The sequence below is a fragment of the Cavia porcellus genome, unplaced genomic scaffold (genome assembly GCF_034190915.1).
Source record: "Cavia porcellus strain 051 isolate PalLab524CR breed Dunkin Hartley unplaced genomic scaffold, mCavPor4.1 scaffold_8, whole genome shotgun sequence".
Classification (NCBI taxonomy): Eukaryota; Metazoa; Chordata; class Mammalia; order Rodentia; family Caviidae; genus Cavia; species Cavia porcellus.
This window is the reverse complement of record NW_026947491.1, coordinates 37082954-37227132: the sequence shown is the minus strand read 5'-3', so window position 1 is coordinate 37227132 and position 144179 is coordinate 37082954. Positions and strand designations below refer to the sequence as shown.

The window sequence follows — 144179 nt, the reverse complement described above, 5'->3', positions numbered from 1 at the left end:
TTTAATTGAAAGAGGAACTAAAAATACATACATGTTTATATGTATGATCTTATTTTTGCAAAAAGAAACACAAAATGGATAGCCAGAAAATAAGAAAACTGGTTACCAACAAATAATGAATAGGAATGGATGGAAGAGACAAGAAAGTAACTTCCAAATACATCTTTTCTTAAACTTTGGTTTTAGAATCTTAAGTGTTTCACATATTCATTAGTAAAAGTAAGTGAACAAGATGTGGAAGAAAACACAAAACAGAATATAAATCGGAAAAGTATAAATTTGTATTACATTTTGAGTGATTAATGCCCAGAAAAAAATACAATTATTATGTTTTGTTTTGTTATTTTAACTAGGTCTCACCACATTGCCCAGGACTTTTGGGTTCAAGTGATCCTCCTGCCTCAGTCTCCTGATAGCTGGGTCAACAAACATGAACCACTGCAATTCACGTCACTATGATTTTTTTGAATGAAATAGGTTAACAATGTACCAAAAATCTAGACACAAAAAGAACTGCAAACAAATCTGTAATTTTTTGTGGTAAGTTTGTTTTTCAGGTTTTGTTTCGTTTTTTGAGACAGGGTCTCACTATGTAGCTCAACCCCATCTTGAACTCGCTGTATAGCTTAGGCTTGCAAGGAACTCATAGCAATCCTCCTGCCTCAGCCTCCCAAGTACTGGGATTACAGACATGCGCCACCATATCTGGCTGGTTTTTTATTAATGGTATGGGTACAATAATTCTGAAAGTATTCCACATATCACATAGAAGTGAAAAGAGTAAATACAGTGCTCGAGGGAATTAGTGTTCCCACCGCACTAATACACAGAGTGGACAAAGACATGAAGAAACTTGTCTAGACTGTAACTGGAGGTATCAGAACATCCTCTGATTTTTAAAACACACATATAAAATAAATACATTTCCTGAAAAAGCCCAGCAAGAAAAATAACCAAATAGAAATGAACTTATCTAACACCTAGATCTTGATTTCCATGTACCATTCAAGACTAAATGGAATCAGAGAAAATAACTGATTCTAGAATTGGGTAGGCAATGCCAAACAGATTACAACTATAGTTAGAAAATAAGTCTGGCATGGTAGCACACACCTATAACCCCAGCAGTCAGAGGCTGAGGGAGGCAGAAGGATTGCTGTGAGTTCAAGGCCAGCCTGGGCTGCACAATGAATTTAAGGTCAGCTTGAACTGCCCAGTGAGACCCTCTCTCAAAAAGAAAAAGAAAACTACTCAGTAAAAGTGTGACCACGAGTAGGATTATTTTCATCCCTACAGGTTACTTAAATCACAAAAGAGAGAAAACTATCTTCACAATGGAGAAACCAGGAGAACACTGCCTTAATCAAAATCAATATAAGCAATGAGACAAAGTGACACTTTGCCAAGAATGCCTCCTGTAAATCTGATCCTGAAGCAATTACAAGGCAAATGTAAATTTTGTAGTACATTTGGCCTATACTGTTTAAAATGGTAACATCAATAAAAAAATACAGTAAATCTTTTTTGTTTGTCTGGTATTTTGAGACAGGGTCTTGTCTCACTATGCAATTCAGACTGGCCTTAAACTCACTATACATCCTAGGCTGGCCTCAAATTCGCAGAAATTCTCCTGCCTCAGCCTCCCACATGCTGAGATTACTAGAAAATATAAACAACTAGAAATACAACTAAGTGTAATATATGGTCGTAGATGGGATGGGGAGACATGATTGCTACAAAGTACGTTTTGGGATAGTTGGTAAAATTTGTCTTAGGTCTGTATATTATGCCATATAACTGTATCTGTGTTGTTTTCCAAACTTGATAACTGTGTATTATTACATTAGAGAAGGTTTTTATTCCTAGATGACATATGCTCTAAGTAAGGTCATCCTGGGTTATACAGTGCATAATGAGTTCAAGGCCAGCTTGAACTACACAGGCTTTGTCTCAAAAAACCAAAATAAAAAATGAGTAATAATACCGAAAGATTAAACAGCACTAGTAGCAACAATGTTTCTGTATGAGTGTGTATAACATATCACATGTAAAAAGAAAAATATAAATATGACAAAATAATAATTAAGGCCTAGGAATACAGCTCAGTAATAAAGTATTTGTCTACAATCACTACACCCTGGGTTCTAGTACCAGCACCACAAAAATAGAAAATAACATAACAATGAATTGGTAAATCTAGATAAAGTATAAGTAAGAGTTTACATGTAGTAAAAATCCATTTTAAAAAGAGAAAACAGCATAGAAAGAAAAATCATTAGTTTGCCATTTCTCTCTTATCTAGGCTATCTCAAAATCACAGTTATTACTAATAGATTGAATCAATACAGTTATGTGGAACTACTTGTAAAAACAACTCAGAAATCTAAAGTCTAGTCTTTAATAAAATAAAATGATGATTATATCAACCACACAAGTACTCTTTTTTTTTTTTGGTCTTTTTGAGACAGGGTCTCTATGCAGTTCAGGCTGGCCTTGAACTCACTTTGTCGCCCAGGCTGGTCTCGAACTAGAAATGATTCTCCTGCCTCAGCCTCCCAAGTACTCTTTACAGGTCACGTATTTCTTGTGAGTAAATCTGACTACTAAGGTCCTCGCTATTGCTCCTGGAAGACTAAGAGGTCCAAACCAAGCTTAAGTACATCAGCTTAATCTATACAAACTATTATGGAAAATGTGATCTACCTTGGCACTATGACTGCCAAGTGCAACTTTGGTATAATCCCTAAAGTACTATAAGTTAAATATTGCCTAGATTAGGATCCTAAAGGTATTCTCCCACCTCTCTCCTTCCCTTCTCCTTTCTTTCTGTAGTGCCAGAGATCAAATCTAGGACATCAGGCATACTAGGCAAGTACTCTATCAGTGAGCTCCAGACTTTATTCTGTCTTCCTTCCTTTCTTTCTTTCCATCTATCCATCCCTCAACCTATGATCTATCTATGTATCTATCCATCCATCCATCTATCTATGATCTATCAACAACACTGGGATTACACCCAGGGCCTTTATGCTGAGCAGTATCACTAGCATTCTCTGCCCCTTGAGACAGGGTCTCACTAATTTGCTAAACTGCTCGGCTGGGCAATAACTTTTTTTTTTTGGGGGGGGGTCTTTTTCATTTTTATCGGTACCGGGGATTGAACTCACGACCGCCTGCTTGCAAGGCAGGTGCTTATGCCGCTGAGCTAAACCCCCAGCCCCAGGGCAATAACTTTTGATTCTCTTTTCTCAGCTTCCCGGAGTGTTGGGTTTATAGGCCACACCTATATCCTGATTTTACCCAATTTTAACAGAAGAATGCTCCTATTGGCTTCATGATATTTTTATATTAACATTTTACTTATTTAGACATCAGGGGCTGAGGATTTAGCTCAGTGGCATAGGTACATGCCTGGCAAGCACAAGGTCGTGATTTTGATCCTTGGTACCAAAAAAAAAATATATATATATATATTAACTTAAAAAATAAAAATAAAGATTTTACTTATTTAATCACTCAGTAGAGGGACAAATTAAAATTTCACCCGAAAGTACTTTACTATGAAAGAGATCTCCAATGATGCATGCAGCCATTATGTGCCACAAATATATACTAATAAAAATTAAATTTTTAAAGATTGTTAAAAACATATAATAAACATTATCTTTATGCACGAAGCAACTGACCATTAGATACTATAAGAAAAAGTTTATCAACTACAACAGTAAGAACTCAGTATCAAAACTTCAAAAACTTTGTAATTTACCCTGTATGTGGGAATGAGAAAAAATTATCTGCTGATAGAATCATATGTTAAATACACTTAGGGTATAGAAGTATCTAAAGATATTGAGCAATTGTGCAAAATGTAGAGTTATATCTGAGGTAATGTTTTGTAAAATGTAAAGTAGACCTATTTACCAGGAAAGCAAATGAGAATGTGAATGCGGGAAAAGTATGCTCTGAAAATACATAAATATATTTCCTGCTGGCAATTATGGTGACATACTGGGAGATGGACATTACCTATTATTCCTTTTTTTAAAAAGATAAATTTATATGCCTCAAAAAAGAAAAACTTTAGTATATAGAATTTTTCCTAAGATTAAATAACAGCAACTTCTGAAATTTGAAATAAAATATAATCTCTATTAAAATGCTTTGAAAAATGAAGATGCTACATTAAGCAAACTTATTAGCACTGATGTTTTTACAGGATTTTTACATTAACTCCTCCATGCAACACTGTCATAGACCAAGAAAATTCTAAAAGGACAAGCATTCATAAATTCAATAAAATTTGGTATCCCATTTAGGTAAAGTATTATGAAATCCTATGTAGGTGGGAATATTAAAGAGAATTTTCTAATTAGGAATAACTAAAGGGAAACTTATTCCTAATTAATTTTTTAAAATCAAATGACACAATCAGGATGAGGTATAACTTGGTAGTTCATTTACTCTTTTCCCCCTTCACTGAAGCAGACCTCCTGTTACCTTCTGTGAAGCTCAAGAGACAAAGTACTGGATGTGTCCAGGTTCTGCTTAGCGATGACAGGTGCAGCATAACCAGGTCCCCCTAGACCAGATGTCACTTAAAGGTTTTGTTCTGGATGTTGCCTTGGCCAACATGTTAGTGCTACATTAAACCAGTTATTCCAGCAACTAAAATGGTTTCATTACAATATTCAGATCAACTGTTCTCAAGCTTCAGTATAACAATTACCTGAGGCATTCTTTTTAAAAATCCAAATGTTAGGCTAACTACCTAAAACCACTGAGAAATCTTAGCATCACTCAAAGGGTACAATTTAATGGTAATATGTCTCATGATATGATAAAAAGCAAAGCCCTACTTAGAAAGCATGTCTAAAATTTTGAACCTGCATACTATCAATTCTCAGATCAGTTTTCAAGAAATAACAAAGGACAGAGGAACAAGTTAACTGACACTAGAAGGAAGTGATTGACCAAATTCAGAATTCGGGGCATTCGAAATGACAAAGAGCCTGGTTACTTAAATAAGTTAATGGCATGTGGAAGAAAAAGAAAATAGAACTCTTATGAGACTTACAAAATTAAACACCCAATAGATTAAAAATAACACATTCAGCAGAAAATTCTATTGCACTAAGTGGTAGACTCTTGGAGACACTGACTTAGATAGTAAAGAAACTATGTATCTGTCATTTCAGGAAACAATTTAGAACCCAATACATATTCAACAGATTACTTAGTTCAAACGGGGATGTATCTCATAGAAATAAATTACCCTCAACTACAACATAATATGCAAAAACTATACAACACCAAATAAAATTTTCTTTTTCCTTTGAGACTATATATATATATATATTTTTTTTTTTCAGGCTATCCTTGAATTTGCCTGCCACTTCCAAGTGCTAGTATAAGCATGTGCCACCATCCCCAGCAAAAAAACTTTTGATACTGTTTTAAAAACACAATTTTTGAAAACCTTAATGAAATTCAGATAACCTGGATGCTGAGTGACACTTTGTTCTTACTCAATTCTTTATTATAGGATTTTCCAAATATTTTATTGAATACACAAATAAATTTTATGATCGGTTAGTAAACAATACTGATCACTAAATATGGATTTTGTGCACTTATGGATACACTAATTAAAGCTGCTGATTTTTTTACTCTAATTAAAGTTGCTAAAATTTTTTTGTAGATAAATGAACAATTACCTATTTCAAATTTAGTTATTTTTTACATCCTCTTTGTATAAACTGCACTTATAATTTTAAGCCATCTTTAATTTAAACATCTCCATTTTAACCCCAAAATAGTCCTTAATCTAGTATCTACTCATTAACAGTTTTCCCTAATATTAAATTCACTTTAATTTTTAAGAGCTAAAGGAAATATTGTGCAAGCTTATAGGACTAGTATCATTAATTAACAAAAGCAACTACTAGTCTACAAAATAACTTCATAAGTAATTCTACTACAATTCTCTAGAGTCAAATTTTTAAAAAAAATTTAAATACAAAAATTCTTGCATTTGTTTAACATTTATGAACAACAAAAGAAAAAGCAGATAGTTTGCTTTTGGGGACTACTGGTTCAATAATAGACTACACCATCAATCAAATGAAACTAACTATAAATTCCTTTGTTGGAAGGAATATCATGCCAATAAATGAACCACTGTCTGAGACTTAAAAGTCTTTTGTCAAGGCTCTGGGTTGTACCTCAGTAGAAGAGTATTTGCCTAGCATCTGTGAGGTTGTGAGTTCAAATCCCCATCATCATGGTAAGCAGCACAAAACAAAAAACACTGAACAACTTCGTAATAGCTATTTTTCCTTGTCATTTTTTAAATCACACTATAGTTTAAACAGTAGAAACAAGTATCTTTATACATCTACTACCATGTGCTATTTACCCATTCTGGACCCACTAAGACCACCATCTATCTTCTAAGTTCAATGTTTTCTTTGTTAGTGTTTGGACTAAAATAATTCTTTGTATTTTTTCTTTTCCTGTCAATGAACACATGCTAATCTTAGTATCTCCTTATCAGAACACTGTCAAAAATTACCAACATGATTTTGCACAATCATTGATAACAAGCAGCAAGTAATAGCTCCCTAAAAATTAAAATTTTATTTGTATACCAGTAAATATGTATATAATTACCTTGATAATTACTCCTCATTTTCATATTTAAAATTTTTCTAAACTCCTATTTCTTCTAGCTCAGTATTCCCAACTGTGCTCTAACTAACTTCATAGTTCTTCCACAAACATCGGGTTTCATACCTATATAGCACTATGGTGGTGTTCAGGAAAAACCATTTACTATGAGTAAATAGTAGGACTCCACATTTTCTGGAGATTCACAACATCCATTAACAAAATAAAGTCTCTAAGAAATCCTTCAAATTTAACCCATCTTTAGCTTTACAAAATCATGTGACCTCTTTAGTTAAGGCAACACATTAACATCTGAAAAATGTACAAGCAGTCCTCTCAAAATGATACTGAAGTTAGGGGTGTAGCTCAGTGGTAGAGCACTTGCCTAGTATGAATGAAGCCCTGGGCAGGACCTTCAGAACTGCAAAACAAAGAAACAAACCAAACCAAACCAAACCAAAAAAACAAAACAAAACTCTTATTAAATACTGTACTTTACTTGAAAGTATGTATTAAGTATTTGCTTAGTGACTAAAATGCACTTAAATTCCAAAGAATTAGAATTTTTGCTTTTCCTTCCTCTTCCAACTTTCAAATTTATTCAATTTGAGAAAATGAAAAGATCCATAGTAGTGATAGATCTTTCCATCAAAGACATGACACTGGATTTTACATATAGAGAACTATGAAAATACTGAATCCATAACACAACAGACAGGTAAGATTATAAAAAGCTAGGGATGTTGGTTATTGGAAAGGCATTTGCCTAGCATGCACAAGGCCTTGGGGGCTTAATTCCCAGTACCACAAAACAAACAGTACTTCCATTTGAAAATAGATTTTTAAATTAATGGCTAAGGCATAAAATTTAAATGCAAAAGAAAAAAGCACATAAATCTTTTAGTAGTAACAAAGTTCTCAATCTCATCTTCAAAAAAAAGGGGAAAGCAGGGGCTGGGGGTTTAGCTCAGCGGCATAAGTACCTGCCTTGCAAGCAGGCAGTCCTGAGTTCAATCCCCGGTACTGATAAAAATGAAAAAGACAGAAAAAAAAAAAAAAAAAAGGGAGGGGGGAGCAGCAGACTTAATTCTACTAAAAACATGAATTCTAAGACAACACACTAATACAGCTGATCTTTCATTAGTCATTCAACTTTCTCCACTTTCTACTCCTACTTTCAATAAGTTTGAATGTCTTTTAAAATGTAACATAGTATCAGAAAATATCAAAAGGGAGTTTGCTCAAAATAAGAGGACATGCTTATAAGATTAAATTTCAAATACATATAGGAATACTCTAGTCTCTATACTGCTTTTATTTTCCTTTCTTGAAAGGGGAGAGAGGTATGTTTAGCAAATCATAAACTCAATGTGTTACTTTATTTATTTATTTATTTAAATTTTGAAGAAATCATTTACTCAACTTCAAGTGATTCATAAAAATGCTTCTCTTAAAACAAGCGATCTACATGGTAGACACCCTAGAATCAAGTATATTTACATCATTTAATAAATAAATGTGAACTCCTACTGATACAATTTAAAGGGCTTTATACTACAAGAGACAATAAAAGAACAAATTCACAATGCAATTGAAAATTCACTATGGTGATTACAACTGTAATTAAGTGTGTTACTTTCTAAAGGTAAAACAATTTTAAAATGTGTTAAGTTTTAATGCAAAAAACCTAGCAAAATATAGCATTACACAATAAAAATTTAATGCCCAAGACTTCACCTCTACCTTAAAAAATGAAGTTTTATGAAGGAAACATCAAGTTAACCTTGACTACAGCTGTATTATTGTCATTATTAAGCAAAAACAAAATTCTTCAACTAAATATTTGAAATATTTACCTAACTCTTTATACCAAAGCTTCAAATTCTTAACCCAAATAGGAGTAGCAAATTGTCTCCAATCTTTGTACCAAAATAGAACAAAAACAAAAAATAAAAAAAAAATTAAAAAACCACCTTACCAAGTGAATATGGAACACAATGAACATAGATAGACTGCTTGGGCTTTCATCAGATCATAAGTAATTTTCAATTACATTTTCATTTATTAAAATCATTTGTAACAAACTGAACTCATGTAGTGTGAGTACACATCACTGAACACATTCCATATACACATTTTTGCCCAATTAATGAATGCCCCTAAAGCCATTTAAAAATTTTCTGGTATTTTAATTTCTTCATATAAAAAATACAGAAAATTACATTTTATTCTTTGTATTTGAGAGATATTCTAATAATAAAACATTTATGGAAACATTAACATATACATGCCGAAAGAAATAAAACAAAGTATACAGATATACATGAGCAATATTCAATATTTAGATACTTTAACACACTATAAATAAGCATTTATATTTTTAAAAAATAAATGATACTGTTATAAAATAAACTGCATTTTCAAGTTTAGACTAAAATTTTTGTAAACAATCTACAGCTTAATAAATTTATGTTTAACACAATTCAACTTTGGGAAGACCATCAAACTCAAATTTCTATATTGAGCGTCTATGTTTATAATATAAAAACATAAAACTGTTAGACTATATACACAGTCAGTACACTAGCTTGCACCTACATAAACGTCTGTAGTAATGTGAAGACATATCACATACACATGATACTACGCTAACAGCCATACATCCAATTAATAAATAAAAGAAGAGCGTAAGCAAATACTAAACTTGTAAAGAGAACATATATAATGATAATCTTCCAATAGGTCAAAACAAAACAAAACAAAAGCTCACACTAAAAAAATTATTCCACCTGTGACTTATAAAACACACTACATTATCTGCTCATCAGAAATCACGTTCGCTTTAATGTAGTGAACAGGTAACTTACCAAGTCACTTGATTACTATTTCTTACTATGAAGAGGCATTCTCATGCTTAAATAACAGAATTACTATTAAAGTTTGGCAGCTAGTCTGCCAGTTAAGATTTTTCAGAGTAAGGTGTAAAACCCAGCATAATACATACCCTTTAACTGTGCAATATTACACCACTAGGGAAAATTCTTTCAAGGTTGGTAGTACTCAATTTTTGACCAGCCTATTTCTTTTGTATTTCTTTATAAGCCATGCAAATCTTCACATGGTTTTATTTTCCAAAACAAATGCTTCAACTTTTTTCCTAGTAGCCTAGCTACAACCCTACAAAAACAAACCTGGAGAGTGACATATGGAGGAAAAACAAGTTTAGCTAAGGACACAGTTCAAAAAGTAGCTTCTAGTAAGAGCAAACTGATGTGAAAATAATATGAATACTTACAACCTTGAAACTATATAGTTAAAAACTGTACCTAATGCATATGATCCCAAGACAAATTAAAACTGGAAAAACAATATTTATAATTAATTTATACAAAAAACTGAAGCCTATGTAATTATGCTAAAACTTAGTACTGATGTAAATTCTTCAGAAATATATACCTCTCAAGATTTGTATATATCACACAGTACCTTTAAAATATGAAAATTCAGTCAATCAAACATTCTTAATAGTATAAAATCAAATTGTTTCGACTGATTAGAATACAAGCAAAACATGTATTAACATGTAACTCTCAGTAATAGAAATGGAAAGAAGCAAGTGACTATCATCATAAACCTAAAAGTGTTTTCCTTATCCCATTACTACATCAACAGTTCCAGGTTAATTTTGTTTGCTTTTTTGTTTTGATTTAGCACACATGCCATTACACACAAACATCCATACATCCATGCACGCACACACACCACAGTAGATAACAACTAACCATATTAGTATTTTTAGGCTTTCTATGGAACCCAACAACCATTCTACCAAGTTCTGCGAACTCTTTAGCTTCAAGCCTGAAGTCAATCTAAGAGCCAATAGAAGTACACCTGTGCAATTACTGCATTTCCTATTTCAGAACGCTAACCATAACACAGAATAACTCTTAAATGCATCTGAAGCAACATCATAAAAAGAAAATTAGGCAGAAACCATATTACAAAAGAAACCTGTCAAATAATGTCAGTATTACCAAAATTTATTAGAAAGAAGTAAATACAAAGAATATTATTTTAGTTTCAAATAACCAAGGACCTTCTTTGGGTAACCAAACAAAAGTGAAAGATGACCTCAATAAATCACAATATAAAATATTCCTACAGAAAAAACTTGGAGAAAAAAATGAAGTTAAATCAAAATACACTATTTGGTCTATATAACATACCAAACAGTCAAAAAACAAAAGGGAGAATGAAAGAAAATCCATATCATTATATCCGGTTTCACAGTATCCCCATTTTCCTAAAGACACTGAATACATTTAAGTTGCTCAGAAATTCAACAAACTGTCATTCTAAGAGCAATCATCATCATCCAAGGCACCCACATATTATGTTATGTAGACATAGTCTACTAAAAAGCTACTCAATGACACAGTCCCAAACAAAAAGTTTTTAGTTCTGAAAGTAGGAATTTTAAAAAGCTAGTTTGAAAACAAAGAAAATATTTTCCCAAAGGTTACAAAGTTTCATTAACTATCTTAAGGCTTTCCCTAAGCATCACCTTTCTGTCACTCAGTGGAAATACAGCAGTCAATAATAATGTCACAAAAGAATGCCTATCAAGATAGGGGGTGGGGTGTCATCTGTATGAAAAATAGAATTGATCCTAAAATAGGTCAAGAAAATTTCCTACAATATTAAATTACTGATATTAAATGTTTCTTAAACTAAATTAACAGGAGATTAAAACCTGGTGCGCGAGTTTTTTGTTGTTGTTGTTGTTGTTTTGCCTTTTAAGAAAAAAAAATCTCCTAAATCCCTTATTTCCAAATGCTGTGGAAAAGTCACAACTACTCACCGCAAGTAATACTGTTTTAAAGCAAAGGCAGCGTTAGAACAACTTCTGGGAAAGTTGAACTCTTCAACAATTTCTCCCCACTGATTCTTCTCAGAAACCTGTTAAAAACACAGGCACACTTGTCTGAAAGTGCCCAGTCCCAGAAAACCCCAGTCTAACTGTGAAATAAATACCCATTCTGCAGAGCTCTGTAGATGCCCCAGCCATCAGGGGGTGTTTCAGATCGATCCCCGGGGGTTGCCACCCAAGGGCTGCTGGAATCCCAGCGCTTTCACCGCAGAGCCCAGTATTTTGCAGCACTTGTTTTGTTTGGGGGGTTGGTGGGTTTGTTTTGTTTTTGAAGCCCGGACAATAACCAATCGTAAGTCCCTCTGTCGCCCCCTTTTAAATCTCAACGTGGTCCGTTTACACTAAAGAAAAAAACGAAAAAGTTCAAAAGGATCAATACTGCTCCGGACAGCGACGTCCGCGGGTCCTGGGGGGGCCGGGGCCGGGCCGATCCAGATCCCTCTCCCAGATCTATCCATCTCCATAGGCCCTTCTTTGAGGCCTACAGCTTCTGCCTAGCCTTGAAGCCTAAGATGGCTATTTGGAGACAGGTCCTGGTTTCTTTTGTTAGCTGTATAAACCGAGGGCGACGGGGCCGCGGCTGTGCCCCCGGCCGCCGGGATCATTTCGCAGCCGATTATCGATGTTAAACCTGCCCGCGCTAATTTTGAGTTGCACGAAAACTGCTCTCAGAGTCTGTGTGTCTCTGTGTCTCCGCCTGTGCTAGAGCGGCAGCGGCGGCGGCGGAGCTGACGAGCGAGCGAGCAGGCGGGCGGGCGGACGGGCACGGGGCGGGCACGGGATCGGGCTGGCGCCCCGCACGCCCGCGCTCCCCGCCGCGCCGCTCAGACCCCGCCGGGCCGCCGGGCACCGGGCAGGGCGCGAGCCGGCGCCGGGCCGCCCGCCCGCCCGAGCCCCGCGCCCGCCGCGCGCACGCGAGCCACCAGGCCAAAAACAGCCCCACCGCCGTCTGCCTCCGAGCCCCGAGCTGCGAGCGACGAGAACTCCTCGTGCCCCCGCCGGCCGCCCCTCGGCCCCAGGCGCCCGCTCTGGGGTCAAAGGAGACTTTTCGGAGGAGGCCAGCGAGAGGGAAATACAAATTAAAACTTCCACTCACCTTCGTGAATCCGCCTAAAGTAGTGACTCTCGTGTAGAGCCCGTGAAGATCCAGCTCCTTCCCACCCACCGAAGGGATTTTTTTAAAAGGCGACCTGCGGGAGAGAGAGAAAACCCCGCACTTGTCAGCCGGGACCCCGCGCGGCCCGGAGCCCGTCTGCCCGGCTCGCCGCGCCGCCCCCCCGGTCCTGCTCTCACCCTCTGCTGTGGTGGAACTGCCGCAGCTCGTCCAGGAAAGCGAGCCCCTTTCTCCGCTCGTCCGGAGGCGCCTTCCCCGTCGAGTTTGCCATTATTTTTTCAAAGGAGGTTCTCGAAAAGCCCAGATCGGTATTTTAAAAGCGCCCCCCGCGCCCAGCGCTCTCTACCAGAGCCCGGAGCCCATTCCTCGGCCGGCGGCGGCGGGGCTCAGTCATGGGCCGGCGGTGGTGGCGGCGGCGGCGGCGGCGGCGGCGGCGGCGGCGGCGGCGCAGGGCGGGCGGGAGGGAGGGGGAGGAGGAGGAGGAGGAGGGGAAGGAGGGAGCGGTGGCCGGGGGAGAGGAGGGAAGGAGGGAGGGGAATTTCTAAAAAAGTTTAAAGAAATCGGAGCGAAACTAGAGGGGCAGGCGACGGCCGGGTCCGCGCGAAGCCGCGGGCCGAGCGCGGCCCCCACCCTTCCTCCCTCCCTTCCTCCCTCCCTCCGCCCGCGGCCCGGCTCTCGCCCGCCTCTCAGCGCCGCCGGCCCAGGCGGCTCGGGCTGGGGACGCGATTCAACATGGTGCTGCTGCCGGAGGCGCGCGAGCGGGCGAGGATAGAGGCGAGCGGGCGCGGCGAAGGCCGCAGAGCCAGAGGCCGGGGTCGCGGCGGCGGCGGCGGCGGCGGCGGCGGCGGCGGCGGCGGGGCTGGGGCAGGCGGGGCGGGGGTGGGGAGGGGAGGTCTGTGTGGTGGTTTGTGGAGAGCTGGGCGACTGCGTGTGTTCCGGCCGCGGCGCCGCGGGGCCCTCGCACACATCCACGCGCGGCCTTGGCCGCGGCGGCCGGGGCGTCCCCCGGCAGAGGCTCCGGCGGCAGCCGCCCGCTCGCCTGCCCGCCAGCCTCTCTCTCTCTGCCGCCGCCACGGCCGGGCTGCCAGCGCCGCACAGCGACCCCCGAGGGCCGACCGCGGCACTGCGCCTGGCTCCACACCGCCGCGGCAGCTCCTCGCGGGGAACAATAGACTCGGCTCTCCGGGCTTAGGGTTCATCTGCAATGTGCCGCACATTTCACACACACACAAAGCCGGCGGAAAGGGGGGCGGCGCGGGGAAACGGCCACTACCGGTTGTTCCAGGGTTAGGGGTGGAGGCGATGTTCGCGTCCCCGGCGCGGCTGTTGGAAGAGCCGCCTCAGAGTCTCCGCCGGCCCGCCCACCAGAACTGGTGTGGCGCTCGCAAGGGAAGGAGCTCACAAGGGCATCGCCTCACACTGCGCAGCCTTGTTGGATCAAAATAAAGTCAACTTGTTCCCTTCTTTTTAAAAAATTAGGGTTAAGGGAAGCAGCTTTTGTGAGCCTTATGCGGATATTTTGGTGCCTGATTTTCATGTTTTCCATGAATAATCCATAAACTAACTTGAACAAACTATAGACGAAACATCCACAATGTGAATTGTCTGCCCTACTTCTGTGGAACTAGAGTAATGCTCTTAAATCAGCTTGTCTTTGGTTGGTTTCACGCATCAAACTATTATTCTGCGATGAGTATGCTAATTAATTAAAGTGACGGGATCAATTTGTCGAACTTTTTATAATAACGTTTATTATATGATCTTAAAGATATTTAAAAAGTCGAATAAAACATGTTTCCCTTGCTTCCTCTCAAAGGTGATTCTGCTTTAAGATATTTTTGAAGGTTTAAAAAAAAACCCATAGCTGAACTGGGACATTGAGAATATCTCGACAAACGCTACCACTTAAATTTGCATTTACGAGGGGTGTTGGAGCTGGCCATTTGCTACAAATGTTAAACTTAAGAGTTTGGGTCTTACTCCCTTTGAGCGTCCCAAGGTCAGAGGGTAGCAGGGTTTGGAGGGGTTATTTCGGATAGAGTGGCTCCAGTGAGAATTTATATTTGGTGGTTAAACCAAAAAAAATTATGTAATAGGGTCCAGCATACTCCTGGTGCACACTCTAGGAAATAGATTTATTTCCTAGGTAAACTTTGTCGAAATAAAGCTGTGGCCAATAAGTCCCTGTCACGCGAGGCGAGGGAGGTCTTGGAAACCCGCGAGGGGCGGAGACCCGGAGACCCTGCGGGAGAAGGTGAAGAAGCCGGGTCCGAGTCGGAGGCGGGCGGGTGACCTGAGCTTGGACTAGGTTCGCCGTCCCTTCCCCCTCCGGTCTTAGGGGTAGTAGCGATGTGGGCCGCAGAGCTTCGCAGCCCTGGCTGTGCGGATTCCCTAAACGCCGCACTTGCGCACAGCCCCTTACGTAACTGTCAGCGCCGGGGATTCCCTAGAGGGGGTCATTCTATTCAACCATTACACACACCCCGGGCTTCGCCGCCGCCGCCGCCGCCTCACAAAATGGCGGCGCCCATTGAGGAGACAGCGGCCGCCTCCTCGGCCCCATTTTGTGGGAGGCGAGAGATCTGTCAGCATGGAATACCTCCGCTCAGGATGGCTCCGAGTTTGCAAAGCCGGCCTGAGGGATGGAGGATAGAGGATCATCTTGCGCGGGAAACGTCAACGACCTCTGGCACTCTGCTTTTTCACTTTCTCATTTTCCCAAAGGAAGCGCTAGAAGCCGCCGGGGTAATTTTAACTAAGGGGAAAAGGGAAGGCCACAGATGACAGTTCTGGGGACCTGACGCAGCGTCTTAGTAGCTCCTCTCTCTTCCGGCCGCTGCCTAGGATCCGAGGGGACGCAGCCCGGGAACGTGAGGCAGCAGCGGTGGCCGTTGTGGCGCCGTGCGAGCAGCGAGACTTTTCGGGAGTTTTTCGACGCCGGAATCCGTCGGTCTCGACTGCATCGTGGGCTTGAGGAGCCCCAGAAGCCGCTGTAGCGCGACGCGGGCGGCCGGGAGTGCGGTGCGGGTGCTGGTGTCGGGGGCGGGCGGGACTCGAGAGTGCCCGGCCGGGCTGGTGCTCGGGGGCTGGAGTGGGGACGGAGGCGTCTGCCTGAAATCCGAGGTGTCAGAGTCGAAGTCTAGGATTGTGTAGTGTCGGTGCCTCAGCTAGACGGTGCAGTGCATTTCTCCAGTGTCAGTCTGCAGCGGCCAAGCCGAGTCGCCTTGATTTCCAATTCAGAGTGGAGGAGTGACTTGCTTTTTACTTTGCAGGGGAGGTTTCCACTTTTAAGCTATTGACTGTTCTCTCTGTGTGTGTACATATGCTACAGACATAATATGGTTTGCTTTTCGAGCAAGTATCAAAAGCTAAAGACTTAGAGGAAGGTTAACGTTTTAAAGCCTTTTTAAATTTTAAAGATTCGATATGAAACTAGAGAATTGACTTGAACATTCCTTTACTGTAAAAGAAACTGTAATCTTCAAAATGGAATCCCTAAAGTATACGTGATTGGTAGAATTTAGATTCTTAACACTACGTGTACTCTAGTCAAAGCGAAAACATAAGGAGAAAACTTGACCTTTATGAGGTTACTACAAAGTTTAGTTTTACAGTGGTTAGAAAACAGGTAACAAAAATTAGCTAGAAATGGTATTTGCTTCTAACATTGTTGGATGTAAAGGAAAGGGAGAAGATTCGACTGATAAAACAAATGTGCTATGCAGGAATATTCGACTTTAACGGTTTTCTAATTGCAGTAGTCATTTGTGTTTGCATGACTTTTAAGTGTTTGTTTATCTGTTGTTGACCCTAATATTTCCTCTCTGGCGCTGCAGAACTGCAGCTTTCTGCAGGCTGCTCCTTCACTTACTAAGTTCAAGCCCTATCTCCTGCCACACCCGATTGCTACTGCTGTTGTATGGATAACCAAGATACAATTTCTGGGCCTGTCTGTTATTCTTGGTGTCCCTTATATTTAATAAATTTGGTTGTCACTAATCAGTCTGTGTCCCTTGCCAAGAACATCATATCTTAGCGCCCAAGTAGCCAGGGAATTTTTTTTATGGGTTTGTCCTAAAGTAACCCCTAGTATGTTGTACTGTATTTCTTATTACCAAATTACATTTCCTATAGTGGGCAGCATAGAGCACGTGGATCCTGGAAAAGAAAGTTACAGATGTGCTGACACTTTTACAATAACAGTCTCCCAACTATCTAGATATAAAGTAAAAGATGCCTCAGTTTTCAAGCATTAATGAAAACTATTCCTATAAAAACTTACCAGTAATGATGAAAGTTGTGGAGACTCAATTTGTGTACTTTACTGTTCCGATGAGAAATTATGACAAAGCCTTTATGTCATGAAGAAATGAAAGCGTTTTTAACAGTAACTGCAAACCTTGCACGTAGAGTTTTCAGTTGTTGTGTATGAATCCATTCATATCAGCAGTGTTTGTTTTGTTTAGTAAGAAATTGTGATAAATTAACAATTTCCTATTGCAATTTAACTTCAAAAAACTATATCCAGTTTCAAGTTCAAGCATGTCACAAGTATTTGATTTTAACAGCTGAAATAACTGTAATGCATTGGAGAAATTTTTGGATTTTAGGTTACTCTAAGGTGAAAAAATGGCTAAATTGTTTGAACAAGGTTGTTGAAGCTAAATTATTTCTTTGAAAGATAATAAGAAGATAGGTACTACTGCAAAGATGTGAGAATGCTATCTTGATTTACTGCTCTTGCCCATAATATGCTAAACTTAATGTTATATGGGTTAACTTGTCTAATTTAAAAATTTGATTGGAGATTTAGCTCAGCGACATAAGTGCTTGCCTTGCAAGCAGGCAGTCATGAGTTCAATCCCTGGTACCGATAAAAAGGAAAAAGACAAAAAAAAAAATTTTGATTACAGCGTCAAATTATAGTTAAAGTTTATTATAATATAAAGTTTATTATAATGGTGATTCTAAGAAGTATTAATAACTAAGCTTTTGAAGATGAGAAAAGAGTATTCTACTTGAAATTACAATTTTAATGTAGATGCTATTATCCTGCAAATGACAGATTTCTAAATGATTTGACCCAAAAGAAATGATAAACTTCTTTAGAGATCATAAGCATTTTACTAGCTATTAAAGGTATTCTTTGTATAGATGCAATCCAATATAATTTTTAAAGTGATAATTTTCAATTGAAAACACTAATAAGATTTAACTAAAAAATTAAATATTAGGGATTAAGATTATACACTTGAGAAGTTGCATTCCCAAATGCTGAGGGAGAATTGGTCACATTAGCTGTTCAGGTCATTTACCTAATCCTGAATTTTAGCATTGTTATAGGTTTGATGTGCCTTATTTGTGAATTACCTAGTTAATCTATTTTGATCACTCAATCTATTTTGGTCACATGTCCTCAAACTGACTGCTCACTGTGCAATTTGAAGTACTCACTTTGTAGTACTTAACTTTTAAAAACTTCAGGAGAGGGTAAATCCTAAACCAAGGAATTATATATTTTTATCAATGTAGATTACAAATCACTCTGTAAATATTGGTTAGCTACCTCAAACAAAAGGTTGAAATGAAGGAGAGTATACTTTGTACTAGATTTTTCCTAACTCTTAGCTGTAAAGGTTATAATGAAATACTCAGATCATAGGATTCTTATTTTTAGTACTTAAGCAGGATCTGTAACAATGAAATTCAAATTTCTGTTCACAATAAAGACAATTAAATATAATTATGTACAAACAGTATCACATAAATGTTAGGAACACTGTTAGGATTAGTATTACTCAAATTTCTGTAATGTTAATAACAAGCATTTAAATCACATTCTTTAAAAACTCAGAGCCACAAAAATATTTCAATAATTAACTTTCTAATTATGGGAAACACAAGGGAATGTTCAGTGAATGTAAAAAATATACTACTGAGCAAACAAACAAATTGTTTTAATGAATTTTGATTTTCTGTTTCAATTTTTTGGTACATTGATTCTTCTTGACATTGCACTTTGCTATTAATTAAAAAAATTAAACTCCAAAGACAAATTAATTCTATATTTAATGCAGATTTAATTCTTGACTAGCTGTAAAGCTTAAGGAGTTGGCAGTCTTGTTGGCAAAACAATAAAATGAGAATCAGGCTGAAATGCAAAAGTGTGTAGTAATTAGATGTCATAAAAGTATATGCAGTTTTTCCTTCATAATTACATGAGTCAAGAGTATTGTTGACTTAATAATAATTAAATTTGTTTACCTTTTGTTTTTCTCTGAAAATATTAGTAACTCTTTATATTTAGTATCAGAATGGAAATTCAGCCAGCAGCAGTGTAAATTGTTGGAGTTTATTGCTGTATTCGAAGGGAAATTCTAACCAGTGGTTCAGTGAAAACTTTTTTTAAATGCTATAATTCTTTAACTTGATCTTTAGTATGTAGAACTGGAAAGTAGTCTAGAATAATTTTGTGTGATAATGTACATGAGTAATATTCACAAATAGTTCTGTGGGAGTACAAAACAACAGACTTTTTTTTTTTTTGCAGTCAATACAATGCCTCCAGGTGTTTTGAACAGTGGCGAAGATTTCAGAGTTTTTAAATATATTTTCATAATCAATTTTCTCTTACAGTTATTACTCTTAAATAACACCTAGCCATCAGTAGTTACTGAGTGCAGGTCCTGTTTCCAACACCTGTTCATTTGAACTCCTACTTATGATACTCAGTGTTAATGAGAGACTGAATGAAGGCCCTCCTTTTTCTCTGGAAGGTGAAAACAAGCTCCTCTCCCCGCCTTTGAAGAATCAAACTCAGGACATTGCACTTGCCAGGCAGGTGCTTATGCTGCTGAGCTATATTCCTGGCTGAAAAGAAACTTTAACCTCTTTGCTACAATACTCAAGACTTTACTGTCTTCCCATTGAACAAAATTCATTCTTCTTTATACTGCTATTTGCTAATCTCAGTTTTCTGCTCCATTAAAGCTGGGACACCAAAATAATGGTAACACCACAACTATACCACACTGAATGGGTTTGTGCCTATGGCAGATATTCTTCTTCCTACACTCTCCCTGTTCTTTATTGGCAGTTTCAGAAGACTCAAAATAACAGTATCTTCCTAGCTAAGTAAGATTGTCAACTTGTGACCTAGTTGTGGTCAAGGAGTCCTTGAACCCTGTGAAACAAAAGTATGTTTACTTGCATTTTTCTGGGAAGGTGGTCTCAATAGGTACAGGCATCTCAAAAGGCCCTGTGATACCCCCAAAATGAAAGCTCTGTTTGCTAAAGCTAAGTGTGTAGTAAGTTTAGAAGTTCACTTCAGGTGCTGCTTTTTATTTTGTTGCTGGCCAGGGGGAAAAAGCATTTTGAAGTTTTATAAGGGAGTACCATTTTAGTTTTTATCAAATTGAAAGAAGTATAGCAAACATAGATTCCTAAAGAATTACAGTCAATCCCTTAAGAAAAGTGTAAGTTAAATGCACATGACTTTTTTGTTTTGTAGATGAGAACTTACATTAATTAAAAGTAAGCTCCAAATGCAGTTCTTCAACTAATTGGGAATGGCTATGGATTCATAGGAATTTATTACCATTTTGTGAGTTAGCAGTATTCATGGGTGACATTCAGCAGGATGTGTCCAGTGTTAAAGACCAGGGTCACATTGCCATCTTCATGTTTTTTGTGGCTTCTTGCTGCAGTGTCTGAAAAGTATACCTGAGCAATTGGCCCATCCTTCGTAAAGATCATCTAGAGGCTTCTCTTTGCTGTATCAGTCTCTTCTGTTATCTGGGGACTCAACATATAATTGAAACTGTAATAATACTAATTTATAACCTTTTCTGAAAAATGCTAAAATTCAATCCAAAACTACACATATCCCAGTTATGCAATGGATATTGTATTATTTGTGTCCTTTTTGAGAGGTAATTAGATCCTTCTATGCAATTCATTGTTTTGGGGGCAGGGAGTGAGTAGTGTCCCATCATGTTTTATACGCTTGTTAACAATAAGGTTTTCCCTTTGGCCCACTTTCTGCTGAATTAAAGATAGTTGAACGTGTTTGAGAGAAAAACACATGCTGTCCTCAGGCCCCAATAATTAAACTGATGCACTTGATTTAAGTTATACATTGAGCTCATTCCTAAAATGTAAACATTTTGTTATATGCTTCTTGGCTTCCAAGACAATGTTTTTTCTACTTAACATTCTTTCTGTCTTGCTAACAAAATCTAATTTTTAGAATCAAGTTAGTTGAGAAGCAAGTATGCCTAAAACTAAATTTATCTGGCTCATTTATAATTCAAAGAAGAAAAGTTTAAGCAGGAATCATTGATCAATGAAAAAGAGACAATAAGCAAAATAAAAATGGAATTATGGTAGAGCAGGCTAAAAAGTTTTTTTCTTAGAGAAATATTGGGGAAACTGAGTGCAAATATGAAGTCTGGTACTCCCTAATAATATTTTATTTTAAATTAGAAACTTCTTCATGTATCCTTAGGTTTTCTTTGCCAGTGTGCTCTACTTGTTTGTAATCAGTCAACAACATTTGAAATCAGTCTTTTCAGGTGGCAAGCCATAAACCATTTTAATAAATATTAGTTCCATATCTATATAGACTAATATTTTTAACTTCAGTGTAGTACCTTGTACAATTCTGTAACTGCTAAACAGCTTATAAAAAGCTACCAACCCTTGTCAGTAGATCTTAGCTCTCAGTCAGGTGCAACTTGGCAAAATTTTTTTAGATGCTTTGAATTTACATGCCTCTTATTCCTTGCCAATGAGAACATACACCTTTCCTTTACAGGCTAAATTGAAATCTGAGCTGTATAATTCTATGGAACTGTAGCACAATAGCCATCCTCTCAGTATAGAGGAGATTCAGGGATACAACCGTACTGTTACCTTATATTAATAGTTTTTTTTTTTTAATCTAAGATTTTGTATACCCTTACTTGATGAGAATGTTATTTCTCTAAGTCATTCTGCTTCACAGGTATTAACCATCCTCTGCCCCAAATACAGGAAGATAGAAAATTAGATCAAATGTGTATGACTGAATGAGCATTGCTTCAACAAATGAAATAAGTATTTTTGCAATTTATCATACTGTCTTAAAAACACAAAGCTGGAAATTTTGCCCAGTATGAAAGGTGCAAGACAGCATTTTTAATGCAGCTAGGATAACAGCTTAGATCCTATCAATATAGTGCAAGAGTTCAGGATCATCAGTTGCTAAATATAAGACAGGTACTTCGGTATTTTCCCACATATTTTACTGTGATATGCCACTGAACATTAAAAGATTTTACATCCAGCTGTCCAAACATTGCACATGTTTTTCAGATAAAAGCAATTTATATGCTAGAGGTTTCTCTCTTAATGTTTTGTGGTAATTAATAACAGACCCCAGTATTTAAGGAATGCATTGCTATTGTAACTTTGAGATTCCATCACCAAGAATTTAAGAGCAATAACTAGATGTAGGCCCATTATTTTTAGTAACGTTAATTTTATTCAGCCTTATAAGCTTTTACTTTATAATCGAGGTTCAATAACAGAACCAGGATGTCCAAGAAGGGTAAGTCACTGCTATGGTTTGAATATTTGTATCCAGTCTGCTCCCCATTCATATGTTGAAACCCTAATACTAATGAGATGGTAGGCAGTTTTCAGGAAGATGATTAGATCATGAAGGCAGAGTTCTCTCATAAATTAGCGTTCTTTTAAAAGAGACCTCACCAAATCGATTTGCCCCTTCTGGCATATGAATGTGTAGCTAACAGTAGCCATCAGAAGTTACTGCAACACAATCTAGGAAACAGGCCCTCACTAAACATCACATCTCCCTGCATCTTGTTCTTAGATTCTCCAGCCTTTATAATTGTGAATAATAAGTTTCAGTTGTTAAAAAACCAGAATGTGTGGTGTTTCATTATAGCAGCCTAGATAAAGTAGGACAGTATCATGGGGCAACCTTCACAGTGCATACTCAGTGTCATGCACTTGTCATTCTATAGTGATCATTTGCCAGTCTTCTCTGGTGAGAGATTAACAATTCTATTTTCTCCTATGTTGAGTAACAGGTCTTAAGTAAGGATTTATTTTCCAGATTTCTTGCAGAAAGGTTTTCAATACTCTAAGCAGATTCCTTGCAGAAAGGTTTTCAATATTCTACCTTAAAGGTTCTATTGCCTTTATACCCAGTTCAAAAATGGCCAAGGCCAAACCTCAAAGCATGAAAGCAAAAGTTGTACTGTACTAAGGAAGAATGAAAATATAAGGATAAGATTTTCCTCTTGATAGGCAAGTTAAGCTCTGTTGCTTATTGATAGACTCACGTGGAACCGGTCTGGAAGAGATTGAATTTTCCCTACTGGATATCCAGGGTTAGGACAGAAGGTCTCTCAACTGGATAGTGTCAGTGCTACCAGAAACTACATGTAACCCGGACCACTAGTCTGGTGAGTCAAGTAGCAAGTGCCCAAGAAACTTTCTTCTAGCTCCTTTGTGTATAAGAAAGAAAAGATGACTATTGAATTGTTTGATAGATGACATGAACATCTTTAACCTGAAACATAGATCCAAAACAGGATATTTTGTACCTGACAAGTAGCAACAGGATGTGAAAAGGCCCTCTGAGGTAAAAGTCAAGTCAGGTCATAGGTCATGTTTTCCCACTAATGAACCTAAAAAGTCCAGTGCAATTGTTGATTTCATAAGAAAAATGAACTGTGGACCTGGCCACTTTGATTCAGTCTCTTTAGAATCCCAATTAGATGTTATACTGTCGCCATTGTTTCCAAATGGAGGGGAAACAAAAACTTGGAAAATCTGTAGAACTTCACAGATTCCTTTTACAATTTCTCTTTTAAAGTGTATTACCTGATTATTACAAATAGCAAAATTTTATTCCAGACCTAGCAATAACCAATCGTTATGTCAATTCCTATATTATGTTTCTGCCCATCCTATTAAACATAATTGATAAAAACTTATGAACCATGTATCTACAATATTAACCTGAATATTATAGAGGATTCTCAAAGGAAATAATTTTATTTATTCATTAATTATCTTCATTTAGTTTACAGTTTTGATAGAAGAACAGTAACATCTGAATGAGTTAGCAGAAGAAACCAGTTGATGAATAAAGATGAGTGATGCCTGGGAACAAGAACTCACACAGCCTTAGTTTAGTAAAAATAACAGTATTTTGTAATAGCAACAATCAGAGGAGATATAAGGACTATGTAGCTTAGATCTTCCAAAAATTAGGAACCTTTGTTATTTTTACAATTATCTATTGTCAGGAACTACCCAAAAGTTTGAGAAGAGTCATTCAATTAATGACTTTTGAGAAGCAAAAAATCTCTTGAGGATAGTACTTTATGCCTAGGAAGAATATGGAAAAGCAAAATTTTCTGGTACCTTCCATTGAAAAGAGTTGTGCATATTCAGAGACCAATTATTTTTTGTCCAAGATGCTAATTTCTTCTTTAATGTTAGACATAAATATTTTGTATTTTATTTTGGTCTTAATCATCTGCTTTTGAATTTTAATGCTATTCATAGTCTTTGTAAAGCATAATTTTCAGTTACAAATAGCGTGTGCTGCTTTGGAATGGTATCCTATTGTTAACCTTGTACCTTAAATTTTAATACGGTCTCAAAAATTTACAAATTTGCTCTTTCATTTATTTTCCAAAAACGTAAGAGTTGTTAAATGTTTATCCAGGCATGGTGGCACATACCTGTAATCTCAGCCTTTGGAAAGCTGAGGTAGGAAAATCACAAGTTCAAGGCCAGCCTGGGCTACATAGCAAGTCTCTGTCTCAAAAACAAAACAAAGTTTGTGCTTTTAGTACCTTGGGAAATATTTAAGTATGCATTTTTAAATTGTGTACTCATATCAGTAGTTCCCAAAGGATACTATGACCTGTTTATAGGTGTTAAGACAAAAAGATTGTGAAGTTAATTTTGGAAAATGCCCATTTAAACAAAGTTAAAATTCTTTACTACAAGATATCTCAGGACTTTTAATATCTTTTTGCGTTATCCTCTGGGTGTATCTTGCTCTATAAATATACCTGTCCTTCTAATAGGATTGATGTTCCATGAAAAATACAGAGAAACACTGACCTAAATATTATAGAAAATTGAACACACATGTCTAAAACGAAGTCTGTTACTAGAATATGAACCTCCTTAAGGGTAAGAACCACTACCCATTCTTTATAATCCTATAACACATATAACCAATACAGTGCTCATTATATATTCTTGAATATGTTAATAAAAATCTAATAACTTAAGAAAGTTCATTTTTTACATAGTAAGCTTTGATTTGCTAGTTAAATATTATTAAATAACTTGTGTATTACTTGTGCTATATTATTATTTTTTTTTTGTTCTCCTTACTTGGAAGAAACAATCAATTGGCTGATTTTGAGACAAAGTCTCACTGTGTAGCTCAAGCTAGCCTCAATTTTTCTTTTTTCTTTTTTTTTTTTTTTTTTTTTTTTTTTGTGCCGGGGATTGAACTCTCGACCTCATGTTTGCCACGCAGGTACTTATGCCACTGAGCTAAACCCCCAGCCCCTAGTCTCAAATTTTTGATCCTTCTGCCTCAGCCTCCCACATGCTGGGATAAGATATTTAAAATAAACTATCTTGTAGTTTCAAATTTAAGAAAGTAATTTTATCTTTTGAAAAGTTTAAACTTAAATGTATAATAGATCTTTCATAAACTTCGTAGCATTTGAAAATTGTTAGGTGTAGAAACCAGTAACTTGTGGTTCATTGTATTTTGTTTATCCCTTAGAATCCAAATATATATATTTGGATTTCACATCTCCCAAGGAGATTATTTTGTCTCTTTGTATTCCCACTCTTTTGGACTCTGTTTAACTTCCCAGAGTTCATGGAGTAACCTCCATGCATTCCTTTTGTATATTATAGAGCTTTTTCCTCAGCTTTCCTATAGATTTCCTGCTTGTGGCTCTTTGGAGCTGTCACTATTCCCTGGAGCTCTTAAGAATTTACAGGATATGTTAAAAAGCATTAATTACACATACACCAAAGTGAAGGGTCTTCATCGGTATGCATATAGTTAGAGATCCTCAGATCTCTGAAGCAAGACACTTTGGAGCATTTTAACTACCAAATAATAAAAGATATTCAAAGAATTTTGTATATTGAAGCTGGGGGATTAATTTTGAAAACCTTAAAACTATAATAAAATATCAGGAACAAATGGGAAAGGGAAAATAAATGAATGCTTTGTTCAAAAAAAAAAAAACCAGGAAAGATGAGTTAAGAATTTAAAAACATTAGGAATGTCAGATAAAGTATGTTTTCTTAATTGGATTGGATTAAGAAAGAACTTTTTCAGAAGAACTTTAATAAGTATAATATTTATATTTTGATAATTTAGCCATTTTTTTCTGCTGTGTAGTTCAAACTAGTCTTGAACTCATTACGTAGCCCTCGCTGGCCTCGAACTCATAGTTGTCTTCACATGGTTAAGAACAGGAGGCAACTCGTAAGAAATGTTAATAAACCGCTGTTATAACAAAAAGACAGGCTTCATTTCCAGAGTGAGGGAAGAGGGCAGATATGAAAAATACTGTGCAAGTAACATAGACTGATTTCCAAGACTCTACTATATCCAGGTGTGGGGCGAAATGTAGCCTGCACCCCTCCACATCTTCCCACCACGTGCATCTTCACAGCAGTGGTGCCACCCATTATCGTTTTCTTCTTCAACAGAATGTTTTCCTGTAGTGTCATGGAGCCATTCATCTTTGAAATGGCTGCTTGAAACATTCATGCTTTTGTTTTATACCCTCATAGTCATTATCTTGTAACACATCCTCATTTCCTTTCCTGAGTTTAAAAGGTGAAACTCAACTTAGTGAAAGGAAGATAGACAAAAGTAACTGTTGTGTTTGTTACTTGGCAATAAAAAGTAATTTTAAAAATCCATTTTAGGCATCTGCACAATGTCCTTGCATCCAGAGGGCTACTTCAGAATGTTATATATGGACTTCACTAACATTTCCTTTTCCAAATAATAAATACCAATTTATTTTGATCTTCCTCATTCAGAAGTTCATTTATGAATTTCTATTTTTGGTTTCCCCTTTATAAGCTTCTAGCTCTGTACAGTCTTTAAAAGAGATAACTCAACTTGCTGGTTGTATTCATTGTACAGATAAAAATATAGTTTGATAAAACAGTATGATGAAACTTTTCTTCTTTTCTTTTTCTCTTATTTTCTCTTTCTTCCCCCCTTCCTTACTGTCTTCCTTCTTTCCTCCTTCCTTCCTTCTTTCCTTTCCTTCCTTTCTTTTCTTTTCCCCCCAAAAATGAAGTCTTAGGAACAGGGATAGAGCTCAGTGTTAGAGTGCTTGCTTAGCACTTGGGAGGCCCTGGATTTGGCTCCTAGACTTCAAGAAAAGGAAGGGAATGGAAAGGATGGGAAGAGGAAGGAAAAGAAAATCTTGCTACATTGCCCATGTTGGCCTTGAACTCTTAGATGCAAATGATTTTTTCTGCTTCACCTCCCAAGTAACTAAGAAGGCTGTAACCTGCCATTGTGCCTGGTTATCTCTTTATGTACTTCTTAATGCTAAGCAATTTGACTATAATAATACTTATATTTGAAGAGGACATTGGCCTACTTATTTGAGACAATCATTTATAATTAATAGTTCATAGTTAATCATAAAATATAGCTTAAAAATCAGCCAATCTTGCAGAATTTTATACATGAAACAACTAAGGTAAGAAAAGTTAACATTGTTGTCCCCAATAACACAAGGAAAACCTAGAAAATCTCTTGGTCTATGCCATTGTCTTATGTTTTCTTTCCTTGTTTTTTTTTTTTTAAACTGATTTTGAATTACATAGATATGTTCCTCTTGAAATACCTAAAGCATAAATATTTTAAAGTCCCTACCTCCACCTGGATCATAGCTTTCTCCTTAGAATGCTTACTTGGTATATATCCTACTAGTGCTTTTTCTATTTGATTACATTGTTTATACACACATAGACACTCATTGTGTGAGTGCATATATATGTGTGTTACCTAAATTAGTTTTTACTAGTAAAGTTTTAAATATACCCTGTCTTGTGTACACATAATTAGGCTACTTTTTACAAATGTGTACTTTTTCTGTGAACATGGAAGCAGGTCTGCCTCTTATCTCGCTCATTAGAGGTAGGCCCATTTTGTTAATTCAGTGACTAAGTACCCACTACATTCTCCCTTCAAGAAGTTTATATTACACTCACAAAACTTAAAAACTAACTATAGTTAATATAGTAATAATTAGTGTTATTTACTGTATATTCTAACAATAACTAATGTCAAATAACAAGTATCACTAAAAACAGTGTATCAATTCTAAATATATTACTTCATCCTGTTTGATGTCATTTGATAAATTTTGTATTTTTTAGATTAAAAATATTTTGATTCCACTTCAGTTGACCCAAAATAGAATATTAAAGCTTTATAAGTAAAATCCTAGTTATCTATGAATTTATATAAAATTTAGGCTCAGTTTGACATTAAAATGTCAGTCTGTTAACATTTTTTTTTTTCTCTGAACTTAAGCTTCATGTATCCAGGTGGTGTAGATGTCAAAGAAACTTAACTGCAGAGCTGGGCATAGTGGTGCATGCCTGTAATCCCAGCACTCGGAAGGCTGAGGCAAAAGGATAGTTATGAGGTCAAGACCAGGCTGAGTTACAAAGTAAGCTCAAGGCCAGTCTGAACCACATAGTGAGATCTTGTCTCAAAAAAGGAGAAAAAGAAAAGAAATAAACTAACTGCAAACAGTTATTATCCATGATTATTAAAAGAAAAGGTTTGTTGTTGTTTTACAATTGCCTTGGATATAGCATTGCTGAAGAGCATTGAACACTTTTAGATGTTTATTTAGTAAGTAGCTCTAACTTTCTCTGGACTCAATAATGACATCTGAAGAGCAGGCATCCTGTTTCATGTGACTTCATAAAAAAAATCCAATCTCGATATCATGTTCACAGGGTTTTGTCTATGCCTGGCATATACAGTATTTAATTCAGATGATTAAATCAGGCCTAAAAAGTTAAAATGATTTTATATGAAGTGAGATTAATGTTCCTTGAGGTCTCATACTATGAAATAATTATTTTTCTACTATGATCATTTATTATAGTTAAAGCAAAATGCTATAAAACATTTGGATATTCTTCATTTGTTCCCTGCATATAGGGAACAGATTTATATTCCTTTCAGTATTACCAAACCATAGACTTTAAATGGTTTCTTTTGTAATTGTTAAAATTTATAATAATTTTAGTGATAATGCATACTTAACTATATAAAATTTATCAAAAACTAAAATGGGAGTTCTGGGTCTTACAGCCCCCTCACTAGTTTACTTTGAGGCACTGAATGAGTAATTTCATATTTTTAACCTCTTTTAACTTGAAACAGTATTTTCTACTGCAGATGATAAATTATTTGCAAATGCTAGACATAAGATACTGTATAATTTTGAAGTGATAACTACTCAAAGTATATCCTATAGGGGAATGATCTAGGTTGAAAGATCATAAAGGGCAGACAGTCCTTTTGGAGGGGGGGATTTTTATTTTTCTATTTTAAGGAGAATAAAAGCAAAACAAAATAGAATAAAGCAAATCAGAATGCAACAATGCAAGCAATACAGGACTTCAGAACAAGACAACAGGAAATCAAGAATGGCCACCACAATGTCTCCTGTTTTCTTGAAAATAGTTGCCCATGGCTTTATACATAATAAAATCAAACAAAACAGAATAAAGCCAATCAAAACAAAACTGTAAAAGCATTATAGGACTTCAAGATGATAGGAAGTCGACAATGATTACCATAATGCATCCTATTATCTTCAAAATACCTGCTCATACTATCAGACACATTAAAATCTAACAAAACAAAACAGGAAAACCAACCCTAACAAAATTATGGAAACAATACAAGAATTCAAAAACAACATAATAGGAAATTAACACTTTCCCTTTTTAGGTGTCTCCTCCCCTATCACTTTCATGATATCTATTGTACTTTTTGGATCCCACTAACTCCTTCAGTTTTTTATGCTAGGAAGGTGACTTGGTGTTCACCCATATGAGCATGGTCCAGGTTGGATCCGTTTACCTACAGGAGCCTGGAGATTATCCTACTTTATAGCTGAGTAGCTTTCCATTGTATGAAGATACCATATCTTTCTTATCCATTCTTATCCCCACTGAGAGGTAAGTTACCCTTGCTTTTTTCTAGTGTCCTGTTACCTGGCACAATTGTTTTCTCTCCTTTAGTTTTTCAGTCTCTGAATTTCCTTTTGAGTTAATGGTGTTTCTTGTGTACAGTATATTAATGAATCTTGTTTCTTGATCCACTTTCTCTGTGTTTCTTTATTAGTGAATTGAGGCCATGAAAATATTCAATCTTCTTGGACTTTTTAAAAAAATTAATTTTATTGGTAGTTTTTTGTTTTAAAGTGGGGATCGAACTCATGACCTCGAGCTTGCCAGGCAGGCACTGTAGCACTCAACTATATCCCCAGCCCATATTTTATATATTCATTATAGGAATTTGTACCCATGCATGATGGATCTTGATTCTTTTTTTTTTTCGACATTCCCCTCCCTTTCAATCTTAGTGGACCTTTTAAAAACTTTTCTGTGACATATCTTTAAGAGCTATCTTTTAAAAACCAAATACCAGTCTTTATTATTCCTTGAGAAAGCAAAACTACATAGGGATATTTGTGATTTCTTTATATTGAGTCCACAAGAGTCCACTGCAAGAGATTGTGGAGCAGATAAGAAGTGAGTATGGAAGACAGTTACTACGGCTCCCTTTGTAGGAGCTGTGAAGAGTAGAAGAGAGATAATGCAGATGCTGCAGGGGAAAGGGTCTAATTTATTTAAAGATAAAGGAGATTTGACTTCCTTTCTTTGTTAACAGATAAGAGCCTGGAGAAAGGGAGAGTTAGAAAAACAGAATAGAATGTAAATAAGTAATAAAATAGAATAACTGAGAAGCCTAGAGTGATGACATCCAGTGAAGAGTGTATCTTGAACAAAAGAAGAAACACCTTTTACTAAGTAAAGCGCTGTGGATATACAGATATTCAAAAGGATTTAAAGTAGTGTTTGATAATCTGAGGCCCAGTTGTCTTCTGAGAGCAGTAAAGGCAATGCTGGTGGGAGTATGTGTAAAAGCTTAATGGTCAAATTTGCTATCTGCCATCGACAAGTATTTGAGAACTCTATGGTACTCATTTTTGTTTTCATTTTTCTTGCTTTTTTCCCCCTCACCCATTTATAACTCAGATTTTTAATTTTATATATCGGTGTCAGCTATTGAAATTCTCTTTGAAATAAGACAGTGAATGCAAAGGCATAAAATAAGCGAACATACTTCTAGAATTTAATAATCTTGGATGACTGAAAGTGACTCTTTTTCGGCTTGACTAATGGTCCATTTTTGTCTGTTTTTTGGAACCAGGAAGCCTGAGATAGGAGGATTGCTGTGAGTTTGAGTCCAGTCTGAGCTACATAGTGAGTTCCAGGCCAACCCAAACCCAAGAGTAAGACCTTGTCTTAAAAAAAAAGTAGACTTTAATATAGTGTAGTAAAACTGCAAGACCACAAAAGCAAAGAGAGTATATTGTTTGAAGGACAGAGAAAAGATGATCATCCTCCAAAAACAAGTAGAACAGCAGCAAAAGAAACCAGAAAACAGTGAGCTAATATCTCCAAAGTGCTAAAAGAAACGAAACTTCAATATATGCACTCAGAAAAACGACTTTCAAAAATGACAGTGAAGTAAAAATGCTTTCAGATACACAAAAGTATTTTTGTGATAAAATATATCAAAGCAATAGCAATATGGATATTTTCCTACATGTCTCTTTTATGTATGGTCGAGAGTAAAATCTCAACAAATCCCTTTTTTGAACAGATCTGCTCCATATTGGTGTGTATTTGTGTGTGCACGTGCGTGCGTGCATGTGTGTGCGTGTGTCTCGTGCTGGGAATCAAACTTACGGCCTTGTGCATAAAAGGCAAGGACTCTACCACTGAGCCACATCCTCAGCCCATCCATATTGATATTTTAAGGAGAAAACTCGCAACTGTACCAGCTAGACCAGTGGTGGTGAACCTGTGGCACGTGTGCAATGGGGAATACACAGAGCCCTCTCTGTTCCAACAGCCAAGCATTGGATAACAGTTTTTTTCTAAACTAAAATTGCAGTATTCAGATTTAATTGCAGTGTGGGCAGTTTGCAAAAAAAAGAAAGCGGGGGGCAGGGATTTAGCTCAGCAGTGTAAGTGCCTGCTTGGCAAACGTGAGGTTGTGAGTTCAATCCTCAGCACCAAAAAAAGAAAGAAAGAAAGAGAAAGAAAGAAAAAAGAAAGAAAGAAAAGGTGGATTTGGGTTGCAATTTGGGCATTTGTCTCTAAAAGGCTTGCCATCACTGAACTAGCCAGTACTATAGTACCACAATGAAGTGGAAAGAAGGGAAAACTTTGTTATTACCTGCAACTGTTTTTTTAGGGTATGCTTTTTTTAGAGGCTATGATAGTCTCTTTTGAACATCTCTGCATGTGCACATATATTAGATCAATGTAAATGTATGACATTAACTTTGTAGAATATCAAGCAAAATTTATGTTCCAATTCCAGTTCCAGACACAAGTAGTAATAATAAACACTGCAGCATCTCAGGAAGATTATTTCAAATTTTGTCCTAACTGATTTACAAGGCAGTAACATTCAACACTTCATTTGAAAAGTGTGACAGATATGTATTTGAGCTAAATGATTATTTTAGTATTAGTAAGATATTTTACCACTTACTCATCTCTTCTTAATATGCTTAGATAATTCCCTATGATTTCATAAAGCTTACTCACCCAGAACTTAAATTGGGTACTCTGAAATTTCATACTGGATACTTCTCAGAAGACTGTAAAATGCTAAGAAGAATCCAAAAATATGTCCCCCTTTTTATTGAATTCACACCTCAGTAGAATAGGAAAATACACAGATACTTCTGTATCATTTATATAAACTTACTCTTTCAACTTGAATATGATGCCTGGAAAGGTATTTTATGGTCATATGATACATATGCAGTACACCTAATGTATCGTGGAATAGGTTTTTATTTCTGATAACATCAATAAGACAAGGTTAAGCTTTCATTGTTCTAGTAGTAGTACTAAGAGGGTAGGGAAATTAACAAGCAGGATAAGATATTATAATAGAAAAAATAAAAGAAGGATATTGGGCCCCAGTGGTCAACAAATGAAGTAAATACATTCAGATTCCAACCCTAGTCTTCACTGTGGTGATTATTTTGATAGCCTGAACTACTTGCAAGGTGGTATCAAGACATAGCTATTTTGAACCTTTTGAATTTAAGGACCTTGATGCTATATATTGTGCTTACAATGAACAGTATTGACACCCACTTAATGTAAAACTAATGTGACATCTCACTTTATAAACATACTCTTATTTGAAACACAGGCTATTCTCTGAATAGAGATCTGGCTAAGAAGCAAAAACAATAGTAAAATAACAAGCACAAGACTTAGAAGTGTTTGATAAATATTTGTCATTAACTGTTACTTTGACCAAGTCATTATATTTTTGTACCTGAGCTTTTTCCTCTAAAGTCAAAATGATAACTCCTAGTTTCCTAATTAGCATGAGTAACATTTTAGTGTTTATAAAGTACTCCTATCAGAATTCCTACAAAACAGAATTAAGTAAACAAAACAAAACTACATATGGTTTTTTAAAAATTTTATTTTGAAAGTAGTAAAAGTGCAACAGCACAAGATCGAACAAAGCCAGTTGAGACAATGCAGTGAAATTGGTACAGGATTTCACAGTAGGATACTGGGATGGTAGTAATAGGTACGATGGTATATCTCCTTAATTTCACAATAGTTGTCCAGTCAATTAGGTATAGCAAAATCAAACCAAAAATAGAATATTATAAAACCAATTGAGAGTACTGAATAGAGCAAAAGAAACATAACAAAACAAAACAGTGAAAACAACCTTTGCCTTCATCTTCAAACAGAAGATAGAAGGAAATCCCCCATATTTGCTATACTGCATGTGGTCATACTTGCAAGAGACACTGAGACATCTGTCCCCAGTAGCTCTAGGGGAATGGGTGGGAGGGGAAAGGGAGTTTGATTTTCAGCCTGGGTAGCAGTAGACTCACAGGTAATGGTTCTCTTGCTAGCCCATGCCGCAGGTGCTTACCAAGAGGGCAGGTGAATAAGCTGCTTGAGTCCCACCATGACCAGAATCTGGGAGCTCTGGTTCTCCTCCTGGCCCACGCCGTAGGCGCTTACCAAAAGGGCAGGTGAATAAGCTACCTGAGTCCCACCATGGCCGGCTCTTGGGAGTTCTGGTTCTCTTTTTGGCCCACGCTGCTGACCAACTATATAACAAACATTAACAACTCTTCTTAATATTTTACACATTTGTCATATATCAGGTACTGTGTTGAGAACTTTACATCAACCTCTCATCTAATCCACATAAAAACCTAACAGAGGAGGTACTGTAATTATCTCCATTATACTCATGGGAAATGGAACTTAAAGATGGTCAAGTATTTTACCTCGGTAGTAGTGAAAGTAGGATTTGCATTCTGGCAGTCTATACCCACAGCCAACAGTATTTTCTGCTTAAGATACATGGCAGTGGCAAGGAGTTGTCTTCTTCTGCTTCTGTGATAACTACAGCATTGTCAGCATTTTCAGCTGGCTAGGAAGAACTTCAAGGACACAAAATATAACCTGGCTGGGGATGTGGCTTGGTGATAGAGTTCTTGCCTTACATTTACAAGGCCCTGGGTTTGATCCCCAGCACCAAACAAGTGAAGAAGAAGGAGAAGTAAATGGAGGAGGAGAAGGAGGAGGAAAAGAAGCTTTTCTTAAATTCTGTGTGTGTGCATGCATGCTTGTGTGTTTAATGCAGTTTTTCAAGTCTTATATAAGATTTATTCTTCACTGCTACCTCATATTTCAATATGTGCAGCTGTTAAAAAGTGGGCCAGTATTTGAAACTGAAGTGTTACGCAGTGTCATTTTTAATGTTTATTTTTCACTTAAATAGGATAAATTTTAGATTTACTTCAGCAATGTAATTAATGGCCTTGATGACTTTAATGACATTCTTCATTACTTTCAAGTAGGATTGTTTTCCAAAATCAGTTTTTCTACATTCAGCATCTTATCAGTAAGATAATTTCTAATTACTCCTTCCAAATATTAAATAATGTGACTTCATAACAATCTATGTCTGTATCTTTCCCTTTAGATCTTCATGTTACTGTTGTATATATTTCTTTTGTATATACATTATAATAATACATATATTGTTTAGGGATACATACTTTTAAAATCTGCAACAAAGTATACCTATTTAGAATTTTCTACATAGATATTTGAATATAAACTAAGGGCTCCATAAATATTGATTTTTGAAAATTCCCTCTTACTTTGGCACTTAATTTTTTTATTTTAAAGAGAATAAAACCAAGCAAAATAGAATAGAATAGAGCAAATCAAAACAAACCAGTGTAAATGACACAAGACTTCAAAACAGTATGAAATCAACAATAGTTACCATAATGTCTCCCATTGTCTTCAAAATAGCTACAAATACCTTCAGAGGTAGTAAAAATCAAAACAGAAGAAAGTAGAACCAATAAAAACAAAACAGTGAATGCAAAAAGGACTTCAAAACAAGACAATAGTAAATCCAAAATGACTACCATATTTTTGAAGTATTTTTGAAGTAACTGCCCATGCTTTTGTATATAACAAAATCAAACAAAACAAGAGAACAAAACCCAACCCAACAAAACAATGAAAATGATAGAGGAGTTCGAAACAAGATAATAGGGAGTTAGCAATGGCTGCTACCTTCAGAAGGAGATCCCTTATAGATGTCACACTGCGTACCATGATCCTCTGAATAGATCATCAGACCACCAGCCCTAGACCTACAGAGTCAGCGAAACACCAAACACCACAAGCATCAAATTGCGTTTTACCTGAATAGCAATCATCTCAGCCTGTGTTTCTATGAATCAGCTGGTTGCTTATACGGTTGGGGGAGTGGGAGGTTGGTTCTTCTTGTTTCCCAGCCCACACCAGAAAGGGCTGTGGTCTAGCTGTGCCCCCAGGGACCTGTGTATGGCACTGATTCTCAGGGAAGGCTTGCTTCTTAGTGACTTCTTGTTCTCTTCCCCAACAGTCTATGAATGGCACTGACTCATGGGAAAAGGCTTGGGTCTGACTGTCTTTGGCACTTAATTTTTTTTTGTCTTTTTCGTTTTTACTGGTACCGGGGATCGAACTCATGACTGCCTGCTTGCAAGGCAGGCACTTATGCTGCTGAGCTAAATCCCCAGCCCCGGCACTCAATTTTTAAGAGCTTGTGTTACATACTTTGCTTCTTTGGTTAGATTAAAAGTATCATTTTGTTTTAATACACAACAAAATAAAAATAAAGAATTTAAAGAGTCACATTCTGGTACACGCTTTTAGTAAATAAGTTACTGTCTATTAAAGAGAGCTTACAATATTTTCAACACACACAGAACTGGAATATATTTTAATATACTACATTTTCCTAATACTCTCTTAATTATGTTTCTGAGGGGGAAGTTACTAAAAATTGCCATATTATGGCCCAATATTATAAACATCTGTTCCTTTCACTCTCAGATACTTCTTTGATGATGCCAAATATAAATTACATCATTGTATTAGACCCATGGGATTTGAAAAGAAGTCACACAAGGATAGATAATAGGGTGGCTCTGTTTGTAACTCAGTAGTAGAGTGGGTGGTTTCAGTAGTAGAGTGGGTGTTTTCAGCATGTACAAGACACTGGGTTCAATTCCTAGTACCCTCCCCACAAAAAAAAGTATATGATGGAAATTTGATGCTTCTCTTTTGAACCTCTAATAGTTGATTCCATTTGCACATCAAATTTAATGGGGAACTAAAGGAAGTCTTTAACAAAAGAATCAGGAATGCTGATCTGGCTTGCATGGTATCTGAAAAAGAGTTTCTACAATGAGATTATTCCCAACAAAAATAGCATTGCTTCTAAGTAATTTGAAGGTAGATAACATATGGTATTGTTCTTTATGTTTCTCATAGCACCCCAGCATATTGAGTGGGTGCTTATTATTTATTAATAATAAATAAGCAGGTCTCTGATACATGCTGCCATTAGTGGGTATGTTTTTAAAATTTGCTTATTGACTGACTTTGCTATATTTGGAGTAATACCTTCAGAACATTAAATCTAAAGTATCAAAATCCTCATTGTGATTCTCTACGATAGACAAATCTCAAATATATTTGTGTTTTGTCTAGTGGCACATATATAGACTGTAAAGAGCCATTGCTCAGCTTCCTCCCGTATTAGCAAAGTGAATAATCAGATGTGGTTTTACTATATAGGTGTTTTCTGTCCCCATCCCAACTTACTGTGTAAACTCAAGAATTTAGACACAATAAATACTCAAATTATAGTGCCAGATACACAATTATAAGTAGCTTCTCAGTAAGTACTGCACTGAGGACAGTACTAAAACTAGTGGTCTTGAGACCAAGAGTTAGTTTGGGAAGTGGAGAATATAGTAGGGTAGGAAAATGAGGAAGTGATAGGTGATAGGAAGTGATAGGAAGACAGCTAATAAAGGATGCACTGAGTCAACTACTTAATTAAGCAGTAGCAGCTTAATTCTGAAGAAAACTGGAAGTAGGGTATGAGGACATGCCTCAGATTATCCCAACCAAGGAAGCTGTGTACTCAATACTACAGTGAGTCCTGCAGTGAGTCATCATGTGAGGGTGGTTAGTGTAGGAATGGGAGTGTTGATTCCTTGGCACAGTGGCCTATCGTAAGCGTGGCCTGGGGCTTTCTGTGCTCCTGGAAAGGGATAAAATGAGGAGTGGTAAAAGAAGGAGGTTTCAAGGGCAGAGATCCAGACACCAAAACTGGAAACCAGTCAGAGCACAATGACAGGACACTTCAAAATTAACTACGCCACCTAGAGTTGTATAGGTACAACTCTTAAAATAGAACATGGTGCCTTGCATATATGTATTTATCTTTATCCTATCTGTATTTTCATTCCCTATCATTAATCATTATCATTTTAATATTTTGTACCTTCTAGTTATTAAATGTTGTACTTTCGAGTGTACTTTCTTCAGTGTCCGAGTACATATTGACAAATGTTGCACTATATGACATTTTATAGATGAGTGAAATGAATAAAGAGCTATCATTCTCAGTTTTGATATATATATTTTATTTTTAAGGTATCTATTGATCTTTTTATCTAGAATATTTTAAATATGTCTTCTCAATTAAGCTCTCTTTGATTCTTTAAGATACAGCCATGGTTTACTTACCTAACATTTCTTCAATGTTTAAATATTTATTTTAAATGCAATACATGTTCGTTAAAAAAAAAAAAACTGAACAAAAGTGTAGAATCTTTACTCTCACTACAATATTTGTAGTAATCTTGGATAAGGCACCTTAGCCCATCTGTACCTTAATACTCTAAACTGTAAAACAAAGATGATTTGACAGAATTGTTTTGAGGATTTATGGACATAAATGGTATTTTAGGATAAAGATTAGCAAGTACTTGGAAAGTGTTTTATAAATGTTACCTCTTGTGATATCTCTCCTATATATGTTAAGCACATTTGTTATCTTTATTTTTACACAAATGAAACCACACATTACAAGCAGTTTTTCTTCTGGTTTATATATTATATTTGCTTAGCAGTCTAGGCTTCTGTTAATGAATAATTTCAGTTTTACAATATTTGTCACTATTTATAAGATACTAATTATAATGTCAAAGTGAAAAATTAGGTATTTATATGTCACTTTTGTCTCCTGCCAGATTTTCTGATGTTCAGAATTTAGAATTTGTTCACTTTTGTTATAATGATCTATAGACTTCTGAATTCTGAATGTTATTGTTTATGAGTTCTTGAGTTATAAGACTGTTGGGAACCACAAATTCACAATGGCTAATTTTGCATACTTCCCTAAGGGATAAAACAGAGACTTAGGATTATCAGTATCATTCATTTGAGATTTCCCATTAACTCTTTAAGGATGAGCATACTAAGACTTAAACTAAAACCACTAAATTTATTTACTTACTTTAAACTTGGAAATCTCAATTCTAAGATTTTATTTCCCAAATTACATTGATAAACAATGTGGATACACACATCCACACAAAGTTATTGATTGTTACTAATTTCTTCATTGGAACACATCAACTATGTTTAAAATCACAGGGGTATTCAGGATAAAACACATCACTGGTCACATTTAGATTTATTACTTTGAAAACTGATAAAAAAGGACAGAGGATCAGGTGTTTATCTTTATCTTAAACAAACTATGTCTCAGGACAACTGAAGAATAGATGAGAAAAAGTTTTTCTTTATACAGATATTCAAGCTGATACATGAAGGAGTGATACTCGGAATTTTTAACAGAACAAAGCTAATCAGAACAAAAAAATAAAAGTAGTAATACACAACTTCAAAACAAGATAATAAATCAACAATGACTACCATAATGTCTTCAAAACAGCTGTCCATACCATCAAATGTAATAAAATAAAATGAAACAAAATTAAAACAAAAAAAGAAACCAGAATAAGGCCAATCAATATAAAACACTGGATATGATACAGGAGTTCAAAACAGAATAATAGGAAATCAACAATGGCTACCATAATGCCTCTTGTTATTTTCAAAATTGCTACACATACCATCAGATAGAATAATAAAATCAATCAAAACAGAACATTGAATAAAACAATAAAATAGAACAAAACAGTGAGAACAATATTGGATTTTAAAAACAAGACAGAAGGAAAGCACCCATATTTGCTATATTGCACATTATTATCCTTTTGCCAGATGCTCAGAATACTGGCCTTAGGCCTTCAAAGTCAATCAAATAATATAAGCATTAAATTGTTTTTGTTCCTCAGTTGCTATCAGTTCAGCCTGTGTTCTTCCAAATCAGCTATTGGGAGGTTGGGGATTTCTTGTCTTCCAGGCTGCATATTTGGTTGGCTCATGGGAAGGGTGTATTGGCTTCTTGTTACTCCTCCCAGGCCCAACTAGCATGGCTTTTGCCAACTCATGGGAAGAGTAAATTGGCTTCTTTCTCCTCCCAGGTCCTGCATGGCTTATGGCAGCCCTCAGAAAGGATGAATTGATTTATTACTTTTCCCAGGCCCAGCACAGCTTCCAATGACTCACAAGAAGGACAAATTGGCTTATTTCTCTTCTTAGGCCCCACATGGCTTACAACAGCTCACAGGAAAGGTGAACTGGCTTCTTGTTACTCCTCCCAGGCCCAGCATGACTTCTGCTGACATAAAACCACTAAATTAAAAAAAAAAAAAATTCCAGGGCAAGATGATTCTTAACATAAGTCCACCCACTTAAATCATCCTAAGATTATACTTATCCAATGAGTCATATACCATTGAGTCTTCTAACAATTTTGAATCCTTCACTAGCCCTGCCTAGCACTGTATACACCCAATAAATAGTGGCTATCTTGGAGTTCACTCTGTTGGCCCATCTGGGACATCAACTTCCCAGTCATTCATCATGTATTACTAAATTTGTCTCTGATTCTTTTTTTTTTCTGTTACTTATTTTATTCTCTCACCATACCCTTATGGCTCTGGGTGGGTCCCTGATATAAGATATATAGTTATAACCTACTGCATTAGTTAGAACTAGTTTTGTTTGTAAATAACAGAGTCAGAAAGAATAGTGATTAAATCATGGTATTTGTCTTTTATGTAAAAAATCTAATTAGGCATACTGGCGCACACTTGTAATTCTAGCTACTCAGGAGAGTAAGGCAGGAAGATCAAAAGTTTGAGTTCAGATATTTCTTTTCTTTTTTTTTTTTGTCTTTTTCCTTTTTATCGGTACCGGGGATTGAACTCGCAACTGCCTGCTTGCAAGGCAGGCTCTTATGCCACTGAGCTAAACCTCCAGCCCCTGAGTTCAGATATTTCCATTGTACAGTTTTCTTTGCATTGAAAAATAAAGTTTGAGATCAACTTCAGTGAATTAGTGGGACAATAAACAAGCAAACAAGCATACAAAATGCTGGGGGGTGTAGCTCCGTGGTAGGGCACTTGCCTAACATAGGGTCAATCATCAGTAGCACAAATAAGTAAAAGTAAATGATACCCCTTAGAGTTCAGGCTATAACTTTGATGTCTAAAGGTAGGACTTGGGCCCCAGCCATCTATAGTATAGCCATGCAGAAGGAGAGCTGAACAAAGTAGAAGTAGCAAAAGGGTGGGGGCGACTACCTTCTTTTGAATGTATACATGATAAAATACACATAACAAAATTTGCCATTTTAAACATCTGCAATTATACAGTTCTATGGCATCAAGTACATTCACACTGATGCACAGTCATTAGCGGTATCATCTCTACCACCTTTCTATCCTCCCAAACAGACTGCATAGCCATTCAACATTAATATCCCACTTTCTGACTGTGAATTTGACTATTTGTGCTACTCTGACAGGTAGACTCATACAGTTATCTGTCCTTCTATGATTGGTTTATTTCCTTAGTATAGTATCAGTGTTCATCTATGTTGCAGCATGTGCCAGAATTTTCTTTTTAAAGATCAAATAATATTCCATTGTATGGCTATGTCACATTCTGTTTTTCCATTCATTTTTTGATGCATACTGGGGTTGCTTCTACTTTGTGGTTATTGTGAGTAATGCTGCTATGAACATGGGTGTATAATTATCTGTTCAAGTCTCTGCTTTCAATTCTTAGGGATATATAGAAATAGAATTGGTAGAGCCTATTGTAACTATTTTTAACTTGTTTGAAGAATAGTCATACTGTCTCCCTTCATAGTGTACTATGTACACTATTTTATATTTCAACATGCAATGCAAGAGAGTTCCAACTTTTCCACACCCTCACCAACACTTGTTTTCTGGTTTTTTTTCTTTTAAAAATAGTCATACTAAATGAGAGTGAAGTGGTGTCTAATTGGTGTTGATTTATGTCTCCCTAGTGATTAATGATATTGAGCACTTTTTCATGTGCTTTACACTATTTCTGTATCTTCTTTGGAACTATGTCTGCTCAACTCTTCATGTTTCAACTGGATTTTTCTGTTGAATTATAAGGAGTTCATTATATTGTTTAGATATTAATTCCTTCTCAGATATATGCTTTGTAATATTTTCTCCCATTCCACAAGTTCCCTTTCTACTCTTTTGATAGTATCCTTTGAAAGGTTTTGATTTTGATTTAACTAAATTTACCTATTTTTTCTTTTATTGCCTATACTTTTGTGTCATATTCAGCTAATCATTTGCAAATTCAATATCCTGAAATTTTGCCCTATTTTTTTCTTATAAGAATTGTATAGTTTTGGGGCTGAGGATTTAACTCAGCGGCATTAGTGCCTGCCTTACAAGTGCAAGGTCATGAGTTCAATCCCCGATACCCCCCAAAATAAAAATAATTTTATAGTTTTATTATATTATGATTAGGTCTTTGATTCATTTTGAATTAATTTTTATATATGTTATAGGGTAAGGGTCTAAATTTCATCATTTGTTTTGAGAGACATCAGTTACCCTTTATAGAAAGGTGCCTGAAAACTGCCTCTGCTTCTGCTTACATCCCCTTGGCCACAACTTGGTTACAGGGATACACTTAATTGCAGGAAGGTGAGCAACCGGAGGGTTTAGTACAAGCTTGTTATCGTTTGTATCTAGATGTCCCTCCAAAGCCTCATGAGCTCATAGGTAGGGTTTTTCTGAGCCAGATCTAAGGTATGTGATGCTATGATTAAGGGTATGTGGCACTAAATTACTCCACTGATTAGAATTAGCATAGTTTTGCGTGGCATCACCCGAAAGACTAGTAGTCTAGATGAGATAAAAGGGAAAGGAAGACCAGCAGCTGCTGCTTTGCTCATTGTCTTCTGCTTGTCACACCATGGACGTTTTTTCTTCTGCAATGCCTCTCTGACATGCTACCCTGCCTTGGAGCCACCTGATTATCAATTGAAACTTCTACAAACTATGAGCCAAAGTAAACTTTTCTTCCTTTAATGCTGTATGTCAGATATGTTTGTCTCAACAATGAGGATAGTAACTAAGACAAAGTTACTCTACAGTTTTAAAAATTTAAAAATGTTTTCCTTTTTATCTTTTTCTTCACTTCTTCTTCCTTTTCCTTCTTTTCATTATCCTGAACATGTTGTAAAAATAATGTTATGTGATAATGTATGTTCAGATATCTGCATTAATTTTGAGAGCAGGATAGCTGAAGTCTATGCAGGTGATAATATGCTTGAAGACCTAGGATAATATTCTAATAGAAATAAATATAAATGCTGATGGAGGATGGAATAGTTTTTCAGAGTTGGTAAGTATAGTCTAGTGATATCAATCTTACAACTGAGTCATCAATGATTTCCATTATCCTGCTCAGATACTTTAGCACTTTTTAAAGGTTAAAGATGTATCCACTTTGTATCTCAGCATCATTTCTAGTGTTTTTCAGTGTACCTTCTTTTAAATAAACAGTGCTGGCTGCAGTGGAGTTCGGCCTTCTTCAGAGAAGTTTTTCACATTTAACTCCTATTTGGAAGATATTGACAGAGGGATAAATTTCCAAGCACCAGAATCATATAACATTGCTTGGGTTATTCAAAAAAATTGTAGGTTTGTGCAGTGCATATTTGTAACCCCAATTACTTGGGAGGCTGAGGAGGACTGCAGGAGGACTGCAGGAGGACTGCAAGCGTGAGGCCAGTCTGGGAAATTTAGCAAGACCCTGTCTCAGAACAAAATACAATACAATACAATACAATACAATACAAAATAGTCATGGAGCACAGCTGATTCTGCCTTGGAGTGGTCGATGCTGGTGAATGGGCTGATGGAGGAGTACAAAGAGCTCTTCATCGAACTCTTTTTCAAGGCTGGCAGGATGGGGAAAACATAGGGAACTGTCCTTTCTCCTAGATGCTCTTCATGATTCTTTGCCTCAAAGGAGTTGTGCTTATTGTCTCAACCATGGACCTGAAAAGGAAGGCTACAAACCTCCAGAACTTGGCTTCTGGGATCCACCCACTGTTTATGACCTTCAACAACAAAGTCAGAAAGGATGTCAGTAAGATTGAGGAATTTCTTGAAGAAGTGTTATGTGCTCCCAAGTACTTAAAGCCTTCACCAAAACACCCAGTGTCAAATACTGTTGGCATTGATATCTTTGCCAAATTCTCTGGTTATATCAAGAATGTGAGGCCAGAGGCCAATGAAACACTAGAGAGAGGTCTTTTGAAAATACTGCAGAAACTGGCTGAGTATTTGTATTCTCCCTTACCTGATGAAATTGATGAGAACAGTATGGAAGACATTAAATTTTCTAAGCATAAATTTCTGGATGGCAATGAAATAACATTAGCTGATTGCAACCTGGTTTCCAGACTGCACATTGTCAAGATGGTGACCGAGAAATATTGCAACGTCAATATTCCAAAAGGAATGACTGGCATCTGGAGATACTTAACTAATGCTTGTAGTAGGAAGGAGTTCACCAATATCTGTCCCAGTGATAAGGAGGTCAAAATACCCAACAGTGATGTCATAAAAAGACTTACCAGGTAAAACAGCACTTACAAGAGAGAAGTCTTCAAATCTTCCTTTAATAATACATCTTTCCTAACAGACTGCCCCTCTTCCTGTGAAGTAGAAATGTATTTTGCATGAACTTGCAGTTATTCAACATTAGGATCGAGGATAGACAAGGTACAGTAATTATTTTAAAATATACACTACTAAGCAGTATTACTTTAAAATTCCTTTTCCTTGCCTACTTCCCTGTCACAGTCTCCTTTTCTCCAGTTTGGAGTCACTCCATCACAAGCTCTTCACGTGTGAGGCAGTTTGCAACCTTCACTATTATGTCCATGGACTGTGTACAGAGGGCAGAACTTTTGAGGTGCAATGTTTAACTCTTAAAATAGTAGCCATGACATCAGTCAGCCCCAAACTGGTGCATTGTACAAGGAAAATTTGTTTATTTATTTATTTAGTAGTATTTCATAAGAGCACATGAAGGATTGCTACTATATCAGGAACACTTTTCAATTTAGTCTATCCTGGATATGTACTAAAAGCTATCACGACTAGAGAAGAGAGCCTTCTGCAGAAAATCACTACAGATTGTTGTTTTCTTTGTAGGTGATTTTAAAATTTTGCCTAAAATCATTTATCCTTCATATGAATTACGACATCTGCCACTATGTGGAAGCTAAAAGTTTAGAGGCAGGCATGGTATTCTCAAGATCTCAAGCATTTGATTCTTAAAGGAGAAATCTATGGACACCTGATTCTCTGTCTGAATGTGTCACTGGTCGTGAATTTTGCCCAGTATCATTTATTTGGAACATTATTGCTTTCTTTGTTTCACGCAGCTCCTTTTTAAACAACAGTAAACCTTGCTATTTGTAAATCTTTTGAGTAATACTATATAAATCGGTATTTAATTATAGCAGTATGATGATTAACAATGTAAAAATTAATTCTTACAGAAATTAGCCTAAGAAATGTAGACTGGGTTTGCCACAGTAACAAGTGAATTTTGTTTCTAAAGTATATCTAATGTAGATCATCTAGAGAATGCATTATCCACCATATGTTAAAAATGATAAAACATTCTCTTTCCACTTCCATTTACTGTTAGACTTTGCATGCAGGACTGTTCGCTGTTTTTGGATTAAACTGTAGCTTCTTTGACTCTCAAAAAAAATTAAAAATAGTTGGGGATATAGTTCAGTAATAGGGTGCCACCTAGAATGCTGAAGGCATTCTCAGTACTACAAAAAACAGACCATTTTACATTACAATAATGGTAAATGGTAAGTAGCAAAATAATTACCAAATTTTTCTATTCCAAACCATGGAAATGGAATTTTCTTTTTTTTTTTTAATTTTATTTAAGGAGAAAAAAAAAAAAAGCAGAGAAAGGGTACCAGTTATATAGATTTACAGAAAAAAATAAACAGTAGGATATCACTAGTTAATGGATTACATTTTATCATCTTAGAAATAACTGTTCTAGTTACAAAATTAAAGCTTATAAAGTGGACATTCCAACAGTGAGACTGCAAATAGTTCTGTTCAATGATCCAATAAAACTCAGTAATATCATTATCTATCTTATACACTTACATATACATGCAGTTATATCATTTAGAGCACTTTCTTTTCCTCTCTTTTGTACAATGACAATTACACATTTTGGGTGGAAATGGAATTTTCATACCATGTATAAAGGATAAGCAGCAATTTCTGTCAAGTAATTCAGATGACAAAAATATGAAAAACATTTACACTTTACTTGTCTATTAGCTCTTGAATCATGTAATTCATTGTTTTAAAAACTAGCATCTGAGATTTTACTGATATTTATGCTGTACTATTTCGTATTTGCATAGAGTAACACCACTGAGAATTAGATGAACAAAGTATATAAACATTAAATTTAGAAGTATTATTATTACTTTGGGCAGTACTAGAGATTAAATCCAAGGCTTCACTAGACTAAATAATCACTATGTCAGTAGGATATGTCCTCAGACTATAGAAATCCTGTGGTTGTTTTTTGTTTGTTTGTTTGTTTTGTCTTTGGGATACTGGGAATTCAATCCAGGGACTTCCTGGATTGAGCTACATCCCCAATTATTATTATTATTTTTATTATTGTCATAATAGTAGTAATATTTTACATTTTGAAACAGGGTCTCACTAAGTCAGTAGGTTGCCCAGGCTGGTCTAAAATTTGTGATCCTCCTGCTTCAACCTCCAACGGTGGTGGGATTATAAACCTGTGCCGACACACCCACTTTGGAAATCCTGTTTCTTTTCATTCTTTTAAAGAAGGCTATTTGCCTTAAAATAATAGAGTAGATTTGGGAGTGATAGAGGAATACAAGTGAAACAGGATCAGCCATAGGTTAGTAATTATTGAAGTAATGGGTACTTGGAAGTTTATATATATTTTTTTAATTTTGTGTTTGCTTGAAAATGTCCATAAAAAAGTTTAGAGCAAATAAAGAAGGGCTGTTCTGTTAACACAGACATTTACCTAATTAGATTTTTCTATCAGAAAAATAGAAAAAAAAAAAGATGTAAGAGCAAAGTAACATACATACCTTTGTAGTAGAAATCTTTTTTTTTTTTTTTTTTTGGTCTTTTTCTTTTTTATCGGTACCAGGGATCGAACTCATGACTGCCTGCTTACAAAGCAGGCACTTATGCCACTGAGCTATTATCCAGCCCCTGTAGTAGAAATCTTTTGAAAGGGACAAGTATTGTTTATGTTAACCACTCTGAAAGAAATTATACTTTTGCTTGCTGATACTAAATTTGAACACCCAATGGCTTAATAGAAACTTCCTGTTGAGGCAAAAAAAAAAAAAAAAAAAAAAAATTCCCATGACAGTGTATGCCATCTTAAAGTTGAACAATGAATAAGAACTCTAATGCTGATGACATAGCCAAGGTGGAGGCCCATGAGCAATTCCTACTGATGAGCAGGAATCAAGGGAGAGATTGACTTACTTCCTAGGATTAACCCTCACAGCTTGCCTGGTGAACTCATAGAATTGTTTCTTCTTGTATTCAGAGTTAAGTCTGACATCTGAGCTGTTGATCGCATTGATTAATTCTGTGGGATTTCACTATGTCAATTATTTCCTCTTTCATTTATTCAGACTTTCAGTCCATTAGTCCCACCTTCAAGCACATGTAAATGTGTTTATATCTCTCATAATTTGCCCTCTTCCTCTACTAAGATGGTTCTAGCTACCTTTTCCTCCTCTTCTTAAACAGTTATTTCAAAATAATGGTATTTTCTCCTGTTTTCCAATTTTCTCTACCTTCAGTAATTAGACTTCTGTGCATACCACCCTATTCCTAAAACTGCAGTGGTTAAAAAAACAAGCTGGGCATAGCAGTACATGTCTATAATTCTAGTGCATGGAAGGCTGAGGCAGAAAGATAGCCTCCGGTTTGAGACCTGTCTAGGATTAATGAGTTTAAGGGCAGCCTGAACTACTTAACAAGACCTTGTCTCAAAGGAGAAGAAGAAAAAGAAGAAGAAGAAGAAGAAGAAGAAGAAGAAGAAGAAGAAGAAGAAGAAGAAGAAGAAGAAGAAAAAGAAGAAGGAAACCACGAGTTGCATAATTAATAAATCTAATGATCAGTTAGAAGTTTTTGCCTTAGTTAATTTCTCTGTTCTTAAATAATTATAAATCAGATACAGGATTTTTGTTGGTTTGTTTGTACCAGAAATTGAACTCGGGACCTCTTGATTGCCAGGTGCTTTGTAAATACAGTTTTATGTGCTTTGTAAATATTAGCTTATTTAATTCTATAACAACCCTGGCAAGTAGGCAGGGACAGAGAGAGAGAGACAGAGACAGAGAGAGATTAACTTGAAAATGTCCTTAATAAACATTTCACCATTTTTCACTCATCATCTACTTCTATAGCTGTTAATGTTTGCATTTGTATGGTGAATTGGTTTCAAAGATGACAACTGTCATAGGTAGAATAATGCTACCCCTCATCTTCTGCTAAACACCTGGATCCTGCGAATGTGTTAGGCTACAGAGTAAAGAGGAACTGAGGTTTTAATCACCTGGTACGGAGAGTATCCAGGTGAGCCCATGGGAGCCTATGGAAACCACGGAGTTCCTTAAATGTAGAAAATGCATTTTCCTTAAATGCCGAACAGAAAGTCAGAGGAGGAAAAGTGAAGACAGAAAACAAGGTTGGAATGATGTTCTGTGAGCCAAGCATAGTTCACTGTTGAAGGCTGTGATGGCTGAGGGAGAGACCAGAAGCTGAGGACTGAAAGATGGTTTTTAGATGTTGGAAAAACTGAGGAAACCACCTGTCTCCTAGGGTCTCCAGAAGGGAATGTTGCTGCACGATGCCTGCACTTTAGACAAGTAGGGTACACTCTGGCCTTCTACACCTACCAGACTACAACAGGTTTGTGTTGTTTTAAACCACCAAGTTTTGGTAATTTTTAAAGTAACACTCCTTGAAAACTCACACTTAACTATTCTAGGCATCTTCTTTTGACCCCATAAAGGTTGGTGTCCCATTGTATTTATGTCTTTGGGGCAACTTTACCTATTCTCATAGTCTTAATCACTATCTAAACCACATCTCCCAGATCTCTGGTTGTAATTCATACAAAATCCTGAACTTGGGATGTGTGCTATTTCTGACAGCCTGAAACACTTTGTTTCAGTGCCTAATAGGCAACTCACATTTAGCATATAACCTTCTCCTTAGGCACACCATACCAAACAAAAACCAAATCAAAATCAGTAGTTAGGTTCAATGTTACCTCATGGAGAAATTTGATTCACTTCTCATCCAATTCAGTTTGTGAACAAAATTCATTTTTTAATTTTGAAAGAATTAAATTCATGGACCGAGGCACAACAAAACACAGAATTAAATTCATGAACCGAGGTACAGTGATATACTGAACCCACCAAAAATTGCATACACACTTCAGGAAAAGATAGTATGGATATTTTTTTCAACAGATGGTGCTACTGTAGTATGGGGGACCCTAGAAGATACTATATTTTGCAGTAAACTCACTATATTGCTGGCCCTGAAAGAAGAAATTAAAAATGCATGTGTACCAACCTCAATGACAGATTACCCAAGCAGTAGTTCATCATACTAATAAATATCTGGAAGCTGATGGACACCACTTTGAACACCTCTTATAATTGTAGAGGTCAAAGGTAATGTATCAATCTCACAATGTCTCAATAAATTTAGTATTAAAATATTTAAACAGGGGCTGGGGATTTAGCTCAGCGGCATAAACGCCTGCCTTGCAAGCGTGAGGTCGTGAGTTTGATCCCTGGTACCGGAAAAAAAAAATCTCTCTGTAAAATATGTAAACAGGTTTTTCTTCTGAAGTGTATGTACATTTTTGGTGGACTCTGTATATGGTGGTACCTCAGTGTATTAGTTACTTTTCTCATTGATGAAACAAAATACAGGCACCCAAAGTTAAGGGAGAAAAGATTTATTTATTTCACAATTGTAGAGGTTGTAGGCCATAATCAGCTAACTCCAAGGCAAGGTGGCACATGGTAGAGAGGCAACCATTCATGGTGGTGAAAGACACCAAAAGCAACGAGAGAGAGACAAGATTCTTTCTGTTCCTTATATTGTATGCAGGCTACTTGCCATAGGGTAGGCACCCTTACTTGCAGCATTGGACAGTGAATCAATCACAAACTCTAGATTCAGCCACCTCTGAAAAGCCTACCACCTATGACTGCATGAGGCTTTGGGGGGACATCTAAACATGAAACATAACAGTCAGCTCCCAAAAGTAATTCTTGCCATGATACATCTATAGCTATATGCATATAAATTTATACTTAGGGATCATTACTCAATGTTTTGCTTACTCATCCTCTAAAATCCTAAGGAAGATAAGTCTTATTGATTTTTACCTCTTTGACATCTTTCTATAGTATTTCCTTCTCTCTGTCCCACCACCAGCTCTTTACTTTGTTACTTGCCTGGTTGATTATCTTTACTTCTCTCAATTTTACTGAGAGCATTCTGACTGTTACTTTTTGCTTAAGTTATGCATCATCACTTGCATCTCCCTAGCTCTCCAATGTGGCCACCAGAAGTACTTCTCAAAACACAATCTAATCATATTACTTCATTTCTTAAAAGTCTCCAGTGTTTACTCATTCCCTCAAACACAAAACAAGGCATAAAAAGATTCCCAGACCAATTCTCCAACGTGGCTTCTTGACAAGCTGTGCTATTTAATGCCTTGTGCCTTTGCAGTACTATTCTTGTTGTTTGGAATAGTCCTCACATATTCTAGCTGCTGTCCTCTTAAGCATTACCTCACTCATGAAGCCTTCCTTGCTCTTCCCAAGTAGAATTAAACACATTCTCTTTTGCTTTCCTGTACATCTCCATCAGAGAACTTATTACTGTTGTATTTATTTTTCTGTCTTCCTTCCCCAGTAAACTTTTTGAGCTCCTTATGAGTAAGAAGCATATTTTATTTACTTCTGTATTCCTAGCATGTAGTATAAAGCCTACACATATAAAGCATACATTAATTGAATACAAGCAAGTTTTGTCTAGAGTCAGAGAGAAGCAGAAGGATTCTCAAAAAACTTGTGCTTATTGGAGGATATAATAAAATCCTGTTGAGCCAGATAATGCCGTGAACTTCATTTATAATCCTTTAATTGTAGATCAGCCACTAACTGGAAAAAATAATTTAGCACTCTATGTCTAGTCTAGGGTCTAGTGTACAATCTATGGCTAAGAAAGATGTATTGAACAAACAATTGGATATCCAAAGGTATGAAAGAATAGAGTACATGATGAGTGGAGGTTAACTGGGAGGGAAGAGTAGGATTCTGACATTACTACAAGGAGCAATGTCAAGACACTAGACATAGAAGTACAAGCACAGCAGGTTAGAGAAAAACAGTGGATGCCATAGAAGATGATATGTAGGTAATGGGAGACTGAGGTAAAGACAAGGAGATGTGTAAATAGGCAGGCAGGGGTACTCAAGGATATAGCTCAATGATTTAGCTGTGAGCTGATGAAGTCTGGACCAGGAGATATGGATAGCAATAGAAAAAAAAGATGTGTGGAAGATGAAGGAAAGATCCTCTAGAGAAGTTAGTCAGTGACTCCATAAACAGAGAAAAGGAATGAAGAATGATTCCAAGATCTTATGCCTCAGAGAAATGACCAAATTAAGCAAGCCGAGAATAGGGAGCTGACTTTGCAATAAAATGCAAGCATTTGGTTTTCCCAATAGTTTAAGATAGAAACAGAGGAGGGATCACGACCATTTTAGAAGACAGATTAAGAGATAAACAGGTTTTTTTCTATAAACCCTGCAATTGTTGTTTAGTGTAATCTATAAAGATTATTGTAGTTGGGCTGGAGGTTTAGCTCAGCGGCATAAGTGCCTGCCCTGCAAGTAGGCAGTCATGAGTTCGATCCCTGGTACCGATAAAAAGGAAAAAGACAGAAAAAAAAAAAAAAAAGATTATTGTAGTTGATTAATAGAGAACTTGAAACACAGGTAAGGAAAAAGTTATCTGCAATTCAATCATTAAAGTATATCCTTTGGATAATTTTGATTTATAAATATGTATTGTATCATACACTATTGTTTTTCAATTAGAAACATTGTGTGTGTGTGTGTGTGTGTGTGTGTGTGTGTGTGTGTGTGTGAGACAGGTTCTCGCTATACAGTTCAGGTTGGCCTTGAGCTCACTTTGTAGCCAGGCTGATCTTAAACTTTCAATGATCCTCCTGGTTTTAACTTCCTGCATGCTGTGACTATAGGCATGCACCACCATGCCTGGCTAAGAAATATCATTTGTCTTGTCTTGTCTTGTTTTGTCTTCTTTCTTTCTTTCTTTCTTTCTTCCTTTCTTTCTTTCTTTCTTTCTTTCTTTCTTTCTTTCTTTCTTTCTTTCTTTCTTTCTTTCTTTCTTTTTCTTTCTGTACAAGTTTCAAACTCATGGCTTCACTTGCCAGGCAAGCCCTTATGCCACTGAGCTAAATCCCCAGCCCAGAAATATTATTATTATTTTTTTTACTGACAATCTTCTTGGACTTTTAAAAACATCTAGGGTAAATAAAGCATATATATTTCCAGTGTTCTAAAAATATTTGAATAGCACAGATTTATGTGTTTTTTACACAGGATCTTTCATTGTAATCTTTCTTTAGTTCTGCTACTTTCATTCTTCTCAAGGAACTACTCTTAGAAGGTTGATGTATTTTTTTACAGAACATTTTCAGTGCATAATTCCATTTGCACACATTTTGTATTTATAAACATTTATTATCTATTCAGATGTATAGCTATACCTCATATATGCTTATATAAGTAAATACTCATGTATGACATGACTATAATTACCTCATAATATTCCATATTATGAATGTGTCATAAACTTACTAGTTGATGGCTGAACATCTAGGTTGTTTTTATTTCTGCATTTTAAAATTCTGCAACAAAAAACATCCGTCTCATATTCTGTCTTTATTGGGAATTCTCCTGTTTCATTGTTGAATATACTTGTGTTTATTCTTTGTCATGATGAAGTAGGTTTCTACTATTCCTAGTTTACTGAGATTTTAAAATCATGAATAGTTGCCAATATGGCAAATGCTTTTTTTGGTTTCTGTTGAGATGACATTATTGTTTGATCTGGGAGTGTGATAAATCATATGTTAAGAGGTAATCCTCATTGCATGCCTGAATTAGCCTTTCTTGGTAAATTAATCTCTTAGTAATTTACTACTGAGCTCAATTTATTTATATTTTATTTAAGATTTCAGATCTATCATCATTTGTTGATATTTTTAACTTGACCAGGAACTGGCTTCTAGATGTTTAAAGGATGTGTCATTGCAAATATCAGAGGCTTGAAAATAGACACACACTCGGCAGCCTAGGAATCTGGGATGTCTTCCACATAGCTCTTGTAATAAGTAACTGCTGTGGTTCTTATTAAAAATAGGAAAAAGGATTTCCAGCCCCTCCTGTGCTGGAAAGATCCTGCCTCTTCCCAGGCCTCTGATTTGGAGAGCAGGGCTAGAGAGAGCCTCATCGGCAGGTCAGTACCCCTCCATCCAATTCCAAAGTGCCGGACTCAATTCAGAGGAAGCAGTTATTCTCTCTTACCTTTCTCGAAGGTTGGTCAAGTGAGAGCTCTCTCAGCTACTTTTTGAAGAAAAGCAGTAAATAATCAAATTAGAATTAAATTAACACTAGAATTCGGTTCAATATCTTGTGTGCTGGGTAAATTTTATATAGAAAACTTAAGGTGACTTTTATTAATATTTCAATTTTAAAGCTTAATTAAGGTGAAGATATATGCAATTTTATAAATTGCTATGTGCATGAGAAATATTTTGAGAAAAGGGTATAGCTCAAGGAGTTAAGCACTTATCCAGAGTTGAAGAGGTTCTGGGTTGGATTCCCAGGACCACTAAAACATTTGGTTTTGTTTTGCCTTTGTAAGGGTAATTCTTTTTCCTATTCCTAGGAATGGTACAGCCTGAGAGGAGTTACTGAAGGATACAACTGTCTGCAATTAGCTAAAAACAAAAAACAAAAAAAGAAAGCCATTCTGTGTCTAAAGAGAAAATTTCTTAAAGGAGATATAGGTGGGATAGGTTCATTTTGTGACAATCATTTCGAAGCATTCTATTATTTTTCCTGTTGGAATTCTGGAAAGTGGTATCCTTCATTTCTCTTCCCTTGAGTGTACTCATGGCATTCCTTTTTATTAATTCATCTTTCAAATGGAGTTTGTTGTGAAGATTAAATGAATCATATATATAAAATATTTGAAAACTATTTGGGCCATGCCTAGTACATAGTAAGCCTTTAATAAATGTTAGCTATTTATTATACTTACACAAAGCTTCTGGCACAATTTCTAATGATCCTGACTTTCTGGTATTTTTGTTCTTATGAAATCTCCTCCAATTTTTACACAGGCTGGACTAAATGACTGACTCTGATGATAGACTTGGCAAAAGTGATGGGCTGTCAATAGATTGTGATTTCCAATTTTGTTAAAATCTCTTCCCTTTTTAACTTGCACACTTTTCAAGCTTCTATGGTAGAGAGAACCACAAGTCAAAGAAACAAGGGTGATTTCTTTTTGATAGCCCACAAGGAAATACATCTTATCAATACCCATACAAAAGAGCTTAGAAGTGATACTTGCTCAATTGAACCTCAAAAAGATTATGCTCCAGGGGACACTTAACTTTTTTTTTTTCCTGTGGCATGTAAAAGACCCTAACACAGAGGACCTACCTAAATTTGGCCCCAATTTCTGGGCCAAAGAAACTGATGTTTTTGTTTCAGTCCATTAAGTTTGGGGGTAATTTGTTATGCAACAGCAAATAATTATACAGTTTCTATTATTATTAGCATTGAGTTAAGGCTATAGTCTCTGGAGCCAGATGGCCTGAGTTTGAATTTCAGCCAAGTACTAGCTGTTTGACCATATGTAAATTATGGGTGCTCCTGGATTTAGGATGAAGTTAAGTTCCAATAAACTCACTGTATGTTGAAAATACTGTGGGTCAAAAATGCATTTAATGTGTCCTACAGAACATCATACCTGAACAGCACAACTCACTGTAGAGTATCCAGTGTTTGCCCTCATGACCTCTGCAGCTCAATGTCACTCTCTGGCACCATGAGAGAAGAACATATGTAATATCACTAGCTCATGGAAAATTCAAACTCTCAAATTGAATTTCTAATAAATGCACATGCTTTTCATGTTATCATAAAGTTGAAAAATCGTAAGTTGAATCATTGTAAGTCAGGAGCCACCTGTACTTTCCTTATCTCTAAAAGGAGGTTGATACTAGTGGTAAAGAGTAAATTAATAAACATAAAATCTCTGCACGCGGTAAATTCACTACCTCTTAGTTGCTGCTTTTATGGAGAGACAACTAGCTCACAGACCTTGTAACATTAGCCATGAGCTCTGGTTTCTTGTTTGTCTTTTGCCAGCAAAAAAAGCTTTCTAGTTTTAGTTTATAAGTACATTTAGCCCTGGGCTGAAGTGAGAGACAGAAAGAATAATAGTTTTTATGTTATTGCATGAGGAGAAATGGGAAATCCTTTCAGGTAAGTTTTCTTGAAGATAAGAAATTGCTTTAGTTCTTTGAAAGACAAGTGAAATTCCATGCCACTTTGTGCTCTACCCTCAAATCCTGCCTAGTACTTACAGAAATTACAGTGGACAGGGGAGTGAACCCTTAGTTTACACTCACAGTTCTTATGTGGCAGGTTCAGGGCAGGCCTTCAATTAAATACCGAGTCAAACAGAAGCCATGGAAGTAATTCAGTTCTAGTAGTTCAATAAAGAGCTGAGCAGAGGCAAGGTGTAAAGAATAACTTCAGTGGGTAACACATTTAATTTAGCTAATTGAAAATTAGTCAAAGGAAATAGAGCAAAGAGGTCATTTTTTGAGCCAAAAATTAGCTACCAACACCTCAAAAGAACAAAAACTATACATGCTATTTGTATAGCATTCATACTTTATTAAATATTTTCACTTAGTACTTTACAAGACACTAATAACTACTAGAGCAATGCTAACTAGGTGAAGCAATGTTATACTCATTTAACAGGATGTAGTGGAATATTAGGAGGGTTAAATTACTTACTTGAAGTCATGCAGCCAGTAAGTGCGATGTAATCTAAAAATTCTTTCTGATCATTATGATAGGACATTTGGTCTGGTGTAGCTGTTGGCTTATTTTGTTCAGTTTCTGTATCATTTAGGACAGAATTATTTAGGACCTAACATTCTTGGCTAGGAATGTACCCAACATGAGGAGAACACAGCAGATACCTTGTAAATGAACATGGAATTTGAATTCCAAGTTCCAAGTATGTTTCTTTATTCCAATTAATAAATTTGTCTCTCTCCATAATCCTGCTTGGCAGCTATTTTGTGACATTTTCCCAGGCTCCCTGAAATCTTTTGATAAAAATTGAATGAGAAAACATTGTTACAAGGTCATTAAAAATGATGATTCCCTGTTAAAAATCATCCTGTATTATCTCCCTAAGACATTTTTACATTATGTCTTTGAAATGATTTCAGTACACAAAAACTATTTTGGTATAATGATAAAAATGGTCCTGCACTTTTTATAAATTATAGCCATCATATAATATTGTAATATAAGGGTTTTCATCTATCCTTAAATTTATCCCTTGGAAGCAAATAGCATATATGTCAGCATTATCTTTCTTTGCTAAATATTATGTATAAATAATCTCTTTTGTCTTTTTCATAAGTGTGTATATGTGGTGCTAGGGATCTCACCAACTATTAAGGCTTCACACACATTGACCAAGCACTTTACCATTGGTCTGTACCCGTAGCCCTGTAACAATAATCTTTATAAATGCTCCATTATTGTTAAATTTGGACAATGTACCTAAGACTCAGAATCTTCCTTAGGTACTATAATCAAGAAACGTAAACAGCCTGATAAAATCTACTTATTTTAAAGAAACAGTCAATATGTTGAGATTGACCTGGTAGCCTTAGCTTTCCACACATAGAAGACTTCTGTGATGTGAATGTCAATATAGGATCTTATTTCCATGAATACTTAGGTACCTGGCGAACTCCAGATTCAAGGGAAATAGGGAGCCTAACACACCAGGGATACAAATAGGGAAACAGAACACCCCAGGAATAATAAAAGCCCTCACTCCTTCCTGAACTTTATTTCTCCTCTGAGGTATCAGTCTCAGAATATACAGGACACAGTGCTATATTACAGTGGCATACAAAAGCATCAGTTTCATCTCCTAACTCTGGTAACTGTTCCAGAAAAGACACACAAGCATGATGGTCTTTTAACATATCTGACAATTTAGAAGTCTTTTCTCAAAAATATTGAGGATGTCTCAATGTTAGAAACTTTAGCTGTTTAAATACAGAATTTGTTTCATCAAGTTGCATCTTCATTTTTATACTTTGTAAGAATGGCATATATAGATATATTTACTTAGGCAAATTGATCTATTTTCTGTAACGGGGTTAAAACTGTCAGCTAGATGTTTTGTCATCTTCTGTTTTTCACAATCTTGAAAAATCATATTTTTACTATGTTTATTCCCCATTTTTGGGTTTCCTGGTTCTAGATTAACACCTGTATCTTCAACATTGATTTCCTGGATTTGTTCTTTGGTTCCATAAGCATCTTCAGTATTTTCATCAAAATTACTTTTTTCTTGATTCTTCATTGTTATTGTAGCTACAATTATCTGCCGCATTTCTTCAATAAGCATTTTTTTGTTTGTTTGTTTTAAGTTTCAGTTTTATCCCTTCTTGGACCTGGTCTTCAGATGTCATCATCACTCTGTTACTGGAAATCTTATTTTCCTGTTTGTATGTCAAAAGTGATTTTTGTTTTTAAATGGGTATTCCTTGACTTTTTGCCTTCTTTGCTTTCTGAATAAAACCTGGGCTCTGTGACTCAGGTGCTGCTGCAGTTCCTGGGGTACAGTTGGGTGCTATAGCTGACCGTTGCTGGGGTTGCCTGCAGGGGCTCAGATGTCCCATCTGGAACATGAATTGAATCCATAGTCAAAAAAAGGATATAGTCATCTCCCAGTTCAGGGTTTTTTCCACTAATTCTAATACACTCTTGATGTAACCATCTGGGCATTGCTCACTGAGGCTTCCTGATTTGAGGTGCTTTACTGTGGAATAGCCTCAAGATTTCAGGCCTTTCTGTGCCAGACACTATGTCAGATTCTGTGGGGATATAGAATCTCAGCAGGGGAGACCATAGGTAAACATATTCATTCATCCAGCAATTTATAAACTGTGCTCATGGAGCTTATATTCTATGGGTGACATCTGGTAAACCAAATATTGAAGGTAAATTTATATGGTGGAAAGTGCTGAGGATTTAAGAAATTAGAAAGAGATTTTTAAAGGGGAGTTTATTTTGAAATTTTGGGTAGATAATCTGGGAAGGTCTCATTGAGAAGGTGAATTTCCAGTAAAAAATTGAGGGAAAAGTCTAAGCAATAAGATGAAAGAGATATATAGTGAAAATTTGTAAAAAGTACTTTAGATACTGTGATTTGATGGCAGTCAATGCTCATATAAACTTATACTGCAGCAGTGTTGAAAGCACTCTATATAGATTATTTCATTGGATTTGGCTTTGCGGTTGGGGACGAGATAGGGAAAGGCTGTACAAGGACTCTGAAATCAAGGAGCCCCTAAGCAATGACTGGGAATCAAGTTGTCCCAGCACTTGCTGGGACATAGCAAGAGAAATGGAGACAAGAGAAACATGTGCCAAAAGCAGAGACAAGAATCTCCTTGGTGTGACATGGAATGTGTCTGGGAGTCAAAACTGCTACAACTGTGTCCTGATAATTTGTAAGGGAAAAAGTTCTGTCTTATTGAGGGTAATATAGCATAAAATGATAGGGAGAGAAAGGTCATATTAGAAAGGATCTTTTTAAAGTTTAGTGCCAGGTGTGGTGGCACACACCTGTAGTCCTAGCACTTGGGCGACTGAGGCAGGAGGATCACTGTGAGTTTGAGGCCAGCCTGGGCTACAGAGTGAGTTCAAGGCCAGCCTGAACTGCAAGGTAAAACCCTGTCTTAGAAAGGCAAGAAAAAAAATCTAGGCTTTGCCAGAAACAAAAAGAGAATTCCACCCAACCCTCGATGACTTATCTAAGGTTGCTAAGGATTCAAAGAATAAAACAGTACAGAAAGCACAGTCTGATTCCCATCACCTTTTTTTCTAGTGAGGCATAGATGAGTGGCTCAAATCATTTAAGTGGCTACTTCTTTACCGATTTAGGAGGTGCCACTTATATATACAAAACATCCCTGCTTTCTTATTTTTGTGCTTCTGTCAGGTTGATGTTCAATGACTTTTTTTTCTTTTTTCTTTTCCTTTTTATCAGTACAAGGGATGGAACTCACGAATGCCTGCTTGCAAGGTAGGCACTTACGCCGCTGAGCTAAATCCCCAGCCCCTCAATGACTTTTTAAAAAATGTTTTGTGGATTTTCTCATAATTTTTTTTCCAAACTAACACTATAATGTCTTGTACTTCTTGATGAATAGCCTGCTAAGCAAATGTACCCTATCTGCATGCTTTTTAAAAAATTCTCAGAATAAAAGACAATGACAATTGAAATATCTTAATGCTATTACATTAGCAAGAAAATTAACTTCAAAATGACACTGTCACAATTTTTATTACAAGTGTCAATGAGTGGAAAGAGGCTTTGCTCCTGAAGTTTGGGGTTGTTAAAGGACAACAGATTGTTCTTTTGAAGTTGTCTATGGAATTGCCTAATCCTTTGCAATATCTTAATTTAACACAAACATTTAACTGTGAAAAGAAAAAGAATTTTTTTCTTCTGGATGTTCTTAGTTTTTAAAAGTATGAATGCCTCAGAGAATTTATGTAAGTCACGCAATTTATTGGTTAAAGAACAAAAGGCATGATCAACGGCATAAGTAGGTGACTCTTTTGGAATGAAAATAAGGAATTTGACCTTATGTCTCAGTTTATGAATATGCTAATAACCATTAACTTGCTCAGTTTTATGGGTTTTTGTTCCAGCAGCTCTTTAAGAACTTTGAAATGGCAACTAGCCAGGTGACTTTGTCTCTCTTAAAGTAGGGCACAGTTGTAATAATATTTGAGTAATAAAGAAACAACAGTACAAGCAGAGGCAGGAGAAGGTAAGGAGAAAGTTATTTCAAGATTTGTCCTTGTCTATATGTTATTTTTAAAAATTAAAACCAAAGGTATACCATAATCATGATTTGTGCAGTATGTTAAGTTCTAATTATACAAATAACTTAAAAAATTTAAGCTGAGGATTTAGCTCAGTGGCATAAGCACCTGCCTGGCAAGTGCTAGGTTGTGAGTTTGATCCCCGGTACCAAAAAAATTTTTTTAAATTAAAATGTTAGCTTTGAGCTACTAGACACAGAAATAGTACCAATAGTACATATACATAAATTATAGAATAATCAGAGCAAGTATGTTATTAAGTCAGAAGAAAAAACCTGTACCAAATAAACCATAATTTGATATTGAAAATCACTGATCCAAAGAGTTTCACTCTCATTTCCCTTCTCCTCACCCACTTCTCTGTTCATCAGGTACCTGTAGCTATTATCTGACCGTTGACCGTTGCTAAAACATAACCTTTCTCTGACTCCTGTCACAAGTTGCAGACTTACATTTTCAATGACTGCATCCTTGTAGACTGGGAAAGATAAAAGGCAACATACCCACAAATATTTTCCTCTTTATTTCCCCTCCCAATTTTTGGCTAATAGCTCCGCAGTTCATCTCGGTGCTCAAATTGGAAACCTATGAATACTACTGACTGAAAATCCCTCGCCATCAATCTCTATGTTCTATTAGACCTGATTAGTCTACCTGTTAGTAGTCTCTGGGCTTATTTCATCTCTATTTCTACAGGCCCCGCCATCCTCCAGCCCTCATCGTTTCTTATACATGTTCTAACTGGTGTCTATATTCTTGTCCTTCCAACCTATTAGCTGTGCCTTGGCGAGTGACCTTTTTAAAATGCGAATCTGATCGTGTCATCCTCACACATGTCCCAAATCTTATCTCTTACAAGGTGAAGCTATAAAACCTTTTAGTACTGGCCTCCCTATTGCTAGTCTATAGCATCTTATGTTTCCCAGCCACATTGCATGACTCCTGATCCCTTAAACAATCCTCTGCCTTTACATAGCATCTTCTGGAATGCATTTCCTTTATTCTTCATTCAGAAAACTGTTGGACATCCTTGGAGACTCAGCCTTAGAACAGCTTCCTTTAATACGCTTCTTTGCACTCCACAAGGAGTTCAGCATAGTCTCAACATTTTTTCACAGCACTCAGTAAGTATTTCTAACACACCACATAACTCATCATCCTGTAAATGTTGGTTTATGCTTCTTTCTCTAAAACTTGACTCTGTAAGGCCAACTGTATTCTACTCATTTTATACAACCAGTGTCTAGGACCCAGCCAATAAATTTATGACATCACACTCACTGTACACCAAGTACTATGGTAAGTACTAGTTACAAAGATAAAAAAATACACAAACTTTAGGATTCGGCATATTCATATATCCATACATATATGTACTAAATCATCCTTTCATCCATCCATCTGACAGTTGGGTGCCTACTAAGTGCCAACACTGTTTTCTGACAATGAACAAAATAGCACTATCTTTGTTCCTATAAAGCTTATAATCATTGAGAAATAGCAGGAGTGGAGGCATATGAATTACAGACTATGAGGACTCTCTGAAGGACAAGAAAAGAGTATTACAAGACAGAAAGGGATATAGGGAAAGTTCCTTAGCTTGACTGGACAGGAAAGGCCACTCTAAAGAAGTGGCAAAGCAGGAGACAATAGGCCATAAGTGTTTAGCAAGTAGGTGAATGAAATAAAGGAAAGTTGTAAGTTCTCAAGGAAGTGTATTTCTTTATCTCTAGCATGTCAGAGGCCAGAAGATTCCACTGGTAGAATATCCAGAGGTCCTGAAGTTTCTGAAAGTTGCAGACAGCTACCACAGCTGTGTCCAAAATAGGAGAAAGGGTGTTTTCAGGTCCCTTCTCTAGGGTTTGGATCAATGAAGAGAATGATAGATCCAGAGGAGGCTTTTCCCAGGAAGGTTTTTTCAGCTAGACAAGTTTACTAAGAAGCAGAGCTATTGGTTGGACACCTGTTGGGTTTTTTACTTTATCACCCCCCTTCCACTTAATTTTTCTTGTCTTTTTAAAGTCACACTGTTGAATAGCTTAGCCTCCTGGCTCTTTATGTGATAATTTCTTGTTGGTACAGTGTCTGTGTGTGTGTGTGTGTGTGTGTGTGTGTGTGTGTGTGTGTGTGTGTGTGTTTGGCTATTTTTTCTTCACTTACTCTCCCATATATAAAATCTTTAGTCTTCCTGTTTTCACCTTTCTTTATTTCACCATACATTGTTATACCCACATGTTAAATAGTATTTCTATTTTATATTCATGAAATTTTACTATTAAGTATTGAATTTTTATTTTTTCTACCTTTTTGTTTCTAGTGGTTTTTGTGTTTTAATTTTTTCACTGTGGCTTCTCATATTTTTATTTTTTTTATTTTTAAGAGAATAAAAACAAACAAAATGAAACAGAATAAAACCAATCAAAACAAAACAGTGAAAGGCTAGGGATTTAGCTCAGTGGCATAAGCACCTGCCTGGCAAACACAAGGTTGAGAGTTCAATCCCCAGTACCAAACCAAACCAGCCAATGAACCAAACCAACAAAAAACCCCAGTGAAAGAGATACAGACTTTAAAACAAGATAATAAGAAATCAACAATGGCTACCATAATATATCTTGTTGTTTTCAAAATAGCTGCCCATGCCATCAGATATAATAAAATCAAACCAAACAAAACAGAGTTAGACCAATCAAAACAAAATAATACAGGATTTTAAAACAAAAAAAAAAATAGGGAATTAACAATGCCTACCATCTTCCCATTTTAGATGGTTCCTCCCCTTTCACTTTCACAGTATCTATTGTACATTTTGGATCTCACTAACTCCTTCAGTTTTTTATACTAAGGAGACAACATGAGGTTCACCTATGTGAGTCCAAACCATTTTACCCAAGAGCATGATCATAAGTTGCATTCACTTACCTACAAGAGCCTCATGATTATCCATCTTTATAGCTGAGTAACTTTCCATCATATAAAAATGCCATGTCTTTCTTATTCATTATGCAGTTTTTGGGCAAGCTATCCCTGTTTTCTATTGGTTCCCTGTCACATGGAGCATTGTTTTCTCTCCTTTGACTTTCAACCTATGAATTTCTTTTTGTTTTAATGTGTTTCTTGTATAAAATATATTGATGGATCTTGCTTCTAGCTCTGCTCTTCCTGTGTTTCTTTTTATTGGTGAGTTGAGACCATCTACATTAATGGTTATGCCAACATGCACTGGTTCATCTCTGCCATGCTTTTTTCCTGTTGTTGGCTCCCTACTTTTCCCCTCCATTTAGTTATCTGCCCCACTTGGTGATCCCTCTTTGCTGCTTTTCCTGGCACCATGGTCATTTTTATTTGTCTCTAGAATATCCTTCAGTGCTCTTTGAAGAGTTGGTTTGGTGGTCATGAATTTCTTCATTGTTCTTTATCATAGAAGTATCTTATGTCTCCCATCAGTTTTGAAAGATAGTTTTTCAGGATACATCAGTCTGGGCTGGAAGTTGTTTACTTTCAGGATTGAAACACTTCACTTCATGCTCTTCTTCTTAACTTGATAGTTTGTGTTGAGAAGTCTGTTGTAATTCTGATGAATTTTCCTTTATAAGCAATTTGTTTCTTTTCTCTAACAGCTTTTAATATTCTATTAGAATATTCTTATAATTTTATATTCCACTTACTTTTTACTCTATTATTGATTTCAAAAATTTGTATTGTTTTTCATTTAGCTTAATTTTTATTTTGTTTTGCATTTCATTTGTCTTGGTTTTTAAACTAAACTTTATGAATACAAATAAATATTTGTTCATTAATAAAATTTACCAGCTATATAAATGTATAAAGGAGAAAGTGACAATTATTTGTAATTACACCATCTTGAAGGAATTACCGTTAAGACAGTAAATGAAAATATGTGAGATAATATATGCATATACATTATATCTTATGTGGTAAGTATATGATATGTGTTTTTTAAAAATTCAAGTGTGTGTGTGTGTGTGTGTGTGTGTGTGTGTGTTTAAAATGAGATTAGTGTTACTTGGAGCTTTATATTGTACTTTTTGATTTAAATTTATATCCAGGGACTTCTACCATATCATCAATATTCCTGAAAAATTACTTGGTGTAATTCCAAAATATGAGCCTTCTTATGCATTTTAACTGGCTATCCCACCTTGATTAAAAAAGAATTGACTTATTCAGAGACATGTTGAGGAAGACATAAATTCCTGTGCTTATCGTTTTGGATGTATCGTCTTAGTGGTCTGTAGTTTGTATATTTGCACTTGCTAGATTCCCATATCAGGAATATTTCCAGTTCTTATCTTTACAAGGTGTGTTGTCTTGGAGAGTGGAATAGAGTAGGGGCTATGAAAACCATATGAATTCACCTGGAGGGCAGCATGTTAATTTGTAGAGTAAGTGGCTTAATGAACTGTAGTTCAATACAGGATGGAAGTCTATGCACTGCTATTAATACCTTTGCCCAAGTTAAGGTTTAAAGCATTATTCAGCAAGTAGGTCTTAAAGTTTGGTGAGGGAAATTATTATATCTAGACCCAATTCTTAAAGCATCTCACTATCATTACCATGTGATACAACAACAATCTCTATCAGCCGTATTTATTGTCTTTGTCTTTGGATGGGGTTGAGGCTCAGGTATAACACCTATATGTGAGTCTCCTTGCTACCTACATGTGCATCACACTGCTTTGATAAACTAGAGGTGGGCTGAGTTTCCATACAATTCAGGGCTACCTGGGTTGGAGATATTTACACAATCGTTATCTTGAAGTGTTCCAAAAAGATGAGTTGCCTAGGGTTCTGGGAACAGAAATAAAACTAGCTGAGCTGTTTCAGTTCATGTCAGTTTGAGTATGTTGTCCACATGTTCATGGCCTTTTAAAGATGATTCTTATAAATAATAGGAGACTCCCATAACTAGATAAGATGGTTGACATCAGAGTTTGGATTCCACAAAAAATATACCTGGTAGAAGTTTTTGGAGCTGGAATCTTTCTGGAGGTAGAGGCATCTCTCTTACCTATACAGGACTTACTATTTTTGAGTAAAGACAGGACCAGGACAGAAGTAAGATCTTTTATTTTTGTATTAGTTTCTTATGTTGCCATAACAAATTACCAACAATTTTTGGCATAAGACAGTGTAATTTTATTCTGTTACAGTTATTTAGGCCAGAAGTCTGAAATCAGATTCACTGGGCTAAAGTCAAGGTAACACCAGTAAGGCTATACCTTTTGGAAGTGCTAAAGGAGAATTCACTCAATGCCTTTTCAAGTTTCTAGAGGCTGTTGGGTTTCCTTGGCTTGTGGAAGCATTATTCCAATCTTTTCTTCAATTATCACATCATCTTCTACCTTTCTTATCTCCTATTTTGTTTTGAAAGGAAACGTATGGTATGTCAGAACATCCTAGGTAGCCTAGGATAATTTCTCCAACATCCTTACTTTCTCACATCCACAAAATTGTTTTTGCACAAATATTAATAGGTTCTATAGGATTAGAATATGGACATCTCTTCAAGTACAGGAGTCATTATTCACTTGATCATAATTTTTAAAATACTGTAATGACTTCTAATAATAATAGAAACCTCCAGTCCTTCTTGTGAAAGTTTCTTGAGGCCATCAAAATAAAAATGAGAATTATGTAATTTTAGATATGTAAATTACATGGGTAAAATTCCATTCTCCAAGGAGAATGTTGTGTTTCTGGAGAGCACGTGAGAAAAACAACTGCTATTTTAAAATTCTTTATAGTTTGTTTAGCTTGTGTGAGCCTTATAAATGAATAAGATAAGGCACATGGATTTGATCCACAGCCTCATAAAACATCAACTTTAGATATTATCTGTTGATCTAAGAAGTCATGTGGAAGATAATCTGGTCATTGCGTAGACCAAACATCATTATGGTACACTCATACTGATTAAACATACGCTCAATGCCATCTCCCCATTCACATGTTGACCATCTATTTCCAAAAAGTTGAAGCTTTTATAGGCATCGTTTTGCAAAAGCCTGTGTCCCCTCAAGAGGACACAAGAGGCTGGAGAGCAATAAATATGGGTAATGATTCTAGAATGCCATCATGGTCCTCAATAGACTGTCCAGTTCTTTTTCTTTATAGAGAATATCAGAGTCCCTGTAAGACAAATTCATGAGATCCTGCTCAAATGAACACCTATGCCTTTTGTCTGAGAAAGGAAAATGAACTCTGGGAATTCTGTCAAGATATCAAGTGTGCACAACTATCCCACAGTGGGGGCTGGTATGAGGAACAGCCAATTGCTCCCCGTGGTAGTGAATTGTGTCAATATTCAACCAGAAGTAGAGTTGTCTTCCCTTTCTCTCTTTCACTTCATTACTAATAAACCATTAGGACCTGTCAATTTTAATATCAATATAAACTTTTCTTCAGCCCAAGTTGTCCTACCTTCAATAAGATCTCATAGAGATTTCTGTAGCAATCTCCTGATTTTTTCCTTTGTATTCAACTTCACCACAATGATTCTACTCTATATAGAAAGGTGAAACTTCATGTCACCTTCTGACTCAGTCCAAGTCCTCTAGAAAGCTGAACTAAAAAGTGAAAAAGATCTGCCAGGAGAATGCTATGGTTTTCATGTGTCCCTCAGAGGTCCATGTGTTGAAAGGTCCCAGGGTGGTGTTTTGAAGAACCAGTGAGCCTTTAAGAGGCAGGGGTTTTCGGGTCCCTGAAGGTCTGTTCCTGAAGGGTACTGTGGGACCGTGATCACTCCTCTTTTCTCTTTTTGCTTCATGGCCATGAGGTGAACAGTTTTGCTCCAACATGTGACTCTGCCATGAACTGCTATTTTGCCACACACCCCACTCCAGCGGGCTGATCATGGACTAGAAACTTCACAAGTGTGAACCAAAATAGACTTTCTCTCTTTAGAAGTTGATTATATCATACGTTTTTGCTATAGTGATGGGAAGCTGACTAACACAGGGAGATATCTGTGAAAGATCAAAGAAAGGGAAGGAAGTAAATGAGGACAGCCTCAGAATGTGGTGGAGGAGAAGGAATAGAGGAAGAGAAGGGGAAGCCTTAGACTTGTGAAACTTTGAGAGTTTTAGGCAGTCTGATGAGAATCCTGAGCATATAGAATAACTTTGAGAGAAATTCCATGTTGGGTTGCAGTGGCCTGGCTCTAAGGCCACCATTGCACTGTACTCAGTCATTGATTGGAAGTAGCCAGAGAGAATGACCTCGTGGAACTACAAGTAGCTCTACAAGTAGTAGTTCTACCATAGTAGAACTACAAGATGTTGCCACTACAATTCCATTTATTTATTTATTTGTCTTTTTGAGTCAGAATATTGCTATGCAGTTCAGGCTGTCTTGAGCTCACTTTGTAACCAGGCTGATTTGAAATTCACAACAATTGTCCTGACGGAGCCTCCCAAGTGCTGGGATTATAGGTGTGGGCCACCATACCAGGTTTTGAAATTTCATTTTTTAAAGAAACTTTTAGTAACTTCTTTTTGAAGTCTGTAACTCGTACAACCCTGGAAATTGGCCTATCTCTGCAGCCTCATTTGAAATTTCCCCTTCTACTCTACTTTTCAGCTAATGAACTTCCTTCTGTTTCTCAAATTCTTTATTATCTCTCTTCCTGAGGGCAGGATTCTCTGTCTGAAATACTTTTTCCTCCTCTCATTTAGTTAACATTTAGTCTTCATGTTTCCACTTAAATGTTCTTCCAGGAAGTAGTGCAGCTCTCTATTTACTTCTGTTCACATGTCTAACTGTCATCCATCAACTCAATGTTATTTTAAAAGTAAAATACACAGATGGTAAAAACAGACAACAGATTCATTTTTCAAATATAGCTCTTTTTAGGCATTTCTATTTTAACCTGGTAGATACTGTGATAAACTTTACTTGTATATCTGTTTCTTCCTTTATAAAATTTGAGTAGTGCCTATCAACTTTATGTTGTAAAAGGTGAAGAATTTAGTGTATCATCTCTCCTATTTGGGTAGGTGTATTTTAAACTTATTTTAGTGTTTACTTTTTTTTTTTTTTGGCTTTTTGAGACAGAGTTTCGTTTGCAGTTCAGGTTACACCTGAACTTGAATACACCTTGTAGCCCAGGTTTGCCTCGAACTCATAGTAATTTTCCTGCCTCAGCCTCTCAAGTCCTGGGATTACAGACAAGTACCACCATGCCTGGCCAGTAATTATTTTTATATATTTGAAATGTTTCATATTTTTATTTAAAATTATTTCCTTTATAGGAGGAAAATAAACATACCTCTTCTGATCCTACATGTGTTTCTTCTCTCTCATCTTCCTTTTATCTTTTTAAACTATCATGATATAACTGTACTTACATGTAAAGACTTTATTACTTTGTCTATATTCTAAAGAAAATATAATTCATTTTCCATGCTTTTCCTGTAATTAAATATTAAAGAGGAACCAACTACTTTTCTAATATTAAATATGTAAATATTTCATATTGGAGAATCAAAATAGTGTGATTAGACTCACATAGGCAGAAATGTTCTTGTGATTAAAGCCACCCATTTAAAATGAAAATGGGAGCCTCTTTGAGATTGGTGTCCAGACACTGGGATGTAGTAATGTGAGAAAGAGAAGAAGGTGAGAAATGGGTTATTTGGGCCCAGGAAGGATCAGAAGTGAGAACAGAAGAACAAAGACAGACTCTCCAGTGAAGAAGGAGATGATAGGCATTCCCTGAGCCTGGACTCATTGCACAGAATGGGCAACTTGAACCTGTAGACACACAGTGACTACTGGCGACCTCAGAGGACTCCAGAGAAACACACCAGTGGAGTGGAGAAGTGGACGCAGCAGACTGCAGTGGCTGGTAAGTTATTCAGGGGCAGATGTGATAGAGTTATTTCCAAAAGATGAAAAATATTAACAAAAGATGAGAAATATAAAATAAAAAGCGGCCTTTATTCTGAGAACACGGAGAGAGATGACCGGCACCCCACCGCTGGCGTCCGGCGATCTCTCTGGCGGACATGCGGTGTGGGGGCCTGTAAATAGCCTCGGTTTGGGGTGGAACCTAAGGCGGGCATTAGGGATACACAGGTAGCCCATTGGTCCTAGGTTTGGCGCCATATGTAAATTCCCAGGGGCGGGAAGATGGTGTCACAGGTAACTTCCTAGGGGCAGGGCAAGATGGGGCTTCCTGCTTCCGGTTGTGGCTTTCCTGGCTACAGTGTCCTGCCTGGGCCTAAACCTTTCATATCCCGTCTTATGGTTATTATTATGAAAAGGGGCGAAGATTTCTCTCTTTAACTACTTCCTGCTGGCAAAGGGCGCTGTACTGGAGCCTAGGGGAGTCGACGGGATGAAGGTTGATGCCCAGGTAGACGCTGGTGCCAGGTGTTTTAGCCAGGACAGCTTCACTGGTGAATGCACGTATGTCAGACTGGAAAAACAAAGAGACAAAATGTTATGAGGAGACATTGCACTGTCATATTTAAGGACCCAGGTGAGGTAGAAGGAAAGGTGCCTTTGATTTAGACATGTTATTCTATCAGGACCATGTTGAGGTAGAAACATCTCCACGGTGAGGCAGAATTCTGAAAATTAAACGTGGGGTTAGGAGGAGTGGAGTTATGAGAGGTGATTACTCCCCCATCTGAAAGCATAAAAGTTAAGATGGTAGGTTGGTGAGGCTTGTCTCTGGTATGCATGATGTTGGAGTCTGTAGGCAATACTGTTAAAGGGTCCTGCTGTAAAAATGATCATTAATAGAATGTAAGAAATTAGGAACCAAAATGGATAACAAAACATGACTTAGCCTGTTAACTGTGGCTGCGAGGCCTTTGTGAGACGGAGATGGGTAGGCGACAGAAGATGAGATGACCACTCAGAATGATCAGATTTAGGGCTGGGAGGGCATCTCTTAGCCTGAGTGATGTGAAACCAGAATGGCAGTCTAGCAACTTTGATTTAGGCATGGGTCGCTGCAACCTGGTTGTAGTCCTTGGAATGATTTGCTATAACAGAACTTTAGCAAGTATGAGAAAGGCTCTTATGCATCCTGAAAAGGTATAAACCAAGTGAGAAGACAAAATGTATCTGTCAGTCTTGACCAAGGTTACCTGAGAAATTGGTGAATAAGATAGGAAGGGGGTGGTCTATATCACTGAGGAAGGGTCCACCACCAACAACAGGTGTTGAGGCCTCAGTGTGTCTAAGTCAGCCTGTATAAAAGGCATTTTAAGATTTAGGCCTGGGACCTGCACAAAATAGGCCCTGTTTGTAAATGGCATAGATTGACCATCAATACCCCATCATAGAGATTGAGGACTTATTATAGCAGCCTGAATACTCAGGAAGAACTCTATATATATGGCCTCTATGTCCACAAATATAGAGAATGTCTTACCTGAGACTGTAGTGCGACTTGGAATCCAAGACGGACACCTTAAAGGGGGCTGTTGTTGCCCTGAACCCCCTCAGCCTCCAGCAGCGATTTTCTGTCGGTGACGAATCTGGCAGTGTCGACATTTCCTATGAGGGCTAGAACTTAGGATGGCTTACCCACTCTCTGGTGGCTAGGACAGTCCAGTAGCCCTGGAGTAAGGTCTCAAAGAATGCCAGGATGGGGCATTTTGTGGCCAATGTCTTCTGCTGCATTTGAGCGTGGTCCATGGAAGGGCCAGGCAGCTCCACCTTGTGTAGGTTTACCTGTCTCAGAACTCCAAGTGTCACAAGTGTTAAAAATATGAAAAACCATATTAAGATCTCTCTAAGGTTTGAAGGTCAAGTTTTGCCTTTTTTGTTTGGGATTTGGACTATAGTAGAATTAAGTAAGTATGCAGGAATTTAATATTGGCATTTTGGATTAGAGAGCAGGCTTTATCTGGATGGCATATCGCTTTTTTTTTTAATAGGGTGACACGTAGAATTAACAAAAAAAGCTTTAGTCTGCCAAACAAGGCTTTAATGGAAACGTTTTGCAGTAAAGGTTTAGCAATCTTATGAATAAATTTATCAAAACTGATCTAATACTGTTAAATTCTGAACACATTTACTTTTAAAGTTGTTATTTGCAGTAGTATGAACCAAGACAAATAAAATAAAACTTTGAAGAAAACCCTTGTCTTGAAATAGAGCTAGTGGTTCCCAGCAAAAAGGAATTTATAACCTTAGTTGTTAAACAGGAGATTGGTGAAGGCTTTGATTGATAAACAAGGCTGGTAAAATTATCAGGTGGCCAAAAACCTTGATTAAATGGTTTGAGAATTGTAATAAAAAGCATCTTTTGAGCGGAGCCAAATTGTAAAAAAGCATGCCTGAGCAGAGCCGCTGAGCTGCTGTTTCGCTGCGCTCCGGCAGAGCACGCCCAGTGGGTGGGGCAAGCGCTGGGATATAGCGCGCAGGGGTGGGCTCGGACTGCCCCCAGAAACGTGTAAGGTGGCAGCGGCGGTGACGACGGTGCACAGGGGAGGGAGGGGCTGGGAGGCGGCCCGACACAGCGCGCGAAGCTGGAACTGCTTGCAGGGCGCGAGGATTAGAAAGCCAATTTAGGAACACAGCTGGGTTTTGATTAGCCTCCAAGTTTCTTATAGTTAGTATGTTTGTCCTGCTCTGGCACAGCTATAGGCCCAGAGTCATTATAAACGTCCTTAAAATGTAAATCATAACAATTAGTAATAAATTTAAATTGCCTGATATAATTCTGTGGGTCAACAGAGAGGCTACCTAATTTAAGGGTAATCTGAGATAGATCAGAAAGGGAAAAAGGCACATGGATGTTAACAGGTCCCTTGGGGCCAGCTGGCTCCCGAAGCGGAAGCAGAGCCAAAGGAGATTCCGGAGCAGAGGGCCACTGAGCAGCCATCCTTCCGGTAGGCGCATGTGAGCAATCATCTGTAGAGCGGCTACAGAGCTGCTGCCGGTCACCCTGGGAAACACGAGCAGATGGCGTCTCACTGTGTGCCTTGCAGCTAGAGGACTGTTGTCGGCAGCACAATGAAGCGTCATGTGCACTGCAACAGGGCGGCTGTTGTAGTCCACAAGAGGAGCCACAAGGAGACGCCTGTTGACAGTGAGGGTCCTGGGAACATGGCGGCGCCCTGTCACGTGACCCAAAACATGGCGGCGCCTGGGAACATGGCGGTGCCCTGTCACGTGGCCCGAAACATGGCAGCGCCCTGTCGCCATGTGGCCCTCCGGAACATGGCGGCGCCATGCCACGTGGTAGAGGGTTGCAACATGGCGACTGTTCCCCGCGCAAGCTGAAACAATCACGCGACCTGCTGGAAGGACATAGCGACCGAGACCTAGTATGGTGGGCAGGCGGTGAGAATGCTGTAGGGGATACAGAATTCTCAGGAGAGGAAGTTGGAGACTGCGAGGAAGCGCTAACAGAGAGATTAAAGCTGCTGGGAGAGTTATGGGTCCCGGAAGGCAGAGAGGGAGACGATCGCACGGCGGGAGGTATCTGCAACGGAGAGGGATTAGAGCTGCTGGGAGAATCAGGCATAGAGGGAGGGGAGAGTGGCCCGGCGGGAGGTAACGGCAGGGAACGAGTTTGGTGGTAGGCAGGCGGCGGCCGGGAAAACACCGGAGGAACGTCCTCAAGCGAATCCTGAGGGCAGGGTGGAAAAGTTTGCGGCGCGGTAGGAAAAGTTTGCGGCGCGGTAGAGTATCTCAGCAGGAGCACAAGACTTAATGAGAGATGGGCGTGTTCTCAGAATAAGAAAGGCTTGGACATAAGGGAGTTCCAATAACTTGTTGCCAGCTTGACAAAAATCATACAAGTTCCTGAGAATGCAGGGGTCAAATGTTCCTTGCCGAGGCCAAGGCTTGCCGATAAGCGGGTAGGTTGGCCAGACCTCCTGGCAGTAAAAAGTTAGTTGTTTAGTTTTTATGGTACCTTTAATTTTTAGAGTACGTAAATTGGAAATTAGGCATTTTAAAGGCGTCTTTTGGGAGTTAGAAAATACGTTCCCCATGACTGATTCAGGCAAGAAAAAAAAACCGGAGGTCCAGAAAAAAGTTGTCACTTATTTGTGGTACCACGCGGCGGCTACGGTTCCAAACCGTAAACTCCAGTCGTCACTGAGAGATTTACGAATGGAGTCTACGTGGGGTCAGTAACACTTTTGCCCGTGAAAGCGCAAGGCTTTAAGGGAAGTGAGGGTCTTTCAGTGTGCACGGTCCCAAAAATCTCTGCTTTGGGCTATCCGAACCCAAAGAACGTGAGAGATTTTGTGGGCGCAGGTTTGCCCAGAAAGAACCCTGCCCTGGGCGGTCCTAAGGACGTGAAAATGCACAGACCCACGCAGACGGGGAGAACATTCCACTGGGGCTGCCCAGTGCGAAAAGTTCCCCGGGGAGTGCTCACCTGAAATCAGTCTGGCCGATGCGGAGTGCAGGCGGCTGGCGACAGGAACGTCTCGGGAGAGGAAAAAGCTCGGGATTAATCCAGGATGTTATCTGGTTATCGGCTAGAAGACTTTGGGTATGTGGCCCAACAGTCAGTTGCCTGCCGATAGAGTCACGGCACCAAATGATAGAGTTATTTCCAAAAGATGAAAAATATTAACAAAAGATGAGAAATATAAAATAAAAAGCGGCCTTTATTCTGAGAACACGGAGAGAGATGACCGGCAACCCCCACCGCTGGCGTCCGGCGATCTCTCCGGCGGACACGCGGTGTGGGGGCCTGTAAATAGCCTCGGTTTGGGGTGGAACCTAAGGCGGGCATTAGGGATACACAGGTAGCCCATTGGTCCTAGGTTTGGCGCCATATGTAAATTCCCAGGGGCGGGAAGATGGCGTCACAGGTAACTTCCTAGGGGCAGGGCAAGATGGGGCTTCCTGCTTCCGGTTGTGGCTTTCCTGGCTACAGTGTCCTGCCTGGGCCAAAACCTTTCAAGATGTACCCCAGAAGAGGGCAATTTGCTGTAAAATACCTTGGAAAAGGGCCAACTGAGTTCAGAACTCAGAACAGCTAAGGCCTAGCTCCATCCACTGGCTCCCAGAGACAGGGTCAGGGGGGTGAATTCAAGTTGATGGGAGACACATGGACTCCTGCAGTCTTAATGAATCTTGTTCCAGTCTCACAGTCAGAAACCAGCCTGATCTTCAGTGGAACTAAAGGTACAGGCTTGCTGGAATTATGAACTACCCCACTGGAAAGCTGCGGCTAGCTTACTGGGATTAATCAACATGGACCTGGACTCTGTCTGCCCATAGTGTCTACCGGCAAGAGCAGATCCATGACTTCTAGTGGACTTTTTTTTCTTATTTTTATTCTTCTTTTCTATTTCTTTTTTTCTTCTTGATTGTTCTTGTTTCTATATGAATTTGAAAATGATTTCTAGTTTTTTTGTTGTTGTTCTGTTCTTGTTTTTCTTTCTTTCTTCCCTGATTCTCTCCTATCTTTTTCATCAGTTTCCCAAAGTTAGCATAATCTTTTGTCTTCTAGCCTTGCTTCTAACCTCTACATCTTCTTTTATTTCTCTATTTTTTTCCCCATTTTACCCCTTTGAAATTTCCTTCCCTGAGGATATATTTGACATACTGAGTGCATATTTACTGCATACACTTTTCTGGTTCATTTTGGACTTCATTATATAACCACACACCTGGTTCATGTGGTTAAATGTGACAAATTAAGTTTCCTCAGTTTGTGATTTTCTATGTTATATTTGATGCTATTGTTATTGCTGATTGTACCACTTTAACCAAGGTTACATAATTATTCTAATCAGTTGTACTTCCTGGTATACAAAGACTGAAATTGCCTAAGGGCAATTAAAAAATACTATGGGCCAGTGTCAGAGAGCCAGGGGCTGGACCAAGTAGAGAGTAAATTCTCATCCCCAATAAATTGAAGAGGTAGGCTCTTGCAAACAAACTCAGGACCAAAGTCAGCTGCACCTGGAAGACACCTCTGAGAAGCAGTAATATCCCAAGGCTTCTAAAGATGAGCAATAAAGCTACTCACCACAGGAAATTTACAGCCATCAAATCAGGAATTAAATTTTAACAAAAAAGAAAATAAGAAGACCCTTGAACAAGATACCACCCCAGACTTCCAGCTTACTATGGACAAACCAGAGAGCAATGAGATGAAATAATTTGAAAGCCAATCACCTGTACCTTTAAAGTGGTAACAGAGGAAGTAACAAAGCAGATGAATCGGGTTCTAGAAAAAAAATCAAATCAGAAATAATACCTCACATGACTACAGAGATTGTAACCATAATGGAAGACATGGTTAGTGATTATAGAACACATACAGATAAAAACCAAACAAACAAATAAGCAAAAACAAAACAAAAAACCTAGAGAAGCTTAGGAAAATAATGGAAAACCATGAACACTCAAAACAGGAAAGAAATGGAATCTATGAAACAGATTCAAACAGATATTCAAGAGATTAAAAAGTTCATTTCAAGTATATACAAAAGCATGAGCCAATGAGAGGACAGAATTTGAGGTATATGAAACAGGATTGCAGTTAGTAAACAAGAAAAGAAAGATTTCTCAAAAATAACAAGGAAGAGCTATGCCTTTCCGTGAAGCAGACTCTGCCAATGCAGATCAATAAGGAACTCAGAAAGAAGACAAACCACCACTTCCTGTGAAGCAAGCTCTGCCATGTAGATTTGTAACAGACTCAGCAAGAAGTAGAACCATGCCTTCCCATGAGCCAGCCAGTGTGAGGGCTGGGAAACCAGAAGAGCATCCCCCTACCCTACACATGGTAAGCAGCTGGCTGATTCTGAGGACTCTGGCTGTTACAGCAACTGAGATAAAAGGAAAATCTTGATGCTTGTATGGTTTGGTTGACTGGGCAGACCTGGAATTGGTAGTCTGGGCATCAACTTGGAGGATGGCATGTGCACTGTGGCACCCGTAGGGAATTTCCTTCTGTCTTGTTTTTGAAATCAAATGTTTTATTTTGTTTTACTGTTTTGTTTTATTCCTGTGTCTAGTGGCCTGAGTAACTACTTTGAAGATAGTAATGTGCAGCATCACAACCATTGTTAAATTCCTATCGTCTTGTTTTGAAAAAAAAAAAAAATATATATATATATATATATATTTATATATATAGCTGGAGTTCTTAAATTTTTTTCTTTAATTTTATTTAAAGAGAAAAAAAGCCAAACAGAAATAATACAGAATTAAAAAAAAAACTAAACAGTAAGAAATCACTAATTGATAGATTACATATTGTCATCTTAGAAATAGTTGTTCAGCTTCTAAAAGTAAAGCACACAAAGTAGACATTCAAACAGTGAGACTGCAAAAAGTTCTGTTCAATGATCTAACAAAAACTTAGTAATATGGTTAACTGTCTTACACACTTAAACATACATTCAGTTATATCCTTTAGAGCACTTTTTTTTCCTCTCTTTTGTACAATAACACACATTGTGAGTTTTATTACTCCTACAGTTCTTATTACTTTTTAAAAGAGAATAAAACTAAATGTGACAAAACAAAATAGAGTCAGTCAAAACAAAAGGATAGACATACTACATGACATAAAAATAAAATATAAGGTGATCAACAATGGTTAACATAATGCCTCTCGCTATCTTCAAAAGAATTGTCCATATCATCAGGTATAATAAAATTGAACAAAATAGTACAGAACAAAACCAATAAAAATGAAACATTGGAGACATTACAGGACCTCAAAAGAAGATAATAGTCAAACCAGAATAAGTATCATAGTGAATCTTACTGTCTTCAAAGCAGTTGCCTATACCCTCAGACTTGATACTATCAAACAAAACAGAATAGAGTAAAATCAGTCAAAACAAGACACTGAAAGCAATACAGAGCTTCAAATCAAATTAATAAGAAATAAAGAATGGTTACCATATGTCTTAGTTACTTTTTACTTGTTGCTGAGACAAAATACCTGATGAGCAAAGTGGTAAAGGAAAGGTTTATTTCTTACAGTTTTTAGAGGTTTTAGTCCATACTCACTTGGCTCCAAAGCAGGGTGGCATGGCAGAGCTGCAGTTCATGGCAGTTGCATACAGCAAGACAGAAAGTGGCAAAAGAGCAAGACACACCTTCTTTCTGCCATTACATTACATCCTGGCTCCACCCCAGGCCAGTATAGCACTCACACCCCCAATCCAAGCTCTAGACAATGAACCAATCACAAATGCACAATGCAAATGCATGAGGCCTGGGGGCCACCAACATAAACCATTACATTCCACTCCTGGCCCCCAAGACTCATGTACTCCTTTATATAAAACACATTTAGTCCATCTCCAAGAGTTGCCAAAGTTTAAGCATTGCCGAAAAGTATAAGTCTCAAGTCTCTTCTAAAATCTATGGCAAACTCTTAACTGTAACCCCCTTTATAAATGAAACAAAGTTAAACATTTCTGAAATGCAAAGGCACAAGAAAAACATTTCCATTCCAAAAGTTACAAACGGGACTATAAAGCATTGGAAACAAAGCAAGTCGAACATCCAGCAGGATGGGCATTACAGTCTGAGTTTTATGCTCAGCATCTGAAGCAATCTGGTTGCGAGCTCTAAAAGGCTTGAATGATTCCACTCCCGTGGCACTTTTGGGGATTTTAGCTCCTGCAGCTTTTTTCTTAAACCCTCTCTGCTCACTTTTTTGCAGCTTTCTTTGGATGCTCCATGCTTTTGGCTTTTCCAAGCTTTTGGGGTCTCCATAGAACTTTTGGCTTTACCCTTATATATTTACAAATTGCCCTCTCAGAGGCACACTGCTTGGCCTCCCAGGCCCTTTGTAATCAAGATAGAAGCCATCTTATCCTCAGGATTTGTGCATTTTCTTTGCACCTAAAAATCAGCATCATGTGGATGTCACCAAGGTTTGCTGCTAGCTGGAACAGCAGCCAGGCTTTTTTCTCTCTTAGGGGTCAATTGCCTGGATTGCTGGGCTCTGTGAACCTGATTGTGAAGAAAAGCTTCTCTATGTTGCTGCCATTTTGGAACCTCATGTGGCCTCTGCCACCATTCTGGAGCATGGCACTCTGCAACCTTTTCCTCTGAGCAAATTTTTTTACTTTTTCCCAGTTCCTGGGATGCCCCAGGGCCATCTTTTATCTCTGTTTCTCCTCAGCAATCAAAGTCTCAATTCTATCTTTAAAAATCCACAGCATTTCTGGAATTTTCCTTTTGGCCAAACTCACATTATTGCAAATTGTCCTGCTGGGCTCTTTGCTCTTGATTTGCAACATAAAGCTCACTAAAAGCCCCCAACTATAGCTATGCCACAGCCTCAACATTTAACTGCTTTGACATTTCCTTTTCCAGATTAATCAGCCCATTACCATTTGTTTTAGTCTCAGGCAAAGTCTCTGGGCATGAGCAAAATGCAGACAAACTTCCTGTCAAGCCATAACACACATCATGGGGAGTCCAACAACCAATGCAGAAACCTCCCAAGCCTAGTCTTTAACATCAGGCTTTTTATCAGCCTTCTGGTCTCCTGAGCTCTGACTAGAATCTCCTCTATAGAACTGCCTAAGCTGCTCCAGCTCTATGCATCCAGGTGACATTTATGAACCTTTTTAAACTCTGTCCACAAGCCACTTCTAAAGCCTCTCGAAAAACATGGTCAGGTATAGTCACAGCAAACTACCCCACTTCTGGTACCAAATTTTGTCTTAGTTACTTTTTACTCATCACTGAGACAAAACACCTGAAACCCAAAGTTGGTAAAGGAAAGGTTTATTTCTAGAGTTTTTGGAGGTTTTAGTCCATACTCACTTGGCTCCAAGGCAGGGTGGTATGGCTGGGCCGCAGTTCATGGCAACTGCAAACATCAAGGAACAAACAGGCAAAAGAGCAAGACACAACTTCTTCCTGCCATTACATTACATCCTGGATCCACCCCTAGGCCAGTAAAGCACTCACACCCCCAGTCCAAGCTTTAGACCAATCACAAATGCACAATGCAAATGCTTGAGGCCTGGGGGCCACCAATATAAACCATGACACCATAATATCTTTGGAATAGCTGTCCATGCCATCAAATCTAATACAAGAAGATAAACTGGAACAGAAAAAAAAAAACAAATTAAACAGAATGATGAAAACTATATAGGTTTCAGATAATGATAAAAGATTAACAATGGCCACTTTTAGATAGTTCCTCCCCTTTCACTTTCACAGGGTGCATTATACATTTTGCATCCTACTAACTCCTTTAGTTTTTAGATTAGGGAGGCAGCCCACTATTCACAAGTGATTCTGAACTTTTTTACTCCTGAGCATGTTCTCAAGTTGTATCCATTTACCTAGAAGAGCCTTAAGGTTCTCTTTCTTTATGGCTGAGTAGTTTTCCATTGTATAAAAGTGTTATGGCTTTCTAGCCAATCTGCAGCTGATGGGCAAGCTACCCCCACTTCTATCTGTTTCCCTGTCACACAGATCATTATTTTCTCATCTTTGACTTTCAGTATGTAAATTTTCTTTTGAGTTAATTGTATTTATTATATAGAGCATATTGATCTATTGCCTGATTCACTCTGCCTGTGTTTCTTTTTATTGGTGAATCAAAGCCATTTGTATTAGATATTATAGCCAACCTTTTCTGCCTCATCTTTACCATGCTATTTTTCTATCACTGGTTGTCTACTTTTCTCCTTCATTCCACTGTCTGCCCCATTCAGTAAGCCCCCTCTGCTACTGTTCCTGAAGCCATGGTCTTTTTTTTTTTTCTCTCTCTCTCTAGAATGTCCTTCAGTATTTTTTTTTTTTTTTTTTACAGGCGGTGGCCGGCGGGGGAGGTCTGCCCGCCGGCTCACCGTGCTGCCGCCCTTCAGTATTTTTTGTAGGGTTGGTTTAGTGGTCATGAACTCCCCCAGTTCCTCTTTGTCATGGAAGTTTCTTGTTCCTCCATTAACTTTGAGAAATTGTTTTTCAGGATACATCAATCTGGGTTGGACGTTGTTTTCTTTCAGGGCTCACAATACTTCACTCCAAGCTCTTCTTGATTTGATGGTTTGTGTCGAGGGTCTGCCATGATTCTGATGGGTTTTCCTTTATAGGTGATCTGTTTCTCTTCTCTGACAGCTTTTAATATTCTGTTCTTGTGTTGAATTTCTGGCATTTTGATTATTATATGTCTGGGTGTAGATCTATTTTGGTTATTGCTGGTTGGAGTTCTGTATGCCTCATATATCTAAGTATCATTTCCTTTTTTTATGCTTGGAAAGTTCTCTTTAATTATTTCTATATATAGCCTTTGTATTTCATTTGTGTTTATCTCTGTTTCTTCACTCACATTTTTTATTCTTAAGTCATAGTTCCTCTTGTCATCTTCTAGCCTTTGTATTGTTACTTCCTACTTCCTTGCTATTTTTAAGAAATCTTTCCTTTTGCAATCCAGGCTGCAAATCTGTCTTCAAGGTTTGATAGTCTATCTTTAGTTTCTTTCAAGCAGTTTTGCCAGCTTTCAATGGAGTTTTTAATTTCCTGGTTACCTTCTTGAATCTGTTTCATATGTTCTAAAATTTTTTTTATATTCTTGATTGAAGGTTTCCTTCCTTTTTCTATGCTCCTCTATTCTTTCATCTGTGTCTCTTTAGAGGCACTTAGCAATTCTTTTATGTTTTTCATATCTTATACCTCTAGTAGTAGTTCTATTTTAAGTTCTTTTATAGCTTCATGGAGTTGTTTCTTTATTTCAGTTGCTGTTGCTTTAAAAACTGCAGGTGTGCAACTCCTGATCTCTTCTGTGTTTGCATCTCTGGACCAGTACTGCTTGAGTTGGAGGCCAGAGACTGCCTTTTGCTTCTTCCTCTTGTCGTGTTTCTGGTTTCTTCTGGACAAGTGGGTAGCGGGGTCCCTGGCACTTCTTGTATTGATTATAATCACTCTGAAGTGTGTTGGCTAGGGATTTCTGTTGTTTGCTGCTTTCCTCAGTCTGCTGGTGGCTACTGGAGTGTAGGCAGGGGTGGGGCAGGCTGGCCCCTCCCTTCTGAGCTGGTTAACCACAGGGAGTCTTCACCACCTTAGTGTGCGCTGGGTGGGTGGGGTTGGTTAGGGATAGCTTTAGGGAAACCTCAGCAGTGGCTACTGGATTGCACTGAGGTGCGCAACTCAATCCAAGCAATTCCATCAGCCTGCTCCAAACTAGAAGTGGCTGAACAAAGCCAGCTGCAGTTCTATCTCTAGGCTTATCCTGCCAACTCCAAAATGGCACCCAGCCAATCTCCCCCTTCTGTGGGAGAACTGAGTCCCACACACTCACCACCAGCCAATACAGTTCTCTGGTCTGCTGCTCCCATCCGTCACTGCATGTCCCCACTAAGGCCTCGGGCTTGCTAGCCACCAGCATCACTGTGCCCATGCATCTCTGGGTTCCAACAGCACTTCTGGCATAGTGGTTCCAGCTCTAATGAAAATGCTGCCAGCTACCACCTTTTTCTGTTTAAGTTTTTCTTTTCTTTTCTTTTCTTTTTTTTTTTTTTAATTTTCTCAATGGGCTTCAATTGTCACTTTAGTTTCTTTCTGGGCTGAGGGGACCCACTTCTTTCCTTCTTGTCTTCTCCAGAATGCTATATGCCAGCATCTGGACTGTTTCTCTCAAAGAGGATATTTATTCTGCTGCTTCCTGTTCTGCCATCTTCCACTGGCGTTCTTTTTGTCATTTTGCTTTGGTTGTTGTTTTTAAAGTTTGCTTGCTTCTTGATTTATTTGTTTTTTCTTTTTGCTCATTAGAATAAAATTTTTTTAAAAAAATAGTCAGGAGCTTCAAGAAATTAATCTAGGGGCTAGGGATTTAGCTCAGCGGCATAAGTGCCTGCTTTGCAAGCAGGCAGTCGTGAGTTCGATCCCTGGTACCGATAAAAAGGAAACAGACAAAAAAAAAAAAAAAAAAAGAAAGAAAAAGAAATTAATCTAACAGCTGCTAGATTATGCTAAGAACAATAACAAGATTGACTGGAATCAGTGAAGAAGCACAAGACAGAACAAAAGACATTAAAAACCTGTTTATCTAGGAAATTCCCAAGTACAGTAAAAGCATTTGACTTACTGGTAAGTGAAACATAGAGAACTCCACATAGCCATGATAAAAAAAAAAAAAAAAAAAAAAAAAAAGCTATACCAAGGCATAGATTAGTCAAGATTTCAAAAATTCAACACCAGAATAGATTATTAAAAGCTACTAAAGAAAAGAAACAAATCACCCATGAAGGAAAGCTTATCGGAATTACTCAACACAAACCCTCAAGTCAAAGAAAGCTTTGAGTGAAGTATTTCAAGTGCTAAAGAAAACAACTTCTACTCGTATTGATGTACCCTCAAAACTATCTTTCAAAATAACACCTAAAGAAAATCATAAATACCAAACCTCATTATCACAAACAGATCAACTAGACAAAAAAAAAATCAACAAAGAAATATCAGAATTGAACCAACTTTTGAACAAATAGACTTAATAGATTTCTACGGAGTGTTCCATCCCACAACTTCAGAACATACATTCTTCTCAGCTGTACATGGGACATTTTCCAAAATGGACCACATACAGATCATAGAACATTCTTTAGCAAATGCAAAGGAACATAAATTATCCCAGGCATATTATCAGACCATAATACAATGAATTTGGGAATCAATGGCAAAGGAAGCTATGGGGTACCCCTGCATGGACTCCAATCCCGTGCCTGGAGTTTTGGTGCATAGCAGCAAGAGAAAAATTGGGATGAAGCAGTGATCTGGAATCACCAATCTCTGTAAGGAACAAAAGACCAGATGCACCCAGAACCTTGGTATTAATTCAATGAGGAAACAGTGAGGGGATTTAGCTGTGAGGCTGATGAGGCTTATAACAAGAGGAAACAGCATTCTTTTGGAAGGAGTAAAAGTAGCCAGATTTTGGTTATAGTTTACAAGCAATCTACTTTGTAGTCAATTTTGGGATGAAATTTTCCTCTGGAGTCATGCACGCCTCAGGAGACATTATACCATAGGCCCATGTTATCACAGTTTATTTATCTGAATTTTGCCATGGGCACTGATGATAAATAATGCTAGCCCATCATCATCCACCTGCTGTCATGAGACTATGTACACAGCCTCAGCCAGAATCACTAATTACACACAAAGCCAATTTAAGGAAGTCACCTCTATATGCCTACACCATTTGCAAGTGAGCACAATCACTCTTAGGTCTTGGTGAAGGTGATCTACAGGCCAATCTTCCTAATAGACATAGACACAGAAATCCTCAATAAGACACTGGCAAATAAAATGCAGCAAATCATCAAAATTATACACCATAGCCAAGTGAGATTCATCTGAGGAATGCAAGGATGATTTCAACACATGTAAATCAATAAATAGAACACACTATATGATAGAGGCAAGGGCAAAAACTACTTGATCATCTCAATAGATGCAGAAAACTTTTGACAAAGTCCAACATCCATTCATGATAAAAACCCTACAGAAAATTGCAATACATGGTCTTTATCTCAATATGACAAAAGTCATCTATGACAAACCAATATTGGTTTTACCACATTAAATGGTAAAAACTGAAAGCTTTCATTTTAAAATCAGGAACAAGACAAGGATGTTTATTCTCACCATTCTTATTCAATATAGTGCTGGAGACAGCCAGAACAATTAGACAAGTGAAAGAAATAAAAGAAATGAGGATAATATTTTAAAAAGTTAAACTATCAGTATTTGAAGAGACATGATACTCCCAAAACCCCACCAAAAGACTTCCACACTTACTAAGCAAATTTACTTAATAGCATAGCTATATACAAAGTTGACACTCAAAAATCAGTAGCCTTCCTATACACAAATAGCAACCTCACTGAGAGAGAAATTAGAGAAGCAACTCCTTTCACAATAGTATAAAAAATGAAATACCTAGGAATCAATTTAATGAAGAAAGTGAAAGATCTCTACATTGAAAACTACAGTACTCTGGAACAGGAGATTAAAGAAGATATTAGAAAATGGAAAGATATCCCTTGTTCTTGTGTAGGAAGAATCAGTATCGTGAAAATGGCCATATTTCCTGTTTAACTCAATCTCAAACAGTACTCCAATAGCATATCTCAAAGAATAAGAGACAATATTCCTAAAATTCATTTAGAACCAGAAGAGGCCTAAACCCCTGACTTGAAATTATACTACAAATGTACTGTGATAAAAACAGCATGGTACTGGCAAAATAAGAGACCTAAGGTTCATTAGAATACAGTAGACGATGCAGAAAGAACTCCAAACACACTCAGCCATCCTGACTTTGACAAAAGAGCCAAATACCTTCATAGGAAGAAAGATTGCCTCTTAAGGAAAGACTCTGGAAAAGCTGGCTTTCTACATGCTGAAGATTAGAACTACATCTTTCACCAAGCACTACACTAAAATCAAAATGTATCAAAGATCTAAATATTTAGACAGAAATACTAAATCTGCCGGAAGAGAGAACAGGTAAATTTGTGAAGACATCTGTGTAGCAAAGACTTTATGAACAAAACCCGATTGCACAAGAACTATCACAAAGAATCCAGAACTGGGATCTCATTTAATTAAAAAACTTTTGCACAGCAAAAGAAATCACTAACCGAATGAAAAGAAAACTCACAGTGTGGGAAAATTTTTTGCCAGCTGTTCTTTGACAAAAGGTTAATATCTAGACTATATGCAGACCTGAAAAAAATTAGACACCCCAAATTTAAAGACCCAATCAAAAACGAACATCCGAAGTGGGTAGACACTTCTCAAATGAGTAGAAATGGTAAATAAATGTATGAAAAAATGTTCAACATCACTGGCCATTTGAGAGATGCAAATTAAAACAATGCTGAGATTGCATCTCACTCCAGAAAGAATGGCTAGTATCAAGAAATCAAACAGTAGCAAATTCTGGTGCGACTGTGGGGAAAAAGGAACACTTCACTGTTGGTGGGTGTGTAATCTGGTACAACTACTGTGAATACCAGTGTGGTGATTTCTCAGAAAACTAAATCTAGAGGTTCCATTGGACCCAGTTATTACTCTTGTTGATATATATTACTGAAAGAATTAAAAGCCTCATACCATAGCAATATATGTAAGCTCATGTTTACAGCAGCACAGTTTATAATAGCCAAATGTTGGAAACAGCCCAAATGCCCATCAACTGATGAATAGATAAAGAAGGTATGGGTTTTTTTTTGTACAATGGATCCATAAAGAAGGATAATATTGAGGCATTTTAGGTAAATGGATGAACCTTGAGACCATACTCCTAAATGAAATACACCAGACATACAGATGTAAATGCTGTATTGTAAGAAGCTGAGAGTATAAATAAGGACCAACATGTATAATAGTTATTGTGAAACAGGAAGAAAATATTCAATGAGAATAGGAACTAGGGAGGTGGGGATGGGGAAAGGAAGAAAAATGAGAAAAGAGAAAAGATGGAAACAAAGCATTTGTAAATAACAATGGGGTGAGGGGAGGTTAGGTGAATTGGGAAAAAAGAGAATGAAGATGTGTCCTGTACATGTACCCTTTCCCTGTGATGAATGTGGTTATTATGCATACCCAAAATATACCGATAAACTTAGTTTAAAAAAATGAAAGTGTTCCAAACATTGTCTTCTTTAATTCCATAAAAAGTAGCTTAAAATTTAGTTCCCCACTGCCTTCCTTTTATTGTTTTTGTTGACTAGAGAAGTAGACTCCATTATTTTACTATGAAGAACTTCCGGGTTGGGGCTGGGGATTTAGCTCAGTGGCATAAATGCCTGCCTGGCAAGCGCAAGGTCATGAGTTTGATCCCCAGTATCAAAAAAAGAAAAAAAAGAAAAAGAACTTCTGGGTTTCACTTATACATTTTGTACAATAGTATCTCCTTTCTTTTTGATGACATTCTTTATGGAATCTTCTGATTTCCTACTTTAATTTCCAAGACAAACTGTCATCTGGACTCTCGGGTGTTTCCTGGAGCCTATCTTTTCCTCTTTCTTGAATTTGTCATTTTACTGTAGTACATCCTCAAATATTTTTTCCCGCACATTGTGTGAATGCCTTCAGAGAGGCATTAGTAACTGAGAGTGTAGATTCTGTAATCAGACTTTGTGGAACTGAGGCCCACTCCTGCCCTCCATGAGGGTAGTGGTGTTTGGCAAGTTTCTCAACTTTTCTCGGATTCTACTTTCTCATTTGTAGAACCTGGAATAATAAAACTGCCAGATTAATTGGGTTATTGTAAAGATAAAATGAATAATTTGATAATTGCAAGGGACTCCATGCTTTTAAAAAGTTTACTAAACTTTGGTTATTATAGTAAGCTTGAAAATGTCATTGTTTTTCCTCATTCTTGACTAATAGCTAAACTGAACATGGAATTTCAGATTCAAAATCATTTTTAAAAATTTCTGTAGGAATTCACATTTATTACTGAGGTGCCTAATTCTGTTTCCACTATAGATAACCACTTTTTAATTTTTCTGTTTTTAATTACACCGAGATATTTTAGCTTTTTTCTTCGTATTCAAAATTTGACAATTTTACAAGTATACGACTAGGTATGGTATTGTCTTTCATACTCATTAGCAAACTGTTAAACGTTATTCTGAGAATTTTTTCCTAGGCAGAGAATGCATATTTTTTTCCTTTGCATTTATTTCCACTTTCTTCTTTAGTAATATCTTAACATTTTCACAGTTTTCTATCCAAGATCACCAATTTTCTCTTTAGCCCTCTTCATTCATTAAATCTCCTACTTAGATTTTCTGGGTTTTTTTTCCTTTTAACAACCATGTTTTAAAGCCTCTTTCTTATTCTCATATTGATTCTTGTAAATAGCAGTCATTTCATGTTGTAGTCTTGCTTTATCCTCTTACATGTCCTTGATAATACTGTTTTTAATATTTGAAAGTTCTTTTTTGTTTCCTGTATCATATCTCTTCCTTCTTAACCTATTGTGTGTTTGCTGCTTTTTGATCCTGACCTTTTTCTCCCCTACGCTGTTAGCTTCCCCAAACATTTGGTTGATTCTTTATATTTAAGATTACAATAGCTAGGCAGTCTGAGCTTGCTTTACAGTTACATAGGTCTGATTATCCAACAGCCTTTTGCCCTGACAACGATGGCTCTCAGGCCACATGACTAGCTTGGGCACTTGCAGCCATCCTTGACAATCATATGCAGGCAGGCAATTGCAAAGAAGTCAAGAGTATATGATGTTTTGGGATGGAGCTGACTCTGAGTTCAGTCAATCAGTGTCCCAGAGCCCTCTAAGGTCCAGAATGCATGCTTAGAAGTTCTCTTTTTTGACCCTGAAAGTCAGTTTAAATTCCTTTCTGATTTGAAAAATCCTAAAAATCACACTCAATGGATATGAAATGCTGTGATTAGTTTTCTTCATTTAAGAGGGAGGTAGGGAGATTAATTGTTCCTCAAAATTTCTACCATTAGCCCAGCTGACTCCCATCTTTTATACCTGATGACTGTGAATTTAGATCTCTCTAGAAAGCTACTCAAAAGGATGACTTCCACCTCATCTGTGGTATTTGGAATCCTGATTTATTACATTCTAATTTATCTGACCATTTAAGTCTATCTTCTTTCTAATTTCTAGAAAAACATGGTTCCTAACCTATAGCAAGCATATTTTATTTCATGAATTTATTTCATTTATATTATTCATGGAATTTAATTGGGTCATGAGAAAAATGGGAAATTTATGCTCAGTCAGTTAGCTTGAACAAGAACTTTCACACTAATTTTTAAAAATGAGTCATTAAAATCAACTTAATTTTTTGTATAGGTAATATATTCATATCATTCAAAATCACAAAATACGAAAAGGCTCTGAGTGGAATAGCAATGATTGCTTTACACAGGTAGTATATTTGTGCAAAGGCTTCATGGCAATATGCAGAGAAGGGCAATCAGAGCTGGATAAATTTGTGGTCCCCTCTCAACAGCGCTAAGCCCTACACGGTCTCAACATCTTCAGCTTTACAACAGCATGAATCACATGAATTAATATCATAAGTGCCTTTGGGGACATAGGCCATTTCTCAGATTAAAATAAAATGAAAGAGAAATTATTTCAATGATTAATTAATTAAACTTTTGTAAGTATTTCTTGGCTGACAGCTTTGTCGGTAAATCTGAAGTGTGTGTGTGTGCCTGTGTGTACGTATGCATTCATCCCTTAGCATCCACATAGATTGGTTCTAGAACCCTCTGCAGATATCAAAATTTAATAATATTCAAGTCTCTTTTTATAAAAATAGTATAGTATTTGCATATACTTCAAATACATCATTTTGTATACTTTATCTCTAGATTACTTATAATAGTGAATAGAATATAAGCACTATTTAAATAGCTGTTACACTGTATTGCTTAGGAAATAATGACAATAAAAAGCCTGCACATATTTGGTACAGACATGATTTCTTTTGCTTCCAAGAATCAAACTCAGAACCTTGAGCTTGGAAGACAGGCACTGAGCCACTGAGCTATGTCTCTGCCCTCAAATATAATTATTTTAAAAATATATTTTTGATCTGTAGCTTGTTGAATTTGAGGATGTAGAACTTGAAGATACAGAGATCTGACTGTATTTATGGAGATAAATGTATATATAAAATGTGTTATAAGCTCTAAATTATATAGTTACATATAATTATATGGTACTATTGTCATATATTATTTACATTATAATTACAAATTTATGTACTAGATTATAGCTATAAATATAGTTATAAACTATAAATAAATATTTATTTAAGAATTGGTTTTTTATAATCTAATCATCTGTACATTTAGAAAAACTGTGGCTTAAGTCTGAGGCAGTACCCTGAACTAAAAATGAGAAATTTATTTATTTTCTTCTTATGAACAATAAGAAATCTTTCACTGCACAAAAATTAATTATGATTCTAAAATTTTTATTTTTTAGATGGACTCAGTCACATTTAGGAAATTTTCTGAACAGGATTAATAAAATGTATTCATGGACTGAAACAGCCAGACCCTATTCTCTCCCCGTCAGTCAGTGCCTTTCACGGACCAGGGCTAGAGAAAACAAGGCCACACCAGCAAACAAGCCCAGTCTAAACCAGCGCCATGTACGGGCTGTTGCCAGACTGGAATGGCCCTTCCTCAACCCCTTCCAGCACGTGGGCTGGCAAACAAGAAATACCAACACCCAACACATCCTCCTCCCCTGCCATAAGCGATTGGCTTATCTGGAGAAGCACAGGCTGTGATGATAGCTATGGAGGTGAAATGCAATGGGATGCTTGTGGTGCTTTTTTCCTAACATTGCAGGTCTAAGGCCAGTGGTCTCATCAGAGGTTCAGAGGATAGCAGTACACAGTGTGGCATCTAGGAGGGATCTCCTGAGCACTGCAGCCATTATTGATTCCCCATGGTCTTGTTTTGAGGTCCTATACTGTTTCCATTGTTTTGTTCAGTTGTGTTTTATTCTCTTTTGTTTTGTTTGATTATGTCAAATCTGATGGCAGGAACAGCTGTTTCAAAGATAGCAAAATATATTACAGTGGCAATTTTGGATTTACTGTAGGCTTGTTTTGAAGTCCTTTATTGCATTCATTGTCTTGTTTTTATTGTTTCTATTCTATTCTTTTCTGTTTGATTTTTACTATGTCTAAAGTTTTATTTGCAGCTATTTTGAAGACATTGAAAGACATTATGGCAACTATTGTTGCTTTCATAATGTTTTGAAGCCTGTATCTCTTACACTAGTTTGTTTTGATTGGTTTTATTCTGTTTTATCCTATTTAAAATAATAATAATAAAGATTCCTTTTCTGCCTGTTTCCATCTATTCATGAAATCTATTTCCCATCATAAAGTTAGCTGCAGTAGTGAATTTCTTTTTTTAATTTTGCAGAACATTTTTTATATTAATGTGAATATATATCTTCCCCTTGTTTAGCCCAAATGTAACATTATTTTACATGCTTTTTCTCTTAATAATGCATAATGGAGCCTTTGGAGAAAGGAAAAATATTCCTCAGGCTGTATGGAAATTAAGTTGAGATGAATTTGATTAGGCTTTGCATAGCATTTAATTTAATTTTATATAATTTTATTACTTTATTTTTTTTGAGGCAGTGTCTTTTTATGTAGTTCAGCTTAGCCTTGAACACTCTATATAGCCTAGGCTGGCCTTGACATCTCTGAGATCCTCCTGCCTCAGCCTCTCAAGTGCTAGGATTACCAGTGTGTGCCACCACACCCATCTATTCTATTCTATTTTAAAAATTATATGTAGGGCCAAGGGTGTAGCTCAGCTGTATAGTGCCTACCTGGCAAACACAAGGTCTTGAGTTTGATTCTTGATACCAAAAATAAATAAATAAATAAAATAAAAATAAAAATAAAAATAAAAAATATGTGTATATATAAATTTTTGCTTACTAATTATACAGATTAACTGGCTTAATTTTGACATTTGTACATGCATATAACACACTTTTAATTATTTTCACTATAAAAATTTTTAAAATTCTTAAAATGTAATGTGTCTCCACAGCCACACCCAAGCCTTTGTCCATGAGTCTGCACCATTCTTTGACTGTGGGTGGGAGGAGGTTAGGGGGAGACCAGAGTCCTCACCATGAGGGTTTCTCACCTGGCATCTCAGGCCAGGCATCAAGCCTCTCTCAGTGAGTCTGTCATTCATTGCCTGTAGGGGTGGAGGGTGGGAAGATCCAGGCCTCACCGGGAAGCAATCTCTGCAAGGAAATCTTATCGTTCTCATTGTTTTGTTGGGTTGGGTTTGTTCTCTTTTGTTTTGTTTGATTATGTTAGACTTGGTGGCATGAACAGCTATTTGAAAGATAACAAGACATATTATGGTAGCCATTTTGGATTTACTAGTGGCTTGTTTTGAAGTTCTTTATTGCATTCATTGTTTTGGCATTATTGTTTCTATTCTATTCTGTTTCTGTTCAGCTTTTTACTCTGTTCAAAAGTATCTGCAGCTATTTTGAAGACAACAAAAGGCATTATGGTGACTATTGTTGGTATTGTAAGGTTTTGAAATCCTGTATCACTTATACTGATTTATTTTTTATTGGTTTTATTCTGCTTTATTTTCCTTAGTTTTATCCTCTTTAAAATAAAATTTTAAAAAATAAAATAATGTGTCTTAAAGTTTGTTTCATGGGGCTGGGGATTTAGCTCAGCAGCATAAGCGCCTGCCTTGTAAGCAGGCAGTCATGAGTTCGATCCCCGGTACCCCCTAAAAAGGAAAAAGACAAAAAAAAAAAAGTTTGTTTCATGAAGAGTGCTCATGTTTTGTACAGGCAATTTTATGAATATGCTGTAATTTTTTATTGAATCTTTACATGGTTCAGTAAATAACACTTTACATGTGATATTTTGCATGCGTTCAAATTTATCATAGAATAAACGTACGAAAGCACAACTACTGGGGAAAGGCCACATGAATTTTATATTTTGCTAAATCCCAACAAACATTTTCTTAGGAGTTTATCAATACTCCCAAGAACAGTGCTCGTGAATGCCTTTTTCTCCACAAAACTCAAAAACATTATATTATTGATTTTTGGAATACCTATTCAAAATACTATCAATATAGTTTTAACTTACATTTTTCTTCTTATGAGTGAGGTTAAAACACATTTTCAAATATTTAAGAGGTATCTTATTTTCTTTATTTCCTTTTGGTATATTTTTGTACTTTTTTTTTTCCTTTTTGGTATGGGGGATGGAACTCACGAACTCGCGCTTGCCAGGCAGGCACTTACACTGCTGAGCTAAATTCCTGGCCTGTTTTGTACATTTTTGAAAGATTAACAAACAGGGGGCTGGGGATAAGCGCCTGCCTTGCAAGCAGGCAGTCGTGAGTTTGATCCCTGGTACCGATAAAAACGAAAAAGACACCCCCCCCCCAAAAAAAAGATTTAACAAACAATAAAATTTTATTGTCATTTTCTAATTAAAAAATTGTCAAAACTTTAAAATAATTAACAGTAATCAAATCATTTTAGAATCAGATTTAGAAAATAAGATCAGGTTTAGAAACATCTTTGTATAATCTAAGATATGAATTATAAATATTTTTGTTTTACTTTTTATCCTGCTTATGGTGTTTTGTCATGCAGATATTTTTGATAGTGTTAGATTTCTTTTTTATTCTTTTTTTAAAATCCAAGTAACAATTTTATTTTACTCTACAGTACAATATTTTGCATGCATTTTAGTGTTTTTGATGGTGTTACTTTCAAGCAGATTTTCAATGAATCCACAAACCCTTGACTAGTAAAAGTAAAGCATGCACAGTAAAACAACAGGTATCCAGATGTTCAGAATCATGTATGTAGGGGTGGTCTTGTGTCATCACTACATACCCTGCCTTTTTAAGAATTCACCAGCAAGTGTCAATTGTTCTGCTCTTCTTCTCCTGTAACTCATCAAAGAAAGTTCTAAGTATATACACAGAATGAGTTTTCTTTAAAGCTAAGTTAATATAAAATTTCAATTAATAAGCTTACTGTCAACTGACAATTTCAATTAGTAAGCCCATTACTAGAAAGACAGGCAATTATGGGTACCTGATCTAAAGGCAAGGTTATTTCATTTCTCAAAATATGAACAAGAGAGATTAATCAATGAAAGTCCATATGGTAAGCTTAATATAAGAAACAAAACTACTTATATATAACATATACATTACATATATATCACTCTTCTGAGTCAGTATATAACTGAGTTTCTCATAGACATGAACTTCTACTTGTCAAAGAATACTTTAAAGACTTTTTCTATGAAAAAATACCCCAAACCCCCAATATACTAAGAGATGCAGAAGAAAAGCAGATATGTGAAGTTATGCATCTAGTTCCACAATTTAAAATGCTTATCAGGCAGGGGCTATAGCTCATAACACCTGCCTGCCAAGCTCAAGGTCCTAAGTTTGATTACTGGTACAAAAAACAAACAAACAAACAAAAAAACCCCCAGCATATCAAACAGGTACCGTAAAGCCAAGTGACAATGACTTTACCACATGGCACCAAACTTTCACTGAGATTCACAATGCTAGTTTTTTATTTACTTATCTATTTTTTATTTTAAAGGGATAGAACAACAAAACAAAACAAAACAAAACAGTGAAAACCCAACACTGAATTTCAAAAATAAAACAGTAGAGAATTCACCATAGTTACTATATTGCATATTGTTACCCTCTAAATAGTTGGTCAGACTACAAGCATTAGGCTTGCAAAGTCTATCAAATAATACAAGCATTAGGTTGTTATCTTCTCAGCCTGTATTCCGCTGAATCAGCCAGTTGCTTATGGCAGGGGATGGGGGCTGGCTCTGGGTAGGACGGGGGTGTGGAGGTGGTGGCTTGCTTCCTGGTTCTCCCCTGGCTGGTGCGGTCTCTGCTGGCTCACCCTGAGCGGGAGGAGTTGTGTGTATGACTTACTCTTTGCTTCTCCCATAGCCAGCATGGCCTCCACTCTGGTAATGCTCTTGAGGTGTTTTCAGCAGATGGCCAATACAAGAAGACTGTTAGAATACAGACAGAATACTCATTAATTATTGAAAGAAACCCTGAAGCAAATGTGGCAAAGGTATGAGGGAAAGGTGGATCTTTTGAAAAAGTTAATGATACTTTTCCATCACTGGTAAACCAAACTAGCTCCAGTGTACAGCTCAAAGCAGCACTACATTCAGAGCTCCAGGCAGCAGAAAAGTTTGGAAAACTCAGTTTTCAAAAATTGGCAATTTCTCCACATTTCATAAAACTATTAGAAGAGATAGGTTTGTTTGTGGAATGTTGACCACTTGTTGCAAAAATTCACAATATGAATGAGGAACTGCAGAGATGCATGTCCGTGACATTTTTTTTTGTCTTTTTCCTTTTTATCGGTACCAGGGATCAAACTCACGACTGCCTGCTTGCAAGGCAGGCGCTTATGCCGCTGAGCTAAATCCCCAGCCCCCCATGACATATTTTTAAAAAATTGACAGAAACCTTAAGTTTCTATTTAAAACATTCACGTTACACCGAGATAAAACATGGTAAAAAGTAGTATGAATTCTGTCCATTATTATTTACAGAGTAATGGGAAAGTGATAAACTCATTTTTTTCTTAAAAACAAAGTTTTCTCATTGCATTGACTTTTACAGCCTGACCCAGTAATTTAGAAAAATCATGTAGTAAAATCTGTAAAGTTAAAATGCAAAATTTGGGCTTGTAAACATTATTTGGCCTATCCTATTCATGACCTTTGTGGCTAGAATGGAATGAATAATTCTCTACCTTGTTTTCTCTGAGGGGGCAAATTTCAGAACACACTGTTTACATTTGCACTGTAGGTATAGTCAGATGATATAAAGAAACTCAGCACAGTTGTTTGTTTTCCCTCCACGCAAATTTCAGTTCTTACCCATCCCCACTGCTATGATAGAGACAATATTGGTTTGGATAACTAGTGGGGACCACATGCACTTTGGTAAAGGTTTTTGCACACAACATGGTAATGCACTGCAGCTACTGTGGCCCCAGGCAGATACTCAGTGGCATGGGCAATGGAACAGTGCCACCTTTCTTGAAGAACACAATCCCCAGCAGTAAATTAAGTCCCCTGAAGTCTGTTGGTATTACTTACTGATGTCATCACCAAAACTGGGGAAAATCCCACTGTAAGATAGAAAGAGTTCAACCACTTTATTCATGATAGGGAGATGCATAAATGAGTCTTCTAGCAGCAGTGAGCCAGATTAACACACCTCAGATGCCAATGGGTTAGGGGTAGGGTGAGGGTAAGGGTAAGGGTTAGAGTTAGGGTGAGTCATAACAATGAAGAAAGCAGTAACTATCCTGTCATACTCTCTTTATGTGGCTCTTTTTTCTTGACACAATATGAACATTATGGTAACAATGAGGAGGGCACAGAGACCCATTTCATAAATCCCGCTGTTCTTTTCCCAGCAGTCTGATGACTGCGCATGGAGGAGGGCATGAGCCCCTGGGGCCAGACAGAGAGGAACACAGCAGCTGTGTTCATTAGCAGGTATGTTCATAACCGCCATCAGCCGAGGCCTGGGGGTTCAGAAACACAGGAATGGATCCTTAACCCGCCCTGATTCTCTGTTGCTCCTCATCAGTGCCAGCAGGGCGGGGCCCTCATGAGCCTGGTCTGATGGAGGCCAAAGTAAGCCTTGCAGAACCAGTGGACCCTAGAAGGCCAGGGCTTGGGTTCAGGACTGGGCTGAGGCAGCTGGGGATTTCAGGGTGCTTGAGCGCCTCTCTTGGCTTTTTATACTCAGCACTTCACTGTTAAACACCATCCTTATTCTGAGATTTGGAAACATTATCCTCTGTTTTCTTCTACTGCTTTAATAGTTTTACTTTTCACTTAAGACTTACTTATTTATTTACTTAATTGGATTTGGCTTAGTGCTAACTATGAACTTTTTCTTTTTTTTTGGTGCCAGGGACTGAACTCACAACCTCACACTTGTCGGGCAGATGCTTATGCCACTGAGCTAAATCCTCAGCCCTAAATGTGAACTTTTATTCAACTGTATTTTTTTAAATGACCACCATTTATCTTGACAATTTATGTATATACTCATTTTTCCCCCTTTGTACCAGGATTAAACTCATTAGGCAAGTGCTTTGAGCTGCTGAGCTAAATCCCCAGCCCTATATACTCATTTTTGACTTGTCATCTGTGACATTTCTCCCAATAGTGGTCAACCTTTTAGCGTTCTGCTTCTGAGTTTGTTCTTTGTTTTATTTTTGTTTTGTTTGTTTCTTTGGCTCTGAGCTAAGTGACATGACTTCTTTTAAGTAGAATATTTTGGAAGCTGAGATGGGGCGCAAGAAGACAGCTACTGGACTCTAAGCAGTGAATCTCGGCATAGGAAGCTACCAGAACCTGCTTGGATCAAGTTAGACCCTGCAGTCTCCCATAACATCACTTAAGAGAAGACTGAATTTCTTCACAACAGAATCTCCTAGAACATGGCCTGTTAATATTCTGAAGGTGAAGTATCTTCTGCATTGGGTTTTTAAAATTGGTTTTTAATGTCATCTGCCTAGTACAGATCTGGGTTTTTATAATATTCACTCTCCCATATTCCTACTGTATTTTCCACTTTTATCTCTGGCTATTGCAAAAAAACCCTTTGGTCAAGGTAAAAATTGACAAAAAGTCTTTTTCTTGTCAACCCCAGGGGACATGGAGAGCCAGATCCTTCAGGAGCTGCTCCTTTGGTTCTGATTTATTTTCTTGGCAAGATGAATGTGATTAGCCTTCAAACTTACCTAGTCACACTCACATATCGGGAGCTGTGTGGGTTTATTGGACCTAAAGCATTCTTCTACATTTTATAATTTTGACTAATTCCATATAGGAATTAGTTTCCAGTAGGTTTCCGTGCTTCTGGGACCTCAGGAAGACAACTGGTGATACAGTCAATGGAATCTTCCTAGTTTAGGGAATGAGAGAGCGCTTTCTGGAAGCATTTGAAAAAAACAGATACATTTTTCTATACAGAATATTTTACCCCTGTTTATTTAGGAAACTAACCTGTTGAAGTTAAAAGGAAGAACATGAGATCAAGCTGGAAAAGTTTGCTATCTTTTTATAAAAAGGAAGCACCATAAATTAACTTTTGTTCCTGTATCCTAATAATTATAACTCAGGTTCCAGGAATAACAATTATTTCTTACCTCATAATTTTCAGCTGAGAGTGTGTGTTCATGATTAAACAAGGGATCAAAGTAGCATAAAATAGGACTATTATATTTTACTCTGAAAACTTTCAAACCTTTAAAAAATACTCCTCATGTGCTTTGAGGAATAGATTTCTTCTGTCATCTACATTGGGTTACTAATGATTCAAAACTGGTTTAATTTTACCATCAAATGTGACATTCGCACTACAAGTGCCTGATTTGGCAAGAATGCCCAGGTCAGCAGACAAAAACTCTCATTATGTGGGAAAGAAGTTTTGGGTATAGTAAATATAAAAGAATGTGAATTTAGTCTGTCAAGTGATTGAAGAAAATTCAGAGGAAAAGTCACATAAGGTAAGAATCAGATAAAACCACAGAAGTATAGATTTTATTCATTTGCTGGGTCCCTTGATTTTCTAAATTTACAAATGAAGGGTAGTGGATCCGTCTGAAGTTCTATATGGCGTGTTAGTATTACATATTTAGATAGTACTTTTAAAAAAAAATAGGCTGAAGGTAAATGAAAGTGTGTGAAATAGATTTCCTATTTCCTAAATGATTGATAAACAACTCTCAATTAGAGGTTTTTTTCCCCCCCAGTTCTGAAGCCCAGGATATCACACATGCCAAGAATATACTCTACCACTGAGCTGTAACTCTGGTCTCAATGAAAAGCTTTGGACATTTACTATTTACTTGATTTTACTAAAACTATGAATGAATATGATTCCATTAGTTGATGTTGGACTATAGCCTTTCTGCCTTCAGAATACTCCTTTTCTGCTATAGAATTATTGGACTCACTGTTTTCTAGACATTCCACCCAAAACACATACTAACTTACAAAATGTTAAATTCCAAGGCCGCTAAGACTGAACTGAAATTGAAGTTGATGTGCATCTTGCTACATACTGGAAGGAGACTGACTAAAATGTCAGGATTACTTATGATTGCTTATGACTTACTGACTTTTTATGTACACTCCATCTCGTTTCTGCCAATAAGCAATAATTAAGCTAAGAGCTTAATAAAGACTTCAGCTTATTGATGTTTATAAATCTCTGGCAAATTAATAGGAATTTGCTGAACTCTTCTTGAGACCAAACATATGTTCAACCTCTGAAGAAGCATAGAACCTAATAGCTTTGAGATAGACAATTCTTTTTAAGGAAACAAGGGACAACGTTGATAACCATTGTTGATAAACTTGTACTCTGTTCTACACCATGTGCTATGTCTATCCTTGGTATTGACTGACAGCTTTGTTTTGCCATATTTGACTGTATTCTTCCCCCCCCCCAAAGAAAGTAATAAGCACTAAGGAGTAATAAAATCCAAGATGTGTAAATTTTGTTGTAAAAAAGAGAGGGAAAAAAAAAAAAGAAAAAGAGCTCTAATGGATATAACAGCAAGTGTGTTTGGGGGTGTTAAATAGCTGACTATATCAATGTTTTTGGAACATTGAACACAGCTGTTTGCAGTCTCCCTGTTTGAATGTCCACCTTGTGTTCTTTGATACTGTGATTTGAGGAACTATTTTCAAGAAGATAGTGTGTAATCTACTAGCAGGTGATTTCTTACTGTTATGTTTTTTTGTTTTGTTTTGTTTTGTTTTGTTTTTGTAGTTCTGTATTGCGTGTACCCTTACGCCGCTTTGGTTTGTTTTGTGTTTTTCTCTTTTTCCTCTTAAAAAAAAAAAAAAAAAAAAAGAACCTAATAGCTTATATTTTATGTTTTAATCTCATGGGGGAGGGTGTTTTTTCTTGATTTCTGATGCTTATTATTTGTTTTTTCTGACTTTTTTTTTACTTAATTATATTCTTATTGTATTTGAATTTCATCTTCAATAAGTTTACAAGATGATTTTTATGTTTTAATATTCCTTTGTCCTAGGACAGATCAAATTTTTTATTTGAATGGTTCTTAGAGAGTTGAAATTTGATGTCAATAGATGCCTATATTCTCATTCCATAGTTTCATATTATGAAATTAGAGTGACACTGTACTCTTTCTAAACAGTTTCCTGTGACTGGATCTTATAAAATGACGTGATCAGTATTATGTAATCTGTAAACTGCAAGTAATGCAAGGGTGAAAATCAATTGTGTACAAATTTCAGTAGGACTGAGAAGAATAGCATTCTTTTTATGTGTATGATATATAACTTCTTACTTTGGAAGGTTATAGAATTATAAATAGAACTGATTTACTTTTGGACGGTGTTCACTTAAGACACATTTAAGGAGTATAATTCTCTTTTCACGAAAGCTGGAATACATTATAAAAAATGATTGCACTTATTTTTAGTCCAGTTTTAGTTCTCATGTAATTATATTCTCAACATGATTTTTTTGAACAATCCAAATTCTTCTGAGGACAATGTATGGAAAGCTTATTTATTTACATATTTACTGAATATTTACTGTAGCTCTGCTATACCAGTGCTAAATGCTAGGAATTAAGAATGAATTAAGGTACATTTCCTTTTGTGGACTAATTTGCAGGCTACAGTCAAATATGTAAACAAGTAGTTATAATGTTAAATAATTATTTCTATATGTACATTCAAGTAACTTTCAAGAAACAAAAAAAGGAGTCCTTTAGTCTGTCTGGGTAGCATTTTGGCTGATGCCTGAAATAGAAAAGTTTCCCAAATGTAAAAGTGGAGAAAGGCCATCAAGTGTGAAGGAAGAATGCGCGAGGACTTAGTGCATTCTTTTTTAAGAAGTAGTTTTATTCCAGATAGGAGCTGGATTGGGTGATTTGGCTTATAGGTACTGCCACACGAGATTTATTACTTCATGGATTACATTTACCTCCGAATCTGCAGCATCTTTTTTCAAATGCACAGAGTCTGCCCCTGAAAAATTATCTTACGGATGAACACAGAATGGATATGTCTGTTATTGGCTAGCACTTAAAGACTAAGGTAGGTAGGTAGATAGATTCTCCAAAGGCCCCCAGGAAAATCACTCATCCTCACATGGGAAAGTGTGAATTGGGAGGGTGGGGACAGGCAGATTGAAAGAAAGCATGTAGGTTACTATGGCAGAAATCTAATGGGAAGATGAGGCCAAGTGAAAAGATGTAGACGACGATGAACATTAAAAAAAATTGAGGTGTGGTTTCTATTTTCATTAAGGTAAAAGAGAACATTCAAGGTGAAATGTGAAGGAAGAGTCAAGTGAGGCAAGCCTGGAAGCTGAGCTCTTTTCGGAGCTCAGAGCATCTTCAGAAAGAAATGATTTGTATGGACTCAGGGGTTATAGAGCTGTTTAAGAGGTAAAATTGGTCGGATAAGAAAAATAAGATAAAAGAAAAAATCTAAAATGACTCTTAAATTTGTGGTTTGAGAAATTGATTGGCATTTATTGTGATAGGTCATATAAAATATAATTAAGATGTCAAATTCAGTTTGTTGCACACCAAGTTAAAAATGCTTGGAGGGAATCCAAATATAGATGTTTATTGGAGGTTAGATAATGGATCTAGAGGTCAGGAAAGGGATGTCCGTTAGTGATAGAGATTTAGGGTGATTAGCAATTTAATTATAGTTAAAGCCAAAGGCAAGGATTAAGTAGGTTGGGAGAGTTTACAGAATGTGAAATGAAGCCCCTGCGTCTTTATCCCATGAGCCAGACATAGGGTACGGTAGTGAATACAGGGTATAGTAGTAAGCGTAACTTTCCTTTCCAGCCCATGTGGCACTATTTTTCTATCTTTCCTGTAATATAGTCAGGCAATTTAAACTTGAAGGAAATCTCAGTTTTAACAAAACAATCTTACTGTTTCATTCAGTCCGTGTCAGTGTAAACTAGAGGCAAAGTTTAAACTATACACATTAGGAGATGACTAATCCTGACCAAAAAAAAGTTCAGTTATAAATAACTCAATTAAGACCCCAAATAAGTGCTTATTTATAACTTTCCTAGGAAGTATTGGTAGCATCAATTCATTGTTTTAAGCTTAGTTGATTGTCTAAGACCTTAATTGTAAAGCAATTGTAAATAGATTCTCAATGTCAGCGATATATGCCTTATAAGTAGGTGTTAAATATTTGTCCTTGGGCAGCAAATAAATAAAAAAGAAAGAAAGAAAATAAACCCTAAATAGTACTATCGTAGTCCTCCATAGCACAATCCTTATCTGACAAAAATTTATTCTATAGTATTTATTTTCCTGTTAGAATTTCAATTAAATTAGGAAATTCTCATTAGTCAAAAATGAAAAAAAAAAAAAAAAAAAGCTGAGAATACTGTTCTAAGAACATTTAAGATAATTTGTAGAAGAAATTAAGTTTAGATATTTTTCCTTGTGGTGTCCAAAATAGATTGGCTCGATTTGTTTTTGTTTTGTTTTGTTGTTTATTTTTTTCCAGAGTTATTTTGATACAAAGGGCAAAGCAAATTCTAATCTAAATCTAATCTGCATTGCTTTTACATCTATTCAGTGTAGGGTCTTCAGAAAATATAGGCATCTAGCTATATAATGCTTCAAACTGAAGACATTTTGGACATTGATTTTGTTTCCCATCTGATAAGAGATCTGATTGTTTTGTGTTTTAGTCAACATATTAAGTAACTAAAGATGTGTAAAGATCTGGTCATTGGAAACCTGAATACCTATGCTGTAGGTTTAGGGGATGAATCTTTCATGTGATTGCATAGGTACCAATTGTGTTTTTTAAAAATGACTATATGAAAATAGAAATTGCTCTGTATCTGCAAAACAGATCCTAGGGAAGGCTGGAGTGCCAACCTGAACAGGCTCCAAGCCAGATGAGGCACAGCCAAGATTCCACCATTGGCAGAGGCTGTGTGACACTCCGTTGCAGTTGCTATGGGTCACTCGCTGGCACTGCCACAGCTCCTGTTGGCAGCACCCCCAGCTCGTGTGCCTCCAGGAGGCTGCACGCCAGTGCCACTGCAGCTGCTGCGATGAATCTGACCCTGGGTCTTTGTTCTTCCGTTAACTTTCAAAGTGCGGACAAGATCCTCTGCCTGGCTGTGCTCTGCTTGCCATGGATCCTGGAATATTTCCTCCTTTTTGGCTTCCATAGTGCAGTGCAGGACCCTTTCCCCCACCTACCTTGCCATCTCCCCAATAGAATAGGAGGTTATATACTGAGAAGCCAAAAAACAGAACAAAACAAAACAAAACAAAAATACCTAAATATCTGGTAGGGTGTCAATAACTAACATTTGAGTGATACTTTTCAGCTTACAAAGTGCTTTGACAGTTTTTATTTGATTTTTAGCACAATATAGAAAGTATTTCCATCTTTCAGATGCAAAGCTGTAGCTCAAAGAGGTTAATTGACTAACTCGAAGTTGCAATCCCCGCAGGAAAACTAAAAATTTTGTATGCCTGTCATATGCGAAATATAGACCTCAATGTTTTCATATACAATGTGTTATTCAAGTCTCACAACACTTTATGACATAGCATAATTATCCTTGTTGCTCCCCAGATGAATAGAGGCACTAGCAAGTGGCAGAACAGGGATCTGTTGAAGTCTTCTGACTCCAAATCCTATTCTCACTCCATAGCCCAGAGAGGCTGCTTGACTTTTTTCTCTCCATCTCCCAACACTTTTTGTTTCCTTTTCCTACCAGTTACTATCACACCATTCTTGTGTCAGAGAAATATTTGTTAAATGAATACATCTCTAAAACTTTCCCTAAGGCACTAGCCATGGGAGGATATTCTATAAAGTTTTTTTTTTTTTTTCCTGACAGTTTCCTTCTAGAGAGCGGGTCAAGATGAAAATGCAAAATGGAAACAGATTTGTTTTCTAGGGGATATTTCTTTACTCTGGACGTATTTCATATCAAATATGTTACAAAAATGTAAACAGTACCAAATGCCAAGAATGCTAAAAATGAGATATAGTCACATGACATTCTATGTGATTTGTTGTTCATGATCACGGTTCAATTAGCTCTTCTGTGTTCATGACACAATAGCCCTATTTTCTCATGTAAGCAGCTTGTTTCCAGAGAACTTCTGGTACACTGCACTGGCATAGGTAAGGTAGGGGCTCACTGGCAGTCAACCCTTTTTAATTGTGGTAAACACCTGAGGGTTTAAGCGTGCACAGCACCCAGTAGGATCAAGACCGTGCCTTAGATTTAGAATTTAACTTTGTTCCCAGATGTTGCTTTTACTGATTCTTACTTTCAGATTTTAGTCCAGAGATGCAAGGACTTGAAGACTTACCTGTGCTTCTTTGCCTTAGTTTATCTTGCTGGACTCCATTCTTGCTTGCTTTTAGGATTGCTGACTGCTTTGTTTTCCCCACTTAAGTAATTTCTTTTTCTCTGTCGTAGAAGTGCTCAGGTGTTTCTAAGACAGTGAGTCTGACAACTTGGGTTTTATTTGTGGAAAAGATTTGCTTAGACAAAACCCGAGCAGCTAATGTAGCCTCTTATTTCTATTTTCTCCAGCACTTAGGCCATATCCATATTTGATAGTTTCATGGCTCCTTTCTTAAGCAATTAGATAGGGAGCAGCTGAAGATATCTCAGAAAGATTGTTAACCTTTGGATAATAAACTAACTTGAAAAAAAGCCATTATGCCTGACCAGGGGGAAAATATAGGATGGGCCTAATGGGTAAGTGTGGAACTATTGCTTTTTGATGCAGATATTCATGAAGAATATCCATTTTATCTTGTTTGTCTTGATAGCACAGATACACTAACTGACATTCAGATATGTGGTTTGTTGGTTTCCTGAGAGCAGATTCTGGCACAGAGAGGCTTCTTCCCACTGCCATCCTTCTATTGCTTATTAGGTCTTTTGCTTTGGGTACAAAGAAGCTGCTTACAGAGAAAGAGATCCGAGCCCTAGAGAACAGAGGTAGAGGTTGGTTATACAACCATTCTTCAGGACACAAAACCTGGACTCTTTCTAAATGCTTCTGGTTAAACTACAGCTCCAAAAGAAGATGGGAAATATACTTTCAGTCATTTACTTATTCATTAAGCATTTCTTGATCTGCTTCTGTGTTAGGTTTTTAGTAAATAGGATCAAAAATTTCTCATAGTCTAGCTGAGATAGATTCTTAACCTGATAAGTAACAGGGCTGAGGATTTAGCTCAGGGGCTCAAGTGCTTGCCTGGTATGTATGAGGTCATCAGTTCAATCCCCGGTGCCCCCCAAAACAAAAGACAAAAAACCTGATAAGTCATAATGCAATGTGGTAAGAATAAGTTATCAGGATTTGGTAGCCAATGGGGAGAGCATATCTGAGCAAGATTTGAAAATATCATTCTTCACTTTGGTCTCTGTGATCAAGTTTCTCAGGCATTTATGCTCTAGCAACACATACACCTTCAACTATTGTTCATACGAATAAACCGTGAGGTGTGGGCAAGGGTGGGAACATGAAACTTGGAGAAGATTCCAGGGAGAAGTCTGGATGAAAATGAGGCCTTAGTGTAAAAAAAAAAAAAAACATTATACAAGAAAATCTTATAAATGATTTTATTTTTCCAAGCATCAGAATAAATTGGGGTTTAGAATTTGCAAATATAAAGCAATGTTTTTTATATACATACATTTACATCACAAATATGTGTGTGCATATATATATATACTTTTTTCACAAAATTTCAATCTTAAAAGTTGTTTTTTATAGCATTACTAAACATACAAAATACTGATTATCTTAATTTTTAAAAAACCTCTATAGTTGGATCTTGATTTGTACAACTGAAGAATTTTTTGAAGCTTTGTCTTATGAGCGGGAACCTATCACAAATACAGCATGACTAATTAGTAAGAAATTTCCTAAAAATCAATTGTCTTCAAGCACTTTTTTTTTCTTTACAGTACCAGAGATTAAACATAGGGCCTTTTTACCGAACTGTATCCCTAACCTGTTTAAATTTTGAAAAAGGATGTTGCTAAGTCACTAAATTACCCAGGCTAGACTTGAACTTGTGATCCTCCTGTTTCAAATTTCCAGAATGCTGGGGGTAACAGGCATGTCCAATCACACTCAACACAATATGTTTTATGATTCAAAAAGAATGTACTCTCCTCCTATGTACTTGTAACTTTAAATTTGTAGTTTTAAATGTTTACTTAATACTCTAGTGATACATAAGTGATGAAAAGTACTGATTCAAAAAAAATTTAGAATTGAGCATTACTTGAATTCTTCCCAGACCCATCAAATTTGATCTCCAGGGCGCAGGGGCAGATATGGGTACATGTATTTAAATTTGCAGATATATGTCTATATAAACTACTGTCGCTGATAACTTCATAATCTCAAGAGATCTATCTTATTTTTTTTTTGTCCTTAGCACCTGACAAATAATAGATATTTAACCTGTAGAGTTGATGGAATCTGTTCCAGATTCCTTTAGCATTTTTTTTCATTTGTGAAATGCAGAACCTAACACTAATAACAAACTCATTCTAGCACCAGACAAGGAGTGTCTGGTATTAGCCTTTTAAACCTGACTGGAACTTACAGAAGCGTGGGCTTTGGACTTTGTCCTTTACACCTTCAGGGCTGTTGGAATGAATGCACAGTTACCTGTAGCGATTCCTGCATTTACTCCTTTTCTTAGCTTCTCCCTTTGAACCAGCTGAGATCTTTTATCTCCTGTCCCCTGCTCCAACGTGTTTTGTTTATTACTGGAGCTATAGTAGTTGCATGTCTCCCATTCTTCCCCACAGCTGCAGAAAGGGCTTTCTTCCTCTTCTTAGGTAGCAGGAAGCCACACTTTTGTCATATCCTGTATCTTACTACTCTGTGGCTTATTAGAAAACCTCCACCCTTGTCCTTCAGGATCGGAACTCTGACAGTTAAAAATGTCTGGCCCTTGAAATTAAAAATTAGAACGTTAATGACAATTGTCTCCTCTCTGAAGTATTTTGATGAATAGCTTTAAAAATCAAGGCTAGAAAACGTTTTGTTCTATATCATAGTTACTTGAAATGTGATAAGTTTTGAGCTGCAACATCCTGAACTATTCTGGTTGGTTTCTGCTCTATTCCTGAAGAAATTTACTAGGAATTAAAATGCATCCAAAGATTACTATATCTCAACCTCCAAGTCAACTTCTTACTTAGTGGAGAAATATCTATCAAAGTCAGGCCAAAGATGACCAATATTACCACTACTGTGTAAAGCCAATTTTTTTTTTTTTTTTTTTTTTGAGACAAGGTTTTGCTATGCTGTTAATGCTGGCCTTGATCTCCCTATAGGCCTCAGACTGGCCTCATAAAACTACTTCGAAATTGTCATCTACCAGAGCCGGGCATGGTGGCTCACATCTGTAATCCCAGCACTTGGGAGGCTGAGGTGGGAGGATCATTGCGAGTTCGAGACCAGCCTGGGCTACAAAGTGAGCTCAAGGCCAGCCTGAACTGCATAGCGAGACTCTGTTTCAAAAAGAAATTGCCATCTACCAAAGGTGTAGAATTAGAAAGTGATAAAACTTTCTGTATTTACAGATTATGTTACGATATATCTGGAAAATTTTTAAAAACTCACTGAAAAAAAAAAAAAACTCTTGAAAACCACCAAAATACTTAAGAGAATTTATTAAAGTGGCAAGGTTTAAAGTTAATATATAGAAAGCAATAGCATTCACATATAAAAAGAATAGCTGATTGGCGGATATAAAGATCTCTTTTATAACTGCAACAAAAGTACCTAGGTATAAATCTAATTAGTACAAAATAAACAAAACATATGTGAATAAAATCTTCCTTGAAGATACAAAAGTGGGCCAGTAGCTCAGCCCTTCAGTACGTGCCTGACAAGCACAAGGTCCTGAGTTTGATTCCTGGTCCAAAAAAAAAAAAAGAGAGAGAGAGATACCAAAGTAGACATGAACTAAGTCATACTGAATTTGGATAGAAAGATGCATATTATAAAATGTGTGTATATATATATTGAGATGTGGTCTTGCTATGTTGCTTGAAATGTTGACTCATGATCCTCCTGCTTCAGCCTTCCAAGAAACTGCAATTACAGATGTGCTTCACTATGCCTGACTACAAAGCATCTATTCTGATAGTATACTTATCATTAGTTTTTTTTTCTTGCAGCTTAATAAATTAATTGTATAATTTATTTGGACAGACAACTAAGCAGAAATATTCTGGAAAATCCCAATAAAGAAAATAGTAAGGGGAAACTAGATATTAAGTCAGATATTAAAATGTATTACAAAAGGTCTAGAGTGAGAAGAAAATTGTAGCGGAGGGCTGGGGATTTAGCTCAGCAGCATAAGTGCCTGCCTGGTAAGCTTCAGGTCATGAGTTCAATCCCTAGTGCCAAAAAAAAAAAAGAAAATTTGGCACAGTGGTGCCAGTTCAAGGCCATCTTAGGCAGCTGAGTGAGATGTCTCAGAAGAAAATTGTATTGGCAAGTGAATAGACAATTAACTGAATGTAACAAAATCCAGAAATAAACATAACTGCATATGGAAATTTAGATCTTGATAAGGGGAGCATCTGAAATGAGTGGAAAAATAAAGGCTCTTTCATATGCAACATTGGGACAGCTAGATAGCCAAAAGGGAAAATGGATTCTTTCTGCATATCACCCACAGCATAACTCCTAAATGGGTGAGAACTGAAACTGTACAAGAAGAAAATGTGTGGATTTCTTCCTAACATTCGGTGACAAGTTCCCAGACTCAGGGAACAGGTGGATTATTTTGATTGTGTTTTTAAAAATTCTGCATGGCAAAACAAAAGAAAACCTAAAAGCAACATAAAAATACAAGTGATATTTGGGAAATAAATATTTGCAACTCCTCTCATAAATAAAGGGTAGATAATCCTAATGTCTCAAGAACTCGTATTGAAAATAAAAGCAATATTTTAAAACTGGACATATGGATAGTTTATATTCATGTGTAACATATATTATATATGTTTTTCTTTTCCTAAACTGTGTATATACTTTTTTTGGCAGAATGAATATAAAAGTATATACACAATTTAGGAAAAGAAAAACTTGTATGAATATTTTAGTACTGAATTTATTGAGACATCATGAGATTAACATGAGTTATCTCTGGCCTGTATAATTGTAAGAAGATGGCGCAACAGGGGCAGCCAAACCCCAGCCTTTCCCATGAGTCAACGCCATTCGCAGACTGTTGGGGAAGAGAACAAGAAGTGAACGAGAGGCAAGCCCTCCCTGCAAACCAGCGCCATGTGTGGGCCACCGCTGCCCAGGGTGGGGTGGGGTGGGAGGACAGCCACATCCCAGCCCCTTCTGGCATGCGAGGTGTGAAAGGAGAGGAGCAACCCCTCACTGCACCCCCCCCATAAGTGATCAGCTGATACACAGAAACACAGGCTGCAGTGATGGCTATTGAGGTGAAATGCAATTTGAGTCTTGGGGTGTTTGGTGTTTCACTGACCTTGCAGGTCTAGGGGCTGGTGGTCTGATCATCTATTCACAGGATAGGGGTACACAGTGTGGCATCTATGGAGGATCTCCTTCAGAAGGTAATAGCCATTGTTAACTCCCTATTATTTTGTTTTGAACTCCTCTATGATTTTCATTGTTTTGTTGGACTTTATTTATTTATTTATTTTTGTAACAGAGATCGAACTCATGACCTTGTGCTTACTAAGCAGGTGCTTATGCCACTGAGCTAAATCCTCAGCCCCTTTTAAACAGTATTTTCTGGGTTTTTTTTTTTTTTTTTTTTTTTTGTTTGTTTGTTTTGGTACTGGGGATTGAACTTACAACCTTGAGCTTACCAGGCAAGCACTTGAGCCACTGAGCTAAATGCCTAGCTGGGTTGGGTTTTATTCTGTTTTGTTTGATTTTATTATATGCAATGGCTTGGGCAGCGATTTCAAAAACAACAAGATATGGTAGCCATTTTGGATTTACTATTGTTTTGTTTTGAAGTCCTTTATTGCATTCATTGTTTTGTTTTTATTGTTTCTATCCCGTTCTGTTTTGTTTGAGTTTTACTATGTCTGAAGGTATCTGCAGCTATTTTGAAGACAACAGGAGGCATTATGGTAACTATTGTCATTTTGTATTGTTTTGAAGTCCTGTGTCACTTACACTGGTTTGTTTTGATTGGCTTTGTTCTGTTTTATTTTGCTTGGTTTTATTCTCTTAAAAAAAAAAAAGAATGATGGCTCCAAGTAGTGGCCATCAGCTTCCAGACATTTATTAGTGCGGTGATCTCTGCTTGAGTAACCTTGGTCATTGAGATTGCTGCACACACATTTTCAAACTCTTCTCTCAGGGCCAGCAGTGTAGTGGGTTTTCTGCGAAAAGGCCATCCTCTAGGGCCCTCCATAGAAGGTAACACCACCTTTGAAAAAAATTATACTATTTTTCTTTTCCTGTAGTGTATATACATATTTTTTCTGGCAGACTATATATGGGCGAGATAGAGACAAACAGGGAGACGGAGACAGATCACAGGATAAAGTCAAATGGCATTTAAAGATACAAAAAGATGCTCAAATTCACTCATGATTAGAAAGATAAATTAAACCTACTTTAAAATACCATCTCTCTCCAATTTGATTGGCAAAACTCCAGGAGGGTCACAATTGGATTCTGCTGGCAAGGCTGTGGAGAAACTGGCACTCCTATACTTTGCAGATAAAAGTACAACACTAGAGGAGGGCACCTGTCCATCTTTATTAATATTTCATCAGCCCTTACATTTTGAACCACCAATTCCATATCAAGGACTCATTCCAAACATTCATAGGAAAAATATGGATATATATATATATATATATATATATATATATATATGCAATTTATAGTAGCACTATTTGTAACAGAAAAAGAGAAAACGCCCAAATGCCCCAATCTAAGAGATATGTTAATGTCATCATTACCAAAATGTGAGCATCTAAATCAAAATTTAGATGAACAGTTAACAGAATATAGTAGCTACCAGGAAATAGAACACATTAAATGACACCACTGGGAAGCAAGCAGCCATTCCATAAATCTCTACTAAGCATCTCGAACTTAACATCTCCCCTGTCCTTGCCTTCCAAGCTTACTCCTTATTCATTATTTATTGTCTTTGTTCATAGACCTTTATCACATGGTTGCTCAGACCAAATCTAGACGCATCCATGAGTTCCTTCATATCTCACAATATCTCAGCAAATTTCTCTTTTCTATACATTTGAAATCATTTCACAAGATTTTTGCGGGTGTCTCCTTGACCCAAACCATTATCACCTGTCACTTGAACAACTTTATTAGCTCCTGGTTTTCTCTTGGCTTCCATCTTTTCCACGTCCCACCCTCCTCCAAATCATTCTCCATACTATTTCTACCATCTGTCCCATGCCTCAGTTTACAAGCCATTCCTCACATTACTAATTTCCTTAAAATTTTTTAATTTTAAAAACAAAACAAAAGGACAGAAATGATACAGAATTTTAAAAAGATAGGAAATTAACACTAGTTAATATATTGCATATTGTTATCTTAAAAGTAGTTGTTCAGATTACAAGATTTAGGCATGAAGAACATGATCAAACAGTGAAAGCACAAACTGTCCTTTTTGATGACCTTACAGAGATTAGTAGTGCAGTTATCTATCTTGTAGATACATGCATAAACACATGCATACGTATCCCCATATCCATATAACCCTGTCCCTTCTTCCTTTTCTCCTTTCCTCTCTCCCAGTTGTTCTTTTCTTTTGAACACTTTCCTTTTTACTGTATCTGTTGTACATTTTGGACCTTATTACTCTTTCAGGTTTTTTTTTTTTTACAGTAGGAAGACAATATGACATTACACATCTAAGTTTGATTTATTTCACTTGTGAGAATGTTCTTAAATTGTATTCATTTACCCGTAAAAGCTTCAAATGTATCCTTCTTTATAACTGAGCAATATTCCATTGTATAAAAATACCACATCTTTTTTTTAATCTATTCTGCAGTTGGTGGGAATTTGAGTTGCTTCCAAGATTTATCTATTGCTGTGGCACGATGTTTTCAACTCTTCCAGGAAAATACCCAAAAGGGGAATAGCCAGATTGAATGGTCTATCCAATGCTAGTTTTTTGAGGAATCGCCACACTGATTTCCATAGTGCTGTACTAGTCTTCACTCCCACAAACAGTGAAGTGTTCTTTTATCCCCCCACAGCCCTGAAAATACTTGTAATTGGTTGATTTCTTGGCAGTCCTTCTTTTTGGATTGAGATGGCATCTCAGTGTTGTTTTAAATTGCATTTTTTTTTTCTTTTTCCTTTTTATCGGTACCAGGAATCCAACTCACGACTGCCTGCTTGCAAGGCAGGCGCTTATGCTGCTGAGCTAAATCCCCAGCCCCTAAATTGCATTTTCTTGAATGACCAGTGATGTTGAACATTTCTTCATGTGTTTATTTGCCATTTTTATTTCTTCATCTGAGAAGTGTGTTCATCTCAGGTGCCCATTTTTGGATTGGGTCTTTGAATTAGGGGTGGGGCTGATGTTTTTCAATTCTTTGTATGTTCTAGATATAAGTCTTTTGTCTGAGAGACAGTTGGCTAAAATTCTTTCCCATTCTGTGGGTTTTCTTTTCTCTCTGTTGGGGTTTTCTTTTGAAGTGCAAAAACTTTTTAATAAGATGAAATTCCAGTTGTTGATTCTTTGAAGTATTTCCTTTGTGGTTTGTATTTTGTTCATGAACTCTTTGCCTACCCCTGTGTCTTAAAGGTTTCTACCTACTTTGTCCTCCAGTAGATTTAGAATTTCTATTTTAATATTTAGATCTTTGATCCATTTTGACTTTAGCTTAGTGCATGGTGATAGATATGAGTCTAGTTTTAGTGTTTGGCATGTGGAAAGCCAATTTTTTCAGCACTCTTTATTAAAGAGGCTATTTTTCTTCCAGTGAACATGGTTTGATCTTTTGTCAAAGTACAGATTACTGAGTATCTTTGTAATTCTGTTTGCATCTTTTAATCTGTTCCATCAATCCTCAAGTCTGTTTTTTTGTGCCAGTATCATGCTGATTTTATCACAGCAGCTTTGTAATATAATTTCAAGTCAGGGATTGTGATGCCTCCGGCCCTCCCTTTGTTGCCCAGGATTGCCTTTACTATTTTAGGTCTCCTATGTTTCCAAATGAATTTTAGGAATGTTTTCTTTAAATCTGTAAGGTATGTTAATGGTATTTTGATTGGGATGGCATTAAATCTGAATAACAGTTTTGGTAGTATGGCCACTTTCACTGTTAGTTCTTCCTATCTGAGAGCAAGGAATCTTTCCATTTTATGACATTTTATTCCATCTTTTTTTGTACCAGGGATTGAATTTCCCAGGAAAGCACTTGAGCCACTGAGCTAAATCAATCTCCTTTTTAAAGAATATTACTTTTTTTTTGAGGGTTTACTTTGTATCCAGCTATGCTACCAAATTAACTTATTATTTCTAATAGCCTTTTGATGGAGTTTTTGGGCTCTTCTACGTAGAGTATCATATCATATGCAAATAATGATAATTTAAATTCTTCCTTTTCTGTTCTCATTCTTTTTATATCTCTTTCTTGTCTATTTGCTTTGGCTAATGTTTTCAGAACTATATTGAATAGGAGTGGTGATAGTGGACGTCCTTCTCTTGTTCCTGATTTTAGAGTGAAAGCTTTGAGTTTTTGTCCATTTAGTATGATGTTGGCTGTTAGTTTGTCATAGATGGCTTTTATCAGATTGAGATAGAGACCACTTATTCTGGTTTTCTGTAAGATTTTTATCATGAACAAGTGTTGGACTTTATCAAAAGCTTTTTCTGCATCTATTAAGATGATCATACCACCCCCCCACTGCTAAATTTGACTGGCTTAAAAAAAAAAAAAAAAAAAGATGATCATGTGATTTTTTTCCCTTTGGCTCTGTTGATGTGGTGTACTGAATTTATTGATTTGTTTATGTTGAGCATCCCTGCATTCCTGGGATAAATATCATTTGGTCATGGCACATAATCTTCTTGATAATTTGCTGCATTCTGTTTGCTATTATTTTATTGAGAATTTTTGCATCAGTGTTCATTAGAGAGACTGTCCTATAGTTCTCTTGGATGATCTTTCTTTGCTTTTGGTAACAGAGTGATACTTGCCTCCAGGAATGAGTTAGGGAGAATTGCTTCCCTTTCAATTTCATTGAAGAGTTTGAAGTGTATTGGCTTTAAGTCTTCTCTAAATTTCTTGTAGAAATCAGTTATAAATACATCAGCACCTGGGCTTTTCTGTGTTGCTAAGTTTTTAATTACATTTTCAATTTTGGGTTTTTCAAAAATTTTATACCTTTTTCACTCAGCTTTGGCAACTCATATGGTTTTAGGAATCTGTCCATTCCCACTGTGTTTTTCAGCTTCTGTGAGTAAAGATTTTCAAAGTAGCTATTGATAATCTGAATTTCCACAGGATCTGAAGTAATGCCCTTTTCACTCCTCATTGCATGAAACTGATTTTCTTTCCTTTTCCTGATAGGGTTGGCTGGGGATTTAATCAATTTTGTTTAGTCTTTCAAAAAGCCAACTCTTTGATGCATTAATTCTTTGTATTGTTTTCTTAGTCTCAATTGCATTAATTTCTGCTCTGATCTTTATAACTTCCTCCCCTCTGTGAGCTTTGGTATTGACTTACTCTTCTTTTTCTGGAAGCTTGAAGTGCAGCCTGAGGTTGTTTATTTGTGCTTGTTCTGTTTTCCTGATAATACCAATTCAATTATATATATATTTCCCTCTTTGGACTGCTTTCATTGCATCCCACAGGTTTCATTTAATTATAGATAATTTTTAATTTATTCTTTAATTTCATCTGTGATCATTGGTTGTTTGGGAGGGTGTATTTTAATTTCTATGTGTTTCTGTAGGTTTTACAGTTTCTTTTGCCATTAATTTCCAATCCTAGTGCACTATGGACTAAAATATGGTCTATTTTAGAGAATCTCATGTGCAGATGAGAGGAATGTGCATTCTGATGTTATTGGGTTTGTTTGTTCACATATTTGATTCAATTCTCTAATTGATCTATGTCTTTGTGACAATGGGTATTAAGGTCCCCTGTTACAGTAGTATTACATATTTGACTTTTCGTGTCTATTAATATTTGTCTTGTATAGTTGGGAGCATGTATAGTTATGATTGTTATCTCTTCCTCTTCAATTTTTCCCCTAGCAAGTATGTAGTTACCCTCTGTTGTGGTCAGGGGTTGTACACAGAGAACAATTCAGGTCAGGACATGGAGTTTATAATATTTTTATAATGGTCACTGGAAGTTAACACAGGAGAATGCAGGAAATCTATCCGCAACACCAATGCCATAGATTATTTAGTCAAGAGTCTAAACCCCACGGCAATGTCCCACATGAGACCAGATAAAAACCCAGAGCTCAGGACAACGCCTCCATGAGTCCAACTGGAAGTCCAGGGCCCACAAGGACTCACGCCAGTCTCTTTTACAGATTCGTGCCGGGAAGACCCAAGGGACAGCGGTGGAAGCCAGAAAGTGTATGCCAGCAGGATGAAGGAGCTGTGCTAGTGGGATGAGGGTTCTGCGCTGGAGGCGAGAAGTCACACTCACAACAAAGAGCGGGGCTGTCCTGAAAGGAACCACAGCTGTCCTCAGTGATACAGAGGCCCTGAGCTCCTCCAAGGACAAGCACAGTCGGGTACATGCCAGGAAGCAGCGTGAGGAGTTCATCCTGGAGACCAGGCAGCACATGTCTTCCCCTCCAGAGCCAGGAAGCAATGTTCCATGTGAGGACCAAAGCTTCCCCAGGAGAACCAACAGCTCAGACAGCAACTCGTAGGAGAACCCACAATACCTCCTTCACGCCTCAATCCCCACCTCCACCTCTCTTCTTCTCCACCTATTTATCCTGGCAACCCTCCTCAGGTGGAGCATCTTCTCTCAACGCATACTGATGTAATCCAGCTGGCGTTAAATTGACCACTAGTTTTCAAACCATAACATCCTCTTTATCTCTTTTGATCATTGTTGGTTCGAAGTTCACATTCTCTGCAAACAGAAAAGCTACTCCTGGTTTTTCCTGGGTTCCTGTTACATGGAATATTGTTTTCTGTCCTTTGGCTTTCCATCTGTGAGTTTCTATTTGAGTTAGATGTGTTTATTGTATAAAGTATATTGTTGGATCCTGTTTCTTGATCCATCCTGCCAAATCTGTTTCTTTTCATTGGTGAACTGAGGCCATTTACATTGATAGTTATAAGTGATATGTATCTGCTTAACTTTGTTATATTGTTTTCCTGTTGTTGGTTCCCTGCCTACTCCCTTGTTTAATTGTTTGCCTTGTCTGGTGGTTTTTTCTTTTGTTGTTATGGGAGTTGTGATCGTTTTTATCTCTATCTAGAATGCCTTTTAGCACTCTTTCTAGGGTTGGTTTGATGGACACAAATTTCTCCAGTTGTTCTTTGCCATGGAAATATCTTACTTCTCCATCAATTTTGAAAGAAAATTTTGTAGGGTACATCAATTTGGGTTGAAAGTTTTTTTCTTTCAGGGCTTAAATGTTTAACACCAAGCTCATTTTGACAGTTTGTGTTGAGAATTCAACTGTGAATCTAATGGGCTTTCCATGATAGATGAGCTGTTTCTTTTTTCTACCAGCATGTTTTCATGCTGAATTTCTGTGATCTTGATTATTATATGTTTGGGTGTAGATTTATTTTGGTTATGGCTATTTGGTGTCCTATATGTTTCCTTATCTGTATATAAATTTCTTTTCCCATGCTTGGGAAATTTTCTGCTATTACTTTGGCAAATAGTTTTTATGTCAGTGAGTTGATTTCTGCATTTTCATTGACACCTATCATAATATATTGTTTTCTTTGCGTCATCTTGGAGGTGTTGAATTGTTATTTCATGGCCCCTTGTTATTTTTAAGAGTTCTTTTCTTTTGTGATTGCTAGTTGTGAACGTGTCTTCAAGATCTGAAAGTCTGTCTTCAGTTTTATTCAAGCATTTTTGCCAGCTTTCAGTGGAATTTTAGTCTCCTGTATGTCCTTTTGAATTTTTTCATGCATTTTATTTTTGCCATATTTTTTATTCAAGGTTTCCATCATTTCCCCATACTCCTGTACTTTGGTATCTATCTATTCTCTGCCTATGCTGAGCAACTCCTTTATTAAGGTTGTTACTACTTTCTTTACCTGAGATATTGTTTCTTTTTTAAATTTTTTTTTATTTTAAAGAGAATAAAACAAAGCAAAACAAACCAAAACAGAACAAGGCAGATCAGAACAGAACAATGCAAGCAATACAGAACTTGAAAACAAGACAATAGTACATAAACAGTGGCTACCATAATGTCTTGGTTTTTTTTGCAATAGTGGACCATACTTTTGCACACAATAATCAAACAAAATAGTATAAAATCAAACAAAAGAATGAAAGCATTGCAGGACTTCAAAACAGATAACAGGAAATGAACAATGGTTACTACAATACCTCATTTTCTTCAAAAAAGTTGTCCATACTATCACACATAATTAAACAAAACGTAACAGAACAGGACCAATCAAAACAAAAAAATAAAGGCATGATAAGATTTCAAAATAAGATGATAGTAAATCAACAATGGCCACCGTAATGTCTCATTTTCTTCAGAATATCTGCTCATCTCATCACACATAATAAAATCAAACAACCACACAGAATAAAACCAATTAAACAAATGAATGAAAACATTATAAGACTTCAAAACAAGATAATAGGAAACTAATCATGATTACCATAATAGATCCCATTTTGTTCTAAATAGCTGCCCATACCATCAGACAAAGTAAAATGTAACAAAACAAGACAGAACAAAGCCAAACCTAACAAAACTGTGAAAACAGTACAAGAGTTCATGTCAAGACAATAAGAAAGTAACTGTTGTTACCCCCTTCCCCTCCCAGGTGTTTCCTCTTTCACTTTTACAATAACTATTTTGATTTTTGGATCACATTCACTTTCTCTGTTTCTTATGTTAAGGTTCACTCATATGAGTTCAAACTGTCTCGCCCATGAACATGATCTCCAGTTGCATTCATTTACCTACAAGAGCCTTGAGATTATTCTACTTTATAGCTGGATAACTTTCGATTGTGTGAGAACACCATATGTTTCTTATCCACTCTGTAGTTGTTGGGCAAGTTACCCTTATTTGTTTTCTGGTCTCCTGTTGCATGGAACAATTGTTTTCTCTCCTTTGATTTTCAGTCTATGAATTTCCTTTCCAGTTAAATGTGTCTATTGTATACAGTATATTGATCGATTTTGTTTCTTGATCCACTGATTGTTTCTAATCTGATTTCTTCCATAGCATCATGGATTTGTTTCTTTATTTCACTTGCTATCTTTTCAGAAATTTCAGGAATATGACTTCCAGTGTCTTCTATTTTAATGCCTCCTGTACTTGTTTCTAATGGGCTGGGTGTTTGAGATTACAGTTTGCTTTTTTCTTTTGTCATTTTCACCTTTTGGGTTAATATTTTGGTCTTGTGTGTTTTAGGGTAATACTGTGTGGATAATATTCACCCAGTTGCTGGGTCCTACAATATCAAGGATCGGCCAGTCACCTGAATTCCTCCTTTGGGCCAGTTACATGAATCTTATAGTCGTCCTAGTCTGACTAGCCTAGGAGTATTAATGTGAACCAGCCCTTGGGTCATATTGTTACTGCAACTTCAGGCTGTCCCAGGCATCAGACCTACCTGTGTATACTGTGTGCCCCAGCTGGGACCCTAATGTGTCACTGAGGGTTTTTAGGTCCAGTTGGGTTTCTCTGGGTTGGAGGAGGCTTTGCCAACACTCTTAACAGCTCACCTTTGGTTCTGTATATGCAGTGATTCAACTACAGTTGTGCTGGCTCCTAAGGTCATCTGGGTGAGAGGAGGGTTCACTGGGGCACCTGTTGACATACTGAGGTGCTCTACTGTACTCTGACTGGCCTGCTGAGGTCCTCTGGGTAAAAGGAGGGGCTGCTGAGGCTCCCACCAGCCCACCAAAGTACTGCAGGTGGTGGATGGTCTGTCAGCAGCTGAGGTTCTCTGAGTGAAGGGTGGAGCAACCAAGGCTCCCCTCAGCTACTGAGGTCTTTCAAGTGTGGGGGAGGGGTTGCCAAGGTCTTTTGGGTGCAGAAAGAGGCCTGCTTTGTTGTTTTTGAAATGGCTTTTCAAATGTAGTTCAGGTTGGTTTTGAATTCACTATGTAGCCTAGGCTGGTTTTGACCTCATGGTGTTCCTCCTGCCTCAGCCTACATTGTTAATGTTTTAAGAAATTACACTGGGGCTGGGGATTTAGCTCAGCGGCATAAGCGTCTGCCTTGCAGGCAGTCGTGAGTTCGATCCCCGGTACCAATAAAAAGGAAAAAGAGAGAAAAAAAAAGAAAGAAAGAAAGAAAGAAAGAAAGAAATTATATTGGATCACATCTAACCACAGTTTAAAATCTTTCAATGGGTTTTCTTCACAGTAAAGATAAAATTCAGACTCCTGAGCTGGGTGTGGTAATGTTTGTCAGTAATCCTGGCAGTCAGGGGACTGAGGCAGGAAGATTCCCACCCATGCATTTGAGACTGGATTGGGCTACATAGTGAGTTCAAGTCCAGGCTGAACTACATGAGACCTTGTTTCAAAAAACAAAAGCAAATAAAATTCAGACTCTTATGAGGCCCTCAGTGTATTTCTTCTGCTTATATCTTTTACTTTCTAGCTCCTTTTTCCTAAAACTTTTTTCACTGAGAAGCAAATTTTTCTCAGTCAGGCCTCAGCACAGGGTCCTTCCTTCAGAAAAGCCTTTCTTGACCACTCTGTCCAAAGTATTTTTTAAAGGAAATTATAGAATTTTATTCTATTTATTTTTTGGTACTAGGAATTGAACTCATAACTTTGCATTTGCCAGTCAGGTGCTGTACCACTGAGCTACATTTCTGGCCCTGACCAAAGGTGTTTATACCATCCCTCCAATGCAAATATTCAAAGTTGCTATTCTTTCAAGATATTTATTTTTCTGTTATTTACTTATACAGTCATTTGTTTAATACTTGTCACTTTCCCCCATACAGACTCTAGGAGGGAAGGAATCTTGTTTTATTTATTCATTTGAACCTAATTCACTTGAACCTAGAACACTGCCTGGTGCAAGAACAGATGTTTAATAAATTGGTGTTGCCTAAATGGATTTGCTTCCAGGAGATTTCTGGAAAAATATGAAATGAATTCTGGTTGTTCTTAGAAATAGTGTCCCTATTTCAACAGCCTAGGTGGAAGGTTATAGGGACCTGTTAGGGTTTATGTTCAGATGCCTCCCCACTAAGCCTCATGCAATGATGGACATGGCCAAATTTAGCGTTTGTAATTGGCTCATTGTCTAGTGCTTGGATTGGTGGTATGAGTGCAATACCCACCCAGGGGTGGAGCTGGCATACAGGATAATGGCAGGAAGAAGGCATGTCTTCCTCTCTTTCGTGCTGTTTGCACCTGTGATTTGTGGCAGCCATGAACCCCTGCCCCTCAACCATGTCATTTTGCCTTGAAGCCAACTGAATATAGACTGAAACCTCCAACCTGTAAGAAATAAACCTTCCTTTCCCTAACTTTGGATATCAGGTGTTTTGTTCCAGCAACAAGAGAAAAGTAACCAGGACAGGATCATATCAGAGATATCTCAAAAGAAGAGCAGAAAGATACACCAAGGCAGTATCAACAGATGTGAGCAACTGACAGAGAGCAGAGAGAGATGAAAAGGGAAAGGAAGTTTTGACTCAAAATTACATGGCTGAGGAGTTGTGGTATTATTAGTAGAAATGAAAATAGGGAAGGTGAAAGAGATTCTGTTTTTGATATTTTAGGACAGGATGCTTCCAAGGAATTAAATATGAGAAGTGTTACCCAGGAGAGAGCTCACCTCTGGAGATACTGCTTTGGGAACTGTCTGCATGAAAGTGCTAATTAAACCCATGGGGCTCACTGGAAGGTGCCAAAGGAGAAGGCCTGGAGAGAGAAAAGGGCATGCCAGACTCAAGCAAGCCAGAAGAGACTAGCTTAGGGAGGAGGAAACATCCAGGTTGTTGCTACACCAAGACTGCTCTGGATAAAGATGATAAAAGGTTCAAAGACAATGATATCTTTGAATCACATCATTCTTTGCTTTCCAAAATTCAAGCTTTCGCCTATTTCCTACAGAAGCTTTACCTAAACAAATAAAAATACTTCAATTTTTCTCTACCACTAGTACAGTATATGATAGTCTAGTTGTTTTACTTTGTCCTTGAAGGGGTCTTGTGTGGTATCCAATGGAGTGGTGCAAAGAGACAGTAGAGTCTTTAATAGATGAAGTCTCCTGGGAAGTGTTAGGTCGGGGGGGGGGGGACATTGCCCTTGGAAAGGATTAATGTAGTTATCGTGGGACCCCTGTTAGTTCTTACAGAGTCGGTTGTTATAAAAACAGTGAAGCTAGCTCTCCCCTGGTTTCTAGATTCCTATTTGCCATATGATCTCTCTCTCACTTTTCCTCTTGCTATGATGCCTCAGTCATGTTGTGACATAACCAAAAATGTTCTCACCAGAGGCTGAGCAGATAGGGCTGCCCAAACTGAATTCAGCTTCCAAAGCTGTGACCTAAATAAACCTCTTTTTTTGATAAAGACATAGCTTCTGGTATTTTGTTAGAGTAACATCAAATGGGCTCATACACTCATCAATATTTTTCATTGTGTTTTCTTCTTTCAAATTGGAACTTTTATGGGGCCGAGGATTTAGCTCAGTGGTATAAGCATCTGCCTGGCAAGTGTGAGGTCATGAGTTCAATTGCACAAAACAAACAAAACAAAACAACAAATTAGGACTTTTAAAGTCACATTTCCTTTTTTTTTTTTTAAATAGGTATTTAAAATGTTTTAAAATTTTTAATTTTTATTAGTACATATTTACAGAACAAAATGACTACATTCATCATGAGGAGTTATATGGTATGTACATAACACATCTTGAATCTAGTTTTCATCCCGTTCCCCTCTCCTGCTTCTTCCCTCCCGTCCTCTCTCTCTGTTCCCTCTCTATTTATTGTGTGTGGACCTGTTCATTAGTAGGACAACAATAATAAAATAAGTACATATCTTCCTTACAGAAAAAAATCCATATCTTCTTTCTTTTGTTTCTTTCAATCACATAAGTGATAAATTAACTCATCTTAATAAAAATTTAAACAATTCAGAGTTACGAAGAAATAAAAGTTGGAGAATAAAAGTTCAATATCTACTAACTCCTCTCTCTAGAGTGTGCCATCTCTATCATTGCTTTGTGGTGTGTATCGTTCTGGCTCTCTCTGGAGGGAGGAGGGAGAAGGAGAATTAAATTTAGCTTGTGTTTAGAGTCTCATTATGACAGGTGATGGGAACAGAAATCTCACACAATTCAGAGCTGCCCAGTCAGTTTCTCTGCAGAGACTTCAAGACCCACATCACTGACTTGACTCTTTTACTACCTTTCTGACATTGCCCTACTCCCAATCTTCAGTCTAGTCACAATCTTGGAGTAATGTGGCCAATTGCCATTGTTTTTGAGATGGAGAGAATTCCCAGAATGTAGGATATTCATCACTAGAACTAGGAAAGTTGATAGGCATCAATTAGTCTGTCTATCTGTGTTGTAGTCAGGGGTTGTACACAGAGAACAATTCAGGTCAGGACATGGAGTTTATAATATTTTTATAATGGTCACCGGAAGTTAACACAGGAGAATGCAGGAAATCTATCCGCAACACCAGTGACATACATTATTTAGTCAAGAGTCTAAACCCCACGGCAATGTCCCACATGAGTCCAGATAAAAACCCAGAGCTCAGGACAACGCCTCCATGAGTACAACTGGAAGTCCAGGGCCCACAAGGACTCATGCCAGTCTCTTTTACAGATTCGTGCCGGGAAGACCCAAGGGTCAGCAGTGGAAGCCAGAAAGTCTATGCCAGCAGGATGAAGGAGCTGTGCTAGTGGGATGAGGGTTCTGCGCTGGAGGCGAGAAGTCACACTCACAACAAAGAGCGGGGCTGTCCTGAAAGGAACCACAGCTGTCCTCAGCAACACGGAGGCCCCGAGCTCCTCCGAGGATAAGCATAGTCGGGTACGTGCCAGGAAGCAGCGTGAGGAGTTCATCCTGGAGACCAGGCAGCACACATCTTCCCCTCTGGAGCCAGGAGCAGTGCTCGATGTGAAGACCAAAGCTTCTCCAGGAGAACCAACAGCTCAGACAGCAACTCGTAGGAGAACCCATAATACCTCCTTAACACCTCAATCCCTCCCAACACCTCCCTTCTTCTCCACCTATTTATCCTGGCAACCCTCCTCAGGTGGAGCATCTTCTCTCAATGCACGCTGATGTAATCCAGCTGGCGTTAAGTGACCACTAGTTATCGAACCGTAACAATCTGGAAGCAGAAGTGAGATGGGTAAGAGCTAGAAGGGGAAAATGAAACTATCACTAGTTGATGGAGAATTCTTGGAAATGTTTTATTTCTGACATAAACTTTATACTCTGAACCACCTAGAGTTTCCATTTAATTTGAAATCCACTTCAAAAACCTTAATCCTGTTTCATAAATTCTATTTCATTGCCTCTTTCTGGATTTTTCTATGTTTCCCCTGCTCCTTTGGACTAAGAGCTTCTTTGGGCTGCACGATCCCATTTTGTATTTTAATTTTGTCCTCAGACAGTGTCCTTGAGTCAGTGATTAGCTTCCCTTGGAATTGAGAGGTTTCTCAGGACCCACATCCCAGCCTGGGCTGGACACCTAAGTCCCCACTTCTCCAGGACAAAGAATGAGGACATCTTCCTCAGGGATACATAGGGCCTCTGGAGGAGAGGGACTGGAAGAACATACTAGGACTCATGTTACTGTTCATGTTTTAGTTTAATGGAAAATAAGAAATTAAGTGTCATTAATATCAGTTTGAATTGACAGCAGTGCTCATCCCCGCAATGTCAGATGATTGTACCACGTATACGTGATGACATTGTCCAGGCAGACTAATGGCTGCATAATGTGGAAGGGAATCACAGTGGCACTGCATCCTCATTTTTTTATTTCTAGCCTATTGCAAAGTACTGCGATTCAATTTATGTCTGTCTGGGTATATTATCTACATTTAGCTAAAGCAAGCTTCATAAATTATTTTAGTGACTTAAAATACTGAGAATTATACCTATGATAGAAACATAAAAGCTCCAAGAATATAGCACCTATTTGCACACCCCCAAGCTTCATAGCTAATTCATCTCCAGCCACACTGGTCTCCTTGGTTTACTTCACCATCTCAGGGCATTGGCTCAGCTGATTTCTCCACCTGAGATGCTCTTTCCTCTGTTCTGAGCAAGGATTTACTTCCATCAGTTCTGGTTACAAGGCTCTCCTAATTAAAACTGAAGTCCTTATCATTGCATTTCTCATTCTCTTATTTTGTGTTTATTCTATCACTGATCTAACATAGCTCATAATTTCTTTATCTACCATATCTGTTTGATGTAAACTTCACAAGAACTTTTGTTTTTCGCTCCTGTACTACCATGGCTTAGAATTGTGATTAGCAAATAGTGTATCATACATTAGCTATTGTATCTGAAAACAGATTAAAGTGCACCCCTACTTACTTCTAGGATTTTCCAGTGTGGCGCTGCACATGTGCTCACACCAGCTAGGCTTGTTTGCCAGCTGTGGTCTCTACCTTCTGTATCACCTGTTCTTCCTCTTGTCCCTTTGGAATCACCTTGCTGCTAACATGGCCTTTTGGAGAAGCACTTCATTCTGTTTAGTGCATGGGCTGGCAAACAAGAAGTAACAACTCCTCTCCCCCTGTCCCCACCTTAAGCAACCAGCTTATCCACAGAAGCACAGGCTGTGATGATAGCTATGGAGGTGAAATGCAATGGGATGCTTGTGGTGCTTTTTTCCTAACATTGCAGGTCTAAGGCCAGTGGTCTCATCAGAGGTTCAGAGGATAGCAGTATGCAGTGTGGCATCTAGGAGGGATCTCCTGAGCACTGCAGCCATTATTGATTTGAGGCCCTATACCGTTTCCATTGTTTTGTTGGGCTGGGTTATATTTTCTTTTGTTTTGATTATATCAAATGTGATGGCAGGAGCAGCTATTTCAAGGATAGCAAGATATGTTGTGGTAGCAATTTTGGCTTTACTATTGGCTTGTTTGGAAGTCCTTTATTGCATTCATTGTCTTGTTTTTATTGTTCCTATTCTATTCTGTTTTGTTTGATTTTTACTATGTCCAAAGTTATCTGTAGCTATTTTGAAGACATCAAGAGGCATCATGGTAACTGTTGTTGATTTTGTAATGCTCTGAAGTCCTGTATCTCTTACAGTGGTTTGTTTTGATTGGTTTTATCCTTTTTAAAATAAATTTTTAAAAAATTGATGACTACAACATGTAGTAGCGCCAAATAAACTCAGCTTTCATTATTTATTATTTCAGATACAATGTTATTTATATTTATGATATATTATAAATATTTAATATGTAAATCATGTATTATACTTTAAACACATTAAATATATATTTAAATACTATAATACATACATATAAATACAAATAAAATTTGTTATAAATAAACGAGTACAAACCTGATCTGCCCACTCCTATTCGTTGAATTGAATGTTTATCTTTTGGGTTTATGCTTCAGTGCCTTTTATGTGTTGACAGTTTTCTGGTTCCTAATTTACATATACCATTGCATTACCATAGTCTCTTTAGATAATGAAGGCAGAGTCAATAACTTAGGTAACATTTAGTAGATCCTGAAAGCTCTTTTTAAAAAGCTGAAGTGATGTTCAGGAACACTCATCTTTACCCCGTGTTCCAACTGTAACAAAATCAGTAGTCCCAGACGGATGTGGTGGTGCTCCTGCAATCCCAGCACTCAGGAGGCTGAGGCAGGAGCACTGTTTCAAGTTTGAGACCAACGTAGGTTACAAAGTGAGTGCAAGGTCAACCTGAACTGCATAGTGAGACCCCGGTCATGCCTTACTTGCTGTCTTTTCTTTCTGGAATTTTTGCTTTATCTTCCAGACCTTGCTTGAATGTGTTCATGAAGGCTGTCTATGAAGAGTATATTTCTTTTCTCTTTGGGATATCAGAGTATTTGGTAGCTATCTGTGTACTTGTCTGTCTCCTTCGCTGGGCTTTGTTTCTGCTATACCTTTGCTCTTACTGGTACATAGTAGCTATTCGGTAAATATTATGTGAAAGAATAATAATTTTAATGAAGCACAATGAAAGGAAGTCAATAAATCTATACAGTAAACAAAAGGAATGAAGATAACATTTTTATTGATAGCCTATGTCTGAAATGCTATATATATTACCATATTTTAAGTAGACTCGAACTATCCTTAAAATATTATTGGGGCTGGGGATTTAGCTCAGCGGCATAAGCGCCTGCCTTGCAAGCGTGTGGTCGTGAGTTCGATCCCTGGTACCGGTGGAAAAAAAAAAAAAGAAAAAAAAATATTATTATAAGTTTACAGACCGAAGAATTAGCCATTATTTCCAAAGATTACACATTAAGTTCTGTCAACTGAAATAAAAAAAAGAAAATGCTATATATGCTGTGAGCCCTTTTTGCTGTTGATAGTACACAACTTTATTCCATATGATTGCTAGGAGTCAGCAGTGAATTACAAATTTTCCCTTGTAAATGCAGTTTTCTCCCTCATTTATATATAGGGTAAAGCTGCATCCATATCTAGCATAAAAAACAAAATAAAAATAACTTCATGTATTTATAGGCAATGACAGTTATAAACCAGTACATTTCCTTTTTGAGAAAATGGTATAAAATTCAAGCGTGGGTGGTAGTTTGATTATGGAGATCTGTCATCTGCTTTCAGATACATTTCAAGAAAAACACTGAGCTAATTAAATTTATTATTCATCTTCCTTCGAAGGAAAGCATATGCGGATTTCTCCAGGCAAATCATGTTCATAAGGATAAAGCACCACACTGTGAGTTGGTCCCAATCCTTAGTTCTTTCTAGGAAAAAGAGGCACAGGTGAACTGAGGAAAAGAAAATGCTTTGGCAGAATTTTCTGTGGCGAGAGACCCTGTCTCTCTTAGCAAAATTAGAAATTCTCAGTGATTTTTACATAGAATAAAAGTCATATTGCTTTAGGTACAAAAGGAAAGCCCACTCCTCATCTTTATAACACTGTTCACTAACAAAAAGTCACCACTTCTTTGTATGTTTGGAGTTAAACATCCTGGAGTTAAACAGTCGTGCACATCTGGCTTGGAAATTGAGAATTCTCTCCCTTCTAGGTTAACTACAAGAGCGATAAAGAAAGGTAAATTAGCCATCTGCTGAAGATGGCTATGAGATTTGGGTGTGGGCCGCACTTACTTCTCAAGGAATCTGGGTTTCAAAGTTTGCACGGGACCTTGGTTGTCTTACAGATGGCACCCTGTCCTCTAGCCCCTGGCTAATGATCTACTAAGCGCACAGCTGAGTCTGCTTTCCTTTCCTATTTTCATTAGCCTTACACTTCAGGAAGGCAGGGCCAGGCACTTCTGTTCTCTGACAGCTGCTCAGCACCTCCAATATTTTAACCCTCAGTCTTGGGCAGTAATTCAGATAATGATTCTTTGGATTGGTGTTAAACAATTTTATTGAACAATGCTAATTCCCTTGGAAATAAAACTTGCTGCACTGATAATATCTTTTTTGAATGTTATTGGTAGTACAAACAGTAGTTTTTTAAGGTTTGCTAATATAAGAAATTTAATATTAAAATTTTTCTAAATGATTCTTTTTTACATTATCAGGAAAAGGAAACACAGTTACTAGAGAACTACATTTTGGGGGGGGGGGGTCCTGGGGATCAAACTCACAACTGTGTACTTGCAAGGCAGGCACTTATGCCGCTGAGCTAAATCTCAAGCCCAAGTACATATATTTTTATAATAAAATATTTGCAAGAAGGAAGCTAGGTCCTTGTCTGTGAGCTAACCAGCGTGCAGGCTGAGAAGAGAACAACCCCTCCACCTCATGAACAACCATCTGGTTCAGAGGAGCTGTACTGCCTGACTGATGCAAGCCTAATACAGAGCAACTAGTTAGAGGACAACTGTATGCAATACAGTAACTATTGCAGATTTTCTACTATGGTATCACTGTTTCAATTTGTTTTATTGTTCTGTTTTATTCCCTTTAAAATTAAATAAAAAATAGAAATAAAAATGTAAAAGTTGGGTATGAAGAAAAAAATTTGCAACACTTCTTAATGTTCTGGGAACATGTGGTTAAAATTCCAATAAGGTGAGCTATTTCAACCTGAATCATTAGAGTATGGCATAAACCCACACATATTTTGTCATTTTAAATTAATGGGAAAGATGAAATCATCCAGGTAGACTGTATTTTACTCTATTGTTCACTGATATTTATTAGCTGCAAATGAGATTTGAGTTTTACTAAATAAATTTTTGAATTTCTAGGAATAATGGTCAGTGTTATTTCTTGTAAGAATCACAGTTTTTTACACATGCCATTTAGAAGAATTTTTGAAGAACTTGTCTGCCCAAAGAGAAAGCCTGGCCTAACAGAAAAGCATTGAGCTATAATGTTCTCTTTTAACGTCAAGTCCCTTACTTTATCCTGTGTGAGCTAAAAGAAGAGTCCTAACTTTTTGGAGCTGCAACTTTTTTATTTATAAAGTGCTGTTTATAATTCACACTTATGAAGTTATCTTTTGGGTCAAATCAGGTAGTATATAAGATCTCTGACACTGAGTAAACACAAAAAATAATAACTTTTTTTTTTTTTTTTTGTCTTTTTCATTTCTATTGGTACTGGGGATAGAACTCACGACCCCCTGCTTGCAAGGCAGGCGCTTATGCCGCTGAGCTAAATCCCCAACCCCCAAAAATAATAACTATTGAAAGAAACAATAAAGGCGTGCTATGGCATGTGCTTAGATGTCCCCCCAAAGCCTCATGTGATCATAAGTGGGGCTTTTCAGAGGTGGCCTGATCTAAGTGTGATGCTGGGATTAAGGATCTGTGGTTAGTAAATTAGTTTGCTGATTAGTTTGGCATATTTTTTGAGTGTGGGTACCAGGAAGGCCCACCTTAGGTATAAATTATACCTACTCTAAGCACATGTAGCTTGGATAAAAGGAAGAGAAACAGGATTTGTTGGTCACTTGCTACTTGCTTCTTTACTACTTGGCTGCCTTCTGTCCACCGTGAACAGTGTCCCCTGAGTGATGTCCCTCTGCCATGCCCACCCTGCTTTGGAGCCAGCTCATTATGGACTGAAACCTCTACAGACTATGAAGTTACAAAATAACCTTTTTCCCCTTTAACTTATTTTGTTTCAGCTTAACTTATTTTAACTTATTTTGTTTCTCTTATTTTGTTTCAGCAAGGAGAAAAGTAACCAAGGCAAGGTATTAAAGACCTCTTTAGATGGTAACAGTAACCAACGTTCATAGGTGTACATTTTAAAAAAGATAACTTTTAGATCTCTGAGCAAACTTTTCAACTTTGCCTTCATTGAGTTGTCCATAAATACTTAAAGGCAGTTTATATTTATTAATTTTCCCTGTTCTTAAAATGCAATCAGAAGTTTCCTTAATTATGATTTTGGTTGCTACTCTTTACTGTTTTGGGTCACTTGTGTCTTCCTTCCAACCATTCTTCTAATCTGCTGATTTGACAGCTGGTTTGGGGTTTATTCACTGTGCTAGGTGCATTGAAATAGTAATGAGGTTACAAAAGAATGGAAGTGAGAGACTGGGGTGTAGCTTGGGGTAGGGAGTTGTATCTCCTGCACTTGCTATCTTTGGGACATAGGAGATAAATTTAAACCACACAGTATCAGTTTCTTCATCCTGAAAATTGAAATACCTCCTTTCCATATAAAAGGATTATTGTGAGATAATACATATAAAGGAATTTTGTAAAATAAAGCACAATACAAATGTGAATTATCATTCATAATTAATATTGCTAATAATATTGTTAAAACAATGTCGCATGAATTTAGTGTTTTGAAATTTTTTTTCCTGAGAGAACAGCATTTCTGCATTTGCTGCCTATAAATTTAATCAGTCGTGAGTCTCTTCCAGCTAGTTGGTCTTCTCGTTGAATTGGTAATTCTGTTTGCCTTTCATTCACAGTATCGTACAGACAAGATTATGATTCTGTTAGCCACATGTGGAGTTTAGAATTAACGCTTGTATTCATTCTAGCTTTCACCTGAGGTCACATTTTGGTAAAAAGGGAAACTGTGGCTTGTACATATGTTATACTCAATTAGGTTTTATATTTTAAGGACCCCTTAAAAACTCTTTGTGTAAGAATTAAGAAAAGAGAACTGTTGATTATCTCATGCCTTGCCTAAAAAAATTCTTTTTAAAAAAATTTTGAGTAGCATTTAGACATTTTCAAAAATCCAAATACTTCCAATTTCAAGCTATCAAAATATTTTGAGTTATGTCCAAGATGTCCAAAAAGCTATCTAACCATGGCAGATAATTGATCAATGTCAGACTTAATCAGACATTGAAATACAGAACTTTCTGGCAGAAACCTTGGTATTTGTTTTATAGCACATTGCATAAAGGGGAACAGAAGTGAAGAATTTCCCCCTCTAGGAATCAGCTTTGCTCATGGGGATCCGGAAAATGTTCAAGGCTGACCATAAGCACAGTATAATGGGTGGTTGACAAAAGGGTGAGTTGGGGGTGTCAGTTATATGCTCCCAAATATCACCCCATTTAGGTTTAACTGACCTTGAAATGCTAGCAGTAGGAGAAAGAACACATAGTTTCTGGGAGGAGACCCTGAGGTAGTTTAAACTGTAAAAGCAGTCCTTCATCAAGTAAAATGTAAAAGTCCCTTGTGCACAGAAAGCACTTAGTACCTGGTCTGAGCAGACAAATAAATGATCTATAATAAACGGTAAATCAGACTGAACGCTTTGCTCCTTCTTATGCGTTCCACATGCTTCAGAGAAAGCTTCCCCCTTATCCAGCTCTGGGATTTAGTCCTCAGTCACTCGCGGGAGCTCCTGTGGACGGTTCAGGGGCATGAAGAGCTGTCACCACCGGCATAGCACTGGCAACTGTGGATGATGCTTCATCTGCACTGGTCCCGAAAGGCTGAAAAACTAACAGATTTTTATTCCACGTTTGGAGGATAGTTTTAAACTCTTTGTCGTTAGGTAAACCAAGAAGTGCCACTGTCCCCACTCCAGCCGCCCCCACCAGCTGCTGAAGGCCAGTGACAACCCATTGAGAAAGGCAGAGCCAAAGGAATGTGGAAAAGCAGTGTCTGGTGTCTGCAGTTCCCACCTCCTTTGCTAAGAAACAGAAGTTTCCTTTATTGTTTAAGCAGCTATTTTAGTCCAAAGCACTCTAGTCAATATAACCCTCAGCAAATATTTTCCAAATAGTTAGTTACATGAAGGAATGAACATTAACAGTGAGTGGGCGGAAGCAAGCCCGAAAGGCCGGCAGGAGAGAGCAGGAAGCAAATCAATGAGCCACTCTCCACCTTGAGCCAGGAGAGGTTTCCGGGGGTGGCTGTGTGTGTGGTCCAGGGAGAAGGCTGTGGGGAGCCTGTCAATATCCTGGAGCTTCTGCCATGGGGCGGGGCTGATCGCTAGAGGGCCCTGTGAATATGAACTGAACCTGGCCCACACCCCTGGAGAGCTCCAGCCCCTCCATTCTCAGGAGCATGAAGTTTACTTTCATTTGTTTATTGACCAGAATTGCAAATTCCACCACGTCAACTACTGTGCATTGTCTTCTTTGTTTACCGCTCAACGGCTGCCACAAAGGAGGGAATTTGTACATATTTTAAAATATTTTGAATATTTTAATGAGATATAATTCATGCACTATAAAAATTTGCCCCGTTAACGCGTACAATTCAGTGGTTTTTAGTATAATTGCAGAGCTGTACAAGTATGATCACCGTCTGACTTCAGAACATTTTCGTCACTCTAACGTTCAGTAGCAGCCACTCCCCATTTTGCTCTAGCACCAGTCCTTAAAACCACCGGTTTACTTTCTGTGTCCTTGACTTGCCCTATTCTCGACATTCTAAATAAATGGACTCATAGAATAAGCAACTGAAAGGTTGTTCCCCTAGTATAAATTACTGTACAGTTATGGCGGTGGTCTAACGTGGCTGAAGGCCAAAGCGGAACGCTTACCACTTCCTCTTCCTTTTCCAGCCCTGATTGCAACTCCCTTCCTGTTTGCCTGCAAGGAGAATTCCAATCAGCTCCTCACACGTCATCAATATCCGCCCCATGCGCCACTTCTGACCACAGGTCATATGTCCCTCTGCCTCTCTGTATTCAGTCAAGGAGACAGTCCAACCTCCACAGGCTGTTTGTTTCTTTCAATGTCCTCAATAAACCTGTTCCTTTTGCTTCTCTCTTGCACCAGAATACTCCAACAATAACCATCTGTTATGGCTTTTTTGTTTTTTTCTTTTTGATACTGAGGATCAAACTCAAGACCTTGTGCTTGCCAGGCAGGCACTTATTCCACTGAGCTGAATCCCCAGGTGTTATGGCTTTTTTCTCATTTAACCTTATATATTTTCAAGGTTCATTCATGTTGTAGTATGTATTTGTGCTTCTTCCCACCTAGTCTCTTTGTGTGTGTGTCTTGTGTGTGTGATGGGATCTTACTTTGCAGTACAGGGTGGCTTTGAACTCACTTCATAGCCCAGGTTGGCCTTGAATACCCAACCATCCTCCTGACTCCCTCTCCCACATGCTGGGATCACCTGTGTGTGCCACCAAGCCTAGATTCCCTCTTCACTCTTTTCATGGCTCAATCGTACACCATTGTACGGATAGACCACATTCAATTAATCCACTCAATAGTTGGTGAATTTCCAGGTTTGGGAGTTACGAATGAATGATACTTCCTGTGGATGTTGATCTACATGTCTTTGTGTGGACATGTATTTAATTTTCTTGGATGTATATCTAGAGGTCAAACTGCTGGATCTAATATGGTTGCTCCATGTTTAACTGTTTGAAGGACTGCCAGCTGTTTTCCAAAGTAGCTGCAACATTCTATACTCCTTGCAGCAATGTATGAGGGCTCCAAGCTGTCTACATCCTTACCAACATTTGTTATTATCAGTCCTTTTAATTCTTTTTAATTTCATCACAAGTGATATTTCATAGTGGCTTTTCTATAAATATTTTTTAAAGATCCAGTGTCCCTAAAGCAAGAGCCTCCTTTGACCTGGTTCAGAGGTTTTGCTGTGGCACTCTGGTTACCCTCTGAGAGTGTCTGCCTCCGTGACGCTCACAAAACCATGAGAAAACCAGAATGCATCCCTGGAAACTTGTGCACTGGCTTCCTCTTGGCATGTGCTCTTTGCACAGAAATGTCCCCAGTGAGCACTCTTTGGGCCATGTCAGTTGTAAGCATCCCAGGATGGTAAGTCACATTGTTAATTGATCTCTTACAACTTGCCAAAGTATTCAGGAGAAATGTAATGCTCCAGACACAAGGCAGCCTCACGTCTGACTGGGATTTCTGGGCAATCATAAATCACACTAAATTTTAAGACAGGATCTCGAGTTACCTAGGCTGGGCTTGAACTTTTGCTTGCTTTGCCTCAGCCCCCCAGAGTACTGGATTATAGGTTTCTGCCTCCAATCCTGGTATATGCTTTTTTAAAAAATAGAAAATATGCTTAGTAATATGTACTTTGGAGAGTAGCTGGAGATAGGATAAATTGGAAAGTTTTTAAAAAGTCTTTGCTGAAGGGCTGGGGATTTAGCCCAGTGGTGTAAGCACTTGCCTGGCAAGTGCCAAGTTGTGAGTTTGATCCCTGGTATTAAAAAAGCCTTTGCTGAGGCGCTCTTGGATGATGCTATGGGTAGAGTACTTGAAGCTACTTCCTAACTTTGTAACTCTGGGGAAGTCATTTTACCTGTCTGCTGCCCATCCATGCATATTCATTTGTAAAGTAAGAAAAAAAAAGAGGGATTTAGCTCAGCCGCATAAAAGCTTGCCTTGCAAGCACGTGGTCAGGAGTTTGATACATGGAAAACAAAAAAGAAAGAAAGAATGAATGAAAGAAAGAATAAAAATGTCCCACCTACTAGTGTTATCCTAAGGGTTAAATCAACCAATTACCTAAAATGCTTGGAATAGAGCCTGTGACATCTCAAACTCCATTCCTATATGATTTTTATTCATGACTAAACTGCTGTGACACAGCCCCTCATTTAAGAAATGAAGTCATGAATACTAGAGCAGTTAAAGACTTGTGTAAGTGACATCCAAACTCAGAGTAGATCCAGAACACATTTCTTTCTATTTTTTTTTTTTTTTTTTTTTTTGATACCAGGGATGGAACTCTGGACCTTGCATTTGCCAGGCAGACGTTTTTTGCCACTGAGCTAAATCCCGAGCCCCCAAAACACATTTCTTGATCTGCACACCCACATTCTACTCCATTGTTGATGCATTCATTGACTAAAAAGCCAGTGAAGCACAGTTGTTTGGGGACATAGCTTTTTTCTTCCCATTACTCTTTCTGTACTCAATTTAATTAGTGATAGCACTGTGAAGGGGGCGAGAGGAGGAAGGATTGGCGGCGGTGGCTGAAAAGATAAGAAGTATAAAATATAAGTAACCTTTATTTCGGGAATGCGGGGAGAGACACCCCCGACCCCCCGGGGCGTGGCATCTCCACCGCAGGCCCGCGATCTCTCTCGCGGACACGTGGTGTGGGGGAATATAAATAGCCTAAGCTTAGGGCAGTGCCCCAAGGCCATTAGAGATGTACAGGTATTTCATTGGCACACGTTTGGCGCCAGGGGCAGGTTTCTAAGGGTGGGGGTTAGGGTTACAGGTAAATCTCTAGGGGCGGGGGAGGCAGGAGCTCCCTAATTCCGGCTGAGGCTTTTCTGGCTACAGTGTCCAGTCTGGGCCAGTAACCCTTTCAATTAGAAAGAGGAGGAACTGAGGCAAAGCAAGACAGATTCTTGCTAAGACTCACAAGGCCGATTGCACTAGTTTTGGTTTAGCCAAATTGAGACTGTCATTTCTCTGGACTGGCCTCAGGGTTTGTGGATGGGTCAACAGACTTCTGCTTCAATGATTCTGAGACAGACAGGAAGTAGCTCAAAGAATCTGAGAGCTGTTTCCAGATGTAGCTAAGTTTTCCCGGCTGTCACTGTGCTCCTATAATTGAAATAATGATGGCTAATGATTACCATGGATTGCTGCTGAGTTTTAATCAATTATTTGGCAAGGTAAACTTTTTTTGCAAAGAGAGTAAATCTGGAATTAAACTGGTCCCCTAATCATCTTGATAAAAAGAGAATGTGACATTACACTTCAAATAATGAACCAAAGTGAAGTTAGTTCTATGGGAGAAAATTAAAAGAGTAACATAAAAGATAGGTAATAGGAAATAGGGAGATAGATCTTTTGCAGATAGGAAATGAACCAAGAGATGGAGGGAGGTGGGGGATGGGGACATAAGCAGAATTATGCTGTGTTATATATGTGCACCAACTCCACACAAGGAATTTAATTATTATGTACTGCAGACACATAGTAGAAAAAATAACTTTTAAAAAAGACAGCAAGAAGGCACGTGTCCTTTTTTTGAAGAATGCTTATACATGGTTCTACCTCAGTAGGAGCCCGAGGCTAGATTCCATCAGTAACATTGATTTCCCGATTACTTGATTTTTTGAGACAGTCTACTATGTAGTCCAGACTATTCCTTTACTCATGGCCATCCTCCTGTCTCAGGCTCCTGAGTACTGGGATTACAGGTGTGTACCACAGTGTCTGGCTATCAAACAGTAACCTTTAATTTTGTGTCCATGACCCATAATAAGTATATTTTATATCAAAATTTTGTAAACACAAATACATACAATGGATTTTTACAAAACAATTTTTTACCCTTACTAAATGGAACTCATTCTGATATTTTCTATTGTAATCCACTACACTGATGTCTGAATCCACTTACCACTTGTAACCTGAAGTTGAAACTATATTTTGTTTGTTTGAGTTTTGAGAAATGGTACTTATTATGTTCCCCACGCTGGCCTTTGAGCTCATTATGCAATTTAGTCTGGCTTTGAACTTGGAGCAATATTCCTGCCTCAGCCTCCTGAGCACTGGGATTACAGGCATGTGCCACCATGCCTGGCAGAAATACCATATTAAATGGACCTTAGGGCCTCTTGTTTCTTTAATAATTAGGTCACAATCTTTAGTAATTAAAATATTAGGAATATAACTTTGAGAGTCTCTGGCTTTCATTCCTAATTTTTAGAGTCAAAGAACTAGGTGTTTAGGGATAGTTTTATGGGGAAAACTTTTGCTCTTTAACATATTCCAAACTTCTGTCTGGACTTATCATATTCCCCAAATTGAAAGAAGCCATTTGTATAACCTGAAGTCAGTCTTTCAGTATGCATTGTGTCTATTAATGAGTCAGCAGTAATAAACTTAGGCAATATTTTATGAGACAGTTCAATTCTTTTTTTTTTTTTTTTTTTTTATGTCGGGGATCGAACTCAAGACTGTGCACTTACAAGGCAGGCATTTATGCCGCTGAGCTAAATCCCAGCCCCAAGACAGTTTAATTCTAAGATTTATTCTGTATTATAATTTGTACTGCACACAGATTTATTATTCAAAAAATATATCATTTTAAGTGAAAAAAACAAATTGCAAAGCAGTTTTTCTCTTATGCTATTGTTTGTAAAATTACAGAGGAGTATACTTGCATTTACATAGTATTTTAATGAAAGAAACTGGCCACACAGTAGCTGTTTTTGGAAAGGAAAATTGAGACCCTGGGGTTTCTGTTTGTGTAAGAGTTTCTGCTATATAAGTTTTTGTACAATTTGAGAGAAAATGTCATATTACCTTGGAGAAAATGTCAGTGCACATAGTTAACACTTCTATAAAATAAACAGATTAGGTTAATATGGTCTGTGAGGTTCCTTTTACTTTACATGTTCAAGATTCTAAACTCCTATTAGGTGTGTCCAGGGAGCCAAATTATTTCCATAGTAAGCTGAACAGAATCAGCTTCTGCTATCAAGGAATTTATATTCTCAAAAGAATGGGCATTGGAGGATACTAGACAAGATATGAGAAATAGTTTATCCTTTATAGAGAAGCTTAGCTATGTGTTGCAGTTGAAGTTATTCTATGTAGCCTTTAGAAATTAGCTCTTTTAAGAAAACTTTTAGATAGAGACCCTCCTAAAATAGGTTATATACTTCCTCCATTGACTACAAAAGGTCTGAATAAAATGGACAGATGGTCATTATGAACTATTGTTCCTAGTGAGATAGTATGTCATTAGAGTCTGTGAGATAAGAAACTTTCTATTCAATTTTTTTTTTTTGGTTCGGGGGATCAAACTTACGACCTCACTCTTGCCAGGCAGGCACTTACACCACTGAGCTAAATCCCCACACCCTTCTGGTCAACTTTAAAGTTATTGGGGTAATATATTAGACTGAGAATTTAGCTAACATCTAATTTGCTTTCTTTTGAACAGTATGCAAAGTACTAATAGACTTTGAGTTTGGCCTCACCTTTGAATAGCATATATGCATTTTAATGGGCAAACTGTAATCTACCTCAGCTGCTCAGTTCTCCTAGTTTTATTAGTTTCAGGTTCTTGTATGTGTTTTGCATAGGTGTGATGGCCTGGTATCTTATAATATGTCCTGAAAATAACGAAAAGGATGTGCAAAATACCAAGAAATGGAGAGAAAAACTCAAGAAAGAAAGAAAAATACATAACTATGAAGAGGGTTAAATAGTCACAAAATATTTGAATATCAAGGATTTCATCAAGATATTATAAATTCATTATTAGGGTATAATCCTTCTTATTCAAGGAAAAATTAAAGATTACTTGGAGTTGGAAAGAACAAAATTCTTGTCTACATCCCATAAACTACTTAAAAATAAATACAGAAAAAATATTTTAAAACACTAAATTCATGTTATGTGTTTACATTGACTATCATATTTGATATTCATAACCAATGTTATAATCTTGACAGCGAAACATCCAGAGAGCACCCGAGTTGCTTGACTTATGAGCATCATTCACAGTATCTTGGGATCGATGGGGCAACAGTCACAAAGGCAGTGTAAATAAAGTCTGTTGGGAAAGGACACATGGCTGCTTATGTGCAAAGTTCTCTTCTTCTACAAAGTTGCCCCGTTCCTGTGATAGGATGGAGACAGTCAATGAGACAACAACAACATTAGCAACAATGACAAAGTCTCAGAGCAAATTGTGGGAGCAGAACTGGTAGAAGAAAAGCATTAAGAAACACAGAGTTTAACTCACCCCAACCCCAGCCAGCTATGCAAGGGATTTTCTGATAGGTCAGTTAAGGGGGGCAGAGACATCCTCTGAGCTTTCAGAATATGTACCTACTGTCACACAATTTTAGACTATTTATACCATAGTAAGTGGTGCCCCATATCTTATGATGCATTTGGCATAACCAAAGTATATTATACCAAGGAATATACTCTTTTGAGATCAGTCACATACCCAAGTCCCTATGAAGCAAGGTCAGATTTTACAGACGTTTATCCATGCAGGAGAGAAGAGCCAGTATAGGAACAGAATAGAACATTTGTTATTATATTCAGATTTGAGCAAAACAGTTATATTGATATAATTTTCCTGGATGTGCTAGTTCCATAGAACATAAACTGCTAAAAAAAATTGGAACAAGTGTCTTTATATTCCATTTATTTTAAGATATTAAATGTATGTTTTATATTTACATCAGCTGTCAATTTGACCCTCATAACCAGAGTCATAAACTTAACAGCTAAGTACCCAGAGTGGATCTGTATTGCTTGGCTCTAGGTGCACCACTGATAACAACATAACCTTACAGACTGAAGGAGACTGGAAGGCCATCTGCAGGTGGCAACACAAGTGGTATTCTGTGCCATTCCAGGGGCCCATTTCTTATGGGGCCAGCATGGCTTATAATTTATGTATTTCTTTATTGTTTGAGAGTGAACGTGCGGAATGCGAATGACAGTTGCTGAAACACCCAATTGGGAGGCATTACAAGCTTTGATAAATAGCCAGAGCCAGGGTGTGGACAAAAGAATGGTTCAAAAAAGGCCAAAACAAATCAGAAATATGGGAGAGGAAAAAAATAAAATTGTTCTTAGAAAGATGTAAACTTCTCATGGGTTCACTAGAGAGAAGAAATTACAGAAAAGTGGGATTTCTACTAGTAGTAGCAACCCAAGAAGGAGAGAGAATCAGGAGGAATGTGGGCAAGATTATGGTAAACATTAGCAACACAAGGTAGCACTGTGTCAGGTAATGTGGGAACGCGGAGAGGCAGGAGGTGATGGTCCTTTATCCAAGTCTGGCTCAGACTGCTCTGGGACAACTGTATTCCATTTTGAGCACCTAAAGAAACAACACTGACAGTCTTAGAAGGCTCCCTGAGATAAATAATGAAAATGATTACGGGGAGGGAGGAACTGGCTTATGAAGCAAGATTTATGGAGTATATCATGTGATTACGTGATGGCAAGATAACACTCCACAGTATGAAAATGACAATACTTGCGCTTCAGATTTGTGTGTAGAAATGTTAAAAAAAAAAAAAAAAAAAGATGAAATAGGACAGAATTAATTAACTTGGGGTAAAATGTAAGATTGAATTTTAAGTAGTGCTGCTGAAGTTGTATTAAGACTACTACCTATGGCTGGGGATTTAGCTCAGCTGTATAAGCGCCTGCTTGGCAAGCATGAGGTCATGAGTTTGCTCTCCAGTACCAAAAAAAAAAAAAAAAAAAGGAAGACTACCTATTTTGATGGAGAACAGTTCAATTACAATTGAAGGTAGATTGTGAATCCACTGTCATAATATGATAACCAGAAAGCAATAAAACTGTGTGATGAACATATATAATTAAAAATATAGTAAATATTTAAATTTTAAAAACTTTAATACAGTGAAAGACACATTGTCATTAATCCCCTCAAAGTACTAAAATACTTCCCCCACCTTCTAACATACTTAGGCCATTATTCTGAGCAGTTATCTTTTACTATAATCAATTATTTTTAATTTAAAGATTCACCATAGTTGTTGATCACCTCTTGTATAGAGAAGAAATGGGTTTCTTATTTCTAATTTTGTTGTTTCTCTTCTTGGACTCATACACAAACAAGCTTGCTTTTAGCAGACTTCTTCCGGTTTTAGTATATGTACTGCTGAAGTGAGCATTAACAGAATTCTAAAACAGATGCTTTAGTAAGCTTTATAAAGAGAAATGGGAAGAGCAAGAGAAGCCCACTCTTACTCTTATTTTAAGCAAAACTACTGTACCATTTCCTACACTCACATCTTACTAAATAACCTTCCCCTCTCCAGAAATTATGTGTAAGTGGAAAGCAAAAAAAAAAAAAAAAAAAGCAAAAGCCTCATGTAGCTTTACAAGACATCTGCTGACTTATCTACATTTCATGAACAGGACAGATTTTTAAAAATACTTATGGGGATTTTCTCTGTCATTTATGGAAAATACAAAGACATTTTTTCATAAGCTATGAGAGTGAGCTTTTTACCGGGATATATTAAGACTGATAAATGTAAGAAAACACATTTTATGTCCACTTTGTATTTAGCACACCCTGGAAGAGTAGGTATTATTTGTTCAAGGAAAACAAGACATTCCACATTAAATTAAACATAGAACAAGATAAATATCCTACCCAAGAGTTTCCAGTATGACCAGAAACTCTTAGGGAAAATGAAGCCACTTCAGCATAATTTTAAGTGGCACTTGGCATGATACTGACAGAGATGGAGAGGTAAGCCAGGATCTGAAGATTTGGTTATGTTATCAAATGTATGCTAAATCTTTGAGCCTTAAGGAGAATGAAGTTACTTAGTTAATGGCAAGATATATTTAAGTGGAAAAATTTAAATGTTCCATGATTTGGTTTGAGGTGAAACTTGAAGCCTAATTGTATGAGGGAATTGTAACAAATTACAGTGACCTGGAATTCCATAATATCATTAGATGGCATATAATCATTACCTATCATTACCTAGGTAATGACCTAGTCATTGAGCAGTAATGATTACTAGCCATATCTATAGCTGGCATTTAATAGATATTTTTCAAATAAGTGAAAGAATGAATAAGTGAGGAGGGAAAGAACTAGCCCAAGTGGGAGGAGTAGCTTAATAGGTGATCCTAAAAATCTGCTTATGCTAACAACTCCCATTTCTACCTCAGTCGAATGTGACGATTGCCCCTTACCGACTCTGCATTCTTCTTGTATTCTTTCAAGTCATGTTGTTACTGTTTTCAACAATTCTTTCAATTCTCTGGAGATTCACTGATAAATGGAGTCCATCCTGAGTTCCTATTCAGGTAAGTACTGGACTAGCAGTTGAGGACCCAGGAAGAATAAGACAAATTCTCTTAAGGAGTTTACAGTTGGTTCAAATGATAAGCAAACAAATTCTTTTTGTGTGTCTCTGTCTCCCAACTCTCATCTCTGTCTCTCTGTCCCTGTCTGACTCTGTCTCCATATCTTGTTGTCTATTTCTGTCTCTATGTCTCTCTCTCTCTTTGTATCTCTCTCTTTCTGAACTCTGATGAATGTCACAGTAAGAAGTTAGAGAAACAAGCTACAGAAGTTCCAAGAAGACAGTGTCTGCATCTGAGATAGTACAAAAATAGAGCCAAGATGTTGAGATTTCTCATCTTCTCCGAGGATTTTCTTGCCCTTCACTGTAACCTGAGTCTACGCATACATACGCATTTAGAGAAGATTTACCGCAAGCATCTCGCATTTCTACGTTCTATCTTCTACAATGCACAAAGACCTCCCTTTTTATTGGGAGTTTGGCTGTAAGTGTTCTTGTAATTACTTGCCAGTGAAGACAAAAAACAAAAAAAATTGCTTAAAATTCATTTGTGACTTCCCTGTGTAATGTTAACTTGTTTATGTTGGTCTGTTTCCATTATTATCCCAAAGAAATTATTTAAAATGAAGTCAGTTGGCTGGAATGCTTGATTTTGTGTGTCAAATAAAAAGATTCACCAAAAACTGTTTATTCTCAGCAGTATTATACATGTGAAATTGCTAGTTTGCAAAATTCATTTCAGCCTATTATTTTTATCAGCATATTTTGTGGTAAGTAATAAAAGGTGCACTGGATAGCAGTACAATATGGCTTGTAGTCCGTAATATCTAAAAAATCTACTTAGCAACACATTAGGTATGCTTTATTCAGTCCACATAACACTGAGGTTTTTAATCTAATTTATGTTTCTGTTGACTGAATGTAAATAAATAAAAAGTAGGAAGTTCTTTGCATACCGCTCTCTGGGGGAAGGCAGTATAGAGATAACCTGCACTTTGATCATTTTATTTTACAATCAGTATCTTAGATGGCAGATTTAAGACAGGTTCTGTAGATTGCTGTTTGGCTTTTATTATGAAGGTCTGATGTGAACAGGATATATACCACAATATAATATTACTATCCATCTTGTATTTCAACTACATTTCACTGCACAATAGTAAATCACCTGTAGCTAGATACTAGATAATGTGTTGTATAAATCCCCCTTCCTTGGTCTCTGTATGAGTTTAAATATAAACATATTATCTTGTTGAAGTACAGTGAGATTATCATCAACTCCATTATCCACCTCAATTTTCAAAGTAAGCAGTAGAAGAGGGAATGCAAGTGTGTATCTTTGTTCCTTTAGAAGTCTGTCGATCATGTTGTACTTTGGTAAATAGATTTGAAGCCTGCTGCCGCCAAGCTGCCCCAACATGGAGAGAGCTCAGTAGAAGGGACTGATATAACAGGGCATATTCAAATAGACACAGTGAGCAGAGAGGAAGAAGTGAAGGACTTTCATGCAGTGAAGTGCTGTGATTTTCTGGGAGACCCAGACCGGTCACTTGACTGCAGAGGTTTCATCAGAGGTGACAGCTAGTTGAGGCTTTTTAGTTATGACTTTCTAAAATGTCTTCCTTGTTAGGGACAACTTCCTGCAATTGACTTAAATGAATGTTTTTTGCAGATGTGACGTTTCTTTTAGATGGGGTAACATATGCAAAATGCGTAAAACAGTGCCTGGTATTTAGTAATGAGTAATTGTTGCTGGTGGTGGTGATGATTAGAGAAACAGACCCATTTTTTTGGTTTTGTTTTGTTTTTGGTACCAAGGATTCAACTCACAACCTTGCACTTACTAGGAAGGCGCTTGTGCCGCTGAGCTGTAACCCTGGTTCAGAGCCATTTTTATCAGGCTGGGGAGAAACAAGTGTGGCACTTGGGGAACTGGAAAGTGAGGGCTGCCTCAAAGTTGTACCCTAAGTACCTCATCTGCTTTACCCAAGCCCTGGCCTTGATTTGTAATTATGTGCTACGAATCCTATATAAAATATAACTACCTAATTACAAATTATGCAGTTTATACCTAAAAGCTCTGATAACCACTAGGTATTAATCATAGATACCTATTAGAGTTTATGTTTGAGGAGATTGGGGATTTAGCTCAGCGGCACAAGTGCCTGCCTGCCAAGCGCGAGGTCATGAGTTTGATCCCCGGTACCAAAAACAAACAAACAGAGTTTATGTTTGAGAACTAAACAAGAGATATCACATTGTGAGTATATTAAGGTATACATTTAAAATATGCATGTTATCTCAAACAGTATGTGTGCATAAAGTTATACATACACATGCACACAGTACTGTACATATAGATTCTATTACGTAATTTGACCTATAAATTAGGGTAAGCTCATCATATAATCAGATGTTATTAAATTACCATGCATGCACTGTGTGTGTAAAAACCCAATGGGGTATATGCTTTGTACCCACACAAAAGCCTCATTGGCTGTTGAAGGACTCAGAAATTTCAGTTACCTATATAAGGAAGGAATGACAATATTTTGTGCTATCCCATGTGTCTCACCTGTGCCTCAAAGTTAATCTGATTTGCCAGGGTCACAAAACAAGCCTGAAGAAGAGTAGGCGTTAGACCCTTCAGTGTCCCGTGCATTGGAATAGAGAGTTGTTACTTGTGATTAACCCTAGTGCGTCCTCCATTCTGATTGGCTGATTGATCCTCCAGTGACTTTCCCGGAGCAGGCTGGGCAGCGTGGAGGCAGGCACAGCCTCAGACCAGGCAGTATGTGGAGCTCTGACAGAGGCGCGCTGAGAGCCGCAGGTAGGAAGCTTAGGGAAATACGCCTCTGCCTGCTTTTTCATGGCATTGAAAAAGAGAAAGACAAAGTTGGCATATAGGTGTGTCTTCTCTGTGATTATGGTTTTTATTTTTATAATTCGATAAACAAAACTTGTCTAAAGTCAGAAATCCCGGGAGTTGTGCCAAACAATCAGGAAACCTGGCAGGAGCATATCATTATTTGTTTTAAGTATTTTGGTATTATATGACTTCTTTCTCTATGTAAAAATTCAAACATAATAAGGCTCATTATTCCTTTATTCTAGTTTTCTTCTCAGTTTGAGCACTAAGATCTTCCTCTACAAATTCACAGAGTTTATATGTAGATCCAGTGAAAGTGTGTGTGTGTGTGTGTGTGTGTGTGTGTGTGTGTGTGCACGCAGTCTTATAGGAATGGTATTATTCTGGTCAAAATGTTCAGCAACTTTTTCTTCTGCTCTTAAGAACTTTCTCCATGGTAGTACATATAAATATATAGCTAATTCTCTTTAGCTGCAGCAGTGTATGCTATAGGGTGTTCATATAAATATTTATTTAATCAAGCCCCTACTGAACACAAAGAATGACACTTAGTATGTGTTCAAAAGGCATTTGCTAACTACGTGAATAAATACATTTTCTTAGCCCAACAGTGGAGAGGGAGAAAAACCTCTTTACAAATGAACACTGCTGAGTAATGATTGCAATCAAGAATTGACTATGTCCCACGCTTAGTTGTAGCATAATTTCTTTACGTGGTACTAGTAATAACAAACATGCATTAGTTCCTCACTGTGTGTCAGATACTTTATGCATT

General features: G+C 37.3%; 2 protein-coding genes across 9 annotated transcripts in view; one reads left to right on the top strand and one right to left on the bottom strand.

The window, feature by feature from the left end:
* Positions 1-13132, bottom strand: part of Arid2 (AT-rich interaction domain 2) — a 169275-nt gene extending 156143 nt beyond the window's left edge. The window contains exons 1-3 of the mRNA XM_063254602.1: positions 12890-13132; positions 12693-12786; positions 11528-11625 (exon numbers count right to left, since the gene is read on the bottom strand). Coding sequence (XP_063110672.1) covers positions 11528-11625; positions 12693-12786; positions 12890-12981 — 284 coding nt within the window. The 5' untranslated portion in view covers positions 12982-13132. The remainder of the gene's footprint in view (positions 1-11527; positions 11626-12692; positions 12787-12889) is intronic.
* A 30768-nt stretch (positions 13133-43900) lies between these two features.
* Positions 43901-125371, top strand: LOC106029027 (chloride intracellular channel protein 4-like). Of its 8 annotated transcripts, XM_063254605.1 has the most exons (6): positions 43901-53628; positions 59506-59541; positions 95323-95404; positions 96191-96382; positions 114517-114811; positions 121971-125371. In XM_063254605.1, exon 1 carries the CDS (start codon positions 43916-43918, stop codon positions 44558-44560), a length of 645 nt encoding a protein of 214 aa, XP_063110675.1. In that variant the 5' UTR covers positions 43901-43915; the 3' UTR covers positions 44561-53628; positions 59506-59541; positions 95323-95404; positions 96191-96382; positions 114517-114811; positions 121971-125371. The 8 variants fall into 8 exon arrangements, 6 of the variants coding, with proteins under 6 accessions (XP_063110675.1, XP_063110678.1, XP_063110676.1 ...); XM_063254608.1 differs by lacking the exon at positions 114517-114811; XR_010049220.1 differs by lacking the exons at positions 43901-53628; positions 121971-125371 and adding an exon at positions 53644-53707 and having other exon boundaries at positions 114517-118724.
* Positions 125372-144179: the final 18808 nt, after the last annotated feature.

What these genes read in the sequence shown, in the direction of transcription:
- LOC106029027 (XM_063254608.1), top strand. Translation starts at nt 43,916, where the DNA reads ATGCTCTTCATGATTCTTTGCCTCAAAGGAGTTGTGCTTATTGTCTCA.